Source organism: Artibeus jamaicensis, unplaced genomic scaffold (genome assembly GCF_021234435.1).
Source record: "Artibeus jamaicensis isolate MK-2021 breed Jamaican fruit bat unplaced genomic scaffold, CSHL_Jam_final contig_76, whole genome shotgun sequence".
Classification (NCBI taxonomy): domain Eukaryota; kingdom Metazoa; phylum Chordata; class Mammalia; order Chiroptera; family Phyllostomidae; genus Artibeus; species Artibeus jamaicensis.
In genome coordinates, this window is record NW_026521954.1 from 21,656,648 (window position 1) to 21,800,826 (window position 144,179).

Below are 144,179 nucleotides of genomic sequence, written 5' to 3' on the forward strand. Positions count from 1 at the left end.
GAAAAATCATGTGCATATGTGTGTGTGTATTAAAGTGCCATTGTTTATGTTATTTAAGATGTGATGTTCTAAGTTACCGTCTGCCACTCTTCTTAGTTTGAGATACTACTTTGTGTTTATAAATATTTCCCTTTAGGATGGTTTTATCTGCAAAATCTGAACCAGATATGGTGCCACTGACTGTCTAATGATTGTTTGGTAGGTTGGAAATTAAGTAAATTAGTTAAATAGAAAGTGACTTTCAAGATTTCTGGGATTAAATTGCCATTACTCTTTGGAAGCATGCATTCCCCCCCCCCGCCCCCGCCCCCCCAGCATCCAGGGAGTTACCAGTAAATAACCTTCACGTGTATCCCCATCAGGAAGCATATTTTCTCATCGACTAACAAGAAAATTGATATCGAGGGTGAGGGCTGTGGGGGGCAGAAGCAGGCATCTCTCAGGCGAGCATATCACACAGTGGAGCTCAGAGACAAGTATTGTCCCCTCCAGTACTTTAGCTGTGACCTGAACTCCTGGAGTTCAGCTTCAGCCTAATTGCAGCACAGCGAGGAGTCCCTTCTGGAAACCAGCTGCTTGATCTAGGATTCATTTATCAGGAGGATTACGACTACAAACATTTTCCTAGACTGTTGTGGCCGTTTCAAGGGGGAAAAAACAGAGAGGGGCCTGGGGAACTAATTAGGAAGGAGTGGCTCCCTCGGAGTCTTGACCTTAACCCCACTGAGAAAGTATGGGATTTACTTTACCTAAGTAAGGAGAGAACATAAATAGTTGGCAGAACACTTTGTGGTCTGAGTTCCAGCAAGTAATGAATTGGCCTGATACAGAGAGAGAGAAGGAGAGTGGGAGAAAAACAAAACACAAGAAAACTCCAGGTGCTTTAAAACTAACGATTAAATGTATCACGTCAGGTTATTGTTTCCACTTTCCTGATTACAAGAAAATACATTAATTTCAGTCTGTGATTAGCTTAGAATAGGTTTTATATGGTATAAAAACCCATTTTGGGTTTTTTGGGGGTCTTTGGCAGTTTACGAAGTGTTACCACACAGAGTCTAGGTGTCACTTTCTGTTAATTTACTTACAAAATTGTGTTTTCTCTGTTTGTTTTTCGATGCCATTCATTAGTTTTTAAAAATTCTTCAGCTTTACCATGCAGAATATTGCTTCTTATGCATCTTCTCTTGCCTCCCTTCCTCCAACTGTAGTTGTATGCTACACTTTCTCACCTTATTCTCCATCTTTATTAATTCCTCTGATTTAAAAAAGTCTCTGGATATATTTGTGGTCCATTCTGGGTAATTTCATTACACCTATCTTGCAATTACTGAGCTTCTTCAAAGGTACTATTTAACCCATTCACAGGGATTTTAACTTCAATGATTATAATTTCTATTTCCAAAAATTTCATTAAAAAAAACTCAGAGCATTACTTTTTGAAATTCTTTACTTTGTTTATTGTTGTTCAATTACAGTGGTCCTCATTTTCTGCCCATTACTCTCCCCTGCCTTACCTGCCCCCACCTTCCACTTTCAATTCTTCCCCCGCCCCGTGGTCTTTGTTCATGGGTCCTTTATACATGTTTCTTGACTTGACCCCTCCCCTATCTCTGCTATAGTAAGTATGGTGAGACAAAAGAAAATGTGATATCTAGGAAACTCAAATTAACAAAAAGAACAAGTACTTGCACATTCTTGTATACTTTACAGAATTCTTTAAAATAATGGTATTTAATTCGATCTTCAGAGTATACCTGTGAGGTGCTTACTCTTCTATTTTACAGGTAGCAAAACCAAGGCTAAGGTCTCCAAGTAATAATTGGAGCTGAAATTAAACCCATGTTTTATGAATCTTGATATATTCCATGCTTTTCTCAGTATACGTTCTTAAATAATTCTCATGTATATGGTGAAGGATAGTGGTGATTTGAGTAATGAGAAAAATGTGTGCTGTATTTTATTATACCAAAATTAAACTTTCTTTGGAAAAAGCTAATTAGGCTTAGCTCGAGATAACTCAAAAATATTTCCTGAGTAAATGACAACACATTTTCAGAGTAATTTCCTTTATTGTGCTTATTTTTTTATTTTCACATTTCCTTACTCCCTGTCTTGTTTCTTAAATATTTCTATCCCCCCTCCTTTTAGGGAGTTATGTTCTGTGAAGCAATTTATAAATTGTAATTTATACTAATTTAAGCTCTACTACTTTTTAATTTGTTGGATCATTTTGAGGCTGACATTAGACAATGTCTGTTCAAGTTCCTTGCAAAGTGTCTCCTTCATAATAGGCACTCAAACCCAAAAAAAAGGAATTACTAAATTATTTAAAAATATTTTATTTCATTATTTTTTTAACATTTTTTAAATTTATTTTTAGAGAGAGGGAAAGGGAAGGAGAAAGAGTGGGAGAGAAACATCAGTGTGTGGTTGCCTCTCATGTGCCCCCTGCTGGGGACCTGGCCTGCAACCCCAGCATGTGCCCTAGACTGGGAGTTGAATCGGTGACCCCTTGGTTCACAGTCCTGAGCTCAATCCACTGAGCTCTGCCAGCCAGAGCTTAAATTATTTTATTTGCAAAGGCAGCATATATATTGTCCAACAGAGTCATAATTCATCTTTTTATCAGGATTTTCCAGAGAAAGAGAGCCACTAGGTTGTGTGTGAGTGTGTGTGTAAAGAGAGAGTGAAAGAGACAGAGAGACAGAGATTGGGTTTGTTGAACTGGCTCCTGCGATTCTGAGAGTGCAGCGCCTCTGAAACTTGACGGTAGACCAGCAGGCTGGAAACTCAGGCAGGATTTCTACATTGCAGCCTCAAGGCAGAATTTCTTCTTTTCTAGTTTTTAAAAATTAACCATCACACAGCATATAGTATTAATCCATGCATTTGCATATGCAGGGCCTACATCAAATGTTTCATTGAATTCAGTTATTTTCCTAGGAAAATGTTTCTCACACATTACGCCAAACTTTAATTTATCCATGTTTAGTCAGAAGTTTACTCTCTCTTCCTTCAGTTACCTTCCAAAACAGGTATTTCAAAAATATTGGTACCACTGGCTTAACCGTATAGCTTGTTATGGTGACTGCTGTAGAGGTAAAATTCATTTGAACATTTATATTGTAATGTGCTTACTTGATATCCAAATGAGATACTTTAATAGGCTCTAACATAGATTTACGTTGTACTAAGCACTGCGTGTGTATTATTGGTAAGGTGCATAACAGCTTTAGGAAGGTTATATCACTACAGTCTATTTTGCAGATGAGGAAACCGAAATGCACCTACTACTTAGTGTCTAAGGTCATCAACACGACTACAAATGGGAGTCGCATTCACTTGCATCTAGCCCACTGCTGTGTGTAACGCTATGAGCAGCTCTTCCTGTTCTTATCATACTAATGCAGTTTCGTGATGATGACAAAGTGCGCTCTGAATCAAAGCACTTCTCACATTACAAGGCTGAACTCTCCATTAGGGAGGGAGAAATAGAGACATCTGCGAATGAACCTTTCTATAATTAGGAATTAAGTCTTGGGAATGAGCTCCTTACCTCTCACCCTTTGCCGGCGGAATGCTTTACTTTTGAATTAGGGTTTCTGAAATAATGTCTCATGCAACATTAGTTCGGTATGATATCAACACCTACCACTTTGGTCGAAGAACTTTGGGAAATGTGGGGTTAAAAAAGTCCAAAGAGATTGTCCACTGCCTCAGGGTGCCATATGCTCAGGTGCACGGTCACTTCCCCAAAGCAGAGGAGCTACAGCTGTTTCCAAGCTTCATTTTAACAGCAAATTCCTGAGACTAGTGTCCCAAAGAACTTGCTTCCGGGAAATGCTATCCCAAAGTGAAGGTGACACTTTATAATAATACTTCACGTGTGTGAGTGCCTTAGACCTGATTTTAACAACACAGATAAACTGGAAATCCTGGTGACACAGCCAAGGGCCATCTCGGGTAATGTGGTGATGCTGTAGAGGAGAACTGTGTGAAACAAGGTTTCAGAAGCACGCAAAGTAAAGGATGGCATGTCTTAAAGAACACTTGTGCCCCTGCCAGGCCACAGAGTCTGGAAATCCATAGTTTTCTTAAAATCACTGAGTTCTCCATGCTGGTTCTTAATGCTCAGGGAAATTCACATCCCCAAAGTGCCATAATCAAGTTTCAAGTAATATTTTGCATTTGTATTATAACTTCCATTTTTTAAAAAACATGCTGGATCACCTTACTTAAATCTGCCAGGCTCACTGGTAAGTTGTGATAGGCCTGGTTTTCACAGCTGTGGAGGTGATTTGAGAACTCTCCCGCTTTGTACGTTTTTGGTTTTGTCTGGAGCTATGCTTCAGAATTCAATGAAACACATCCCCAAGCAATGAGGCAGAACTGCAGGCAGCTGGAAAACTGCAGCTCACACACCAGCCTGAGGTTCTATTACAAGGAAGTTTTCTTTTCTTTTCAAACAAAAGCTCCTACACGGTGATAAAACTAACATGTTTTCTGTATTTGTGGAATCTACTCGTCACATGACAAAGTTCTCATCTTCCCAGTATAAAAAGGACTGTAGGTACTATAGAAAGGACTATAGTTCTTTCATTGTTACTGATTTATTTTTCCATGTTTTTTCCTGATTAAAATACACATTTATTCTCACTGTAAAAAGTGTACACAAAACAGAAATATATAACATGGAAAGTGATAATTCTCTGAACTCATTGCTATTAATGGCTCTTAATGACTTGGTTTATATTCTTCTAGGTTTAATATTACTATGCATTTACTATCAACCATATATGTATAAATATTTACCATTTTAATTTAAGAATAATATACTAACAGAAAATTGCACTAATCTCAAAACTATGCCTTAGTGAAAGTGGACATACCCATGTGGCCACCACTCAAGTTAAAAAAATAGCACAATACCAATATTATGAAAGTTTCTCTTGTGTCCTGCTCTTCACCACTACCCTCTTCCTCCTCCTCAAAGGCAACCATTATTTTGGGGAACTTTACATAAATGAAACCATGGAAGATACACTCATTTTCCATGTGTCTGGCTTCTTTCATTCCACATTATATTGATGAGATTCTTCTGTATTGTATGTAACATGTAGTAATTCATCCATTTTCATTGCTGCATAATACCCCTTTGTGTGACTATACCACAATTCTTGTTGGACATGTCCTGTTGATGGACATTTGGATTGATCTCAGTTTTGAAGAGTGATGTATAATGTTGTAAACATTCTTGTGCCTGTCTTTGGATGTATGTTGGTTGGACAGATACTAAGAAATGAAATTGTTGGACTATACAGCACATACCCAGCCCCAGCAGATGATGTCAAAAAGGTTGCTGAAGAGGTTGCAGAAATTTATACTTCTATCAGCAGCAGTGCATAGAAACTTTCATGGCTCCGCATTGCTGGCAACTGGCAATTTCAGTCCTTGTAATTTTAGCCATTCTGGTGGTGGGTAGTGGAAGCTCCTTGTGGTTTTCCTTTGCATTTACCCCATTACTAACGGAGTTAAGAACTTTTTAATGTTATTGCCTATTTTGTGGAAGTGGAGCTTGGTCCATTCAAGCCTCATGTCCAATATTCTATTGTGTTGTATTTGTTTTTATTTAAGTAAGTATATTTTCCAATTCTAAATACAAGACCCTGGTGTGTTATATGTATTGAAAATATCTTTTACTGTGGAGATTTTATTTTCTCAAAAATGTCTTTTGTTAAGTAGAATTTAAAAATTTTATTGTAACTTATTTAATCAACTTTAACCTTAAAGGTGGTTTTTTTGTGTGTGTCTTCTTTAAGAAATCTTCACTTACTCCACAATCAGGAAAATATCTTATATTTTAAAAAGCTTTCTTACCTTTTAAAAATGATCTTATTTATTTATTTTTAGGGAGAGGGGAAGAGAGGGAGAGAAACATCTGTGGGTTGCCTCTTGCAGCCCACAACCCAGGCATGTGCCCTGACTGGGAACTGAACCAGCCCTTTTGGTTCGCAGGCCAACACAGTCCACTGAGCCACACCAGCCAGGGCAAAGCTTTCTTACTTTTGACTTAGCTCTACAAAATGCTTGGAAATGACTTTTTCCAACCTGGTGTAAGGCAAAGTCAAGATTTATTTTGTTCTAAATGAATATCCCAGAGACTCAGGGCTATTAAAAAAAAGTGAGTCATTTTGTCACTGCTCCGGAGGGCCACCTTTGTGATGAATAAAGAAAAATAAAAGTGTATCTCCTGGAATTCCAATGATATATATTGACTATATACCATATGTTTCTCATAGTTTTTTCTGTTATTTTCTATCAAGCTGCCTTTGGGTTATTCAGTCTAGATATTTTCTTCTGACCTATCTTCTGCCTTATTATTTCTCTCTTTGATTGTGTCTAATCTGCTATTAAATGTACTCAATAATTTCAATTATTATATTTTTATTCATAATTTCCACGGATTCTTTTTATATCTTCAACTTCCCCAACAAAATTCTCAATCTTGTCATATAAACCCTTCCACACATCAGCTATTTAAAGCCCATGTTTTATACCCACATCTCTGTGGTGTACTTCTACTGGCCACAATTTCCCTTCATTTAAGTCACTCCAGTGACTAAAGTCTTATTCCTCACATACCAAGGTTTCACCGAGTGCCAGATACTGATTATGGAAAATGGTACCATGGTTAGATAAACTATTTCCACTCCAAGTTATAAATATTTACCCATTTTTTAGTTTGTTATGGCTTCCTCTAAAAATATATTTTTACTTTTATGTGAGTAAGGAATGAGATAGACATTCAGTTTGAAAAATTAACACCCAATGAGTAACATCACATTTTCCCATTGATTAGAAACACCACATTTACTATCCACTTAATTTTTTCATACATTGGGACCATTTTTCTTTTGAAGGAATTCATGTATCTGTTCCAGTGCCTGTTTACATAGTTTTAATTATAGTAGTTTAATAATACTTTAAGAAAACCTGGAAATTGTAGTCTCTTTTCAATGCTTAAAAAATTAGGCAGATACCACTTATTTTTCTTTTAGATATTGCTATGTACGGAATTGTGTTCCAAATCTGTTTTAGTTAGTGTGGGCTTCCATCACACAACACTGGGTGACTTAAATAACAGATGTTTTGGTGACTTCTAACCTTTTTTTTTCTGAATGATATCTTTTGATGGAGCAGTTTTTAATTTAAATGCATTTTTTATATTATCCTTTATGATTAATTCTTTGTGTTTTGCTCAAGAAATCCATGAGTATCCCAAGATAAGAAACATAGTCATTGCAAATTATTTAAATTTTGTTTTTCACATTTAGAATCTTAATTTCACTGAATTTTATTTTTTTCCATGTGGGTATGTGTATGATGAAATATAGGATTCTAATTTTATGTCTTTTCCTATATGGTTTCCAGCTATGATCCTTTCCCCCTTTTTATCTACTATCATATATACTTTGTTATATATCAGAGTTCCATGTATGTGGGAGCCCAATTTGTGGCTCTTTGTTTTGTTATAATGGTCCATTTGTCTATAAAGTGAAATAATATGCCCTGGCTGGTGTGGCTCAGTGGATTGAGCAGCAGTCCTTGAACCAAAGGGTCGCTGGTTTGATTCCCAGTCAGGGCACATGCCTGGTTTGCACGCCAGGTCCCCAGTAGGGGGTGTGCAAGAGGCAACAAGAGGCAACTGCACATTGATGTTTCTCTCCCTGTCTTTCTCCCTCCCTCCCCTTCTCTCTAAAAAATAAATAAATAAAATCTTTTAAAAAATGAAATAACATATAATAGTATAATAATAATCCTGAAGTAATAAATACACTATATTTTAATTATTTACTAAGTCTTGATATCTGGTAAAGGAAGTTATTTGTCTTTCTTTTCTTGTCATATCTCCATTATTCTTAGATCTTTGCCTCGTATATGCATTATTTCAAATTCTGTGAAAATTTTTATTAGAATTGCATTGACTTCATAGATCTTTTGGTAGAATTGCTATATTTTACAATATTGTGTTTCCATGCATGGACATGGGACATCTCTCCATCTATTTAGTGTTTGAACAAATATTCAGGTATTTTTAGTTTTTATCCCATCTACCATCTGTTTGCTAAAAAAATATCTGAATCTGAAATATTCAAGTGTGATTTATGAAATTTGTTTCTCCTTTTATTAGTAAAAAATTTCCAGAAACCTGGTAGATTAAAAGAACATACACATATTCTTTCACAGTTTCACTGAAGTTCAGATATTGACAAGGCTGTGCTCTCCTTGGAGGCTCCAGGGGGCAAATTAGTTCCTTGCCTCTTCCAGGTTCTAGTGGCTGTGAGAATTCCTTGGCTTGTCACATCACTCGGGGCTCTGCCTCTGTGGTCACTCTGGGTCAAATCCACCCCTCTCTCTCTAAGGATGCATCTGTTTGCATTTAGGGCCTACCCTGATAATCCAGGATAATCTCTTTATTTCATACTCTTGAATTTACTCAGATCTGAAGGATACTTTTCCCAAATAAGGTAGCATTTACAGATTCAAGGGATTAGGGCCTGTTATTGTTGGGGCAGTCATGATTTAATCTACTACATCTCTCCACCAAATTACAAGTTCCATACAAGCAGAGCCCTTGCAGATTTTGCTCACTTGTATGTGGGTCCTCATTGCTTAGAAGAGTTGTGACCAAGAATTCTTGGCACAGGGCAGGCATTTACTTAATGTTTGTCAAATCAATCATTAATTTAGTGGATCGATTTGAAGACCTCTATTATAATGGGGAAGTCTATTTTACTCCAGAAGACGTACACTCAATGTCATTAGTTGGAATTTATAAAGGTAGACTTCAGTTCATCTCAGAATATTCTAATAACTGGGCCATTGTCCAAGCTGCTTCATTGGGAATAAACTCCTTGAATATGCATGTATTCCAACAAAAATTTGGATTATCATATGTTACAGATTCCAGAAAAGATATTTTAAAATTAGGTGGGAAGTTGGTTTCATAGATAGCAGTCAAGGTTTTTCTTGTGGAATTACTTTTACTTCTTCATATCTAAAGAACTCTAATTTCTTGCTCCTAGAATTCTTCTTTAAGCATTTTGTTAACTTGCTAGTTTTAAGAACATGGAAAAAGATTCCCTGAGTTTAATGCCCTGCATGGGCATTTTACAGAGGATCCACAGAGACACCTTTGTTTATTGTGGATCAGCTTTATTTCTCTTTAGCATGGTAAAGCACCATACCGGAAGCTTTCAATGCTAGCCAGCAAGGTACTCCACAAGGTACTCCTCCACAGAGGAATATTTATTTCTTTTAAATTTACAAATATGGCTCCAAGTCTTCAAATCTAATTTTCAACCTGGAATCTTGCCATAGGTATGTAAAATATAGTCACTAACTTAATGCAATTGGCTCTGTATTTCATATAGCAACACTGTCACAGGGATGAAACTATATCCACACAAATGATGTCTCCATATCAAGGCAGTTGTTCAGGAAATTAATGATTGGAAAATGCAAAGTCTTCCTCTGCATCTTCCTTCATATGAAACTGTGCATGAAAATTAGCCCCATTACCATAACTAAATCTATTTTATGGCCAAAATAATTGTGACAATTGAGGGTTTTTTTTTTTTGTCTTCAAATAATGGACTACATCACTAAAGTGCCTTAGCATTATTCACCATAGCAAGAAGCCTGGAAGGTGATCTACTGAAGAGTGAGCAGTTAGTTCCAAACATATGTCCTCGTTCAAATAAAGATCCTCTTCTGTCTCATTGGTCAGAACTAAGTCACACTATCCTCTTCATTAAGGAAGAGTGGAAAAACAAGTTTCTGCACCTTAACTTCTCTCATGGACAAAAGTCTATCCTTATTAGATACAGATTCCTGAAACTAACAGTTACAAAGTATTTTGCAAAGCCCCTTCACATGCCTTTTTCTTCTAACTCTCATCAATACACCCAGTGACATAGAAAGTTGTTATTGCTGGTGGTGGTAACTGATACTAACTGGGTGGCTACTAGTGTGGACCAGTCCTGTCTACGGACAAAGAGACTGAGAGTCTCCCTAGGAAACCCTAAGGTTACAGGGCTGGAGATCTGCGGTGTTCTAGCATGCGGCAGATGGTTAGGGCGATCGACCTTTGGTTAATGCTGAGTGCTTACCCTGTGCCAAGCACTGTGCTGTGTTCCTTTACAAGGGTGTCCAGCCTTTTGGCGTCTCTGGGCCACAGTGGAAGAAGAAGAGTTGTCTTGGGCCACACATTAAATACACAAACACTAACGAAAACTGATGAGCAGAAAAGAAAGGTTTTTGAGTAAGTTTATGATTTTGTGTTGGGCTGCATTCATAGCCTTTCTGGGACACATGCCAGGGTGCAGGTTGGACACCTCTGCTGGGTGGGTGTTGAGGACATTTCATTCTCAACTCTGTGGGGGTAGTAGTACCATATGTCTATTTTCTAGGTAAGGAAACTGTGGCTCAGGGCACACGCTCAGTAAGCACAGGTGTGCAGTTAGGACTCCAGGGCTGTCCCCTGGCTGGCCATCTCTTACACCCTCCTGCTTTCCCATTCAAACTCATATTCCTCAAAGGACACTGCCTCTGAGTCTCCATTGATGAGGTGACCCTCCTCAACTGTAACATGGTATACTTCACCCTGTTTTTTTAGGGTTGCCATGGGGAGTGAAATGATCATTCATGTCAAGTAGTTAACAATGAGACAGACATGGTAGGTCAGAATTATTATTGTGGATTTTATCTCACCTTATTAAAATTTTTAGTTTTGTCTTTTACCTACCCTACTGGGTAGCAGTTCTCAAAATTTGGGGCTCAGGTCCCCTCTACACTCTTAAGAATTACTATAACCCCAAAGAGCTTTGTTTATTTACATTATAGCCGTCACTACTGCCTGGATAGTAATACGAAGAAATGTTTGAAACAGAGTAAGCACAGGCTCCCTTAGCTGCTGCCAGAGTGAGGTCATCTACCTCATGCATCCTCTGGAAAACTCTATACGTGTGAGAGAATGAAGATGAAAGAGGCAAAAGAGGTGTAATATTATGAAAACAGTTTTCACTTTATCAAGCCCCAGGGTTCCTTGGACCATGCTCTGCCAACTCCTGCTCAAGAGTACGTGCTTGATGAATGAAACATCAAATTCTGTCGTTCCAGCTCCAGGGCCCCGCCCCCGCGTGCTGCCCCAGGCCTGGCCCCGAGACAGGCCCCGCCCCGCCGCCTTCCAGAACGAGCCTGGCTTCTATGGCAACCAAAGCGCGCAGCCCTTCCCCGCTATCGCCACGCGGGCCACACCATTTGCAAAGGGATAGTTTTGGGGTATATGGACACAAGAGAATTTGATAGAATGCCTAAACACCCATTAGACGTCCATTTTTCTACTTAGTTTTAGGAATACACTTTTTTTGCACCCCTCCTACTGCTCTGGCGAGGGTAGCGACGTGTCTTGCCCGCTCTCCACGAACGTCTCCCCCACCTCCGGCCCGAGAATGGGGCGGCTCACCAGGGATGCTTGCGGGTCGGCTTGGGTTGGAGCAGACGTGGGCGTGCGCGTCCTACGTAGCGCGAAGGGGGCGGGCCGCGTGCAGAGTGGAGGGAGGGTGGGCAAGATGGCGCCCGGGGAGTGATCGGCCCGGATTTCTCCAGCGGTCGCTGAGGCACCAGGGCGAGGGGTTCTACCCACCGCTGCCGCCCTTCTTACTTTCCCCGCCCCCAGAGCTTCCTCCTTCCCTTCCTCCCTTTACCTTGGCGGGTGGGGGGGGAGGCAGACTTGGTTCCCGGGACACCATGTCGGACTCTGAGGAGGAGAGCCAGGACAGGCAACTGAAAATCGTCGTGCTGGGGGACGGCACCTCCGGGAAGGTCAGTCCTCGAGCAGGCTCGCCGTCCAAGCCTGCAGCAATCCCGGCGCGGCCCCGGCGCCGCCAGCCTCCTCCCCGAGTCCCGGGGCCTCTGGGCCCCAGCCCTCCTGGTCGTAGCCTGGGGCTGGACACGAAACAGGCACTTGGTAAAGGCCGGGGAGAGCTGTCCAGCCCCCACTTAAATTAAAAAGAAAAAAGAAAGAAAAAAGTCACTTCCCAACTCCCTGACTGCATCGCGAATTCCTGCTTGTCCTTCAAGCCCGGGGCCAGCATCGCCTCCCCGGGAAGCCTTCGTTTCACTCCTCTGATGACTGGCAAGGGTTCGCCAAGGCTCTTCCTCTCTTTTTACTGTAGGCTCCTGCCTCCCCCCGTCCCCCCCATTACCCCCCCATTACCGTTTCTAATGCCTCCACTTCTGTGGGAGCTCCCACGAGCTTGGCTGTAGAATCAGATCCCCTGGGTGAGAAGTGACTTGCCGGTCGGGTTACTGGAGGGCAAACTGCTAACCTGCTCCTACTCCCTCTGTAAGGGGGGTGTGGCTCGGGGTCGCCTCAAAGTGTGAAGTGTGCAAATACACAGTCAGTGTGAAAACCCACAAAAAGGACGTGGGTGCACTCAGAAACCGTAGCGGCTGTTTTATGGGCATCCATACCTGCGCATCTCTGTGCGCAGCACAGCACCTGTCAGCACATTCATTCAAAAAAATTCCTGCTGGGCGCCTCGCGCGGGCTGGGTGCTGCGGGTAGGGAGCTGTTAGCTGGACAAGAGTGGATCGTGGCCTGGAAGTCCAGCTTTCGGTGGGGGTCGGTGGAAGGAATGGGAGTGCGTGCGTGCGTGCGTGCGTGGGAATAGCAGGCAGCCAGTCCCCACTCGTCCTAGGCAGCGGTGTTTAACCCAGGGGTCGCGGAGCTCCTGAACTGGAATAAACATTGCTCGCTACTTGCTCTTCGGAGAGCTCGGTCCGTAGGATCTCAGAGGGGCCTGTGACCCATCCCCCCAATAAAGTGAAGGCCCTCTGCCTGGGTGCCTTCACACCTGTCGCTTCTGCCGACGTCGCCAACACTGTTTCTGGGATTACTGCTGAAGTCTGTCTCCTTTCTTCTCCCCCGCCTTTTCCTAGCCAAAGCCTTCAGGTTATTACCACCAGTTAGTTGCCCGGTTTCCGCCTCCCAGTTCCTTGTTACCGGCGTGGTTTGGACCCTGGTTTCCCTGGTGACGAATGCTCTTGGCCTCTTCCAAATCTCTGGGATTTGGCACAGTACCGCTGCCCCTTCTCTTTGGTTCTGAAATTTGAGTTTCGGGGGTCCTTGGGAAACTTGTCATTCATGTGCCATATTGGGGAATTCTGTTAATTTCTTTCTTGTTCTATGTTTTATTGATTTTTATTGCTGAGGAAAAACAATTTACTTAATGTGCTCTGATTACTTGTAAGCATTTTGGGGAAGAGAAGAACTTGGGATCACTTTTCTTGATAAAGTATTAATTGTACTAATTTTTGTGTACTTAAAACAACTTTTTTTTTGTTTTAAACCAGTCCGCATTGTTTCTTCCGCCCTTATTGAATAAAAATTTAAGTTACATTTTGTATTCTTTTTAAATTTAATTATTGTTCAAGTGCAGTTTTCTGTCTTTTACTCCCATCCCAGCCCACCCCGCAGTGCTCCCCACGTCCCTCCCATTTCCACACCCCTTAGTTGTCCTTTATACTAGTTCCTGTAAACCCTTCCCTTTTCCCCCTGAAACTCCCTCCCTCTCCCCTCTGGTCACATTTTGTATTCTTATCATATTTTCTTTTTTGAATGCCTAGTAATTTTTTCTTAATTTTTTACAGTCAAATCATAGCAATTTATTTCCTGTATAAAATTGTAATGACAATCTATAACCCTAATACACTTGTAAAAAGACAAAATTGCCCGTTATCCTACATTCTGTCATAATTCTTTAAACTTTTATTTTTTCCAGTATCTGTTATCATACATGTATTACTCAGTTGAAGTTGGTTCATAATTCTGTATCTAGATTTTTCTTTTAGCTTGTCATACCCATGTTTCTCTTGTTAATTTAGTGTGAATAATTATGATTTTTCACCTCTGTCTAAAATTCAGCATAGGGCAAACCGTATTTTTTTCCCCTTCTGTACTGATGAAGAATTGTCATTCTGCTTCAGAGGATAAGTGATATTCTTTATGGTGTTTTGACCTAGTTTTCATCATTTTGATTCATCTATTTTAAAACCGCAAAGACTTTTTCTTCCAGAAATTTTCAGATACAAGCATCAGAAACCTAAGCTTTTGTTTTTACACAGGAATCAAACTTCTGCCTCCACACCCCATTTAGCTTTCAAATTATTGGCAGCTGCCAACGTTGCCATTCTGATTCTTTACTGCCCTTAACTTTTACTGATTCAGCCTCTCTTTCATTCTCATTTGTATTTTGATGTAACTCCTGGCCAATTTTGGTTGTAATAGTTTGTCTTGCTTGCTCTAAAACTCAGAGCATTTTGATGCATACTGACAGAAGCAGTAAATTATTGAGATGATCACCAACAGTTTCCCCAAGAGAAATTCAGCTCCTCCCCTTAGTAACACATATTCCCACTTCTTTTCTGTTTTGATTCATACTTTTGATTTTATGACATATTTTAAAAGATTTTTTAAGGCAAAATGTTTTTTATGATGTCTTTTCAGTACTAGTAAGTATAGTATGGTTAGAAATTTTTAACCAAAAGTTTACCCTCTTCCCCAAATACACTGAATTGGATAAAATGTTTCAGATATGGTAGATGGTTGTTCACTTTATAATTGTTTAAGCAGGATATTTATACAATGATGTGTGACAAATCATTGCATATGAAAAATAGCGCAAATACTACATAATTGAAGAGGAAGTACCTCCTCCTGATTTGGTTGATACTGTTTTAATTTTTGTAGTAGTTATAGAAAGGTGTCCAGAGATGAACTAAGAATCCATTCTAATATTTTGTGTCCCCAATGATCTACACTTTTGACAGATGACACTTCATTTTATTTGAAACCCTAGCTTTATGTTTGCCTCAAAAGTATTAGGGTAGAAGTTTCCAAGAAAAGAACCATAGAATTTTTCTGAATATTCATTAATATAAAAATCCTGAACTTTGAGATCTTAGAAGTGACAAAACACCTTAAATGACATTATGCTGATGTTACATATGCCCTGAGTTTCTCTTTGACTTAAAATACTGTTTCAGTCGTCTGTACAGTAAACATTTGGAAATACCTAAAGTAGCGGTGATGATAGTTATTTCACCCTAGAACTCTGAGCCTCTTCACAGATGGTTTTGTGCTCTGAGTTAAACAAATTAAATGGCATAAATAAGGCTGAATGAAAACAATGGTTTAAAAAGGAGTACTATTTACCTTTTTTATTATGATTTCTCAGTTTTTATATTATAAGGAAGCCAAATAAATTTTCATTTTGGTGTAGTGGGTTTATTTCTCATTGTCTACCAGAACATCTTTCCTGTAATGCTGAATAAATATTTGACCAACTGTCTTAGAAATTTATTAAAATACTGAATATTTATTGTAAAAGAATTGAAATTGGGGCAAGTTGCCATTTGTGTGAAAAACAGGAATTTTAAGTCTTTTTTGTTTAAAAGAATTGAAATTTGGTCATTTTCTTTTGCATTGCTGAACTTATTTCAAAATTAATTATGATACACTGTGTAGGGAATTTTATCTTAATTTTAAGTATTTTAGAAGTTGACATCTAATTTTAACTTTTAAAATAAAAGTGCTATTTTTCCTTAAATTGGTAGTCTGTCTTGAGCATAAAAGCTTCATGGGGCTGCCTTTCTCTTCTATTTGGGAAAGTTTATGAGTAGTGAATTTAAAGTGTTTAAGAAGCTTGTAAGTTGACTTATTTCAGTTGTTCCAAGAATGATTAATTATTCTTTTGCTTTAATAAGAAATGGTACTCTAAAAAGAAAGCCTTTGAGTTTTGAATACAGTTTTGAGTTTTTAAAAAATTTTTAATTGTTGTTCAAGTAGTTTTCTGCCTTTTACCCCTGTCCCAGCCCCCCTAACCCTCCCTTCCTCCCTCCCATTTCCACCCCCCCTTGTTATTGTCCATGTGTCCTTTATACTTGTTCCTGCAAACCCTTCCCCTTTTCCCCTGAAATTCCCTCCCCTCTCCCCTCTGGTCACTGTCAGCCTGTTCTCAATTTCAGTGTCTTTGGTTATATTTTTCTTGTTTGTTTTGGTGATTAGGTTCCTGTTAAAGGTGAGATCATATGGTATTTATCTTGTTTTTTTAGTATTTGAGTTGTTTTTTTAATAAAAATGCAAATACTGTATCTATATGTTCTGGTTATAATATTTTTATGACTTTTAAGCTTTATAGTTCATGGGTGGAAAATAATTAATTTTTGCCTGCTTAATATTAATCTTAAAAATACCGACTTTTAAAAAAGCTGCATATTATCAGTCATTCTATAGAATTACTTTCATTTAACAGCTTTAATAAAGAGAAAAAACTGGGTATATAATGATACTTTTCTTGTGGTTTGCAGGGGAGAAAAGAAATGATATAAACAGGCTTTCCCCCTCCTTAATCATTTCTTATTATTGGCTGAGGGCACAAACTACTCAAAATATTTAATCTTAGAAATGAAAGTTAGAGTTCTCTGAAATTTGAACTAAACTGATATATATGGATATAAGATTCAGATCTTTTATCAGGATACTTTTGTGTTAAATGATAAGTTTCAAATTCTAATGTCCAGCAAGGTGAAGGAGCTTGACAGGGGATTTAAAGAGATCTAACTGATTAGTCTGTTGTCCTCCTGCTTGCCTTTGGCAAGTGATGTTTACCTGGTGGAGCATTAAGTCCCTCCTCCCCTGGTAACTGATTAGAGCTGCTTAAAGCTGTTGGATTAATGGGAGTGTGAACATTAAGATTACTTAATAAGATTTAGTAGTGATATTATATTTCTAAGACAAGTCATTAATTTTGATATTATGTGCATTAATTTTTTTAGACCTCCTTAGCTACCTATTTTGCTCAAGAAACTTTTGGGAAACAGTACAAACAAACTGTAGGACTGGATTTCTTTTTGAGAAGGATAACATTGCCAGGTAAGAGACTGAAAGTATAACGAAGAAAATTGTGCATGTTTTGCAATAAGAGACATAGGCAGACATGTGAAATAAATTTTGGGGTTGCTTCTACACAAAAATACATGTAATCAGTAAATTTATCTTAGGGAGGCTAACTTTCATCAGCATGAACCATGAAGACATTGTTCCTGTGTGGGAATGAAGTTTTTATGTGAATACTCTTCCACTCGACTGATTTTGACTACTACAGATTTTTTGAAGGATAAACAATAGTTGCTTGTAAAATTCTGTAACATTATAAAGAAATCAGATGGTATATACTTATCAACAGATACTGTATAAACTAAATGGAAAAGACTAGAAAGGATTATTTTTTAAAATACTATTTTGATTAAGCCTCTGCTTCAGGTTTTTTTGTTTGAAAGTTGGACCAGAAGTATAATGTAGCTATGGAACTTCTGTGCTCTAATATGTGAATGCTGTTTTATGCAAGGCAGCATGAAATTGCTGGCATTTAATAGACCACTAAAATTTAGGGTCCCTAGGCACTCATAAAAATACAGTTTGAGCATTCAAGATGTTTCAGTTCACCATGCAAAGAAACTATTTAGATGCCAGTTGCAGCACATTTTGTGGGAAATACAGGGAAATAATAACAAAAAAAGAGTGGTTTCTGTTTTAAGTTAGTTTCCGAACAATTGGGGCTTTAAAATGCTCTGTCCATTCACTGTGGTGGTTAAATTATATGTTTAAAGAATTTTATTAAAAACAGTTTATCCTTGTAAGGATAAGATTGACCTTGTAAACCAGTACATCCCTCTCCTCTCTGAGGAGATCCATTTGAATAAAAACAGTTGCAAGTGTAGTGTCAGAATCATATGCTGGAAAATGAGTGATAGTGTAAAGAGTTTAATAAAATCCAACACTATTAAAAGATTAGAATCTCTCAGATACCCCATCTCTCAGATAGCTCTACATGAAAATTGTAGAGCAGCTCAGGAAAACTCTTGGTAACTAAAGGTATTCTGCATAGCTTACTAGTAATATACTCTTATGTTTTGTGATGGTCTGTATTTATTTAGCTACCAATGGAAAATAAGGTAGAATATGAGAAAATAATTGTAATTTTCCTTTATGGATTATTTTAAGCAACAGGTTTAAATGAGAAACAAATGCATATTTAGTTTCATTTGTATTTTAATATATTCAAAACTGAAAATTTCATTTTTATTAATCTCACTCTTATGATAGGTTACTGGCAAATTCATATTTGCAGCAGTCACCAGAATACATGCACAAATCACATAATATACATGCTAAAACTTTTTTTACAGTGGTGTTTTCAGAAATGCCAGTAGTACACAGAAAACTTCATTAAGTATTTAGTTATTGACTTTTTGTTGATGCTAATTAACAAAAGTACCATCTTTCTATATTATTAATATTGTTTAATTTTTTGATTTTTTCATTCAAAGACTTAAATAAAGGAGCAAGCATCTACTCAAATAATAAACACATTCTAAGACTTGTTTTGAACATTTTATATATTTAATATATGTGATGACTTCTGATCTGTTGCACAATACTGCCAGTTTTTTTATTTTGATCACTTTGCAAAAATATTTGGTATTTTTGAAATCCAGACTTATAGTATAATTTTTAGAGTTATAAAGTAATTATGTAAAAACATTAGGAACTATGTATTCAATGAATGTATATTTTAATTTTCCTCATTAAGTTTTATTTTTATGGGCAGAGTTCCAGAAAAAAAGTATTTTTTTTTTGAAAAGGCAGTTGGTTTTATGTTACTTAATGGACTTAGAATTCTGATAGAAATTTCAGTAGGAAAAAGTTGTTTTAATGTATCTTGATTTTATGTAATTAATAGATACATTAAGAAATAAAAGTGAATAAATTACAAAGTACATAGTACATCCTTAATATACTTTAGTCTTAATTTTAATACATTGTAAATGTTAAATGTAAGATGATCAGTATTTGTATCATTTACTTAAATATTGCAGGTAGCACTATTGGAGTTACAGTAAAGCAGCACAGTAGTCAAATCTAATATTCGTTAGTGCTCTAGTAACGCTTATGTCCATTCAGTTGTTAGCAGTGTAATACCTCCTGTCTATCTAGTCACATTCTCTCCACACACATTTTCAAGGTCATTACTTTGCAAATACTCATCCATTTTAGTATATTTCATGATCTGGTATGCTGTATAGTCTGGATGCAACCACTGTGCAGATTTTACTGCTTAAAATAGTGTATCTGTTAGTCAGAGATTCTGCTGATAGAGCTTCTTAAGAGCCTTAGTCAAAATACTTTCAGGAAGCTTGTGGGTTCAGTCCAGTAAACAGCGTTCTGCTGTGAGAAGGATTTCTAAGTCTTCAGTACAAGAAGTGGGCAGACTTGTGTTTTTAGTTCCATCTTGACTATGCAGCACTTTAAGTAAGGTTAACCAAGGCACCAAGTGTACTTTTACAAGGTCACTGTTGAATCCTCTTTGTGGCTTTGATTCATACCAAAAGCAACTTACCTGTATTTTGCCACCTCATTTATTTTATTTGATATTTTTCTCTAGTTACGTGTCATTTCTCACAGAGAAGCAGGGATTTTGTAGCATTTTGCATTTGGGATTAGATTACTGAAAATTATAACTTTTTTTAGTTAGAAAATTAGATTCTTGATTTTGAAAAATTTTGCAATATTGGTTATTTAAATACTTTTATATAACTTTACAAGATATGCCATTTTAAAAATATGCTGGGAAACTTCATGTTTATGCCTGTGGAAACTAAAATGAATGTTGATTTGAATTCCATCTTTATGTAATTTTATTTATTTTCATTTTTATCTGTTAATAAGACTCAAATTCAAATATGGAAATTAAAAATATATTTCTTGATATATGAAATACCTATAAAGTTCATATTTGTTGGGGTTATAATGATATTAAAGTGTTTTTTTTGGCTAGCATTGTATATTAATAGGTTGTCAGTAATGCATAGCTGTTTTTATTTCTGAGGCACTAGAATATGTATATTAAGTAAACAAGCCAACCACAAGAAATCGTGTTTATTTGGAAAGGTATGGATTTAAAAATACCCTCAACACGTAAATACAAACCTCTTAGATGGAAACAATTGAATAAATGATTTAGAGTCTTCAGCTGATTGTTGTCAGAATTTGAAAATGTAGTGAAAATCATGTTCCTAACGTTGTGGTTGAAGTAGTCACAACACTTAATTCAGTTGGGATCTGAGTATCAGAACTTAAAGGAAAAAGTTTCACATTTCTTGACGGGAAGTTAAGTGATAGAGTTTATTGTCCTTGAAAAAAAATGGGAGTAGGTGCCTTTTATTAAGTTGCCTAAAATCTTACTCTAAAGAAGTTGATATTGTCGAACACTGTTTTTGAAGTAAACAAATGATTATAAAGAGTTTTGCAAATAAAATGAATAGAGTACGCCTGTTTATCTCAGGGCTTCTGAAAGTATTTTATGTAATTCTAGTGATGGCTAGCCCTATCTCACCTGCTTAATTTGAGAAGCGTTAGAGGGGGATAATTTCAGCTTTGAATATTGAAAAATGTAGATTTTTAGGGAATTAGGTTTATGCAAGTTGTTGGACAAGTCTTAGTCTGTGACATTTTGGTTTTCGTGTTCGTAGAGCTGTAAGAACATGTCCGTCATGCCTGTGTGAGTGTTGAAAGTACGTGTGTTGGGGTGAGGATGGGTGGTAAACTTCAGAGCCCTCGTTAATGCTGATGCAGCAGACCTCCATCCCTATCAGTGATGGGAAGGTTGTGATGCGGACCCATCAGCACTTAGAGTTAAGGGTGAAACTTGGCTGCTTATCCCAGTGTTAGTTGCAAAGTGGAGTGGTGTGACTAACAGTCTCTGATTTACGTTGGTATAAAAATTCATAACTGTATAGTCCTTTTTTTGGTTTTTGAAGTGAGATCATTTTTTAAGTTTCTAAGTTTTAATTTTGAATTTTCCTAATTTGCAAGTCATGCAGAAAGATACAGTTTTTGTTGGGGGAGCTCATTTTGAAGGTGCTGAGACTTTGACTCCCTGTGGAGAAAACTACATAATTTTATTAGGAGGAATAATTTGAAATGTTGAACTAAAAAGCTGAACTAGAAAAATCACACTATATTGAGTGTGATCTTTTTTTAGTCATTAATTGTTTTAAATAGAGTAGCTTATCTCATAAATTTTTTGTATCAATTAAATATTTTACAAAATGAACAAAACAGTTTTAAAGATTTCTTTGTACTTTAGAATGCTTTTATAATGCTTACATATGGAAAAGGATTTGACAATGCTTTTTTTGAAATCGTGGAAGCACATATTATAATTTGTTTCATTGGAAATGCTTTGAACAGGTATAAGTACGTCAGAATAGTTAGTGATACAGGGAGGATGTATCCTACCTCACTTCTGAAGAGGGGATTAAAAGTGTTTATATTTCATAAGTTAAATAAGAAAATATGTAGTTTTTTATTATGTATACTACTACATGTAATAGCTGATATTCAAATTTTAAAAATCCATTCATTTAAGTTGAAACTATAGGGCCATTTTTGTCGTCTATTATCATTCCGAGGATTTTAGAATCTTGAGAGTATTTAATTTAACGTCAAAATCCATTATGTGTAACAAGGTAGGTTAGTATATAAAGTTCAATTTTTATTTTTAAGGTATATTTCTTACTCTAGGTACAAGTACTTTATTGTTCTAGTTTCTGGTTAAGATTTTTTTAAGGTTTAAGGAATTTATGAATTAAAGCTTTATTTTCTTTTGTTTTGAAGGTGATTATAAATGTGGTTCTATGGAAATGGGATAAAAGTATAAACCTAAATTTCCGCTATGATTTCTTCTGATAACATTACTTCGTAGTTCCAGATATCTGACTATTTGAAACTGCAGACTAAACGGCAAATTACTGTCGGTTCAGAGGTTCTTGTCGTGATTTAGTGTTCTGTGAAACTGTATTTAGTTGTTATATTGTTACTTAACTTTTTTTGTAATCTTAATTTTACATATACTTTTTTATGTTCTAGGAAACTTGAATGTTACTCTTCAAGTTTGGGATATAGGAGGGCAGACAATAGGAGGCAAAATGTTGGATAACTATATCTATGGAGCACAGGTATGCCATTATTCTGAGATTATTCTGATACAGGAAATACTTCCATCACAAACACACGCAGCTGGGTCCACACACATGGTCTGACATGGTTTCTAATAAGTACAGAGACCATTTGTATTTGTGCTAATCCTTTGGTTTCATCTTCCCCAGATTATGTTTGGGATGAGTTGGGTCAAGGAACCCGTGTGACTAATGTTCATATACTACTTGTGGTACAAGGTGGTATTGTCAGCAGTTGAGAAAATGGAGTGATAGGCGATATTTTCATATTAGCTGACTTCGTCATAATGACTACTTTCAAAATATGTGAGCTGAACGAATGAACAATATAGAAAGGGAAAATTTAATTTCATTTTAAGTCGTGAGGACAAAAGGCATATTTATATGTTTATATTTTTTGCTAAGAACTAGTCTACTAAATATTTATAGTTATCAAGATTTAATAGAAATATCAGTATATCATATCAGAAAACTATTCCTAATTGTATGTGTGAAGCACATACAATATTTTAATATGATAATGATGTCTTTTCACAGGGAGATGGATATATTAAGGAGATGTATATATTATATAACAAAGTATTTGGCAAAATGAGCTTATATAGACATAACTTATGTTTTTAAATTATTTTACAGATAGGCAGTGAGTGTGGTAATAGTGTACTTTAAAACGTTAATTATGGACATGCTATTAGTTTATGCCTTTTATCTCATTTTTAATTAGTATGCCTTTTTCACATCAACATGAGGCATTGGGGGAGTTTGAGGTTTTCAGTGGGAGAATCATAATTTGGTTATGTGGAACTGTGTTGCTCATAAGAAGTGAATGTAGAAGACGAAGACAGATAATGTTAAGCACTTTTCTTTATGAAGTGTGATGATTGTTAAATACTATTGCTTTAATTTTTTTTAATTTTATTTAGTTATTTTTCAAGTACAGTTTTTTGTCTGTTTTTCCCATCCCAGCCTCCCCCGCCCCTGCTTTAATTTTTGATGGAAAGTAGAATCTGAATTATTTTATAACAGATATAAGGCTTCATATGCTGCAGAATCATCTATAATGGTCCAAGAGTTTTGTTTTTTATATTATTGATACATAGATTGGGCTCTTGGAACTCTTTCTTCTTTGCCTTTTCTACTACATTGTTCTTTGTCTCCTAAAAAGTCTGTCTGCTCATTTGACATTTCTACTTGTGACCATATGACTTGATATTTTATACGTGTTCATTTTTCTTTTAAAACGTACATCTTACATTTTAGTTTCTGGCTTTATTATTGTTGTTTAACTTTTTGTTTTAAACTGATTATGATTAAAGTGGATATTAAGGTAAAGAAAAATTGCCAGATAAAAACTGGGAATCAACAGTCCTTGTTTCACTCACATACTTGGTAAAATGGGATTTGAAAATAACAATCTGTCTCTTCTTTGCTCCATTAAAATATATTTTCAAGGATAAAAATTAGATTTTTAAAAAAATGAAAATTAGTCAACCTTCCTATGATATCTGATTCTGAGTGTCAAGTAGAATATTTTTTTATGGTTTATAGATGTAGCTAGAATTAGTGGAGAACAGGACGATGTTATACATCTTGGGGTAAATAATATAAAATTCATTTAATAAATCCCCTTAAAATTTAGGGAAATATAACATTCACACATTGGGTTCTTTCAATTTTACCATATGTCAAATCATTTAAAAAATTTATTATTTGATATATTGAGATTATTTAGTTTGTTAATATTGTAAAATTGTGGTGTCACAAAAAAATTAATATTGATATGAAATACACATAATACAAAATAAGCATTTAAAAGTACGTATAACCAGTGGTATTTAGTACACGCACAGTGTTGTATGACCGTTCCCTCAAATCATTTTGTACATGCATGTTTTATGCTACTACATATCTACTCGTAATCAGTAGGCATTAGTGGTCAAATTTGTAGAAATTTCAGAAATTTCCATCTTTTCTGAGAGTACTTGAGTATAGTAAAATTTCTCTGTTTACTTCTAATGTACCTCATATTTTGGGAGGAAGCGAATGTTATGTTCTGTTTTAGAACTTGTCAACATAAGATTTCTTTCTTAAAGGTACATGTCTCTTTTCTCTTTGTGGTGCCTTATGTTATTTATATTTTACAGTTGTGAATGTTATAAGCATATAACATGTTTTATTAAACAACAATATACTGAGAAGTTCATGAACATTTTCATGAAATTGTCTCTGGAAACTTTTAAATCTGATGTGATAAAATGACTTGTCAGAAATTAATGAAAATATAATAAATTTTCTCTGCTTTCCAGAGATACTAAATTAAATTCTATGTAAAATACATAAAGTACATTTACCAGTAGTTTCTTTTGTTAAAATATGTGTAAATTTTTTTAAGGCCAGAGAAGCTCTAACTGTAATTTACTACCATAAATTGGGGGAAATGTTACTTTTAAGAACAATGCTTTCACAAACATTCTAATACATTTTAATATATGTAATAACTTTATATCATCATATAATTATTCTTTAAGTGGGTAAATACTGTTTCTAGAGTTGTTGAAGGTGCTGTATGTAGCCTGTCTCACGCATTCCTTGGATTTTAGTGCATGTGCCGCAGAACAGCACTCTTAAATAAATAACATTTTGATAAGCTGTTTTCAGGGTATCAGTTTAATTATATTATTAGGATTTCTTTTAGTTTTTTTAGCTTATATGTTGGGTATAGCAAGAATAACCTTAAAGCCATCTGGGCTATTAAGCTAGTCAATCTTTTTTAAAAAAATCTTTTCTTAACATCCACGAAGAGGCTTATTTGCAGTCTGGGAATTAACTTAACTGATTATTTTACCCTTTTTACTGCCCCCCCCCAGTAGCATTAAGCTTTAGTAATAATCTGTTGATTAGTATGGGTTGAAACAAACTTGAATTGATACCTAAGAAAGAATTAATGAGATATTTTTGATAAGAACTAGTTCTAAGAATTGAACTATATCCCAGTTGAATTCCCAGATTTTGAGTTACCTTAAAATTTTGTAGGAGTCTTCAGAAAGATGTTATAGGCTATTTTTCATAGTGGTTATGAGCAAACACACAGTGTGTAGTGTTTAGTGCCCTGTAACCTGTGGCTAACAGAGGCTAATAACAAACCTCAGAGAAGGACTGCATGTTTCATTTTTGTAGCTCTTTCCATCCTGGAATCTAAGTGGTTTGCAAACACTGCCCTACTCAGCATAAACTCAATGAAGTATAGTCATTTGTGAGGTAGAACATAACTACTGTTGTGTGCCAGTGCCCCGCACACATGAGACAGCCTGTTAACCACCAACAAAAGGATTTGGTGTCCCTGTGACAACTGGGCTGAGATCACATTTGAAAGCTGGACTCTCTGAGACCCTCTGCTGTCTTTTCCTATGAATTTCTTAGTTGGATATTTGCCAACTTACAACTAATTACATTTACAGATCTCTCTTGCTTTACTATTTCTTATAGATTGTACTTAGCAAAGTATGTGATGTTATGACGATTGTATAATCTATATGATTTACTTCTTTTTTTTTTTAAATTTTATTTATTTATCTTTAGAGGGGAAGGGAAGGCGAGAGGGAGAGAAACATCAATGTATGGTTGCCTTTCATGCGTCCCCTGCTGGGAACTGGCCTGCAGGGAACCTGCCTGCAACCCTGGCATGTGCCCTGACTGGGAATCGAACCGCGATTGTCTGGTTTGCAGGCCCGCGCTCAATCCACTGAGCTACACCAGCCAGGGCTTGATTTACTTCTTTATATAATTAAAAACTAGATTACTTATCATACAAATTGGGAGAAAAATGACCTGCATTTTGAGAATAGAGAACTTTCATTTGGGGGAAGGTTAACTTGTGTGTGTACTTTGCCTTATTAAATTTTAGAGGTAAATCTGTGACATACCCTCCAAGACTGTTGTGTTGCAAACAGTATTTATTTCCTCAAGACTACCAGTTATTCCTTTGAAAACCTAACCCTAAACCTTCCCTGCTTCCCCCCATTACCCCCTCCCCCCACACCTCCCCTCAGGTTACTGTCAGATTGTTCTTAATTTCAATGTCTCTGGTTATATTTTGCTTGCTTGTTTGTTTTGTTGATTAGGTTCCACTTATAGGTGAGATCATATGGTATTTGTCCCTCACTGCCTGGCTTATTTCACTTAGCATAATGCTCTCCAGTTTCACCCCATGAAGGGTAGGAGCTCCTTCTTTGTTTCTGCTGCGTAGTATTCCATTGTAGAAATGTGTCACAGTTTTTTGATCCACTCATTTACTGGTGGGCACGTAGGTTGCTTCCAGCACTTGGCTATTGTAAATTGTGCTGTTATGAACATCGGGGTGCATAGGTTCATATGGATTAGTGTTTCAGGATTCTTATGCTATAACCCTGGAGGTAGAATTGCTGGGTCAAAAGGTAGTTCCATTTTTAGTTTTTTCAGGAAACTCCATACTGTTTTCAACAGTGGCTGCACCAGTCTGCATTCCTACCACCAGTGCACTGGGGTTCCCTTTTCTCCACATCCTCACCAACACTAGTTTGTTGCTTTGTTTATGATGGCTATTCTCACCAGTATGAAGTGGTATCTCATTGTGGTTTTTATTTACATCTCTCTGATAGCTAGCGATACTGAACATCTTTTCATATGTCTCTGGGCATCTTTTCATATGTCTCGTCTTTGGAAAAGTGTCTGTTCAAGTCCTTTGCCCATTTTTTAAGGATTTGTTGTCTTCCTGAAGTGGAGTTCAGGTGAGTTCTTTGTATATTTTGGAGATCAGACTGTTGTCTGAGTATCATTGGCAAATATGTTTTCCCATGTAGTTGGTTCTCTTTTCATTTTAATGCTTTTTTTTTAGCCATGCAGAAGCTTTTTAATTTGATGAGGTCCCGTTTATTTATTCTTCCCTTTATGTCCCTTGCTTTGGGGGACATATTGGTAAAAATTGGACCTATGGTATTTTAAACTATGTTGTTTTAATAGCCAAATATTTTGAGTTTTTTGCAACTATCTTTCTATTACTGATTTTTAGTTTAATTTCATTGTAGTATACTAACATGCTTTGTTTTATTTCTATTCTTATAAATTTGTTAAGGTATGTTTTATAACCCAGAATGTAGTCCACCTAGGTGAATATCTCATATGAACTTGAGAAGAGTATAAATTCTAATGCTGTTGGACAGACTGTTCTATAAATGTCAATTAAATGAAGCTGATTGTTACTATAATTTGGTTTAGCTTATTGATACTCTACTTGATGTATCGATTAATGAAATAGGAGTGTTAAAGTTTCCAATTATATTACTGGATCTGTCGACTTGGAATTCTTTATATTTCTGTCAGTTTGGGTGTCATGTATTTTGATACTCTGTTGTTAGTTGTATGTACATGAAGGATTGTTACGTCTTCTTGGAGAATTGACCCCTTTATCATTATGCTAATTTTTATGCTCTAAACAGTTTTCCTTATTCTGAAGTCTATTCTGTCTGGAATTAGTAGAGCGGCTCTAGCTTTCTTTTTACTAGTGTCTGTATCTCCTTAGTTTTAAATTGTGTCTTTATATTTAAAGTGAGTTTCTTGTGGGCAACATATAGCTGAGTCTTGGTTTTCATATACTCTGATAGTCTCTGTTTTTTAATTGGTATATTTAGATCATTCACATTTAAAGTTATTACTGATATAGTTAATTTAATATCTATCATGTTGGATTTGTACTACTTCTTGTTCTTTGTTGGTCTCTTTTGGGTTTACTTTTATCTTTTTACTTTTATTTCCTCTCTTAGCCCATCAATTACACTTAAAAATATTTTTCTTTTTCTTTTTTTAGCAGTTTGTCTAGAGTTTGCAATATGTAGTTTTGTAAAAGATTTTATTTATTTAATTTTAGAGATAGGGGACAGGAGGGAGAAAGAGAAGGAGAGAAACATTAGTTGGCTGCCTCTTACACATCTCATTGTCATGTCCAAGGGTCATTCATGTAAATTCTTTGGCTTTTCCATTTTCTATATTGTACTTCACATCCCCATGGCTATTCTGTAACTACCTGTTTGTACTTCTTAATCCCTTTACTTTTTTCACCCATTCCCCCACAGCCCCCTCCCATTTGGCAATCATCAAAATGCTCTCCGTATCCATGAGTCTGTCTCTGTTCTTGTTTGCTTAGCTTTGTTTTTAGATTCAATTGTTTTTTTTTTAGATTTTTATTTATTTATCTTTAGAGGGGAAGGAGGAGGGGAGAGAAACATCAATGTATGGTTGCCTTTAGTGCATCCCCTGCTGGGAATTTGCCTGCAGGGAACTGGCTTGCAACCCAGGCATGTGCCCTGACTGGGAATTGAACTGCGATCCTCTGGTTCGCAGGCCCGTGCTCAATCCACTGAGCTACACCAGCCAGGGCTTCAATTGTTGATAGATATATATTTATTGACATTTTATTGTTCATAGTTTTGATTTGTTTCTTCTTGAATAAGTCTCTTTAACATTTCATATAGTAATGGTTTGGTGATGGTGAACTCCTTCAGTTTTTTCTTATCCAGCAAACTCTTTATCTTCCCTTCAATTCTAAATGATAGCTTTGCTGGATAGATCAATCTTGGCTGTAGGTCCCTGCTTTTCATGACTTTGAATATTTTTTGCCAGTCCCTTCAAACCTGCAAAGTTTCTTTGAGAAATCCCTGACAGTCTTATGGGAACTCCCCTGTAGGTAACTAACTGCTTTTCTTTTGCTGCTTTTAAGATTCTCTCTTTGTCTTTAACCTTTGGCATTTTAATTATGATGTGTCTTAGAGGGCCTCTTTGCATCATTTGTTTGGGACTCTCTGTGCTTCCTCAACTTGCATGTCTCTCTATTTCCTTCACCAAATTAGGTAAATTTTCTGTCATTTTTTTTCCAAATAGATTTCCAATTTCTTGCTTTTTCTCTTCTCCTTTTGATACCCCTATGATGTGAATGTTGAAATCCATGAAGTTGTCCCAGAGGCTGCTTACATTGTCCTCTTTTTTGCATTCTTTTTTCTTAAATTGTTGTTCTGATTGGTTGAGTTTTGCTTCCTTATGTTCCAAGTCATTAATTTGAGTATTGGCTTCATCCACTCTACTGTTGTTTCTCTCTAAATTGTTCTTTATTTCAATTAGTGTATCCTTCATTTCTGACTGAATCTTTTTTATGCTGTCGAGATCCTCACTAAGTTACTTGAGCATCCTTATAACCAGTGCTGTGAACTCTGCATTTGATAGATTGCTCATGTTTATTCAGTTTAGTTCTTTTTCTAGAGTTTTGATCTGTTCTTTATTTTGGGCCATGTTTCTTTGTCTCCTCATTTGGCTGCCTCCCTGTGTATGCTTCTATGTATTAGGTAGAGCTGCTTTAACTCTGTGTCTTGGTAGTGTGGCCTGTAGGGTCCAGTGGCACAGCCTCTTCTATCAGTAAAGCTGGGTATTTGAGGTGTGTCCTTCGTGCAGGCTGAGTACACCCTCATCTTGTAGATGAACATTGATTGTTGTTGGCAGATCAGCAGGAGGGATTTTCCAGGCCGGTTAGCTGTAAAGACTGGCTATGACTACTGATCACCAACCTCCACCCTTCGTAGAGGATCAGCTTTGCAGGGCCAGGGTGGTGGTGCTCCATCTTGGTCTGTAGCTGTCTACTGGATGCACAGGCTCTTGGATTTTCCGGGTGGTGCAGGCCAAGGTCAGCCTCCACCTGCATTTTGCCTGGGGCCACCCTACCTGACCTATTAAGCAATTTGAGATGGCTACCACTTGTACTGGGCTTGGAGATTTTCAGGCTAAGCAGATCCGAATCTAAGTTGGCTGTTGCTAGTGCTGGGCCAGGGGCCACTTAGCAAGAAATACAGAGATTGGGGGCTCACCGAGGCCAGCTATTGCTTGTTTGAGAGGATTTAGGAAGTTGTGAAGCATGAGTCAAGACCAGGTATTCACATGGAAAAGCCACTGTTAACAGCTTGGGTGGGCCCATAATTTGGTGGGATGGAGCCTCAGGGGATCTCCAAGGTAGGACAAATAATGTGAGCCAGGTTGAAGGAGTCTCAGATGTGACACCCATCTGCTGGCTCTGTGGATCTGCAGGCGGAGGGTTCAGAAAAAGGACAATGACCTCTGCACGCCCTTCTGTCTGGGAGAAAGCTGCTCTTGCCTTGATGCTAGATACTCCAGTTTCTTCCTGTATGCCACCGGTGACCTTTAACCTTCAACCCCCCTGCTGGAGCCCAGAGGGAAAGTATCTGAGTAAGTCTGTGTATGGGTTCTTTAAGAGGAACTGCTTGGGACTCCAGAAGTTTCTTCCAGTGAGTCAATTCCTGCTGGTTTTTGCAGCTAGGAGTTATGGGGACTTCTCTTTCTGACACTGGAATCCTGGGCTGGGGGGCCTGGTGTGGTGTTGGGACTCCTGGGTCCTGAGATACTCTTCCCAAATTTTTATCCTCCATATACAGATGTGTGACCAGCATATTCCGTGTCTCCACCCCTTCTACCAGTCTGGATGGATGTGGTTTCTTTAATTTCATAGTTGTCAGACTTCTGTTCAACTTGATTTCTGATGGTTGAGTGATGGTTGTTCTGTTCTTTATTTGTAACTTAGATGTGATTGTGCATGGAGGTAAGCCATGTTTACCTATGCCACCATCTTGACTGGAAGTTCAAATAATTCTGTGTTGGGAATTGTTTCATTGCATTTGGGAAGATAGAAATAGATGTCTAAGAGGCATCAGTGTGTGGTTGCCTCTCACATGCCCCCAACTGGGGATCTAGCCCAGACCTAGGTGTGTGCCCTAACCGGGAACTGAACTGGAGACCCTTTGGGTCACAATCTGGAGGCCGGTGCTCAATCCACTGAGCCACACCAGCCAGGGCCAGTGATCTAATTTAGAGGCAAACAATCCAAGACTCAGAGAAACTAAGTGATTGGGGCTGGTGTAGTCAGTAAGAGAGCATGGGACAAAGGAAAAGGGAGACAAAGACACGCAAAGATTCTGGAGTCAGCTGCCTGGGTGTGAAGCCAGCTGTTCCATTTTGGGCAAGTTAGTTAACCTCTTTACTTCAGTTTCCTGTTCACAACGCTATGAGGATTGGATAGTTACATAAATGATGATATGCAGAGTAAACAGAGCATGGTATGGGAAGGTCACAACAGTGGTGGCCAGAGCCAGCTTGGGGGCTCTATTGTTAAGGGAAGGAGTTTTTGTGAGTCAGCTGTTGAATACATTTATGATTAAGAATTATATATAAACTCACAAATTATATTAAAATGTGCTCGGAATGCACCTTACTAATTACTTTGCTATGTATTTTTTGTTGTCTATGCTGTGGTGATTATTTTATTTTTTAATTTTTTTAGATTTATTTATTTATTTATTTATTTATTTATTTATTTTAGAGAAGGGGGAAGGGAAGGAGAAAGAGAGAGAAAGAAACATCAACCAACGTGTGGTTTGCCCCTTGCATGTCCCCAGTTGGGGACCTGGCCCACGACCCAGGCATGTACCCTGACTGGGAATCAAACCAGTGACCCCTTGGTTCGCAGTCCGGTGCTCAGTCTACTGAGCTACACCAGCCAGGGCTGATTATTTACTTTTAGTGTATCTGTGTGGTAGAGATGCTATATAATGGTGTCCTAACCAGATCTGTGTTAAATGAAGTGACTTTGATAGCTTGAAATGGCCACAAGGCAGTGTTAACACTACAGAAGTTGTCAAATGCTAAAAGTGTCACTCTTCCTACCCCTCTTGCTGCCATCCCCCGAACCAACTGATTAATATTTACCAGGATATCTCTGTCTATGACTTCTGTGTTGTATATTTGCCTGTTTATGTGTTTGGCTTTGCTTTGGGACTGTGAGTTCTTTGAAGTTTGGAATTTATATCCCTAGTACTCAGCACAGTCTTAAGCATATAGTTTGTGGAGTGAATGAGTGAACTTTATGTTCATTCAGTCTTTCATTAAACTCTGGTTCAATTACTTTAATAGCTGTGTGACCTTGGTTATTTTATCCTCTGTTTATTAGTAAAATAAGGATAATAACACCAGCTTTGCATGCTTGTGAGGATTAGTGAGAAGACCTGGATATCTGTCTGGTACATTATAGGTGCAAAAGCATAGTCAACATTTATGATTATAACCTTAGAGGATACATAAATGCTGTTAGGATCCAGACATATATTGTATGCAGTGCTTTGTATTAAGTGTTTGACCACAAACTGGATGAGAATCAAGAATGTGGCACTGTTATTTTTGTGTGTGTACTTACTTCTCCTTCCCACACAAAATAATGGGATATATTAAAAGCAATATGATATATAAGAGGCAGGAAGCAGTCCCTCTGTTATATTTGGCTTTGTTCATGCTCTTATTACAGTATCATGTCCAGTTTTACATTGCTCATTTTAAAGAGGATGTCAAAAAACTATATGGAGAGTGTCCTGGGAAGAACTAACAACTATGATTAAAGGGATAGAAAATAGGTCCTTTGAGGCAAGTTTAAGGAATAGAGTTTGTTTATTCTGGAAAGGAGACGATAGAGGAGTCTCTTAACTGTCTTCAAGTCCATGAAGGGTTATTGTAAGGAGGATACTCGCACGTTGTTCCCCAAATGCACAGAGGACCGAAAGAGGAAATGGGCTTATTTCATTGAAAGAAAATTGTGTTAAAACACTGAAATGGACTATCAAGGGATGTCATGGAATGTCCATTTTTGAAAATATTTAAAAAGAGCAGCAGCAGATGGTTATTTATTGAAAGGTTTAAATGTTTAACCTCTTGAAAGTAACAGACAGGATTGTAGACCTTACAACTTTTTCTTCCTCTGTGATGTGATTTTCTTAAATTTATTGTAATTTAACAAGCATGTTCCAGATATCTTACTTGGAAACCATTTATAATTTGATAAAGTTATTATTTAGCTTGCATTGCTGGATTTGAGTTTATCTTGAATGAAAACATTCAGTATTATCTGTTTGCTAGTAACTAAATTGAAGTTAGTTTGTATATAAAACAGTCTGCATTTGTGTTTTTATGCTATTCTAGGCATTTCTGAAGCATTACTTACGAGTGTTTAGTACTAATATTTTTTTCAAGTAGTGCATTACAAACCTGTAACTCCTTTATGACAGGGAATCCTCTTGGTCTATGATATTACGAATTATCAGAGCTTCGAGAATTTAGAAGACTGGTATACTGTGGTGAAGAAAGTGAGTGAGGAGTCAGAAACTCAGCCACTGATTGCTTTGGTGGGCAATAAAAGTAAGTTATTAATGCTTATTTATATTTAGTAAAGTTTATTTGCCTATTCTGTTGTTTTTATTTCAAAAAATTGATGTCTGGAAACAAAAATAGATACAGTTTTCGTGTAGTAATCTAATTGTCGGAGGAGAAAAGTCCTGAAGATATGTCTTCTCGTCACAGTTTGGGTGATTGCTCTGTCATAACTGCTCTGCTTCTTTGGCCAGTTCCTGTTCAGGTGAGTTCTGTTCTGACAGAGTCTTTCGGCTTCCTGTGGTTGAAGGAAGCCCTGTGGACTCCTAAGAACCGCAGCGCAGCTGCAGCTTTTATGATCCTGCACTGCAGCTTCAGCTCTGCCCCAGAGATTTTGGGAGACACATTTCATTGGTGACCCCCGTCCTAGGGAAGGACGCAGTGTCTGTGTCTCAGTCTGTGTGCACTGTTTCTTCCTCATAAAGTTCGTTTTCTGCATTTTTAAGGTTCTGAAATATAGAAATTTTTTCTTTTTTTAGAAAGTGTGTCATAATGGGGGAAGTGTAGTGCTTGGTAAAAACGATGGATAAGTAATTTTTGATATCTGTCTTTTGGGCAGCGATACACAGCATATAAAAATTATAAGACTGAATGCAGTATAAGACTGTTACTTGGTTTATCATCTTGCAGTGCAGTTACTTGGAAAAGAAGTACTTAATAAGGATTTTCAAATATAGAAAACATTGTGATATGACCTACTCTTTTACAACTATTTGAGGACAGAACAAGAGAAAATTAATTCAAATTTTACCATGGAGGACTTAGATCAGGAATTGTTTCCTGACTACAAACATTGTTAAATCAATACCCAAGTACGCCACAAAGAGAATCATCTTCTCCAAAGGCCTTTAAAAGTATAGTGCATTTTTTTTTGTCTGTAATTGTTTAGGAAATAGTTCTTCCTGAAGGACTAAACCAAGATTTCTTCTCGTGTGGTTTTGCACACTTAAATGTACATTTAATAAATCCAAGCCTTACTTTTAAACCATTACAAAACAGGTGTGAATATCATTTCTCTGAAGAGTTAAAAATATAAAACAATTAAATAAAAAGAATATGTTAAGAGAAAAAAGAAAATAAAAATAAAAAATAAATCTACTTATAAAGGAAAAATATATAAATTTTATATTGTTTTTAGAAAACAGTATTACATATCACAAGATGGATAACTTGAGTAAAAGATACAGGTTTTTTAAGCTTTAATTTAATTTTACTCATCTATTTTATAAATAATTCTAATTGAGTGAATCAGATACTTTTCAATTTATTGAAATCCTTCTTTATAAATCACAAATCTGATGAGCTTAGGTTCTATTTCTAAGTGGAACTTTTCATTTTAGGAGATCATTTCTTGGTCATTATGCCACCAAAGCATTAGGTTATTTTATGGTTAAATTTGTGCTTTATTTGAGGTTTCCCATCACCTTTTGGGAAATTATAGAGTAGGGAAGGAATGGAGGTTGGGATTTGTTTTCATTTCTCTCAGGATACAACCTAACTACCATCTGGAGCAATGGTGCATAATTACATATATTATGCGTTTATGCTGTCCTGTGAGGGATCCAGCATCGGTCACTGTCAAAGACAGGATATCAGAGTGGATGGGCTGTTAGATTGTGCTGGTTATGCCTTTTCTATGTAAAAGAAATTTACATAAGTTACATGAATTCATAAAAAATTATTGTAGTGTTATGTTTGAGATTTAATAGCATAAAATCAAGAGTTTTTTTTTCCCTGTTGGCTTGGCTCTAACCTCTATTTATAATACTCTCTTTCAGAATGTGATCATATAATAGAGTATGCAGTCACACAGAATGTTAAATACATAAAATGAAGAGATTATAGATGAACATTTCCCTGAATATTATTTACTGTATAATCTGTCGCTGGCTCAATTTCATCTGATCATATAATGAAAGAGGTTACAATTTTTGTTTCTAAGTTGATATATTAATATAGTAGTATGCATTCATTTTCCTTTTTGGGGATAAATTTATATTAAAAAGCAAAGACTTTACCTACTAGTTAAAGGCAAAGGAAAAAAGCATAATGAAAAGACATCTGAAACTGGATTATTACACTAATTATCTGTGCAATTCTTCTGCCTATTTGTGCATTTTAAAATTCATCATTGTGCCCAATTCTTTGCTTCTTTATGTGTAGCATGTGTGTAGGCCGTGAATATATTGGCAGCTGTAGCCAGCTTTTAGCCAGAATTTAGTAGAACAGGAAAGAAGATTTCCACACAAAGTGCGTATATGTGCGTATCTGTGAATTTGTTCCATAGGAAGAGCTTATAATTTGTTGTAAAATCATTTGCTTTTTTTCTGCTTTTTATTAAAATATAGTAAACTCAGAAATTTGGGCTGATGATTAGGCGATAGTCTTAGGTAAGGGTGAATCATGGGTTTATTTTTGTAAAAAATTTGGTTTCATTATGTTTAAGTATGAAGAGTAACTAGAACAGGTTAATGAGTAGTCAGCAGAGGAAGGGACTTGCTTTAATGACAAAGACAGAATTGGTAATCAGTAAATTATTTTAGTATATGATACTTAAAAGTATGTGATGCTTAAAGCACATTTATTGAATTCATTTTATTTGACACTCTGTTCTGAGAAGCTGTAAGACATTAGTTGGTGTTCTTTCTTTGTACTAATTAAGATTTCAAGTGAAATATTGAGTGTGACTTTGAATTTAGACAGGCTTTGTTCACAAGCCCAGTTTTCTCACTTTACAGCATTGCGACATCAGACAAGTTGCTTTACATCTCTAAGCCTCCCTTTCCTCATTTGGAAGTAAGGGTAATAGTTCCTGTTTGATAAAGTTGTTTCAAAAAAATTAAATGAGATATGACATGAAAAGCACAGCATGTGGTCTGATCCGATATAAGTGCTCAATAATAGTTATTATTATCTTAATCATAGTAGCCTTTTATTAAAAAAATCCTCACCTGAGGATGTTTATTGATTTTACATAGAGAGGGAGAGGGGAAGATCAGAGAGCAAGAGAGAGAGAGTGAGAAACATCCATCGGTTGCCTCCCATAAGTGCCCAACTGGGGATTGAACCTACAACCTTATGGTGTATGGGATGATGCGCCAACCAACTGAGCTACCTGGCCAGGGCAATCATAGTAGCCTTTTAAAAGCACTGACTGTAGCCTCAATTTGAATGATCACAAATTATTAGTCAGTAGAGCTGAAATAGAAGTTTTATCAAAGTGGCTTTGTTTTTGTTCCAGATTAATAATTCTCAGACCATGTGCTATAGGGCAGTTCATTCAGCAAAGATTCTTGTGTGCCAGTTATGTGTATTCACAGATGGCCAGTGTGGATTTGCACAAAGGTTGAACCAGAGTATTTAAGGAGTGATTGCACTTGCTAACCTGGGTCTTAATTTTGATCTTTTTCTCTACCATATTCAAGTTTTCTAAAACTTTGTCCTTTTTTGCTATTTGGTTATTGAGATTAATAAATATAGTATATCCAAATCTTCATAGAACACCTTACTTTTCCCTAGTGAGTAAAAATAAACTCCTGCTAGGTAAATTTCAAAATGAGGAAGGGGTAAGTCGTTTACTTATTCATGCATTTTATGGGAACTTCTGTTGAAGTTCGATGATGTCTATAGCCCCATGTAGAATAAGATATCTGACAGGCTACAGATCCAGCCAAATCAGCACCAAGAAACAATTACAGTATATTACCATCTAGGGTAACTTCTGCAGTTCAGGGGACCAGGGCCACCAGGCCTAATAATCAGTTTCCTGACCTTAAAGATCTTGTTCTTCCAGCATTGGGACACTCACTTGATCAGAGCCTACACTGAAGAGCCTAGGGATTTTCAACACATGTCCACTTTGGGGCTTAATACAGGTGGACCTTGGCTGTGGCCTAAAATAGCACCATCACCTCTCATTTGAACTACTGTAGTAGCCCCATTACTGTTCTTCCTGCTTCTAGCTTTGCTCTTATACTATCCAGTTCTCAAGCGGAAAATTAGTATATGAGTGTTCAGCTTAAGCCCTCTAATGCCTTCTCATCACACTTAGAGCGAAGTCCAACGCCTTATTCAAGTTTGTCAAGCACTAGGTCATCTCAAACCTCATCTTCTACTACATGCTCCCTTGTCCACTGTATGCATAAGGCACGTTTGTCTTGTTTCAATTCCTAAAACATTCCAAGTTAATTTGTACCTTAGGGTTTTCTCTGCTTCAAAGGCTTTTCCTCCTGGTCTTTGTTTGGCTGGCTCTGTTTGGTCATTTGGATCTCATCTTACATGTCCTCTCCTTGGAGTTGCCTTCCTCAGCCACTCAGTCTAAAGGAGCCATCTAGTCCCTTTCTGTCAGGACCTTCTGTTTCTGTTATCTGCATATTCTCTTTGCCACCTGATACTGTTTCCTGTTTGTTTCTTGTCTCTTTCCCCACTGAAATCTAAGCCCTGTGAAAGCTGAGGACCTCATCACTTAGAACAGCGCCTGAATGAATGAATACTGAATGAATGAATAAAAGCCTTTTCATGAAGGCTGTTGAAATTAGAAGTGTTTATGGCCCGGGATGTGTTATTCAGGGAAAATGGTTTTCTTAATGAGGAAAAATACATACGTAGATACAGGAAATCTGTCAGATGGCCTTCAGGGCCAAGTGGCCTATTGGATTTCATCATGGTGACCAACATCAGAGAGAGTTTCTTAGGAAATACATCAAAGTTGAACTGTACTGGATCATCTTTGAGATAAAATGTCATAGATTTTATGCCATGAATTTAGAGTAAGTGAATATAAGAGAATTAAGAATTTTGCTTCCCCCCCAACATGTGACTTTTAAATAATGGTAGAACCCTATACTTTTACTTTTGAAAATATTTTTTTGTGTTTAATTTAAAAAATCATAATCTGTACAATTTTAATTTTTTTCCCAGTGTTTCAGGAAAAGTTCAAATTGAAATGAAATGAATATTTAGGAGTATTAATTTTTTTAAAAAATAATTTTAAATTTAACCCATGTTTTATAATCACATGCCTTTTTAACTTGTCACTTTGTTATTTTCTATCTTTAAGCTGTTATGTTTTCTCACTATCCGATCCATCAGCTAGTTTCTTCCATGACTAGCTAACATTCTCAGTTGGATAGATTGTAAACAGAAATTAACAGGGGTTGCATAGGAGCTGCCCTCTTCCTGATTTATAGGTTCTTAGTTAGTGGAGGGGTGGTGGTTATCCGTAACTCATATTGGAGTTAGGAATTAACACACTCTGGGACAGAGTGGATGGATGAATGATTCCTACTCTTAAAGATATTAACCAGATCCTTTCCCAAATAAAGACTAATAACTCAGATTTTTAAACAGTCTTCATGACAGATGAGGGCATAGAGAAGAGTGCATCAACACTAATTAACAATGTTGAGTGTATATTCTTCTTAACAGTGATTGATTGTTCTTGGAGTACTGTTTCTGCCCAGGAAGTGATGTTTTACACTACCAGGTTCAAAGGTTACATTTTAATGTACCCTGTAAGTTGTATTCTCTGAACTCAGTGGGAATGTATTAGTAAAACAAGTAAATTTCAAGTTAGAAATTTTACTTATACTCTCAGTAAAATCACAAAGCTTTTAAAAGACTATTCTTTATTCTTTGTAATAGAGGAGTATAAGAGGTAGGTTATATGTCCATTTTCAAAAACTTCATGGGACTTCATATGAAAGAACTTGACTATATTGTGACTCTTTTGAGTCTTCAAAAATTCTTATTTTATGTAGAGAGTAGAAATGTGAAGCTATAAAGTAGGTAACATTTACTTGGATTTCTATTTTGAAGTATACATATGAACTTCTATCAAATTTATCATCTATAATATTATAACACTGAATAAGTGGGTCATTTGTCCATTTGCTTAAGAGAGTTTATAATTTATAAGGCATAAATAAAAACTTTTGAGGATTTGAAAGGTTAGTTTTGTTTATACATTCTAAATCACAGGTGGCAAACACAGGGCCTGCAGGCCGAATCCAGCCCTCCCCCTTGTTTTATCTGGCCTGGCACCTTAGGCAGCAGGTTCTTGCCCCTCATTAGGGAGTAGTGACATTTATACAGTCCTAAAATTACATTGGGCTCTTTGAAGGCAACCAACCACAAGGCTGACGTGGCCTCTGGTGAAAATGCATTTGATACCCCTGTTCTAAATTAAACCATTTTGCCCCCTTGTCTATTTGTTGTAATACTTTGGTTCTTTTTACCTGGGAATAGTATCCCAAAGTACCATTTTCACGTGTCTTTTTCAGGTGGACTAATATTTTGGTGTTTTGTTTTTTTTTATATTTTGGTTTTAATTGCTTCATTTTTTTCTTTTTTACTTTTTCCTGTCTTTACATGTAAATTTGGCAAGTAGAGCTATGATTATTTCTTACTGGAAGATGCTGATAGCATCTTATTCTTATAGTAATAGCATCAGTATTCTGTGTAGTGAGTGAGAATATTTTAATATACACTCAAAGCTTTTTGCATGATACTTCACATTCCTACTACACTGTCAGAACATTTTGATAGTATTCCAAGTTTAGTTGAGTCATTTTCTCAAGTTAAATGCATAAGCTTGCATTCAAACTGGTATTGTGACTGATAGTTATTGGGGAAGAAAATGTTAGATGATCCTTTTTCAAAATACTAATTAAACATGATTTTTCACCTGACTTGTTGCAGTGATGTTACTATGCAATTGCATGGTTACTTTTTGTAGAAAGTCTACTTCAGATCCTTTTGACAGTGTTACAGTTTACTTAGTGTGATAAATATTAAGGTTTTTGTTTTCTTTTGGGGATTTGAATATTTGGGTCATAATAATCTGTTTATATAATTTCTGTTCATCTTGTCATGTTAGAGAAAGTTTGTTAAATGTTAAAATGAGCATAATCCACCTTTTGTTTCTTTTATGATGAATCTCTGATTTTAAATTTTAGAAAAATTACTTTAAAAATGTTAAATTAATATTAAAATACTAAAAGAACAAAGCTATAAAAATATTTCTTTTTGAAAAGTTTTGAAAATTTTATTAATATAACCTAAGCCCTTTTAAAAATTATATTTGCAGTGACTGTGAAACAAATCTAATGTAGGTTAAAGGGATGCTAGAGTGGGAATCAGAAAATGTCAGCTTTTGTTCTGGCGCCATTATCTTATCTAATGGCGTGACCTCAGGCAACTTACTTAATAGGTTAGGGTAATGCTTAGGTATAAATTGAAGGTACTTATTAGGTATAAAAAGTACCTCCATTCCTGAAATATAATGACTCAAACTATGTTTAGTCAGTCTGCTTAATTGAACATACTTATTGCCACATAGTTTAAAGAGAATTTAATTTTAACTTTGTTAGTTTAAACCCCGTCTTTGCAGAGATGATTTCTAGGGCTCATTTTATTATTGAATTGTTAGATTATTTAAAGTCCCTTTTCATATACAGGGAAAGGTGCATATATGGAACAACAATAGCAATGATAGTAAATCTAGCTAAGATTTATTGAATTTTTACTGTTTGCCAGCCACAACCTAGAAATACGGCCAACTTTTGAATCTTTTGGGGGGCCTTTAAAATAGCATTTTAACTTAAAATTGTTCTTGTGCTTAGAGTTTAATTTTTATTTTTTGTGACATTATTTTTCTAAAATTTTATTTCATGTCTAGTTTTTGCAGTATAAATAAATGGATTCAATAGGTATTTTCTTTGTCTGCTATCTTATGTCTTTATCCATTCACTCATTTAACAAACAGCCCTTGAACACATACATGTCTAGGGTTAGCGATACAGAAATGGACAGACCGAAGTCCCTGGTCTCATCTTGCTATGTTCCCAGTAGAGGAAGATAAGTGATAAGTAAGTATGTAGACTATATACATGGTTAAATGGTGATAAGTGTTGTATAATAGATAAAGCAGGGAAGAGGAAAAAAGGAAGTCTTGGAGGAGAGTGTCAAGATTTTGAATGTGGTTGTCAGCAAAGATCTGAGGAGATGACATTTGAACAGAGACCTGAAGGAGGAGAGTGCCGCATTGTTATCTGTCAGAAGAGTTACCCAGTAGAGGGGAAGAGGCTGCAAAGGCCTTGACAAGGTAGTATTTTGGGTTTGTTCCCCCACCAGGACCTCTGAGGAGGTACATGTGTGTAGCTATGTGTAAGGAATAGTGAGTGAAAGAGCAGAGGTGAAACTAGGTACGGTGTTAGAGGGATGGCCCCAGGGAGATGATGGATGGATCAGAACAGCTCAGTAGGCCATTGTAAGGGCTTTGACTTCCACTCTGTGTGAGATGGAAAGCCACTGGGGACTTCGATCAGAGTGGTGTGGTTTAACTCGAACTGCAGTTCTTGTTTTGAGAATGTACTGTAGTAGGTGATCCAGGTGAGAAATAATGGTGGCACGGAGCAGGGTGACAGCAGTCTGAAGAGTGAGAAGTGTTTGGCTGATGGATATATTTTGACGGTAGGGGTGATTTTTAAAATTTATTTACTTTTAGAGAGGGAAGAGAAGAAGAAATGGAGCTAAACATCAGTATGTGAGAGATACATGATTGGTTGCTTCTTGCACACCCTCAACTAGGAACGTGGCCTACAACCCAGGCATGTGCCCTGACTGGGAATGGAATCATCAGCCTTTCTTTTAACAGTCGATCCACTGAGTCACTCTACCCAGGGCTGGAATTTCTTGTAGAATGGCTGTGGAGTAGAGGAGAGAAGATAAAGCCAAGATTCTTTGCTTAAGCATCTTGAATGTTGAAGTTCAATTTAGTGAGATGAGGAAGAATATGGGAGAACAACTTTTGGGTGAGGATTAAAAGTTTGATTTTGGAGATGTTAAGTTTGAAGTACTTAAGCATCTACGTGGAGATGTGTAGTAGGCAATCGGATGTTTGAGTCTGCAGTTCAGGGGTTAAAGTCTAGAGATAAAAGTCCAGGAGTCACCAGTCTATTGATATTTAAATCCTTGAGAGTGAGTGAACTTTAAAATGGGAGTGAATGTGAAAAGAGAAGAGGTCCAATGATTAATTCTTGGATTATAGCCATGCTTTACAGTTTGGGGAAGTGACAAGAGATCAATGATAGAATTGAGATGTGGTCAGTGGAGGTAGGAGGAAAATCATGAGAGTGATGTGTTCTGGAAGCTAAAGATGTTTTAAGGAAAAGGGAGTGGTCAACAGATGAGGGCCAAGAATGGCTAGGAAAGAATTGGTGGTGACCTTGTCAAGCAGGTTCTCCGAGTGGTGGGGTAAATGGTGATTAGAATGAGTTTAAAAGAGAGAGAAAGAAATGGATTGTAGACAGTGAATGGAAGCAACATGTACATGTAATGCCACTATACAAGGAGTCTACAGAGGGGGTAGCAGGTGGAGGGAATGTGGATCAGAACTCTGGAGTTTTTAAAGGCTGGGAAGTTTGACAGCATGTTTTATGTGCATGGAAGAAAGAGAGACTTGGGATGGGTGTGTGTGTGCAAGCACCTGATAATATAAAATATTCTGTTTTAGATATAGTTCTGAGTGAGCCACCTTGATTCCTTATTCTTCAGTTTATTGCATTGACTCTGATTGAGTAAAAAAGTAGAACATGAAGGGTCTGTGGGAATTTCTCAATTCCTTAAACTCTTTATAGAGGGTTGAGGGAAGTCAACAAGTAAATAAGGACTAGGACATAATATTGGATAGTTTCTCACTTGATTTTAAAAATTATTAGCTATTTTCTGTTTTTTGAACTGTGTGATTCTTCTGAAAAAGCCACCTTGTTAGCACAGCTTCTTTCCTTTGGAATTATATAGGTGTTCTGTAATTAAAGCACCAGGAAGGCGGAGACTGTTTTGGTCACAGCTGTCTCTACTGTCTAGCACAGAGAAATCACTCAATAAATACTACTTGTTATCTGTGATGACACAATTATGAATTAATTCTCTACCTCAGTAAAAGATGAAACCATAGATCTTTTCATATGGTAAAGTGAAAAGAAGAACAAGGCTTTTTTTTTCCCCTCTAGCTTTTGTAAAGTTCTGAGAATGGGTTTTTATCTGGAAGCCTATTTAATAATAGATTCATTTGGTGCTTATGAGTTAACTACCATGTAAAATCATGTATAAAACCTTTTACAATACACAGAGTTCTTTTGAAAACTTAAACCCATAGTCCTAATTGATCTCTCAATTTTCATCCAAAATTATAGTTTTAATGAGAAGTTGTATTTTTCCTTATGACTATTTTATGCCATGTTTTAGCACTTTAATATCTTCAATATAGAGAAATAGTGTGAGCACAGACTTCTAAGTAAGACCAGTTAGGTTCAGATATGGGCTCACTTATTGTGTGACCATGGTAAGGTACTTACCCTCTTTGTAACTCAGCTTTCTCATCTGCGAAGTGGAAGTAATAATAGCACCTACCTTATTAGAGAGGTTCCTTAATTAAATATAAAGAATTAAATACAGATAAACTTCCTAGAACCATGTCTGGTGTATATGATAGGTGCTATATGTGTTGGTTCTTGTTGTGTTTCTCACTCCCCATATCCTGTGTTCTAGTTTTAGGTAATCAGAGGAGGTACTGCTAAGCGGTCTATCTACTATCTATTTTAATTTAAGGATTTAAAAATCAAAAACATTAAAAAATTTAACAATGTCTTGGAAATACATTAATATTGATTAAAATTTTGGTTGTAGTTAATGTTTGAAAGCCACTCTTCACTTTACTTGTAGTTTAGAAGTATATTTTTCTGTAAAGTTATTTAAATTCAATTGATGGAGTTGATATAGTTTTGATACTCAATCTAAATGGTGAGAGCTGGTGTACAGTTGCCATGAAGTTTTATCTCAAGTTTATTTTCCTCTGTAGACATGTGTCTAATAAAAAAAAGATGCTGCATAAACCATCGTTTGAGTTTGAATGTGCTTCTGTTTTGGGTTGAGGTATAAATGTTATTTCTGGCTGTGTCCTTCCTACTTAGCTCTTCTTACAACAAATGGAAAGGCTTTAATTGTACCTAAGGGAATAGTTAATCCACAGTGGACATACATATGGTGGACAAAAGCTGAGTCTAGTAAATGAAATAAAATTATAAATGATAAACATGTGAATGCTTACAAGGTCTGGCAGCTATGAAAAATGGAGTGTTGTTTGAGATTAGCAAATTTTGCGTGTGGCATAATAATTCTTGTCATGTTTGTGTTGTGTATGTTATATAAATTTGATTAAAAGACGCACTTTCAGCTTATGCATTGTCTTTTTTTGTTGTTCACTAAGCTTCATGATGTGACTTTGTTGTCAGCGACAGAGGCTGATGATCTCACATTTTTGGAGAGTTAACTGCTCTTTTGATTGGGAGCAGTTAATTAGCATTAACCCAGAACAGCTCTTGGGCTTTATGGACATGTGGTTGCACTGCTCCAGCAAAAGGTTAAGTATTAATGGAAAATGGTCACAGCCCTTTTACTTAAAGAAAACATGTTACTTGTAAGTTTTCTTTTGATTTTACTTTTACAGTTACATTGAATGTCTTCATTCATTTAGCCATCCATAAAGCAAATATTGTTGCACATGCAGTGGATAATAAGTCTTTTTAGGACTACTTGTGTGGTATGTCACAGATCATTAACTGCAAGTAACCACCTGACTTGAGGGAAGCCTGGAAGCATCATTATAGTGAAGTAAGCTTTTATTTAGGTGTCACTGCAGCACATTGATTTATGGAAATGTCACCAGTTGCTACCATGAAAATTTATTCTCATTATCATTCAGGGAATAGCAGAGATTAACCGATACATACTGTAAAACAGATACATATATTGCTAACAATGGCAAAAAATAAGAATAAGTGTTATTACAGTCTGCATTTTATCTAACAATTACTTTTAAAGATTAATTAGGTGGTTAATTAGGCTAAATTAGGTGATTTTTTTACGATGCTTTCAGATCTATGTGTGATTCTATATATGTGTTAAAGGTGTGTTCTAAATTCTTCCTAATTTGAAATACCTTAAAATTAAGCAGCACAGAAAGGCAATAGCAAACAATATATTTAATTCTTAAAGTAATAAGTTCTTTCTCTTAACACATGGGTACTTCCTAGACAGACACATATATTATGAACCCAGCCTTGAGGAAACTTGTCTGTTTGTGGAAGTAAGAAGAACATAGTGGATGAAAAGTACAGAAGAAAGACAACATGTAATTTAGGTCTATTGTATCAATGGGAGGGAAGAAGTTGTCAGCTAAGCATTACAAAGAATGTGGAACTTAAACTTAGTCGTTGAAAGTTTGTGAGGTTTGGGTATATAAATGCAAAGACTGAATTACAGGCAAAATGCAACATTTTAAGATAAAGTGTATTTAGAGAGGTTGACAGAAATCTTGAATCCTTAAGTATTTGATTCATGGAATTGTGATTCTTCCTACCTTTTTCTTTTTTTCCCCCATACTGTTTTGAATTTTCTGTATTTCTTGCATTTCCACATGAATTTTAGGATTAGCATGTCATTTCTGAAAGCATGTCAGCTGGGAATTTGATAGGTATTGTGCTGAATCTGTAGATCAGTTTGGGGAGTATTGCCATCTTAACAATATTAAGTCTTTCAATCCATGAATATAGGGGGTCTTTCCATTTAATTAGTTTTACTTTAATTTGATTCAGCAAAGTTTTATAGCTTTTAGAGACTGAAATTTGTTAAAGTAGAATGAAATTTTGTTAATTTAACAAAAGTACTTCTTTTGTTAAATTTCATTGTAAGTATTTTATCTTTTTTGATGCTATTATACTATAGTAAATGGAAGTATTTTCTTAATTTCCTTCTTGGATTGTTTATTGCTAGTATAAAGAAATGCAAATGATTTTCATACGTTGATCCTACAACCTTGCTGAGCTAGTTTGTCAGCTTCAATAGGCTTATTTTTTGATAGATTTTTAAAGAATTTAGCATATAAGATTGCGACATCTTCAGGTAGATATAATTTTACTTCTTCCTTTCCATTATGAATTCATGTTCTTGCCAAATTGCCTCAACTAGCACTACCATTGAACGGAGGTGATGAGAGGATATATTTTTGTCATGTTTTTAACATGAAGAGTGTTGGGTTTTGTTAAATGCATTTTCTATATGTGACTCAGTGATTTGTGTTTTTCTTCCTTTATTCCAGTTTCATTATGACTATTGCCAGTCAACCTATCTTCACATCAACAGGCTGATTGTGCGCTCTTTGTATTCTTCCTGGAAGTACTTCCTGGTCTAGAAAGTACCTCCAGGTAGAACGTCAGAGTGGTAATAATACTCACTTTATGTGTTTCTCAACCCTCAGGGACTATCCTGCCTAATGTGCAGTGTCACTTTATATATTTTGTGCAGTTTTCTAGTTGTTTATTATAGAAGGAAAATCTTGTCCCAGTTTTTTTGTCATGATTTGAAGCAGTAATGTTTCAAGAAGCTTATGTCTTTAGATGTTTTTTGTTTTTACTAATGTTTTGGGTTAGCTATTTTTATGAAGAGAGGTTCAAAAATTAGAAATAGTTAGAAAAACTCACAGTGGATCAGTGTATTTCAGAATATCAGATCTACCAGGAATTCTGATCATTTGGATCATGAGACTGAGCCATTTTCTTATACCATACATGTCTTGATATCAGTGTGAAGCAAGGAGGAGAAGGACGATTTTATGATGATTTAAAACACACAAATTGAAATTTTTTTAGGGTGGTCTTGAAAATCTAAACCTCTGAAGTATGTGTTGTACCCCATAGGGTGAGCAATATTTTCATTAGTCATAACTTGAGAGTAAAGATTACCTGGACTAAAATTAATAATAAAATATTTTGAAAGTGAGCCATATATTTTGATTACTGTCATTGAATAACAGCAGTATAATCTCATCAGTGCAAACAAGGTAATATATTTATTTAGCAAACATCTGTTGAGGGCCTAATTTGTCTAAGAATCATGCTAAGTACTGGGAATACAAAAAGAGTAAGTCATGGTTCCCTGCTCTTAAAGACCTCATAGTTTTCAGGATACAGCAGTAAAATTACAGGGAAGGTTGGATTGCTAAGATTAAAAATGGACAGTGACCAGTTTATGAACAGGCAGGGGAAGATGGGATATTAAATAGGAACCAACATAAGGGATCAAATACCATGTGAAGATTATTGTGTAAATATCAAAGTCATAGATGTGGGTGAAGCTTTTTGGGGGGTCTAATGAAAGCATTTTATTTCTTCCTCCTGGTTCTCATTGTATCAAGGTCTTACTTCACATTCCCCTCCTCAGAGATTCATTTTTGAAGTTATCCTCGTTTGTGCATGAATTGTGTTAGATTGGATGAGACTAAGCAGTAACCTAAGGCTAAGAAGGTGATTTGGCTGGGCCTTCTCTTTCTCTAGGCTCTTTTCTCTAGGCTCATTAACTCTAAGAGTTAATGCCTTCTTTAGGCATTAACTCTTTTTTTTTTTTTATGGTTGCCTCTTTTTTTTATTTTTTATTGATTATGCCATTACATTTGCTCTATTCCCCCCCTCCATTCCCCTCCACCCTGCATACCCCTCCTCCACCATTTCCCCCTTTAGTTCATGAACACGTGTCTCAAATTCTTTAGATTCTGTATTTCCCCTACTATTCTTACCCTCCCCCCTATCTATTTTCTATCTACTGTCTGTGCTACTTATTTTCTGTACCTTCTCCCCCCTTCTCCTCCTCCCACTCCCCTGTTGCTAACCCTCCATGAGATCTTCATTTCTATGGTTCTGCTCCTGATCTAGCTGTCCTCTTAGTTTGCTTTTGTTTTAGGTGTGGTTGTTACTAACTGTGAGTTTGCTGTCCTTTCACTGTTCATCTTTTTTATCTTCTTTTTCTTAGGTAAGTCCCTTTAACATTTCATATCATAAGGGCTTGGTGATGATGAACTCCTTGAATTTGGTCTTATCTGAGAAGCACTTTATCTGTCCTTCCATTTTAAATGAAAACTTTGCTGGGTAGAGCAATCTTGGTTGTAGGTCTTTGGTTTTCATGACTTGGAATACCTCTTTCCAGCCCCTTCTTGCCTGTAAGGTCTCTTTTGAGAAATCAGCTGACAGTCTGATGGAAACTCCTTTGTAGGTGACTGTCCCCTTATCTCTTGCTGCTTCTAGGATTCTCTCCTTCATTTTAATCTTGGCTAATGTAATGATGATGTGCCTTGGTGTGTTCCTTCTTGGGTCCAACTTCTTTGGGACTCTCTGAGCTTCCTGGATTTCCTGGAAGTCTATTTCCTTTGCCAGATTGGGGAAATTTTCCTTTATTATTTGTTCAAATAAGTTTTCCACTGGTGGCTGTGCCTTTCCCCCTTCTGGTACCCCTATAATTCGGATGTTGGAACGTTTAAAGATGTCCTGGAGGTTCCTAAGCTTCTCCTCATTTTTCTGATTTCTTATTTCTTCATTCTTTTCTGTTTGGTCATTTTTTCCTCTTTCTGGTCCACTCCCTTGATTTGAGTCCCAATTTTCTTTCCATTACTATTGATTTCCTTTGTATTACCATTCATTTCAATTAGTTTAGCTTCCATATGTTTCTCTAATTTGTGACTAAAATCAACCAGTTCTGTAAGGATCCTGATAACCAGTGTTTTGAACTGTGCATCTGAAAGACTGGCTATTTCTTCATCGCTTAGATCTATCGGTTCTGGGGCTCTGAGTTGTCCTAGAGCCATTTTTGGTCTATTCGTGCTGTTAAGTAAGCGGAGCGAAGCCTTAGTTGTTTACCAGGATGGGGCGACCCAGGTCGCTGGTTTGTGACGCTGTGTGTGGGGGCGTGGTCAGAGAGGGAGCAATGGCTGTCCTCTCCGCTAGCCCAGCCCCTCCAGTCACACCACTCGCCAAGGGCTTGTTTATCTGATCGGAATTGTGTGAGCCTGCTGCCCCGCGCAGGCTTCCCTTTTCACTGGTTTATCCGCACGCAGATGCGCGACCGACCACCGCAGACAGCCCGCAGCGCCTCTTCCCTGTGCACTCCCGTAGCTAGCTCGCAGCGCCTTCGGCTGCTCTCGCACCGCGCACCACCCAGGGATTTTTTTTCTTGCTAACCTGCTCCGCTGCTGGTTTCGCTTCTCTTACCGGTTTAGCTGAGCATTTAGTTGTCCTCTGGACTCCGTATTGTCGATTTTCCGGTGGCTTGGTTGTGATTGTTGTTAAAAATAGTTGTTCTTAGATTTGGTTGTGCACAGAGGCAAGGTGGTTCCTCCACCTACGTCTCCATCTTGGCGGAAGTCCTTAGGCATTAACTCTTTATGTAAGTTTCATAGGAATTTTTTTCTAAAGATGGGAATGTCATAGTATTTTTTCTCATATAGCTCCTTGGGCAAGGAAATGAAAGAAAAAATAAATGGGACTATATCAAAGCTAAAGATTTTTTGCACAGCAAAGGAAACCATCAGCAAACTGGATGGAAGAAAATATTTGCCAGTGATGACATCCAATAAGGGATTAATATCCAAAATTTATAGGAAATTTAGACAACTCAACACCAAAAAAAGATCCAATTAAAAAAATGGGTAGAGGACCTGAATAGACACTTCTTCAAAGAGGATACACACATGACCAATAGACACAAGAAAAGGTGCTCAGCTTCACTAATCATCAGAGAAATGCACATCAAAACCACAATGAAAAATCACCTCACATTTGTCAAAATGGCTGTCATCCATAAGTCAACATAAAACAAGTTGTCACCCATAAGTCATCCATAAAACGTGTCGGTGAGGATGTAGTGGAAGGGGTCTGTCGTGCACTGTTGGTGGGAATGCAGATTGGTGCGACAACTGTGGAAAACAGTATGGAGGTTGCTCAAAAAATTAAAAATGGAACTGCCTTATGACCCAGCAATTTTACTTATGGGTATTTAACTGAATAACCTGAGATACTAATTTGAGAGAATATATGTACCCCTATGTTCACTGCATTATTTACAATAGCCAAGATTTGGAAGCAGCCCAAGTGTCCATTAATAGACAAATGAATAAAAAAGCAGTGTGCGTATATACAGTGGAATATTATTTGGCCACAAAAAATGAAATCTTACCATTTGAGACAGTATGGGTAGACTAGGCTATTATGCCAAGTGAAAAAAGTCAGACAAGAAAGACAAATACTGCATGATTTCACTTAAATGTGTGTGTGGAATCTGAAGAACAAAATAAAGGAATGAACAAAATGGAAACAGATTCATAGATACAGAGGACAGACTGGTGACTGCAGAGGGGAGCGGTGGGGGAGGGCTCGTGGAAAACATGGTGGGATGAAGAAGTAGTATTGGTACTTAAAAAGTAGTTACAGGGATGTAAAATGAGGCACAGGGGACACAGTCGATAACCCTGCAATAACTGTATGATGCCAGGTGGGTGCCTGAAATATTGGGAGGAGCACTCTGTAAAGTACATGATTGATTCCTATGCTGTACATCTGAACCAATCCATAATAGTATTGAACGTAAACTGCCATTGAAAAAAACAAACAGTGGAATGTCAGTGGGTCTCTTGGTTGAAACTAAACAATCAGGCAAATTTTTGCCCTCTTCAGTTTTAACATTACTTCCCACTTAAGTGTCTAGAGATAACAGATACGAAAGTAATGTCATAAACCTTGAGTTAAAGTTATCAGTGTGACATTTTGAATCATATTTTGCCTATAACCTAAGTTTTAATTTCTTTTTCTTTTGTAGTTCACTGTTTCGCTGCTATAATACAAGCAGATGTGGGAAGGGAATGGAAGAGGAGGGTAGTGCCTCCAGGTGATAATCCTGAGAGAATAATTGCTTGTTTGTTTGGAGTTAATGCAACTCCAGTGTATGACTATTATACCATAAGGATTTTCTTGTTACAGAATGCTGTACACATTTGTTAAAAAACAAACAAACAAACAAAAACCCAAAAACCTCAACAAAACTGTCAAGAGCTAAAAGTGAAAAATTTTGCCAGAGGTTAAGTTTCTATGCATCCTTCTGTAGTGCTGAATTCATCAGAATCTTGAAGAGAATACATATGGACCAAATTTGGCTTAACTGTGTAGATACACACACATCCTACTTTAATGTAGGACCTTGAGTGCTTTTCATGATACTGGAGATGAATAGCTAATGTTGGAGTTACTGAAATAGAAAGATCTAAATTAACATACTATGAAAGATTTTAGGAAAACAGCATTTGTTGATACAGTTTGATATAGCATTTGGCCCTTATTTTTAGTAATAGTCAAGGGAGCTTAATTTCAGAATCAACTGTCTGCTTGTTGATATTCTTTTTAAAAAATAATACAGATCTTTTTAGAGTAGTTTAAAGTTCTTAACAAAATTGAGGGGAAGGTACAGAGATTTCCCATATATAGCCCAATTTGCATATTTCCTCTTCTCCACCTTTATTAACACTCTGTCAGAGTAGTATATTTGTTACAGTTGATGAACCTACACTGATGTATCCTAATTACTCAGTTTACAGTATGATTTACTCTTGGTTTTATACATACTATAGGGTTGGGCAAATACATAAAGGCATGTGTCCATCAATCACTACAGTTTACAGAGCATTCTCGCTGGTCTAAAAATCCTCTGTGCTCCCACTAGTCACCCTCTTCTCTAACCCCTGGCAACCACTGATCTTTTTACATCTCCATCATTTGCCTTTTCCAGAATGTCATATATTTTGAATCATACAGTACGCAGTCTTCTTGGATTGTCTTCTTTGTCAGGCAAATTTTTGCATTTAAAGCTCCTCCAAGGTCTCTCATGGCTTGATAGCTCATTTCTTTCTAGTACACTTCATCCCTTCATCTACCGAAGGACATCTTGGTTGCTTTTAAGTTTCGGCAGTTATAAATAAAGCTACTATAAACATCGTTGTGTAGGTTTTTATGTGGACATAGTTTTTCAAATCAGGCAGTTACCAAGGAGTGCAGTTGCTGGATTGTATGGTAAGGGTATGTTTAGTTTTGTAAGAAACCATTAAACTGTCTTCCAAAATGGTTGCACCATTTTGCATTTCCACCAGCTGGGAGCTGGAGTTCCCATTGCTCACATCCCCGCCAGCAGTTGGTGTGGTCACTGTTTCAGGTTTTGACCATTCTGGTAGCTTATAGTGGTATGTTGTTTTAATTTCCCTTTCCCCGATGATACATGATGTGGAATATCTTGTCATGTGCTATTTGCCATTGCCATATGTATGTCTTCTTTGGTGAGGTGTTTGCTAAGGACTTTGGCACATTTTTTTCAGCTGGGTTGTTTGTTTTCTCATTGTTGAGTTTTAAGAGATTTTTTGTATATTTTGGATGACACTACTTTATCAGATGTGTCTTTTGCAAATATTTTCTGCCAGTTTGGGTCTTGTCTTCTCATTCTCTTGATGTTGTTTTTACCAGAGCAGAAGTTTTTTATTTTAATGATGTCTAGCTTGTCCATTTTTATATTTATAGATACATTTTTACATTATTAGATATAAAACACCAAAACCTAAACTATTGAGTAGCTCTTTTCAGAAAAGTTAAATGACCCCCAACCTAAAGTGAGTGTGTTTACTATAAAATTTATTCAGCTTAACTGTATGTTTGCAATTTTTAAAATAATAGAATGTTAAAAAAATCAGAGCAGTAATCATAAGCTGATTCTTCAGTTGACCACTGGATGCGGTGGGGAGAGTCCATCAGTTCTAAAGGCTGCAGCCAGCTTTTTAAAATCCTACCTGGACAAATCACATGCTTGGAGCTGCAAAAGGTGAGAAAACTAGAACTCAGACTCTGATATTAAAGAGATGTGCCCTCCATTAAAAATAAGCATTGAGACATTCTATGTACCAGCCAATGAAAGTGACAAGGAAGGCTGATCTCATATGAAGTCTTACATCAAAAAAGGAAAGTTTAAAAATATCCATGAGAAATCAAAACACCAAATCTTCCCCTATTCTCTCTCTTAGTTGAAGACCAGTGTTAGATTCCCAGGACGGTAACAAAGAACCATAAACTCATGGCTTAATACAACAGAATTTTATTCTTTCTCAGTTCTCGAGACTAGAAGTCAGGAAGCAAACACTGGCAAGGCCATGCTCTCACTGAGGGCCCTTGGGAGAATTCTTTCTTGCCTTTTCCTAGCTTCTGGTTACCAGAAAACTTAGCATTCTTTGGCTGGGTTGTAACTACATCACTTCAATCTCTGCGCCCATCTTCACATGGCTTTCTTCCATGTGTGTCTAGGTATCTGTCCAGTGATCAGATTACAGATAACCTTACTCTAGTATAACTCAACCTGAGCACATGTGCAAAGACTTTATTTTCAAATAAGGTCCCACTCAGAGGTGCTGGAAGTTAAAATTTCAAAATCTTTTAGGGAGAAACAATTTAACCCCCAACAAAGCCTGTGCTTCCTGTCTCTCTGAGGAACTGGAAACAGTCAAGAGAACTTGTGTCACCAGACCTACGCATCATGCATATCAGAGGCAGTTGTCTGGAGCTCCTGTTACTGTGAATCAATGAATCATCCTTCTATGTAGAGCCAAACTATTTATTTGTACACTGAATCCTATCTCCTCTTACAACCTAATTAACATCACTTAAGCAACTATAACATCTCCTATATCACATCAATTTTACTATTTAATTTCTATCAGGATACAAATTTCTCATCTTAAAAAACAAAAGAACAATTTTAGTATTCTCGACTGTGCTTCTTCCTACGATTTTGCTTTCCTTATAACAAACTCCTCAGAAGAATCGTCTATACTTATTAATCTAATCTTTTTTTTGTCCTTATCACTTCATCAAAATTGATCTTATAAACAATAAGTTCCTAAATTCATTAGTCAGTTACTGATCCTCTTCTCACCTCAGCAGTAGTTGACATAGGGAAGCCTCCTTAGAACACTCTCTTCAACCAGTTCCCAGAATATCATGTTCAACACTAAAACCAGGCAAGTAACATTCGATGAGATATTGTAGAGATACACTGAGATGTAGTACTTTTAAGTCATTCAAATTATTTTAGTTTTATCAATATCAGCAAGATTGATGGACAAAGGTTAATAGACAAAAGTCTATTGCTTTCCTGTATACCAACAATGAACAAGTAAAATTTGAAATTAAAAACAATACCACTTCCATTAGTACCCCCAAAATTAAATACTTAGGTATAAAACCAAAATATATACAATATCCATATCTTATACAGGAAATATACAAGTAGAGTAAAACTACAAAACTGTAACACAAAGAATTAAATAAATATCCAGAACTAAATAAATGGAGAGATACTCCATGTTCATGGATAGAAGACTCAATATCATCAAGATGTTAGTTCCATCTGAACTGATCTACAGAATCAATGCAACCCCAATCAGAATCACAACAAATTAGTTTTTGGATATTGACAAACTCAGTGTAAAGTTTATATGGAAAGGCAAAAGACCCAGAAGAGCCAAAAACAATGCAGAAAAGGAAGAACAAAGTTAAAGGACTGACACTGCCCAACTTCAGGATTCACTGGAAAGCTCTAACAATCAGACTGTGTAGTATTGCAAAAGAACAGACTAATGGGTCAATGAAACAGAATAGGGAGACAAGAAATAAACTGTATAGATATATAGTCAACTGGTTTTTGCTCAAAAGCAAAGACAGCACAATTGAGCAACAACAGTCTTTTTAACTGTTGGTGCTAGAACAACTGGACATCCTTACACTCTTCACAAAAATTAACTCAAATGGATCAAAGACCTAGATGTAAAGTGCAAAACTATAAAACTCCATAGAAGAGAACAAAGGAGAAATATAGATAACCTTGGGTATGGTCATGACTTTTTAGATATAACATCAAAGATAGAAATCCAGTAAAACTTTATTTGTAGACATTGAAATTTGAATGTCACATTTCATACATCATGAGTTACTCTTTTCATTTACTTTCAGTCTTTTCAAAATGAAAAACCATGTTTTGGTTTTGACAAATCAGATACTTTTGTTACCTAGAATCTTATCAAGATATGAACAGTACCATCACAGATGGTACCCAGCCTTCTGGACTGCTCTCCAAATCCTGCTGCGGCCATGACTGGAACCAAGATGCTGAAATGAAAGAGGCAGAATCAACAGCAGCTGCTGCCACCTCTGCAGTGCCCACTGCCAGAGTGGGAAGAGATTGGAGATGTGACAGTGGAGTGCTTGCATTTTTTCTTTGTCCTTCATTTTTTATTGAGGGTCAACAGGTCTGTGGCCTCACACTGATATTTTTGGTTCTTAAATGAAGATAGAATTGAATAGTATTAGTAGCTGATGTCAGTTTTTAAATTTAGGGTGAAGGTCATTATTGGAATTTTTTGGCAGTTCTTACCTTGAATATGTGGAAAAACTTCAGGGTTTGGCAGTATGTCTCACCCTGACCATAGAGTATTAATGGCATATTGACAGTCAGACTTCTAATATGGGTATATAGACAGGCAGTAACTGAGATCCTTTGTCCATTGTGGAAGTTAGGAAGGGTCACTTTGGATTGATACAGAGGACCTGACCACTCTGTTCCACTGTCCTCTTCCTTTATTTTTATCTTTGTAACAGTCTAAGGTTATGTGGAAGCACTGGCCTGTTTCAAGGGTGGCATTGTGCTAGGTCAACTTGGCTAAACTGGAAATAGTGTTTCTAAAATTTCCTTCCATATATTGCTCTGGTTAGCAGTGGTAACAGGAGACATTTTGATTCGATTTTAAGGAGGAAGTAAAGTGGCAGGCATGCCTTCCACTCTCTGGGGTCAGTGCTGGGAACATCAGGCACTTGTGACAGCTCTCACATCGCGCCAGCTTATCATTGATTTGCCAGCTCGCCTTGTACGTTTGGATAGCACACGGACCAGCAGTTCCTTGAGCTCCTGCCAGATTTCCCTTTTCACCTCTTCACGCACTTACAGCTCCCTAGTGAGGGGTGCAAGCTTCTCCAATAGGTCACCCTTTGCATTAGGGTTGGAGTTGGTGAGAGACAGATGTGAGTTCCAGTTTGTCACTGGCAGTTCTTGTTGTCCTGACAGATTAAAGTTTGTTCTTGTGTTTCCATTTTCTTTATCTGTTGCAGCTCGTGTTCACAGGTTCCACTTTGTCCTTGCTCTTCTCCTGTCCAGTTCCCTTTTTGACTGCTGGTCTGGCTGTCCTATAGTTACTGCAGGCTCAAAAGTAGGTGTAGAGGCAAGAGCCTACACCTGCCATTCCAACTGCTTTCACAATTATGTAAGGTCTAACCCTTATAATAAATCCTTCTGCCTTATCACTCACTCTGGTTGTTCTGCTTGATCAAACCATAACTGATCCACTCTATCTATTCCAGAGTTCATACTTGAAATCTTTAATATTAGATTTGTATTTAGACAATTGTTCCTATCAGCTCATTTTAAATTTGTTGTTTGTCTTCTACTCTTGGCACTTTTTCCTTATTTTTTTAGTGCTCCTATGTATTGTCATTTTTAATATTTCATCTGGCATGTCAGTGACATTTTGGGTCTTAAATAATGGTTTGTCTTTAAAATATTTATTGTGCTTAGCCCTGGCTGATGTGGCTCAGTGGATTGAGCACTGGCCTGCAAACCAAAGGGTTGCTGGTTCTATTCCCAGTCAGGGCACATGCCTAGGTTGTGGGCCAGGTCCCCAGTAGGGGGTGTATGAGAGGCAACCACACATTGATGTTTCTCTTCCTCTCTCTTCCCTTCCCTTCCCCTCTCTCTAAAAGTAAAATAAAATCTTTTAAAAAATAAAAATGTTTATTGTGCTTAGATGTTTGTTTTAAACATATTTAAATGGATATAACAATCTTTTAAAAGCAGTTGAAGTTGCCCTGGCTGGTGTAGCTCAGTGGATTGAGCGTGGGCCTGCGAACCAGAGTATTGCGGTTTGATTCCCAGTCAGGGCACATGCCTGGGTTGCAGGCCAGTTCCCAGCAGGGGACACAGGAGAGACAACTATACATTGATATTTCTCTCCCTATCTCCTTCCCCTCTAAAGATAAATAAATAAAACATTAAAAAAAAACACAGTTGAAATCTTTTTACCACAAGACCTGTGTAACAAAACAGCTGGAGAGTCTATAAAACACCCAAAAAAGCTTAATGTTCAGGTGGCCTAGAGTGAGACAGAAAGTGAAGGGATTAAACAAAGCAAAGCAAACAAACAAAAAATCTCATAGATACAGACAACAAACACTACTGTGGTTACCAGAGGGAAAGGCGGGTAGGAGGAGGAGGAAGACGTTAAAAGGGGAATAAATTGTGATAGAGGGAGACTTGACTTTGGATGGTGAACACCAATATAGTATATAGATGATGCACAAAAATTGTTCAAGAATTGTACACTTGAAACCTATATAATTTTATTAACCAAAATCACCCTAATAAATTCAGTAAAAATTAAAAATAATTCAACTGCAAAGTAATTGATGACAGCGAGGAGAAAAATATGCTTTGAAGGAATGTAAATAAACGGGCATCAGTGATTTTATATATACTTGACTTATAAAATATCTCTGAAGACTATTAAAAAACTCCAGAAGTATTATTTGAAGTCAGTACTGTGGCAAAGGCATAGTGTTTGACAACTAACAGGCAGACATATTTTCACGTTATGCTACAGGTGTATAATGTAATGGGGTGTGATCAGTTACAAAGTAAGGTGTAAAACTTTACATTTTGGTTAACTTAAAGTTTGTACACCTGTTTAGTGACATGTGATTATTGGTATTGGTTTGTGTATCTTTTGTTTCAGAACGAGTATATTTTGATTTTTGAGATTGATTTTTTTGTGGCAATAGGTCTGTAGTCATTCAAGTTAGTTGGCTCCAAATGAGATTTTATTTCATTTTATTTTGATTTTTAAAAATACTGATTCTGCTATTACAGTCGTCCCACTTACCTCCTTTCCCCCTCCACCTGGTACCCCCATTACCTCCAGCCATCCCCCCACTTAGTTCATATCCATGGGTTGTGCACATAAGTTCTTTGGCTTCACAATTGCTATACTATTCTTAACATGCCCCTGTCTATTTTGTACCTACCAATTTATGCTTATTAATCCCTGTACCTTTCCCTCCCATTGTCTCCCTTCCCCTTCCCAGCTTTTAAACCTTCAAGTGATCTGCATATATGTATGACTCTGTTCCTCTTCTGGTTGTTTGCTTGGTTTGTTTTTTTTTAATAGTTTTTTAAAAGATTTAAAAAATTATTATTTATTTATCTTTAGAGGGGAAGGGAAGGAGAGAGGGAGAGAAATATCAATGTATGGTTGCCTCTTGTGCAGCCCCTGTCAGGAACTGGCCTGCAACCCAGGCATGTGCCCTGACTGGGAATCGAACCTCAGTCCTTTGGTTTGCAGGCCTGTGCTCAATCCACTGAGCTACACTAGCCAGGGCGGTTTTTTTTTTTTTAATTCAGTTGTTGATAGTTGTGAATTAGTTGCCATTTTAATATTCATAGTTTTGATTTTCTTTTTCTTAAATAAGTCCCTTTAACATTTCATAAAATAATAGCTTGGTAATGATCAACTCCTTTAGCTTTATCTTGTCTGGGAAGCACCTTATCTGCCCTTCAATTCTAAATGATAGATAACTTTTCTGGACAGAGTAATCTAGGTTGTAGATCCTTGCTTTTCATCACTGAATACTTCTTGCCTTTCCCTTCAAGCCTATAAAGCCTCTTTTAAGAAATCAGCTGACAGGGAGCTCCTCTGTAGCTAACTCTTCTGCTTTTCTTTTGCTGCTTTTAAGAGTCTCTCTTTATTTTTAACCTTTGGCATTTTAATTGTGATATGACTTGGTGTGGTCTTCTTTGGGTCCAGTCGTTGGGGACTTTCTGTGCTTCCTGGACTTGTATGTCTATATCCTTCACCAAATTAGGAAGTTTTCTGTCATTATTTTTTTCAAAAAAGTTTTCAGTTTCTTGCTCTCCCTTTTCTCCTGGCATCCCCATGATTCTGATGTTGGTACGTTTGGAGATGTACCAACATTGAGCCTCCCAGAGGCTTCTTATTCTACCCTCATTTTTTTAAAATTCTTTTTTCTTCTTTTCTGAATGTTTTTTCTTCCTACATATTCAATTTAGAAAAATTGGAAAAATGCAGAAATCTATGAAGAAAAATAACCTCATAGTTCTACCTCAGAGAACCAACTATTTATTAATATGTATATGTATTTATTCTATCTTTTTCCACACATGATTTTTTAAAAGACTTTATTTATTTATTTTTAGACAGAGGGGAAGGGAGGGAGAAAGAGAGGTAGAGAAATATCAATGTATGGTTGCCTCTTGCATGCCTGCAACCCAGGCATGTGCCCTGACTGGGAATTGAGCTGGCAACCCTTTGGTTCACAGGCCAGTGCTCAATCCACTGAGACAAACCCATCAGGGCTGGTTTATTTCCTTAAGTTTTTTAGCCTACATATTTTTTCTTGTTATTCAGACTTTTTCTTTTGAAGCTTTGTTTTGGAGAGCTACTTAAAATTTCTGTTGATTGGATTCCCAATAGTCAACTCATTTTTTCATTTTTGATGATTACTTTGTGATTATTTCTGAATTTAAAAAATGACTTTTATAACATATAATAAAGAGGGAAATATGAACCAGGAGTAAAACTTTAATGCATAATAGATCCCAGTCAGTTGGGAAAGTGATAGATTTGCCTATTAAAAGAAAGAATAGAAAATTCTTGTTTAGTGCCCTAACCTGAAAAGCTATTATGCTCATTCATTCTACATATTCATAGTATAGTCTTCATCTGTTCTTCACATAGTGAGTATTCTAAAAGAAGGGGAATCTTCCTTACAGACATGGCTCAGTGGGTTGGGCATTGGTCCCACAAAGCTAAAGGTCTTGGGCTCGAGTCCTGGTCAGGGCACATGCCTAGGTTGCTGGTTCAGTCCCTGGTTGGCGCATGTACTAGTGGCATTAGATCAGTGTTTCTCTCTCACGTCCGTATTTCCTTCCCTGTCTTCCTCCCTCCCTCCCCGCTTTCTAAAATAAGTAAATAAAAGCAAAAGAAGTGGAATCCGTTTAGTAATTTCTGTTTCCATTACTCCCTCATAATTATAATACTCATTAAGAAATATCAGAATTTTATCTGTAAATTCTGATTGTATTTTGACATATAATGGGAAGGCAGGGTGTCAATTTTTCTGATTAAGAGTTTTTTTTCTTGGAGTAGTCAATAAAAGTCTAGTTTTTGACAGTCTCAGAATCAGGTGATTCATTAACATAAGAACAGTTTTCTATGGAAGAACTATAGTTTTTGAGTGGATTTTCTGTAGTCTCTTGAACTTGCAATATATTTCATATAGACCAATAGCTTTCTTTTGCCTCTTTTGGGTGTAAACTCGTGTTTATTGTTTTAGTTTTATAGAACATATTGCACCCATGACATTTATTCTGAGGTTTAATTTTGAATTAGGAGTAGTATTTGAATGCATTTTAAAGTTAATGTGTATCATTTAGTAACACACCCTAGTAAAAGAAAGACTACTTGTTTTAAGTCAGATATTCTTAGATTTGGGATTTTGGCTATGTGCATTTGTTTTCTTTTAAGCCAGAAAATTTTCAGTTAATCTTCCAACACAAGCTATTTACTTTTCAAGTACGGGTTTACATTTTCATTAGGAGACAGAGATTTTCTTATATAAGAAAAGTGGGTCTTTTGTAAATGAATACCTAAATGTGTATTCACATTTTTAGGAGTTTTAAAAATTTTGTCAGGAATGGTTATTAAATCTATTTTAGATTTTTCTGTAGTTTGGGATTATCAAAAAGTATAGAGTGGTCAGTTCACTTTAACAAAAACAAGACAGAATGACAAGTATTTGAAAACAAACAAAAAACTAGTTAGTGTTGTTAAAACTTATCAACCGAATTTTGTTTATTGTAGCTGCTGTAAAAAAGTATTTATGGTTTAAAACTGAGCACCGAAGATGGTTGTATAATTTTATTTCCTTCTTTATCCCAACTTTCCCCTCAACACTGCAATTTATATCCATAGAGTTATAATTTGATATGCTAATGTACTGGGACTGTGAACTAAATTCTTTGTAAGTGGAGATGAATGTTTTCTAGGTTTGCAAGTGAGTTCCCTTTTCAGGGTCTCTCTCTCTTTAAGCATTAGAGATTACTGGTCACTATTCTGTATTTTAATAAGCACTGGTAAAAATTGATTAAAATTTACATTTAAGTCTGAAGTTCAGTAATGAAGTTTTCTTCTCTCAAAGGTTTTCTGTTAGGAATTATATACTTGTGCCTGTTCTTTAAGTGGATCCATTATTATTCTAGGGGAAGCATTCTTTTGACAGTTGTCTTGCTATTTATTTCTTGGCTTCTTGACATATTGAGTAGGCACCATCTACTCAGTTTGTTATATTACAGTTTAATATTAAAGTCTAGAGGATATTTTATAATTATGAAAATGCTTTGTTTTATGAGATTTTAAAAAAATTTCAAAAATCAGTTTGGTAAAAATGCATTTAAAAAAAACCCTTTCACCCAAAGACATGCTTATTGATTTTAGAGAAGGGAAGAGAGGGAGAGAAACATGGATGTGAGAAATATTGATTGGTTGCCTCTTGCCCCGACCAGGGACTGAACCCATATAACCCAGAAATGTGCCATGAGCAGAATGGAACCTGTGACCTTTCAGTTTATGGGACTACGCTCTAACCAACTAAGCAGCTCCATCCAGGGCTTACATGTGTTTTGATGGCCATAAAAACAGAATTATGCGCTAGAATTTGATTTTGTTATTACTGTAAACATTGGCTGTACACATTCACGTTTCTCTTTGTATTAAAGTACGGTATTCATCCATTTGTTCATTCATGCCTTTGTCGTACCAAACACAATGGTAGGAGGGACATGATAGTGTTCTGGAGTGATGTAAAGGGGAACTGTATCGCAGAAGTAAATACTCAGAACAGAACCTAAAGGGGTACGTAGGAATTCGCATACAGAGAATGGCAAGAAAGAGCAGTCCAGGAAAAAGTAAAAGAATGAATAAATCCATGGAAGCTAGGAAATAGTCTGAAATGTGAGGGAAATTTATAAGGTTTTTCGCAGCTGAAGTATAGGGTACAAGGCAGGAAGTGTTGAGAATCAGGAACAATGCCTTAAGGAATCCGCATTTTCTACTGAGATCTATATAGAAAGCCACCACAGGTTTTTAAGCAGCAGAGTGATTTGAATGGTAGTGTAGAGCAGGGGTCAGCAAACTATTGGCTGTGGTTTCTTGTTGTGTGTCCTGCTATCTAAGAATGGGCGTTGCAGTTTTAAATTGTTTGGGGAGAATCAAAAGAAGGATAACTCATGATACCTGGAAATTATATGAAAATAAAATTTTAGTGTCTATAAAGTTTTATTGGAACCAAAGCCGTACTTATCTGTTTACATCTTGTCTGTTGCTACTTTTTCACTGCAGTGGTATAGTTGAGTGTTCAGTAGGCTAAAGAAGAGAAGTCATGTGATTTCAATAGACGCACAAAAAGCATTTGATGAAATTCAACATTCTTCATGGTAAAAAAAACCCAACCTCTTAGCAAATTACAAATGAGAACTCAACCAGATGAATGGCTTCTCTGAAATACCTATAAGTAATATCATATTTAGTAGTGAAAGAGTGAATGCTTCAGGTCCAAGGCAGGGATATTCACTCTCACCATACCTATCTTCAGCATCATTCTTGAGGTTCTAGCTATTGTAAAACAGTAAGAAAAAGATATATAAGACATACAGAATAAAAAGGAAGAAATAAAAGAACCAAGTTTCCAGAAGATATGATTAGCTACATTGAAAATACCTATATTGAGCCCTGGCTGGTGTAGCTCAGTGGATTGAGCACGAACCTGTGAACCAGAAGATCACGGTTCGATTCCCAATCAGGGCACATGCCTGGGTTGCAGGCAGGTTCCCTGCAGGCCAGTTCCCTGCAGGGGATGCACTAGAGGCAACCACACATTGATGTTTCTCTCCCTCTCTCCTTCCTCTCTAAAGATAAATAAATAAAAATAAAATCTTTAAAAAAAAAAAAAAGAAAATACCTATATTGAGAAAATGATACAATTTTAACATAAGGCATAAATACAAGACTGAATGCAATAACCAACTAAAACAAATACACCAGTATTCAAGAACACAAAGACTCAATCTTATAAAGATGTCACTTCTTCTCAAATTGATTGATCAATTCAGCATGTCAATCAAAACCTGGCAGTATTTATATGTATGGTGTTTAAACAAACTGAATCTAAAATGTATATGGAAAGGTAAAGGGCCAAGAATAGTCAATCTGATCATGAATTACAAGGTGAGAATCATTTGCCATTCCAGTGATCAAGACTTTTTATAAATAGCTTGTACTAAAGGCAATTGTGGAATTCACTGAAGAAAACAGAAGAGAAATTCTTGAAACAAATTCTGACATAAATGGAACTTTGATGTTATAATAGAAGTGGAATTGAAGAGCTTCAGAAAGAAGAAAATGTTAAGTAGTCATGGACAGTTGTTTATTTTTATGGAGAAAAAGACAGTGTATCCCTGTACTACCCCCATACACAAAAATCTCTTCCAAATGGAGTCAAGATTGAAACATTAAGGGCACACTGTTAAGGAAAAAAAAAAAATTCAAAGAACCTATTTTCTATCTTGTGTGTGTGAAAGGATTTCTTAAGCAGGATGCAGTTGTTACACTTAAGTGTTTGATATATTGACCATGTAAGATTAACATGTTTGTTTCCATCAAGAGGCAAATTAAAGAATTAAAAAAGTAAAGCCTTAAAATGGGAGAAGATACACTGACAAAATGCAAATCTATAAGAAAAAAACTCACTAGAAAAATGGATATAAAACATAAATAGGGATTTTAGAGAAGAAAATAAAAATGGCCCAAAGACTTTTGAAAATAAGTGCAGTCTCATCACTAATCAAGGAAATGCAAAGCAAGAGCACAAGTAAGTGATAAGGTACCAATCAAGAAGCATAAGAATTATAAGTGATAGAGACATAACGTGAATCTACAGCAATTCATATTCATTCTGGAATGGTTAATAAATTGCTACAACCACTTGGAAAATAATTTGTCCTCATTCTGAACATTTTGAACTGCTACATATCTTAGACTGCTAACATACCTCATATGTGTCAGGTGACATGAACTAAGAACGGTTGTGGTGCTTCATCGTTGGTGATAGTGAACAATTGGAATTAATTCCACTATTCATCAGTTGAAGAAAAGGTATAAATACAAAGGTATAGTATATGGTGCTGAAAGTTGGTGAACTGTTCTACTTAGGATTACATGGATGAAAAAGAGCTGTGTTAAGAAGACAATCTACATGTTTGGAAAGAAAGCTATGTGAGAATTAAGAATGCAGACTCTGGAGCAGGAGTGCCAGGTGCTGAGCTCTGCCTTCACTCCTTGCTAGATGTATGTTTTTATATAAGTTGTTTACCCTCTCTGTACCTCATTTGTTATGTTTACATGATGGTTGTGGTGGGGGTTAAATTATTTAATATATGTGAAGTGCTTATAAAACAGTATGGCACTGTATAAATGTTAGCTGTTCTTATTGCTGTTGAATTTTATTGCTATTTTATTTTATTGTTATTGAATAGTTTTCTTTTTTCTGTTCTGCTTGTTTATTTTCTTTTTTAGATTCAATTGTTAATAGATACGTATTTATTGCCACTTTATTGTTCATATTTTTTATCTTTTTTTTTCTTCTTGAAGAAGATCCTTTAACATTTCGTGTAATACTGATTTGATGGTAGTGAAACTCCTTTAGCTTTTTATGTCCTTCAATTCTAAATGATAGTTTTTCTAGGTAGAATAATCTTGATTGTAGGTCCTTGCTTTTCATCACTTTGAATATTTCTATCCACTCTCTTCTGGCCTGCAAAGTTTCTGTTGAGAAGTCAGCTGACCATCTTATGGGAGCTTCCTTTCAGGTAACTTAACTGCTTTTCACTTGCTGCTTTTAAGATTTTCTCTGCGTCTTGAACTTTTGCATTTTAATTATGAATGTCTTGATGTGGGCTTCTGTGGGTCATCTTGTTTGGGACCCTCTGTGCTTCCTGGATTTGTATGCCTACTTCCTTTACCAGGTTAGTGAAGTTTTCCATCATTATTTCTTTTTGAATAGGTTTTAAATTGCTCTCTCTTCTCCTTCTGGAACCCCTGTGATGTGAATGTTGGTAAGCTTGAAGTTTTCCAGAGGCTTCTTACACTGTTCTCAATTTTTTTAATTCTTTTTTCTTTTTGTTGTTCTGATTGGACATTTTTTGCTTCCTTATATTCCAAATTACTGTTTTGATTCTAGGTTTCATCTGCTCTACTGTTGATTACCTATGAATTATTCATTTCAGTTAGTCTATCCTTCATTTCTGACTGGTTCTTTTTTATGGTTTTCTTGTCCCTTTTTATGCCGCTGAAGTTCTAAGTTCATCTACTCTTACCCTAGGTTCATTGAGCATCTTTATAACCAGTGCTTTGAACTCTGCACCTAGTACATTGCTTGTCTTCATTTTGTTAAGTTCTTTTCATGGAGTTTTTTTCTCTTTTTTTTCATTTGAGCCATGTTGTTTTGTCTCCTCACTTTGGCGTCTGTGTATTAAGTAGAGGTGCTATATTTCCTGGGCTTGGTAGAGTGGCCTTATGTAGTAGGTGTCCCATGGTGTCCAGTGGCACAGCCTCCCCATTGACCCAAGCTGGATAGTCCAGGTGTGTCCCCCCTCCCATGTGGGTTGTATATACCTTCCTGTTGTAGTTCAGCATTGATTGCTTTTCGCATGTCAGTAAGGGATTTACTCCAAGCTGATGAGCTTCAGGGACTGGCTGAAACCACTATGGAGGGTCAGCTGTAAGTCCTGTGGACCAGTACTTATTTCATAGGGCTCTGGTGCCCTCTGAGTCTGCCCCTTGAGTGTGTCAGTATGAAGGTGGTTGAATGGTGCTTTGATGTGGTCTGAAGCTGTCCACTGGATGTGCTGGCTATGAGACTTCCTGGGAGGTGCAGACCAAGGTCAGCCATTGCCTGTGTTCTTCCCAGGGCCACCTGGCATGAGCTACAAAGCCGTCTGCAAATGGCTACTACCTGTGCTGGGCTTGGAGGTGCCCGTGCAAGGCCAAGCTATGAACCAGGCCCAGTTACTACTAGTGCTGTGCCTGGGGCCACTTAGTAAGAGGTATGGGGCACACTGAGGCCAGATGCTGCTTGTTTGAGAGATTTTAGGAAAGTTTGAAGCATAAGCTAAGAAAGGACGTTCATATGGAAAATGAAACAGCTTTGGTGGGCCTGAAATTTCGTGGGGCAGGGTCTCAGGGAATCATCAGGGTTGAGCAAACAGCAATAGCCAGGTTGATGGAGGAGCCGATATGGAGCCTGCATACCAGCTGTGTCAGGAGACAGCTCAGAAAAGGAACGACAGCCTCTGCCAGCACTTCTGTCTGGGAGAAAGCTGCTACTCTGTCACTCATCTTCATGCCAGGCACTTCATTGCTTCCCCATGTGTCACTGGTGCCTTTCGAGTCACTGGAACTCAGAGTGAGTCTGAGTAAGTCTGTACCCAAGCCCTTTAAGAGGAACTGCCTGGGACTCCCAACAGCTTTTTGTGTAATTTAACCCACAATTTCTGCTGGTTTTTTACAGCCAGAATTTATGGGAATATCTCTTTCCAGCACTGGAACCCTGTGCTGAGGGGCTTGGCATAGGGCTGGGACCCCTTGCTCCTCGAGGGGAGTGTGTACACCTGCATATATGCCCACGCATACAGCTGTGTGTCTCCTCCACAGTCGAGATGTCCCTACTGATTTTTAAAATTGTCATCTGAGGATTTGTGTTTTAATCTTAGAGAGGAGTTGAGAGAGAGAGTATTGATGTAAGGGAGTAACACTGATTGGTTGCCACCCATATGTGCCCCAACTGAGGATCGAAACCCACAACCTAAGTGAGTGCCCTGACTGAGAATTGAACCCACAACCCTTTGGTGTACTGGAAGATGCTCCAGCCAACTGAGCCATCTGACCAGGGCATCCCTCCTGATCGTCTGCTGTGTGTGGGTATGAGAACAGCCCAGTCAGCATCTCTGCCCCTCTTATCAGTCTTGAAGTGGCTTCTTGAATCCCTAGTTGTAGGACTTCCATTCAGCTAGATCCTAGGAGATTCTGAATGATTGTTATTCTGTTGTTTAGTTGTATTTTTGACATGATTGTGGGAAGATGTGAGTACCACATTTACCCACACTGCCATCTTGTCCTGAAGGCAGAACAGATATTTCTCCAGTTTTCTCTTTACTATTTACTTGTTGTTATTTTAAATCACGTTCTGTTTTTCCCTTCTTCATATATATATCATTGTGGGCAACTGGAAAGTAGATGAAACTATAAAGAAGAATTAAATAGCCAAAATATAATTGCCTTTTGAGGCAATTCTTACTATAGCTTCTGTTCTTTGTCAAATCCCAGGATATGCTGGTGTCTAAACAAGACAAATACATTTTTTTCCATGCAAGTTTAGGTATGAAAGGCATACATGTACTTGGATCTTGTTGTATCTGTCATGCAGAATATTGCAAATAAACCTATACAGTATTATGCCAATATGAAATTAATAAGAATTTCTATGACCTTGGCTGAGTAGCTCAGTTGGTTAGAGCATCATCTTGATACACCAAGCTTGAAGGTCTAATCCCTGGTTGGGGCTCATATAAGAATCAACCAGTTAGCCCTGGCTGGTGTAGCTCAGTTGATTGAGTGCCAGCCTGTGAACCAAAGGATGCTGGTTTGATTCCCAGTCAGCGCACGTGCCTGGGAGCTCCAGTAGGGGAGCGCTCTCAACACATTCACACACTGATGTTTCTCTCCCTCTCTTCCTCCCTCCCCCTCTCTGAAAATAAATAAAAAATGAAAAAAAAGGATCAACCAATTAATGTATAAATAAGCGGAACAACAAATCCATGTCTCTCCCTTCTTCTTCCTTCCCCCTTTCATCATTCTTTCTAAAGATAGAAAAGTATCTATCTTTAGAAATAGAATAATTAAAAAAAAGAATTTCTATGAACAAAACCCACCCCAAACATGATTTAAGATAAATAAAAGCAGTTTATTAGTTTTCCAGTCCTTTTATACTTTTGGCATGTGAGAAAATGCTAATCTTTAGGATTTAGACACAAATGTTATAGAAAGCATAGAAAGTTATAGTACTGCAAATGTAGAAAGATTTACTTACTCTATGGCCCTCATTTAAACCATTTATTTCATTTCAGCCTGAATTTAGAGGAGAAATAGTTATCTATTATACATGATCAGAGGGAATTTACATAATCTAATTAATGATAGCTAAATAAATTGAGGAAATGATATGATTCCTTACATACTCTCCTCCCTGTCCTCTTGTTACTTGCCTGTTTTGGTATTTTCTGGTAACTCTATAGAGTTAGCTATTTATCATGATTGCTTCAGAATCTTTATAGGTCAGTTTGTGGCTATATATGACTATTCAGTAGAAATACAATGCAAAATGATTAGGCAAATTTTGTAGAATTATGGAGAATCTATAAAATTGTTGGAAAATTACTAGAAGCAAAGTAATTAGCAAAGGAGGATCTGGCAGAGTCAGGTGATAAATAAATTGAAGAGAAAATCTACAAGGTTCAGGACATATATAAATAGTTCAAAAGAATATAATTTGATAATTAAATGATTAATAGAGATCCTTGGGGAAAATTATGAAAACCATGAATATTTTTGTAATGGTGACCCTTCTTTATGATGATATGAAAAAAGTAGATTGGAAGAGGGCTGCCAAATTATTATTATAATTTTAATAGGTATTTTTAAATATATTGGCATATAATACAGAAGAGTATGTAAAATATATGTGTGCTTTAAAGAATAGCTATTCCTTGAAATAGAACACTGTCAAGCACCCAAGAGGCCTGCCTACCAGGTACCTTTATTAATCCTTTCTCAACCTTTAGAGGTTAAATGTTACCTTTTGTCCTGATCTTTTCCTTGCTGTTTTTTTTTTAGTTTCATTATTTCTGTACACTTCACTAAGTAATATTTAATGTGTCATTTTAATTTTCATGTGAATGCTAGCATTTATGTAAATTTCTTGGTGTCTTGCTGCTTTTGCTCAATACATGTTTATGATATTCTTACCATCATGTGAGACTTTAGTTAATTAACTTTTAGTCCTGTATTATATGCCTATGAAGTGAAGGAATATATATTATTTTAGACACAGTTGATACTTTGTGCTTTGACTAAGGACCTAAGAATATTTTTTTAATTCAGCAAATACTTTGTAAATGGCTGTTGTACTATGCACATTTTTGTTTTTTGCTGCATGTGACAAAAGAACCAAATACAGAAAGCTAAACAATAATGAGCGTAGTATTTCAGTGTGTTTGATTTTATAAAATCTTAATTTCTGTGTCTCTAACATATCCTGAATATTTAAAGGAAAATTCTGACCTGAGGGGAAGGTTCAGGACAAATATGGCAAATGTCCTTACCCTGTATTTAATATAAACACTTAAAACAGTAGAAAGTGGGAAAAGGAAAGAAGAAACATTTCACAAAGATATAAAAACTGGTATGCAAGAAGTGTTAAACTGTGTAAAGGTTTTAACATATGTACTAGAATTCAAGTTGTTTGATGACACCCCTTTTTCCTTTTTCTCTTTGTGGAGCCCAGTGGTTTTCAGGCAGTTACATTTTTTAAAGAAGGCTGGTTCAAGAATGTACAAAGCTGAAGTCAGGTTCTTCAAGTTTTTTATTTTCTTGCATTACCAATTCTTGTAATACAGTATGATTTACTATGTCACGATAGAAGGACAGCATTACAGAGTGTACATGGCAGGGTAAAATTAAACACATGCTCACAATCAAATTAATGTATTTCATCTGTCTTCAACTAATAACAATCTGTCATGTTATCTATCTGAGTAGGAGCATAAACAGTTTATTTTGTGTTTGGAGTAACTTCCTGGAGGTAGTTAATGTGACAAGTAGTTTGTTTGAATTGAGTATAACCAGATCAACACTCTAGATGTTTCCTTGATAACCTAAAAATTACTGTGAAAAACCTGTGTGAGTGCTCTATTTGAATTTTGTTTCTACTTCTTTAAGTTAGATAGTGACATATTTTACAGTTGTTTCACTAAGAGTATTCTATTTCTGACATCATATGTGAACTGGGGAGCAAAAACAGTTTATACTTTTAATATGTCCTTCCACTGACAGGGAATAGACAACAGTAGAATGAATTAGCATCATATAATACTTTTTACTTTTTTTAAAAAACATGAAGTAATACATTCTGGTATGAATAAAAAATCATATTCATTATATAATATGTTCTTATAGCATGTTGAAAAACGAGTATTTAGGAAGATAGGAATATTACAAAGTCTCAGGCCATTATAAAAAGTAATATAGGTATTGTAATATTTTTAAGAACTTTAAAGTTTACTTAAAATTTTATATCACTCTGATCAGTAGCCCTGATTATTATTATTCATTTGATATATCTATTTTTCAAACTATCATTACAGTTGGTACTGTGTTTTTTAAAATGATTCTGTTCATTATATTAGAAATCCTATAGATAGATGCAATGAAGATCCTGAATAAGGGTGTCTGAATGCCAGTAAGCGAATAGGTCTTAAAAAGAGAAGTTGTCACAGGAAACCATCAAGAAAATGAAAAGACAACTAACTTACAACTAACTTACTGAATGGGAGAAGATATTCACCAATGACACATTGATATAAGGGTCAATATCCAAAATTTGTAAATAACTCAGACAACTCAACACCAAAAAACAATCCAATTAAAAAATGGGCATAGACACTTCTCCAGAGTGGACATACAGATGGCCAGTAGACACAGGAAAAGATGATCAACATCACTAATCACCAGAGAAATGCAAATTAAAACCACAGTGAGATATCATCTTACACCTGTCAGAATGGCTGTCATCAGTAAATCAACAAAAAAGTACTGGCAAGGATGTGGAGAAAAGGGAACCCTTACTCACCATTGGTGGGAATGCAGACTGGTGCAACCACTGTGGAAAACAGTGTGGAGGTTCCTCAAAAAATTAAAAATGGAACTGCCTTATGACCCAGCAATTCCACTTCAGGGTGAAGAAACCCAAAACACTAGTTTGAAAGGATATATGCATCCTTATATTCATTGCAGCATTATTAACAATAGCCAAGATATGGAAGCTGCTCAAGGGCATATCAGTAGGTGAGTGGGTAAGAAAATAGTGGTACATATTCGACATACTTGGCTATGGAAAGAATGAAATCTTAACCATTTGAGACAGCATGAATGGACCTGGAAGGTATTATGCGAAGTGAAATAAGCCAGAGAGAAAGACAAATACTGTGTGATTTCACTTATATGTGGAATCTAAAGAAGAGGATTAAACAAACAAAACAAACAAATTCATAGGTACAGAGAACAGACCAATGGTTGTCAGAAGGGAGAGGGGTTTGGGGGCCGGGTGAAAAAGGTGATGGGATTTAGAGGTACTAACTGGTAGTTACAAACTCATGACAGGGATGTGAAATAAAGCACAGCGAATAGAGTGGTGCCAGGTGGGCACCTGAAATATTGGGAGGAACACTTTGTAAGGTATGTGATTGTCTAATCACTGTGCTGTACACCTGAAACTGATACAAAATAATGTTAAATGCAAACTGTAATTGAAAGTAAAATTTAAGAAAGAAAAGTTGTCATAGACTTACCTAATTAGCATGAGTGTGTTTTAGAAGTCAAAATATAGACATAATTTTAAGCACATGTAAATCAAATTTAATAAATTATTAAAGGTATTTTACTTGCCATGTTTTGGCTAATCATGATGGATCATTTTTAAATATGTAATTTCACAATTTGTATATACAGCTGCAAGTACTTTGTGAAGGACTTTATAAAATCAGTGCTAAGACAAGGTATATCTTATTTCATAATCTTATGGGCTCAGTTTTATGGTTTATTGTTATTAATGAATATTTTAAAGTACTAATAAGTAATTACCGGGTATATAATTCCCCTTTTTATAATGAGCATTTAAAGTTTGTATATCTTTATTCTTTTCATTAAAATTTCAGAAAAAAATTAAATTCTTTAAGCGATCATCACCAAAGCTGATATTCTTTCTGCTTAGTTTATTTATTTTATTCTTTCTTCCTTGAAGAGACACCAACTAGACTTAGAATATCAATCTTGGTAGATAGGTGAAGCCTCATTCTGATTTCACATGCAAAAAAAGCAAGGCTCAGAGTGACTTAAACCAGGTCCTGTGGTTTAAGTGACTGACCAGTGGCCTTAAAAGCAAGGCCAGTGGTCAGTAGCACCAGCTTCTGTTCTTTCTTAACTTCTGAGGCACTTCTACTGGGTCTGCACTAGCTTACAAAAAGATACCAATAAAATTCCTGTATTCTTAACATCTTCCTCAAACAGAAGTTTTTAAAGTGCTTGTTCTGTCTCTTGGTCTCCCCCTAAGGACAGGGCTGCCTTCTCCTGAAGCCCTTTGAAGTGTTGTTTTTTTCCCCCCTATCTACACCTTATCAGGACTGAAGGTGGGAGAGGTGACCTTCTTGTTCCTTGGTGTTCTTCTCAGATCAGTCTTCATCTTCCTTAAGAGCCCTTAGATTTGATTATCAAGCCATATGGTCATACCTCCTGCCACTTACATTTGTTAGTCAACACTCACATCATTTCCTTGAATTCCTTGAAGATTTTGGCTCCTTGGTCACAGGCATTCTGATAATAGTCTGTCATAATTCTTAGTAATTTCAATATTAATACAGATTATTCTAATACCTTGGTCTCTCAGTTCACTGAATTCTGTACTTCCAGTCATGTTGCCCCCCCACACACATCTACACAGACATAATTATTCTGAAGATCGAGTTGGTATCAGTGTCTGTACCCTCTTTATAATACCAATTTCATGCACCCCAGTTTCTGTTATCTTTCCAGCTCACTTCCTTTAGTAACACAACTTCGATAATTTGAAAATCCATGTAAGACCTTAAAATCAATTGATTTACCAATTTTTCATTTTCCTCCACCCTCTTCTCAATCAACTTATACTCCCTGTTTCACAAATGTAATCATTACATTGCAGTTACTCCCTTCAACTTACCTGTTTTTCTTTTCACATATTGTACAAGGTTGGGAAAACCTTAGCTCTACTTAAATGCAAATCTCTATGCACTCATGAACCTAAGTAAAGTGAGTCTGGAGCAAACCCTTTGATTCTCAGTCTGGTGCTCAATCCACTGAGCCACACCTGCCAGGACACAAATCCTATTTACTTTTTATTCCAAAAGTATTTTAGAATCTGACCCACTTTTTACTATCTCAGTTGCTTACCACTCTTGTCCTAATTACCACCCTCTCTTTCTTAGATTATAGGTCCCTCAGTGTCTTCTCTGCTTTACATTTGTCCCTCTGTAGTTTATTCTCAATAAAGAGCTCAGAACCTTTTAAAATGTGAGTCAGATTATAACTTTTGTTTTTTTGTCACGACCCTCCAGTAACTTCCCATCTCTCTTAGAGTGGCCTGCACACTCCACATGATCTGGCCCTGGCTTTTCAGTCCCTTTCCCACTGTTTTCCTCTCTTTTGAACTCATTTCAGCACTGTGGCCTCCTGGCTTTTCCTTGAATCTGCTAAAAATAATCTTTCTTTAGGGCCTTTGCAGTTCCCTCTGCTTGGAGGGCTTTCCCCCAGGTCTTCTTGCTCCTTAGCCTTTCTAAGGTTTTTCACCTGCCTATTTAAAAGAGTACTGCCTCTCAGGTACCCTTTATTTTTCTTCATAAGATCTGTCAGCATTTGCCATACTATGTATTTTACTTGTTGGTCTTTTTTTCTTCATTATGACATAAGCTCATTGTTATGTATGCAGCATCCAGGTCAGTGCCTGATGCTCAAATATTTGTTGAATGAATGAATAGATGATCAGTAAAGTGGTTATCTGTTGACATTGTTAAGTGCATGGTTAAACAGGATGTATGGATTGGCCACAAAGTTTGTCTGTTTTTTTCCAGAAGATGTCTCTAGTAGCACGTAGTTGTCTTTAACTTGATTTGAAACAATGTTGTTAGAATGTGTTGTGACAGCTGTCCTATCAGCATACTTTTTTAAAAAAGTTAACAAAATTGATGAAGTTTTGTGCAGCCATTTTAATATTGAAGATGGAAGAAAATATGCCACATTTTCCGATATTATGCTTTATTATTTCAAAAAAGGCAAGAACACAAGTGAAATGCATATAAAGATTTGTGCAGTGTATGGAGACGGTGCTGTGGCTGATAAAATGTGTCAAAAGTGGTTTGTGAAATTCTGTGCTGGAGATTTCTCATTGGATGATGCTCAGATTACCCAAATCAATAAAGTGATTGAAAAATGTGTCATTTATTTTACAGAAAAAACCATATGTACTTTCCAGTCAACCCAATAGTATGGTTGAGGTAAATGAAATGGCAAATGTACAATATCAGTGTCTTTGTCCTTCAATTGCTTAGACATTGGAAGGATATACCCCACATGTTAACAATAGTTGTCTTTAGTTGATAGCATTTTAAATTTCATTTTCATGGCTGTTTGTCTGAATATTTGGAAAATGAGCAATTATTATTACTATTATTATTATTAGGAAATTATAATTCTACTTTGTAAAATAAAATATAACACCTAGGCCCTGGCTGGTATGGCTGAGTTGACCGGAGCGTAATCCTACAACTGAAAGGTCACGGGTTCCATTCCTGGTCCATACCTAAGGTGTGGGTTTGATCCCTGGTCAGGGTACGAACTATCTCCGGTCTGAGTGCTGTAGGAGGTGACCAGTCGATGCTTCTCTCTCACACCGATGCTTTTCTCTCTTCCTTCCTCTCTGTATAAGCCATGAGAAAATGTCCTTGGGCAAGGAATATAAAATTATATATGTGTGTGTGTATATATATATATATATATATATATAGATAGATAGATAGATAGATAGATATAGATATAGATATAGATATAGATATATATTTTTTCCCAGCGATGTCACATAGAAGAATGATGTGGTTCACTGAAGGATATCAAGGAAGTCCTAACAGTGAGAATGTTATCACATGTAAGATAGGTAGGTACCGGATGGCCATTTTAAGAATGCTCAAAAAAATAAAAATGGAAGAAAAGAAAGATTTTACTGGTGTCTCACTCTAACTATACTGTATCTTCAGAATTTATATTTCTGGATTATTTAGAATGAAATACTCTAGTAACTGAGCCCTCTTAAATGTTGCCCACTAAATTCTAACACAACAGGAAAAAACTTTGAAGTTCTGTGAGGACCTTTTCATTTCTGCTTTCATGTTTGTCAGAATCTCAGTTATTTAAAATAATTTTTGTATCTTTAATTGTCATTGATGTTTATATTCGTGATGATTTTTTGAGGACCTGGATTGTATCTTTTTCATCTTTGGGTTCTTTGTATCTAGCACAGTACTTGGTATGTAATAGGTACTCAATACGTGTTTGTCCAGTAAATGCTTTGACCCCCAAATTGATCAGTGACATACTAGTCTTTTATTACTAGTTTTATTAGGAAAAAACCTTTTGCTTGGACAGTAAATCCCCCAGTGTTATAGATAAACTTAGGTGGTAGTTCAGGAGTTGTGGGGTTGGCAGAGGGGGAGAAGAAAAAAAGAGAAAGAAAAAAATTGAACAATGATACACTGTTCCATTTGAAAAAGACAGATACACATACTAAATGACAGACTTCATTAAAAAAAATTGGACAGTGATTTCATTGGGGACTTTTCCTAGTGACAAGACTTGTTCTTATTCTTGTTAAATTAGGAAAGATTTTAGCTTTAATATTATGATAACCTAGATGTATGTATGTCAGTGCTAATAACTTAGTATGTTAGCCTTCTACTTATTGATGCCTATGGTATCTGGACGTTTTTTGGCCTGTTCTTGTAAATAAGGTGTCAGTGATGTTTAAGAAACGGCAACTTGTGGCCAGAAAAGAAAAAAAGCTCCATATTATTCAAGCTAAGCAATAAAAATGGGACTCTGAAATCCCTTCACTAAGTAAAAAATCTCCTAGAGAAAGATCTCTTGAGCTTACAAGCTAAAGACCTTCAATATAATTTTAAATAAAACCTTTTATGTAAAACGAGAGCACTTTTTAGTTGATAATCAATTGACACTATTATGTAGGCTTACTAGATTTGCAAATTTACAAGTTTTTACAAGTCAGTTGGGTCCCTTCCTCAGGAAATCAGTTGAACTTTTTTCCCCCTATATTGACTCAAAGAGCCTAGTTGTCCTTAAATCCTGTGAATATATTTGCCTTATAATTTGACGGCATTGAGTCAACACCCTTATAGGGTTTCTAGTGTTATAAAAAGAGAAACTGTTCAATAAAAGATCACATTTGAAAAAATAGACTGTGCTGGATAAAACCGGTATTGGATATGAATACTGTGCTTTACTTTAAAGCACCTACAGGTATTCAAGGAAGTAAATGCTTGCCCCTTACTTTCCACATGCATCCTTAGGTTTGGAAAGCAGCTGAGCTGTGTCTTTGTGAAATGAAACCATGCCTTTAAATAAATTAAATAAACTATGAAATGTGGATACATTTTAGCAGAAAATTACATATTTGTGTGAACATCATTTTTTATAAAAATGGCAGAACTAATCATTATTACAGTAATCAAACTGTTTCAATCAAATATGTTTGGGTAAGTGTATCTTTCTATTCATCACTATGTTTAAACTTATTATACTAAGTATATATATATTGTGAGTATCATCAGTGTGCCTGAGGCTACACAGATAAGAATGATAACTTTCATTTCTTGAGCACTTGTGCACTATACATAGATTAATTCTCTAACACTAGGTATATCTGTTAGTCTTGGTTTTTAAATTTAGGTACTGAGGCATAAAGAAATTAAGGAAATTGCCCACATTATGCAGCTGGTATCTAAGCTGGGATATAATATTAGAAAATAAATCAAATTTGAACATGTTAAAGTATATTGATCGACTCTAATATGAAATTTTTCTTCCTGTTTTTGTTCACCTTTCTAGTTGATTTGGAGCATATGCGAACAGTAAAACTTGAAAAACACTTACGGTTCTGCCAGGAAAATGGTTTTAGTAGCCACTTTGTCTCAGCAAAGACTGGAGACTCTGTAAGTAAGATAATGAATTTTGAATGTTGTAAGTGAGGTTTATTTACCTTAACTTACTAATATTCATGGGAAGGATACTTCCATTATTTAACTTTTGCAACAAGTGAATGCTTACTGAAGACATAAAATAGATTATATGAGATATGGTTATTCTCTTTATGTTTTATAATTCATTTAACATAGTTTTATGGTTCTCTTAGAGTATTTAAAAATATAAGAGTTTGAAAAGAATATATGTCACCCATGATCTTATTTAGCATTCAGAGATGGCCATTCTAACCTCTTGTGATTCCTTCTAGTCTTCTTTTTCTGATCCTCACCAATATCAGTACTGCTGCCAGCAGATTGCATTTACTGAGAGCTTACTTTGTGACAGGCACCATCCTACTCTGATCATCTTTGCTTTATAGATGAGTCTTAGTGAGATTATGTAATGAGGGTCTAGGTTACACAGCTAATGGATTCATAGGGCTCACTGTGTTAACCACACTAAATATTTATTCTAAAGAATTAAGGTCACAATATAGAAATAATTTTGTTTTACTTCCTTCTTTAATATACACATCTGAAGAAAATTTTGCTGTCATTTAATATTACTAAATGGATTTAATAATTCATTAAATAACTATTAAAAAATCTATTCAACCAAGTTCCTATTGTTAGACATATAGGTTGTTTTCAAGTTTTGACATAATAATTTATTGTAAAACTTTGTCTCTAAGCTTTGAAGTTTTGATTATTTCCTTTTTAAAAAAATTTAAAAATTAATTAAAGTGGACACTCAGTGTTCTATTAGACATTTGTATAATGTACAAAGTGATCCCCCTGATCATTTCCTTTAGGTGGATTCCTTGAAAAGGAATTGAAACATATTACAAATTACCACTCACATATTGTGTGAGTGCTATACCACTGCACTCTCAACATTCAGGATTTATTTATTTTTAAGTATTTCTCAATTTGGTAGGCAAAAGGGTATTTTGCTATTTAAATTTTAAATTAACTTTGATTGCTGTTGAGGTTGAATATTGAAATTTTTTATTACCTATTTTCTGCCTATTATCTGTTTGTAACCTGCTTTAAAAAAAAAAGATTTTACTTACTTTTAGAGGGAAGGGAAAGGAGAAAGGGAGGGAGAAAGAGAGGGAGAAAAACATCTATCAGTTGCTTCTCATATGCCCCCAGCTGGGGACCTGACCCACAACCCAGGCATGTACCCTGACTGGGAATCAGCTCAGCGACCTTTCTGTTTACAGGCCAGCGCTCAGTCCACTGAGCCACACCAGCCAGGGCTGTAATATGCCTTTAAAATTGTTGTGACCATTTTTATATCAGGAATAACAATCATTTGTCATAATTTGTGCAAATATTCTTCACTGTTCATTAATTTTCTTGACATAGTTCAACCAAAAGAAGTTTGAATTTTTCTGTGGTTTAATCCTGATATTTTTTCTTTATGATTTCCTTCATGGTTTTCATGCTCAAGATACGTATTAAATAAAATAAAGGGTGTTTAATCTTTTTTTGGATCTGACACTTAAAAAATTGACCTCTTAGAACCCTTTCCCCCAGGATTTTACAAACATTCACATATACGCACACATACCATTAGAAAAGTGTATAGTATTGGTACTCCTTGATAAGTCTATCCGTGTACCAGGCTTCTACACTCACGAACCTAGGGGTCTGTAGCCATTTTAGAATTATTTTAACTTCCAGTATTTTAGGTTGTGTTTAACCACTAAGTTTTTTGTGTACTTATATTGAACCACCATTAAAAATTCTCATTTTTTTAATGCAACTTTGAAATGGTTTGGTGGAATCACTTTAAGAATTATAAGTCATTTCCAACTCCAGGTTACTTCTCCTGGCTTATACTTTTCTCTAATATTACCTTAGTCATAATACTGAGTGATGTCAATTCTTTGCCCGTCACCCACCTCAGCCACTCAGTCCCATGCATTGTCATTGCAAATCACTGCAGTCCTGTCGTCGCGTATCTTCATATCGGGCATCCTAGTCACCGATTGCATCCTGTCTTTTCAGCTCACACCTTTGAGTTCCCTAACTCAATCAGTCTGCAACCTCAGCAGGACTTCCAAGACACTGATCCTAACACCCTTTCAGTGTCCCTGACCTCCGTTTATGTCTTAATTTTTCACTCTTTCTAATTTAAATATGACCAGTGAGAATTGTTGCCGTGCCTATACCCTCCGTTCCCATTCCCCTTTTGCACTTTATCAGACTCACTTGGCCTTAGCTCTGGTTTAAATCAACCCCCTACTTTTTTATGGCTACACTCATGTCTTTGAACATGGTCAGGGAGCAACACAGAGGCGTGCTGGCGTTTTTACTGAAAATTCACCATCACTTACTGGGCCTTTAATGCTGCTTAGTAATTATCCTCCATGATCATAGCCCACTATCTCTCCTTCAACTAATGACTGTCCATAGCTTCTCTCCTCTCTTCAATCTTCAAAACTTCAAAACTTCCTTGTCCTTCTCTCAGCTGATGACTGTGCTTCTTATTTATAATAAATTTGAAACAGAAGACAACTCTCATGTACTCTTGCCACCACCTTTACCTCACTCTCCCTCCTACCCTGTATCTGCTCCCAGGTATTTTCTTCTCTGCTGTTACTGCAGGATGAACTGCTCATGCTCCTAGCTAAGGCCAACTTTTTGCATAGTAATGAACATTGTTTTGCAATTTTCTCCCCATCCTGCTTTTTCTCTTTACTGGATTATTCTGTCAACATCAAATAGTATGACTTCTCTTGTCTTAAAAACAAGAAAACTCTTGATTCCACATCTTCTCTATCACCTTCTTTCCCCTACTTTCCAGTAGACTGTTTTGAAAGAGTTGTCTCTAGTTCTCTCCTCCAAGCTTCTCGAACAGTTCTAGTCAGTCTTTTGTCCCGAATATTTTACCCAAATTGCTGTTACCAAGGTCACCAATGACCACTTTTTTGCTAAATTCGCTGGCCAGTTCTTAGTTCTCATCTTACTTGACTTAGTTGCAGCGTGTAAAATAGTTGATTACTCTTCTGTTTAAAATAGTTTCTTCACTTAGCTTCCAGGATACTGTACCTCCTGCTTTTCTTCCTTGCTAAGTATTCTTTTTTAGTCCATTCTACTGATTTCTTATCTCTCCAGCTCCTAAATATTGGCGTGCCCTTGGGCCCAGTCTTTTCTTTTTCTAATTAATTTCCTTGGTGTCCTTGTCTAGTCTCGTTGCTTTGACCATACTCAGTATTCAACTGCCTGCCTGACACCTCCACCTACATGTCCAATAGGCCATCCCAGTTAATTGAGGTCCAGAATTGAGCTCTTGCTATTTCCTCCTCAGATCTTTCACAGACTTTCCACTTCAATAAATGGCAGTTCTTTTACCAATTGCTAAGGCCAGTGTTATACTGGAGTCATCCTTGACTCCTCTGTTTTTTGACACCCCACATCTGTGTCTGTCACCAAGTCTGTTGGCTCTGTTTTCAAAATATGTCTACAACATGGTGATTGCTTTTTACCATCTGCACTGCTATGACTTTGTTTTAAGCCTTCATCATCTCTTATTTTGTGTCTTTGCTGTGTCTTTTTTTCTTCTTTTTATCCTCACCTGAGGACATGCTTACTGATTTTAGAGAGAGGGGAGGAGAGGGAGAGCCAGGGAGAGAGAGACATCAGTGCTGGAGAAGAACATGGATGGCCCTTACCACAGGACCAAACCCTCACCCTAGCCATGTGCCCTGACCAGGGATAAACCCTGACCAGGTCATGAACCCATGACCCTCCAGTTTATGGGATGATGCTCCAATGAACCACAGTGGCCAGGGCTGGTTTCCTCTTTTGTACCCTGACCTTCTCTGGTGAATACACAGTCCAGCAGCCAGATCGAACCTGTTAAAATAGAAGTCACATCAAGCCACCCTCCATGGCTTCTATTTCACTCAGTAAAAACCGAAGTCCACCAGATCTTACATAATTTATACTCCCGTTATAAATCATTTTCTTAAATCATTGCTCATTTTCTTTTACAGTCCCCCTCTTTCTCTATTATACCACACTAACTTTCCTGGTTTTCCCTAAACATTGCTCAGCAGTGATCCATAATGTACAGGGCATTTTGAGGGGCAAATGCCATAAGCCTTTCAGAGTAAGTATCTCTTTTTGATTAGAAATCAAAATTAAATAAATAAAATTATGATAAATATTCAGTAAGTAATCTTGAGATAAGTAGGGATAAGAACATGATAGTGTACTTCTGAGGCAAAGACAAGTTACCCATTACAGGTGATCTCTGACTTGCAGCTCCAGGAATCAGAGTGGGCCCAGCATAAGCTAACATGTATGGAAAGGCTGTTTGTAGAAAAGTGTTTGGAAGAGTTTTGTTTACAAATAATGGAGTAAAATATGTCTTTATTCTGAACTGATAAAATACAGTAAGGATTTCTAAGTTGTTTTGCTCAAGAGATGTGGAGAACTAATTGACTTGGTGAGAGCCACAAAGATTGTTAAAGGGATAGTTAAGGGATAGGTTAAAGCCAGATCAAAAGACTAGTATAGAGTTGGCAGTGAGAAACCCAGGTAGTAAAGTACAGGCTAATGTATTCTCATTTTCTGCAGCACCTACAGCCGTTAGTTTTGCTAATTTTTTTAAAATGTGGGAGTTGTAATTAATTGTCTTATGTTAAATCCTTAAAAATGTAAGTGTTTAAAAATGTATATGTTTAAACCAGTTCACTGAATTTCATGAATTTTCAAATTACGGGTTTAATCATTTAAAAAATTATTACACTGAAAGTCTTGCTGTATTTGATACATAAAGCTATTTTTGGAATAACCTGGCATATCATATTTTTGCAATTCTTGCTGTTTATCATTGTTTGGAAACTTCAATTTATTTGAAGGTAACTTAAGCATGCCTGTTTTAAATCATTTAAACCTATTTTTGGTATGTAGGTCTTCCTGTGTTTTCAGAAAGTTGCTGCTGAAATCCTTGGAATCAAGTTAAACAAAGCAGAAATAGAACAGTCACAGGTGAGTATATTGAACTTTATATTTTAAAGAATAATTTATTTCTTAAAAGATACTAATTTTTACCCCTGAATTCTTGCACATTTATGTATTCTATGTACATATCCTTAAAAATCCTAGAAATAGATTGTGTGTATGAATGGTCAATGTTTGTTGCAGAAGACAGAGGATGCTAAGTTTTTGCCAAATTATGATGCCCTTGAAACTTCAGTTTGTCCTTTTTGTTGGAAAAATGAGATTACTATAATATAAATTTCATCAGTGGTTAAATAATGGCTTAAGGTGCTGACCATATTGTTGTTTTGTACTTAAGTTCTTCCAGGATTACTGTACAGTATTTTTAAAATATTTCATATAAAATTCCAACTATTTTTTAAAGTAAGTCTTAATTAAAATTTTCTCCACTTGGTATCTTCCATGTTTGCTTTGGTAAAACAATATTTTTTCAAGTTTTTAAAACTCTATATTCTTAAACATCCTTTAATGATATTAATTATTGATGTTATTTTATTGTTAGTTTAATAATATTGATTGAGGATTTCTGAATTCTTTTACTAGTCCTAGTTAATTTTCTAAGATTAAGAAATAAACATGAATACCAACAGTCAAGCATTTAAAAATACCATTATAATAGTACACCAATTTACATGTTGGTAGGATGAAAAATCAGCAAGCACCTGTAGTTTGAAGTTAAGCTTCAGAAATGGTTTGCTTAGAAGCAAAAATAAATTAAATTTTTCCAGAATCCCTTTCACTCCATTTCCACCCCATTTTCTGCTTCCTTAAATTTTTCTTTAATACTTTTTCACATAGTTCAGAGTTTTATTTTTATGGTCATTGTGTGTGTATATGTGTTTTAAAACAGAGCAATTATTTATTAAAATTGTTATGCTGGGGGGAAATAGAACAACTGTAATGGCATAATTAATAAAATATATTAAAAAATTGTTATGCTGATGTGGCTATTTTTAGGACTTGATTAAAATCCTTGGATCTCTGGAAATCTGCTACTTTCATTTTTCATTATTCAAAAGACATTTATTTTAGCACTTAACCAGGAACAGTGTGAAGATATATTGTGCCATGTAAATTGCTCGCAGACACATAAAAACACTTTCTTGCTTTTGGCCCAGGAGGTGGGATACGAGAAAGAGAAACCACGTGGTTTGCTTGATTACATTGAACTTGGTGGACCAAGTGCATCCTTAGCTTTCTAGTTTTATTTCTAAATGGTGTTTGAAAAAGGATGTCTGGTTAATTAGAGAGTCTATGAATGATGATGAAATCATTGTAAATGATGTATTGATCATACATCATGTTAAGTGGTAGAGTGGTGGATCTGACAGTGATCAGAGGAGTTGAAGACGTAGTCCTTGCCTTCAGTGAAGAGAATTAGTATGTCACTGTTATGTGCCAGGCCCCCATAAGCACTCTGCAGAGCAGGTGGCATTTCATTTTACTTTATGGGCAGGTTAAGTTGCTTTGGACCCACTCACCTGTGACGAGGCAGTGGTGGCCCAGGGCCTGACAGCAGTGTCCCAGACTTCTCCACTCCACCATATGGAGGGGGGGGGGCTTACTGGGCAGTTTGTGGGGCAGGGGTTATGAACATGACTGGGTGAGAAGCTGGCATGAACAAGTTGAAAACCTCACATTGTAGTTTGGAAAAAAGAGCAGTTTGCTGAAAATAAATGACTGTTTGTGTTGGAGTGTAAAAGGAATTTGAGAAAAGATTATGGAGATTTATGAATGCCAAAGTGATAAATTTTGTCTAACATATTGACAGTGGGAAATAATTTTTGAAGCAGAGGAATGAATGAAAGCAGTTTTTTGGTAGGATTAATCTAATGGGATATTTTCTTGTGGTTGAGTGGAAAGAGATTGAAGCGAGGAAAGTAGGTTACTGCCCTCAATGTGATAAGCAGCAGAATCAGTGGAAGGGAAGGAATGCATATGAGAGACATTTCTACGAAGAATCAGTAGGTCCCGTGGAAAGACTGGATGAAAGAGAGGAGAAGTCGAGACACTGGCGTTTCTCCCCTACAGGAGTGGAGAAAGGGGAGACCCAGTGTTGGGCGGGCCTGCAAGAGAGAGTGCTGCGCCTGGGCTCCGTGGCAGGGCCCAGCTGCGGTGAAAACTCCAGAGAGATGAAATACATTGGGTACTTTTGACAGGCCAAACTTTATGGACACCAGAAGCTTTATCAATATTCACAGTTCACTGGTAGTCAGACTTAACATCTAGGCATACTTCAACCAAAGAGGCGTCTGCGGTCTGACCTCCCTGTACCTCTGCCTTGCTTGTTAGAGCACCTCATCTTGTTTCTTATGCAGTGAGGTTTCAGTCAGTCTTCAGTTTGTTGATGGCATTTACTGGGTTGGCCAAAAAGTATATTACACTTTTTCTGTAAAATAAATACTTTTTTTTTCAATTTCACCAATAACTTTATTGATTTGGATATTTTGGTTTTCTCCTGCTATTGATTGCTAGTGGACAGAGGCCAGGGGTGCTGCTAAACATCTTCCAATGTATAAGAGAGCCCCACAACAAAGAATTATTTGGCCAAAATGTCAATAAACTGCTTCAGAAACCACTTTTGACACATTCTACCAGCCACAGGATCTTCTCCACATACTGCACAAATCTGTCTTTGCATTTCAGTTACATTTTTACCTTTCTTGAAGTAATAAAGCATAATACTCTGAAAAATGTTACATACATATCTTTTTCCACCTTCAATATTAAAATGGCTGCACATGCACCAAGTTTAATAAGTTCTTTTTAATGCATGCTTATATGACAGCTGTCACCATACAGTCTGACAAAATTGTTTGGAATAAAGTCGAAGACAACTAAGAACCACTAGAGCCATTGTATGGAAAAAAGTGTAACAGATTTTTTGGCCAACCCAGTACTTTGAGTCCATTTATTTGAAGATGAACTCAAGATACTAGAACCTTTCTCAATTTGTCAGAATCCTTTATGTGGAGAAGCCTCAATTTCCTTTACTGAACCTGATGGATTTGCTACCTTTACCAATTAAATTATTGATTTCACAATTAACATTTCCCAGTGGAATCATTTTCGAAAGTTCATTTCTTAAAAAGATGTTTCTAAAATACACTTGGCAAATCACATTAAACACAGTGTTGTTCTTTAAAAATTGAAATGTATTTGACGTATAATGTGTAAATTTAAGATGTATAGCATGTTAATTTGATTCATTTATGTATTGTAATGTAAATTCTGTTGTAGTGATAATAAGTACCTCTGTAACATTACATAATGAATTTTTTTAGTAGTTGTAATAATTAAATTTTAGGTTCTTAGCAGGTTTGATTATTCACTGTACTGTACATTATATCCCTGGGACTTATTTACTACTGATTGTAAGTTTTCATGCTTAAATGATATTTAAGGGTGAAATATCCCTCACCTATCATCTTCTGGTAAACACCATTTTATTCTCTGATTTTTAAAAGTTTGGCTTTTCAAAATTCTACCTATAAGTGATATTATACAGCACTTGTCTTTCTCTGTGTGACTTAACGTCACTTAAAGTAATGTGCTCCAGGTCCATCCATGTTGTAGCAAATGGCAGAATGTCCTCCTTTCTCATGGCCAAATAATAATTCCGTTGTATGTACGTCTGCATCTTTGTAGACCACATTTTATTTGTCCATTCTTCTATTGTTGGACACTTGGGTTGTTTCCATATCTTGGCTGTTGTAAATAACACTGTTATAAATACAATGGTGCATATATCCTTTTGAATTAGTATTTTCATTTTCTTTGGATACCCAGAATTAGAACTGTTGGATCATGTGGTAGTTCTATATTTAATTTTTAGAGGAATCTCCACAGTGTTTTTTATAGTGGCTGTACCATTTTACATTCCCACCAACAGTGCAAAAGGGTTTCCTTTTCTTAACATCTTCACCAGGATATCTCTTTTGTTCTTGATGGTAGACATTCTAACAAGTATGAGGTGGTAGCTCATTTTGGTGTTAATTTGTATTTCCCTGTCGATTAGCGATGTTGAGCATCATTTTCATGTACTTCTTGGCCATTTGGATGTCAAGGACTAGGGGAAAAAAAATAAGTTCAGATTTTATGTTTTTTTGTTTACATATGCAATGTACGTATAAAATATAAACTACAGAGAGAGACAGAGAGAGAGGAAGGGAGGGGAGGAATTAAAAAGGAAGGGAGGGAGAGAGGGAGGCAGAGTGGAAGGGGAGAAAGAGAGCAAGCTTGTGCCCAGTTTTTGTGGGTTTTATGCCTTTTAAAATGTTCCTGAGGGAATGTGGTGTAATGTTTAAAAGTGTTTTTATTTATTTTATAGAAAAGGAGGAAAATGTAGACACTCACCAGTCATTTGGAAATGGATGCTACAGTAATTTTGTTGATGACAAATAGTTGTAATAAGGCCTTTTAGTCTTAGTTCCATCCATTGATTATTTAAAGAGGTTACTTTAGTTCTAACCTAGATCATTCCTGTGTAGGGGTCATATAAAGTGAGCTGTCAGCCTATCCTGTAAGGAAGAGGAAGGGGAAGAGGGAGAAATAAAAGGGAATGAAGTTTATGAATACAGCAAATGTTTTGTTGAGGGTCTACTTTGTGCCAAGGACCACACTAGAATCTGAGGATACGGAGAAGAGTAAGTTGAAGTCCTTGTCCTCAAGGAACTTCCAGCATAAGTGGGGCCAGACAGATATTTAAACAATAAGTGTATCCTCATTTCATGTCTTACAATTCCCAATTTAGTTAATAGTTTTATTTTCATTGTTTATCTGTGCTTTCTTTTCTCTGTCCCAACCATTTTTCTCTGAGACAGTGTAAAAGTTAGGAATAGGTAATAAATGCTTAGTTTCCAAGATTGTTCAGATTTTTCTGTTTATGAAGTAGTTCAATCTTGAGGGCAGCAGTAAATTAATAAATTTACTACTGCTGTTGTCTTGGAGGTTCAGCATTCAGCTCTTTAACAGTGCATTAGGTGGTGTAAAAAGAAAGTGCGTAGTCTTGTTGTCTGATCTTGTTCTCGCTTCTCCGTCCAGGTAGGGTGGAAGTGGTGTCCTGCATGAAGCCACTTTCCTCTCAGGGACCCTGCATGGTATCACTCCAGGGACTCATAGCAGAGGGTCACGGAGTGTACTTCATGGCTGCAGAAATAAAAGCTGGTATTTTATAGGTAACATTTTCTGTGAAAACATCAGTGAGTGACTTTTAAACAGGCCGTCTGCTATGAAATCACCTGTCATGAAGTTTATGGCATGGAAATTCCGCTTCGTTCCTCACGGCAAAGCCTTGCTTCTGGCTTCCAGTCCAGAAACTTTGTACAAAGCTTTATGTCAAACAACCAGTGCCCGCAAGAAAGATGTTGCCTTTTTAGTTCTTTGTGAATTGATGAAAATTAATGGTGAATACCCAAGCCATTTGTGTTAGTCAGTACTTTGACCAAGTGTCTTGATCAGAGAGTGGTCAGTAAGTTGGTTGTGTTTACAGCATGGGGTTTAAACCGACATTCTGGAGGGTTAATGCATTGCTTACTGATTATGAAAACCCCTTTTCTTTATGGTGACCCACAGTCTGTCATGCAGCAGTTAGGTTCGGGCAGGGCAGATAGTGGTGTTCAACTTTTCACTGGCATGCCCGTCCCCCAGTACCTTATGTTGCAGTCGGTAATGCTTCTCTTGATGGCATCAGGCTGAGTGCCTAGGAAGTCACGAGTCTTGTCCGAAAGTCAGTGCCGCTGGCTGGAGAACCGCAGCAGAGCCCACTCAGAGCTGATACACTGTAGCGGCCTGCTCGCTCACTCTGCGGTCTTCATAGATGTTCTCATGACCAACAGCCTTCTTAATGTGTTTTTCTACGTGTGTTGATTAGTAGGTGCTGTTCTGAAGCAAGAGTTTTCTGAAGATTTGAAATTGAAAAAAAGGAGGGATAGTTTCAAGTTGAAATCTTTGGAGAGTGTGTTATCTCTGTCATGCTTACTTGTCATGTGCAGTCTTTCTGCTCTGAGGATTATAGCAAATAAAAGCCTAACAAAGCATTGATTCTTTATTTAGCAAAACTCTTAGGTATTTGAAAAAAACAGCTGTTGTGCTTAAATACTGTACTGTATGTCAGAATTTTTTTTAATGATAGAAAAAGACATTTTGAACTTGTTTATTTTTATGTGGAATTTGGAACGTGGCTGCTAGGGTTGTGAGGAAGGGGGCAGTGGGCAGCATCAGGAGATCGTTGACAAGTAATAAGTATTATTAAATATGCGACAGTTGTAAATGCCACGTGGTTTCCTCCGATACATGTGTCCTCTCCCCTCCACAGAAAATTAGTCACTTCATCCTCTGCGTTACCAAACATACCGTAAGTCCGTTAGTAAAGCACTTAGCTGCGCACCAACTCCTCTTCCCATCAGGGCCACGGCAGCTCGTGAGCTGATCCCGTGTGACCTACCTGATCCCGAGTGACCTACCTGCACGGCCCTGGGGTAGAGGGACTGGCACGTGGTAGATTCTCAGTGATGTTTATTGAGGGAAATGGAGTTAATACTTTTGCTGCACTTTAGCATAGAAAAGCAGCATAATTCTTGGTTTTTCTCTGAAATACTGTGAATTGTATATATTATTTGTAATTGTGATATCAAAACTAGAACTTACAACTTGTAGGAAATTCCGTAAACATGTCTATTTTTAACAATTAAATAGAATTATAAAGAATGATGTTTCTTGGATCTTTATTTTCTTTCTTTTTATATGTCTACATCTGCTGTTTTCTTTTGTGACAAGGTTAAATTTATGTGTATATTTCTTTTTCTACATTGGTGTTCTCTTCTGTTTTCAATCATTGAACCTACTTTCTGTTTTTCTTCTTCATTTCATTTACGTTGTATGGAATTGACAGCGTATTGTCAGGGCAGAAATAGTGAAGTACCGGGAAGAAGACCATCAGCATACCAACTCTGCTCAGAGTAGACTCTGTTCAGTACAGTAGTACAGGTATTAACGGATACATTGTTGCAATTGTGGGGCGGGGGAGGGTGGTGAGAACTAGTGAATGCTATCTTGTTCTTTTTCCCTTATGAATAGAGTTCAAATGATTATTGTACATTATTGGAATTAATATTGCATAGGTCCTGTTTTAGAACTTTGAAAAATTGATCCTTTGCCAGGAGACTTACGAATTAAACAAGAAATTGGGAACAAATTAAAATAACATTTCAGTTACTTTCACACGTATTTGTCTTTATGGTTGTGTTTATTACATGTGCAGTGAAGTGGAGAAGTGAGGCAGTTATTTCATTATTCATTCCATACCATTTTTCCTGAAATAGCCTGGTAATTGAAAGAGTATTTTTAAAATTTGCCTTGAATTACCCTTCTTTGTATGCTTGTCTGTGCAGACTAAGTAAAAGCATTGAAAACAGTAAAGTATTTGTTTTAATTTAAATTATTAGAGAGGAATATTAGGTCATATTGCTAAATTTATCATTTAAGATAATACTTGAGTGTGGGCTAGGGGGAAGGAAGGGTTAAAAGTATCTTTTGGTTTAAATTATTTTAAAAATGAGTATGCAGTAATTTTCTGAATTTCTCATTCTATATTTTGTTAGTCATTATTCATAACCCATTAGTGAGCTGTTTGAAAGTAAGTTGAGGATTTGGGAGGAAAGTTTAAAAATTGGCAAAGTTTTAAATATTGGGTTGCTAAAACATTTCTCCTTTGTATGTGATTCCCCTTTAACATTTACACCTCTTCTCACTAACTCACTAATTGCTGTAAACATTGTAAAAATGTTGTGGCTAGGGATAGTGGCTTATGGAAATATTAATAAATAATGAGGTTTTTTACTTTTAAATAACAAAGTCTTGTCTATCAGTTAAAATATATGAATGATTAATTTTAATTCCTTCACTTTAAGTTATAACCAGGGTTTAATGTTTCACATTAATTTGTCAGGTTTTTTATCAGACTTGTGATAACCTCAGACTTACATCACAAAGTCAGGGAAGACTCAGTGAAGAAGTTGTTATTAGATACTTAAAACCCCGCCCCTTCCCTCCCAACCCTGGCTCGGCATGTTTGTCTGGTTGGTTCTGTTGATAACCAGCCCCTACTGCATTTGTGATGTCTGTCATCAGGAGTTCACCTAAGTTCAGAAAATAAAAATATACTTTAAGGAGCTCTTTCTAAATGTTCTGATGTCCTGATAATAACTCTGTTTTCTTTTACGACAGAGGGTGGTGAAGGCAGATATTGTAAACTACAACCAGGAACCTATGTCGAGAACTGTTAACCCTCCCAGGAGCTCCATGTGTGCGGTTCAGTGAGCGCGCCGTTCTCTGGGATCGGTCCCTCCGCCTGCCCCTCGCCTGTGTGGCCAGAGGCCGCTCGGAGCCGTTTTCTCAGTGACCATCTCTGTAGCTCAGTTAGCACTTTCCTCCCGGCTCGCTTCATCATTAGGTGTTGCCTCTCGGCTGCTGGCAGCAGCTCCTTGGACTGGAAAGAACTCAGCTTCGGGACCACACACTTTGGTTCCAAAATGGAAGGCCCATTCTCTGGAATTAGGCTGCTTCATTGGAAAAGAATAATGTTGGTTCTCTTCCATGTCCTCACTTCTTTTTTACCCAGATGTCAGTTTTTTAAAACATGGAAACTATCCAAGTGTTGATCATCAGGCAGGATTTTACCAGAGCATATTTTCATTTTCTTATCGGAACTTACACATGGCAAAGTACGCTTCAGAGTACAAGCATTTAAACAAGTAATATATTTTTATCTACAAATACTAAAAAAGGCAAACCTTTTGCTATCGATAGTGAGTGAAAACATATAAAGCTGTATCTAACTGGAAGTGCTTGAAATAAAGCTGTAATAGAAATATATTTTTTTCATTTTTTTACAAAGGACCTAAATTGTTTATATTGTGTTGATAGCTCACCAAGTGGTGAGTATTTGATACTGTATTTTTATCACTTATCACGATCATTGTGTGTTGTGGATGCTCGGGTGAGAGGGCCTCACCGGGTCTGTTAGTGTCCAGCTGGCGCTCCACAGGACTCGCTCCTGCGCCCCGTGCCACCCAGCGCCCTCGGGAGGGGGTGTGACTGTTGTTGGATCATTGTGGGTCGGACTTGTACCTGATGTTCAGACGTTTTTCTTTTGCAAATAAAATTATTTAATCTACTTTTTGTGGGGAGTTTTCTTTCAGCCATCTTCCTTCTGGTGACAGAACACAAAGTGTATTTATCTGTAACACTAGGGATTGTGTGAAGTCACTTGGAGTCGCGAGGTCATTGTGTTGTATGGACTCAAGTGCAGACTCGGTGGCCTGGCATCTCAGGGGCTGCAGGGCAGCGCGCGCTCCCTCGCTCCGCTCCTGCGGCCGTCAGTGGGCGCGCTGCCCTGCGCACGGAGACTCCGCCCTGTGTGCCTCACGCTGCCCTGCCTCCCTGCCCACCTGCGCAGGTCCCTCTGCTCGGAGCTCCTCCCTCCTCTCCAAACGTTTGCCCTCCTCCAGCCAGCCTTCGGCCATCGCGAGGACTGGGCTTTGTCTTGGTCACCGTTGTGTCGTGTTTTTGTGCCAAGACACGATGCCTGGCGTGGCGGTTGCTTTGTATTTGCTGCACGGGAACAGGAAACAGCGCTGCCCTTCCAGAAAGCACCTCATCTGCGCAGCCCAGGGCTCCACACGGGCGCCTCTCGGGTGGCCGTCGCCCTTCCTGCCTGGAATCACAGTCATTTGGTCCCTGTGTTTTACAGTTTAATAGGTCACGTGCTTAAGGAAGGGCCGCTCTGGGCCTGTTCCGGTCCGTGCGTCTCGGGTTGGCCCAGGCCGGGTGCCTTTCGCAGTTGCTGCTACACGGATGTGCAGGAGTTTTGGACACCTGATTTTACAGCTGTGAGAAATTTTAGAAAACTTGTTATTTCACATCCTGTGTGAGTAGGGAAACCAAAGTTGGGAGAGAAGAAAGAACTTGCCAGAGGTCACAGAACCATACAGTCAGGCCCCATAGGAAATCTCCCATCTCCAGGGCAGGGGGACCCTGGTCAAGAGTGATTTGAAATCTAAGGAAGTTTAAAAACTGTGATTGCTGTGTTAATTAGGTGGTGAGTCCAGTCTTACTCTACTTTGATTTTTATTTGTTTCATTATATAGCAATTAAGAATCCGCTTTTTAAAAAAATCTTCGTTTGAGGATATGTTTATGGACTTTGGAGAGAGAGGAAGGGGGAGAGGTGGAGGGAAACACTGATGTCAGAAGCATCTGTTGGTCTCCCCGGCACACGCCCTGCCCAGGGATCAGATCCCACAGCCTTTGGCTCTGGGATGACACTCTAGTCCGCTGAGTTACCTGGCCAGGGCTGAACATTGTTTTTCCAAGGTTGTAAGCCCTTCAAGGCAATTTAGTTTATCCTCCTTGTCAGCATCTTCCTCACATATGCTGATGTTTTCTAGCGAAAACATACTTTCTCTGTATTCCTTAGGAGAATATAAAGTGGAATAAAAGAGATCTCCACCCTCCAGCACCTTACAGTCTAGGAGAGGTTTCTGTTTTGGCTGCTGTTGCTGCAAAGGCTGTGATTGGTTGAAGTCTGCTCAACTAAACTGCCCGACTGGACTTCACTCTCACATTCAGTAAGAAGCGAGGCCATGCTCTTCTGCTCACTTTGGGGTGTTTTTACATCTGTGTGAAAACTTGAGGATTTTCGTTTTGTTCAGTTACTGCAGTATTCAAAGGTATGACTTCATACACGTGCATGACTGTACAAGCCAAGTGCTACAGGCGTTTCACAGGAGTCACACTTCGGGTGTGTGTTGAACGTTAGAGCACTCTGTGGAGCTGATCAGGGGCAAGGCAGGAATGGCCTTCCTAGTGTTGCTCTGGCCGGGACATTTCCAGGCACTGGTCACATGGGGTCCTTTTTTCCTCATTCCAGTGTGTGACAGGGCTATTGCTGTCCTCCCTTTACACATGAGGACACTGCCAGTGAGAGTCGTTGGTAACACCAAGGCCTCCTGCAGTCTTTCTTTCGAGGGTAGGATGGGTGAGGGTGCCACCTGAGTCTGCTGCCTGCCTTTTGTGAAGATCACTCCGCTGACCTCCTTCCTGAGAACGGACTGGGCCTGGGTGTTAAGTCGTTCTTTCGGGAAGTGGTCCTGGCAAGTGCTGACCCACCCACCTTCTCTCACTACGCACCAACTAGGCCAGCCTCTAAAGAGACTGATGGTGGTAAGTTTGCCCTCTGCTCCCGAGGTGAGGGCAGAAAATTGCCTCTCCCTGACCGCCTTCGGCCTCATTGGTTTTCTATCTCTCCCAGCTAAGCTTGACCAGTCACCAGGAGCCTTTTGGCTTGAGGTCAGCAGGCACGGTGAACGCTCGATACAGCGTATGGCCAGAGCAGATTTCTGAATTCCATATTACAAGTTTCCCCATACCTTGGGTTTTATTTTTGAAACAAAAACGTAGGATTCATGCTTATTTTACTTTGTTACCTCTCCTGTCTACAGTTTTTAATTTAAAAAATTACAAGTCTCTCCATCTAGTTTTAGGCACTTTGTCTCCTGAAGACGCATGCTATAAAGTTTCAGACTCATTGTGGTCACTTCTGCTGCTTATTGAACTTTTGAAACACACAAAAGTCTTCAGCCAGAACTGGTTGTTGGATGTCGCCTTTCAAGTGCACCCTCTATTATGTGTGGCCAACCGCTGTGGAGTGGTTTCTGGAGTGGCCCAAGGAGCTCCTGTGACGGCTTTGTTATTCCAGGAGGAGGTAAGCCAGGGCCCTTTAAAGTCGATCACTGCAACAATGTGACGGAGCATAATCATTTGTGTGTCATTTAAAAATAGAAAGGTTTTCTGGCCATGACCCACGTGAGTGATGGCTGTAACGTTGGGCATCCTGAAAAACAGTTGCAAGATTCAAAGGCAAGGGAAATGCAGACCCGCTGGGCACTGTGGTTGACATCTGTCCAGCTGCCGCCCCCGCATCCAGGTCACTGCTCCCAACGCCAGCTTTCTGACTTCCCGTTGCAGTCCGCCTCTGTTTCCAGCCACTCACAGCTCTAGAAGTGGATCCTCATTGGCTTACACACATTAGGATATTTCTTCTTGGCCTCAGTGATGGCCTCAGAAATGAGTGAATAACTCCATTAAGGCTAATGAAACTGGAGGAGGGGTTTGTTGAGGGTTTGGGAAAAGAGAAGAGTTAAAAAAAAAAGCTGCTATCCCCCGAAGTCCAGAGGACTCCGACTGCTGCACTTTAATGAAAGATGAGTCCCGGGAGATGCTGGCAGCCTTCTTGAGGACACAAGGGGGTGCCTGCCCAGGCCCACAGTTGCTGCCCAGGGGGCAGAGGGAGAATCTGGTCCCTGACACGGAGCCCAGACCAGCCAGCCCACTGGAATTGCTTCATAGCATGAGTCAGGTGTTAATGGTTTCGGCTGACATTGGTCGGTTTTTTTTCTTTCTTACATAAGACCATTATGTACTAGGGCTTTGCTCAGCACCGAAGACAGAGGTGAACATGATTGGAGTTTTGTCCTCAAGATCTTAGTCTGGGCACTTGCATAACTCAGCAGAGTGTAATTAGACTGTTCATTGCTTCAGTAGAACTAATATAGGAAGATGTGACTTCACAGTGAGTGTGGGAAAAAATGGATTTCCCATGACTGGAATCAGGGTCAAGAGTTAACCCAGTTGGCTTCGAAAGCTAATGTAATCTTATGCTATGTTATTGCAAAAAGAGTCTGTCCTCTGAGTTGGTTTGTGCATGGAAACCACCTGGAGAATCTTGATTCATTGGATGCAGGGTAGGGTTTGAGGTTCTGCATTTATAACAAGTTCCCAGGGGATACTAACACTGCTGGCTTTTCGTGAAATTGGGAGAGAAGATTATTTGTCAAACGTTTTCAGAGAGCAAAACCATAGCATTCAACCTAGGCCCTAGGGACTTGCAGTCCTTAGGGACACAGTGTCTGCTCTCAGGTAGTAGAGTATCATGGCACCCTGGCTGTCATGTCAGGAGGGACTCCATCCAGGTAGGTAGTGTGCGGGGTGCTGAGAGCAGGTGGGTTCTGGCCGGACAGGGCTGAGGGAGTGGTCAGAACAGATGTGATGGGGAAGTGAGGCTCGGACTGACAGCACTGAGGGAGACAACCCTCCCTCCCAGCACCCAGCCTGGGGAGGGCGCCTTTCGGTAGAACATGGCCTTGGGGCTGAGCTCAGAACCGCCTGCATTCCATTCCGTCTGGCCCTTCACGGCATCAGTTTTCCACGCTGGAGAGCTGGGAACAAGGAAGGACAGACTATTTGTTTTAAAGTTCTGTGTCCAAGTCGTGCTGAACGTTCTCAGGCCTCCCCCACTATAGGCTGAAGTAGATGCAAGGCTGGAGGTCAGGCTGAGGGAGGCAGGCCCTGGCACTGCACAGATAGCAGCTCAGCTGGCCCCTCGTGTCCCGTGTCCGAGCCTGGTGGCTGGGCCTCCTTAATCCTTCATTCACCTGCCTCCGCAGGCTGCTCGTGGAAGGGATTCCCAGCCACAGGTCTCAGGCCCCTTCTCCTTTCCCACACTGCTGCTCAGATCGCCCCGACAGCCTGCTTCCTTCAGACCTCCACTGTCTGCTGCCCACACAGCTCTGAGAATGAACTTGACCCACGGGTTTGGACTAAGTCACTCTTGTTCCAGACTTTTCAGTGGCTCCTCATGTTCTTTCCCAGCAGAGGAAAGTGACTTCCTCCGCCTGACATTTAGAGTCCTCTCCCTGCTTTTGTGTCTTTGCTCCTGAGATACCTGTTCACTTCAAGTCCGGGGACTGCTTTGTTGCAGCCAGTGGTCCCTCACCTCTGTCTCTACTGGGATTTCCTCTAGGGAAGGAGGGGCGTCAGGAGGCAAACTGGAAAACCTGCTTCTTCTGGCTCAGACACCCACACCAGTTCATGTCCCTGGGCTGTTTCCGAGGCCTGGCTGTGGAGAGCCGTGGTGGGTGCTCCTTGTCCTCACCACGCTTACTCTGGTTGCAGTGTGAGGATACTGAGCTCTCCGTAAACATCTTCACTTTTTTGTTGTTGTTCTGTTACAGTTGTCCCAATTTTCCTTTGTTGATCTCCCCTGCCGCGCCCACCCCCTGCTCCTGCAGTTAGTCCCCACCCTGTTGTCAGTGTCCACGGGTCATTTATAGATATTCCTTGATTAGATTCTTCCCCTTCTTTACCCCCTGAGTCCCCTCCCCTCTGGGTGCTGTCAGTCTGTTTTTTGTTTCTATGCCTCTGGTTCTGTTTTGCTTGTTTGTTTGGTTCATTAGGTTCCTCTTAGAGGTGAGATCATATGGTATTTGTCTTTCACTGCCTGGCTTATTTCACTTAGCTTAATGCTCTCCAGTTCTATCCATGCTATTGCGAAAGGTAGGAGTTCTTTCTTTCTTTCTGCTGTGTAGTATTCCACGTATAAATATACTACAGGTTTTTAAAAAATATTTTATTTTTTTATTTTTAGAGAGAGGGGGAGGGTGAAAGGGGGAGAAACATCAATGTGTGGATTACCTTTCATGTGTCCCCCACTGGAAACCTGGCCTGCAACCCAGGCCTGTGCCCTGACTGGGAATCGAACCAGTGACCCTTTGATTCGGCACTCAGTCCACTGAGCCACACCAGCCAGGGCTACCACAGTTTTTTGATCCAGTCATTTACTGATGGGCACTTAGGCTGTTTCCAGCACTTGGCTATACAGTAGTCAGCCTGCGTCCCTCTTCTCCTGGGCTAACCCCTGCGACCCTTAGAGTACTGCAGATAGGATGGTGTGTAATTTCTGCAGTGAGGTCCTAGGAGGCACTGCAGCTTCTACCTTCGTCCTGCAGATTCCTTTCTGAGAGAGGCCAGACACCACGCCATGCGAGGACCCTCAGGCAGCAATGTGGCAAGGGCCAAGGAAAGAACCTCCCCCAGCAGTCAGCGTCAGCTCGGAAGTGAATCCCCTGGCTGTTCATTTGATGGCAACCTTACCAGAGACCCAGAGCTAGAAGCACCCAGCTGAAATGCCCCCAAAGTCCTGAGCCACAGGAACTAGGGGAGATAAGCCATTGTTGTTGAAGCCACTACATCTCAGGGAAATTTGCTTCCTGGCAACGGATGACTAATACAAAGGGCATTTGCGTTGCATCATCTCTGATGGGGAAACTGAGGCTGAGGCCAGTTTAATAATCTGTCCACGGTCTTACAGTCAGGGAGGGATGGAATGGGGATCCAAACCCGGGTGTCTGGCTCAGAGGCAGGGTCACCGACCTGGCCAGTCCCTCCTCAGCACAGATGCAGGCTGACCTTTACCGCCCACGGTGAGCAAAGGCAGGCTTGGTCTCTGCACCGCACTGAGGACTTCCGCCTTTTCCTCTGCTGCCTCTGTTTTGGTCTCCACATACTGTAGTAACGTCAGATTGTTTCTGTACACCCAGTAGATAGCCTTGGAAACCTTTCATTCAAACTCGTTTATTCTGACTTGAGTTGTGTAAAGTCACAGCACACAAGTGGCTTATTAAAACAAAAGTAACCAACCTTCCTTATAAGGAGATTTGTTTTCCTTATTTTTCTCTCCCTCTGAAGCCTGGGTCCTCCCCTCCAGCACCCCTCCTCCCTTTTGGATAGAACTTTTAAGCCCTCGTGTGCCCTTTGCTTGTCCAGGGAAGTGAACCCTCCAGCCTTTTGTCTGACCACAGCTTCGTTGGAGAGCCCGGGCTAGAAGGACGGGGCCGATCTCGGAGCCCCACCGCACCGCCCCGCCGGGGTGAAGCCACTGGTCTCCCTCCCCTCACACCACACACTCTGTTAAGCCCAAGCACCCTGTTGTTTTTATCTGTCTCCCTGGCGCCTGGCACCAAAGAGGCACCCAATAAAGGTTTATTGAATGAATGAAGCCTATCTATATTGTGGGTTGTCGTGACTAACTATAAACAGTCCCTGGGTGAGCTGGCAAGCATTCTGTCCTGGAGTCTGTCAGCTGAAGCACTGACCTTGTCTTAGCCACTAACCAGCTCTGTGACCTTGGGCACGTTCCTCCACCTCTGCCAAGGCTCTGTCTCCTTACCTGCAGTGTGTTTGTTAGGTGCCGTACCAGTGGTTCCCAGACCTGGGTGATGATCAGAATCACCTGCAGAGCTTAAAAAACCCACTGGTGCTGGGGCTCCACCCCAGACTGCAGAGTCCTGGGTTCCATTTGGAAACCACTGGACGAACTCATCTCTCTGTGTAGCTACCTCTCCCTTAAGTGACCAAAACATAGGCCAGCTTTGAAGCCTCAGTTTGCACATCTGCAAAGTGTGGCTCCCCTGAAAACTTAACAAGGCTAAGGGGAGTCTCTCTAGTTGTGGGAAGAAGGGCCTCAAAAATTTCCAATGATTCCAGAGAGGTTCATGGACTATGGGTCATTTTACTTGCTCTTCTGAGTGTGACTCAGAGTCCCACCAGGACCACCCCACGCTGATAGAGCCCTAACAGTGCCCACCCGCCCTGCGGAGGCCTGTCTTGTGCTTCTCCCACTAGCGGCCCAGAGTTCCATGAAGTCCCCTCACTTGTTTCTAACGTGGGGGTGGGGTGCTGTCTCTTTCCAGCTTCCCTGACAATCTCGGTTCTTGAGCCAACTTGACCATTTCTTCTCACCCTCCTCCACCCCCTGTTCTGTCCCTTCTCCCAGTCCTCTGACACTTTCTCAAATTTGTCTTCTCAATTGGCAGGTGGCCCACCAATGGATTGGCCAGGTGCCCTGTGTTTGGGTCTGGGCGTAGGGATGATGCTGTAAAAGCTGACAGCTGAGTGAACCAAGATGCGGGCGTGCCGTCTCATTGCTTCTACAACCAAGGACAGAGAGGACCTAGAATGGTTTGTTTCTGGTGCTCTCTTTGGAGGCTAACCGCTGAAGATGGTTGGTGGCAAGGAGCCGGAGAGGGAAGACAGAGAAAGGTGTCAAGGATTTATTGAGTAGCTACTTTGTTCCAGGTACTGCACCAGGTACTGTGTACATATTTTTCATGACAACCAAGCTTTATAGCATATCTACTTTGCCGTGCAGTTTTCTTCGACCATCAGTTTCATTCTCATCCTGGGCCCCAGTGGGAGTTGGGGTTTTCAGCTTCCACACTGGGCAGCTGAGCCTTTGGGGAAATAAAATGTCCAATGTCCCAGTCAGCCAGATGCAGAACTGGGATTTGAACCCGACTCTTAGTGACTCCAGAGTTTGTCCTTCCTGATGGAAATGGTGTATATTCATGCCCCATATTTAGCATTTAAATTGTCAGGGAAATGCTTGAACCTAGAATAGGATTTCTTTTAAGTTTTTGGAGCCAAAAATTACTGAAATTTTATGGCTAGGAAGAATGTAAACTTCCATGTTCAGCAGACCAGAGATGATAAAGTATGCACTTGTCAAATAAAATTCTTTGCTGTGATAAAGTAAATCATTCCTTGGCCTTGTAAGTAATTAGGCCTCACTGGAACTGTTTTCACTTCGGCCTTTGCTAATATTTCTGTTATCTCCATTAGGGATTACAATGATGAATGCCTTTTGTTCGCATCGTTAAGCACTTCAGCGAATGTGTGAACACACAGAGCATCATAAGTCACAGGGAAATGAAACAATGTGGTCTCCTGGGAAGAAGAAAAGTCTTGAGAGCATCTGACAGATTGGGGTTAGCATCCCATCTCTGCCACTGGCTCACTGTGCAAACTTGGTCAAATTCCTTAGCCTCTCTGCATCTCAGTTCACTAATGTGTAAAACATAGACGATAATACTTACTTCACTGTGGTAATGGTAAGGATGGTATGAGATGGCATACTTGTAGCACTTTGCAGGGATCCTAGCGTGAAGTAAGTGCATAATGAACGTCATGGTTGTTATTGGAAGGTGGTCACGGTAACTAGTTTATGTAATGACATGCCCAGGGCTCGCTTTAGTTACTAGTCCTCCGGGGAGCAAGACTGAGTGTAGGCCTTACTGTCTGCTGGGCCCCGCCTGCTGATGTACTTCTGCTCCTCTTAGAAATAGGTCTGGCAGTAGGCAGTTGAAGCTCCTTAGCAGGTATATCTGTTGGCTGCAAGTAACAGAATGTCTGACTTAAAGTGTCTTAAACAATGACAAATAGTGATCATCTCTTACAGGTATTCTTATGGTAATGGATTCCAGATTAGTTTAAGTTGTAAAGATACCATCAAGTTTCTAGATTCTTCCTTTTGCCATTTTCAGCCTGTTGGCTATTAGACTATTTTCCTCGTAGTCCCAAGGTAGTTGCAATAACACCAGGCATCACATCTTTATACCATAGAATTCAAGGTCAGAAAGAGGAAAGGGCCTATTTCATCCCCATGTCTCCTTAAAGAAAGAAGTGAAATTTCCCCACAACTCCAATTTCAAGACTTTTCAGGCCTTTTTTGACTAGAATTTTGGGAAACGCTCAGCCCAGTCCAGTGGTAAGGGAAGTGATTAGGGCCAGCGATCCTCAGCTCTGGCTGAGAAGGAGTTAGGGAGCCTTTAAATTACAGATGTCTAGGTTCTACCCTTGGAGACCGATTTCTTTGGGCTCAGTCGGGACCGTGTGCACGTGTGTGTGTGCATGCGTGTGTGTGTACTCTCCAAGAAGCTCTGAAGAGCATCTAGGGCTGAGGATATTTGGTTTAGACTCTCCAGGCTTTACCCCCAGAATGGGGAACATCTTTAGTGTTCACGGACGCACACAACCAACACAGGATATCTGAATTCTGGAGCACAAGTGTGGCTATTGGGTAGACATCCAAGAGGGACAAATCTTACACTTTGGCAGATCTGAGTGAGAACCCCTGGTCTACCACCTGTGAATTGTATAAGGTTGATTAAGCCAATCGCTCTGAGCCTCAGTTTCTTCATGCAAACAATGAAGAAAGTACTACCTACCTCTTGGAGTAGTTTGCAGGTTAAATGAGACCAAGGAAGTGAGAACAGCTGACACATATTAGGGCTCAGTACATGTTAGTTCGTGTCCCCGGAGGCTGGATTTTCCTGTCCAGATCAGAAAACACACTTGGACCTGCCCTGGGGTCCTGGTAGCCTTTGCGATGCGGTGGTGACCTGAATACTTGACCAGAGCCACAGCAGCAGAGCTCCTCTGTGTTGTTTGGACAGGAGCCTTGGCACGGTCAGAAAGAAGCCCTGGGCAGGGCAGGGTGGAAGGTTTTGATGACCACGTAGGAAAGAGTGAGGCGTGGGTTCTGGCTGGATGTTAGCGTGTCTCAGAGCCTGCACAGTCCATGCTTAACTGCTTAATGGAAGCTCTGGGCATGGCCAGCCTCCTCCCTGTCAGCCTGGTGGCCTCTTTATCTGCCTACTGTCCAGGAAAAGAGTTAAGTGTAAACTAACAGTTCCTGGAAATGGGTTGTCAGGTCACCGAGCCAATATGTTACAGATAATCTGTTAAAAACAGCAAGGCTCCCATTTGTAAACATCTCCTTGATAAGCTCCTTATAGCATATACAACCTGGGAAAATGAATGGCATTCTACTAGTGGCCCTGGAACTGCTGTCCCCTGTGCTTGTCCACATGACCTCCCCATTCAGCTCAGTCCAGCCCAACTCAGCCCAACTCAACTGGACCCACCTGAGCAGAGCCCTGAGCTGCTCCTGGGCTGGGACCCAGGATTCCCAAGGGGGAGCAGGTGGGGCCTCTGTCTTCAAAAGACTCAGGGAGTGGGGGATAAGCAACTCAGGGAGACTGCCTGGTATTGGGGCGTGACCTTAAACTGAAAGGTCAGGCAACCCAGGGCTCAGATCCTGGTTCTCAAACTCAGCGCTGTGTGGAAATGCTTTGCAAAGTGAATGAGTCGTGTCCTACCTGTGTCTAACTTCTGTAGATCTAACCTACAACCTTGGTAAAAGTACATGAGAAGAACAGACTGCTACCAATAGCCCGGGGATTTTGCCTGCCAGGCTGTGAGTGCGCACCTACCCTGGAGTGAGAGGGGCTGCAGGACTCGGTGCTGGGTTTGCGGCGCGGGCTCTGCCTGTGTCTGTGCCCTGGCATCCCGCTGTGTTGGGAGGGAGTCAAGCATGTAGGGCAGTTACGTTTGACTAGAGACCTTTTTTACCCGGCTTGCTGACTTTGGAGCCCGAGTCCAGTGTGAGGTGTGAGTCCAGTCCATCTCCCCAACATGGTGGCCCCGCTTAGGCCGTATTGTGTCACTTTCTCTCCCAGAGCGGGGGGTGGGGAGGGATTTGGTTCTTCTCCAACTGCCCTTTTCTCCTAGAACCTAATGCAGAGCCCTACACCTAATGAATTAACACCACGATGAACACTGGGTGCCTATCTGCTTCCACCTCCCCCATATGTGGGAGCGGAGGCAGGAACATTCCACTGTGACTCACCCCTCTAACCTCAGTGCCGAGTCTCTGACCCACAGAGACCAGGCAGTTCCTTCTCTAGGAGAACTGGGTTTAGAAATGGAACAGTGGCTTAGGAATAAAATACAGAGGCACAGTTTTTGATGGCATTCAAACCCCTCGTTCCAGTTTATCCCGGAGTCCAAATACCCATCTGTCCTTGAGTGAGACCCAGCATCCTTGTAAGAAACTACATGGTTATCTAAGGGAATTCAACGTAGTTTTCAGTCACTTGCAAACTAAGTAGGTCTAAGCAACACAATGATTTAGATCAGACAATGCCCCATGTCACTTGGATCAAAAGTTCAAGATAGGCTCATGAGCGGAGATTCTCATGGGCAGTCCTGCCATGAGCCATGTTGAAAGGTGCTGGAGCAGTGAGGGGCAGTCTCGGGCCTGGGCCTTCACAGCTGAGTCACGCGTGATGGAAGCGAGCTCCACGGGAAAACCTCTCCGACGCACCGGTGCGGAGGCAACTCCTTTGTGCCCTGCAGCCGCGGTACCTGGGGAAACGGTCCAGCTTCGATGCTCTGGTTCATTCTGACCCAGGGCATAGTGTTCCCATTCTACTGCCTTTGGTAAAACCAGAACACACTGTTTTTGAGAGGCAGTGTGGACCCGAGAGTTGCAAGACCCGAATTCCAGTTTTCTCTGTGATTGGGGGCCATTCATTCCATCTCTCTGGGGCCTTGCTGGCTGGGCTGTCGGAAGTGGGGCAGAAAAGGGGCTACCGGATGGAGCTGGTCCTGCCAGCCCCTTCTGTTTCCACGCTCCCCCCACATTACAATGTTATGTTCAGTGCATAGACGCAGGACTGCAAGAGACATACCTTTATTTTTCCACAAGGAGTTTAATATTTGTCCCAAGCCCCATTTAAACCTGGGTGGTCTGTCCCATCTTTTCCCACAGTCATGCACAAGTTCTGGAAGCTTTCAGGGGCCAGTCCATTTGGCCTTCACAACCATCTGTCCTCAGCAGCATCCACAGAGATATGTCCCTTGTTATTCTGTCATGTCCTCAATCATTGGTGGTTAAGTAACTCGCTCAGGGTCTTGCATAGTTTGTGAAAAATGCAAACCCACCCTGGCTGGTGTGGCTCAGTGGATTGAGTGCCAGCCTGTGAACCAAAAGGTCACTGATTCAGTTCTGTCAGGGCACCTGCCTGGTTTGTGGGCCAGGTCCCCAGATGGGGGCTGTGTGAGAGGCAGCCAACCTATGTTTCTCTCACACATTGATGTTTCTCTTCTTTCTCCCTCCCTTCCCCTCTCTTTGAAAATAAAAAAATAAAATGGTTGAAACAATGCAAAGCCGAGCTGCAAAATTCTAAAGTCAATATAGATGTAAGTATAGATATATAAACGTTATCATATGTAGATTTAAGGTATATACATATACATACACATGTGGTGCCTTTCAAAAACATTCTCAAAAGTTGGTAAAGTAAGTTTCATCACCCCCGTCTCTCAAATGTGGAGACCGAAGCTCTGTTTCCATAACCGTCATGCCCTCATAGGAAGACTTGACGATTCTGACTCAGTTCTGTCTCATCCGAATAATCCCTGGGCTCTCCCCCTAAAATTCCTGTCTCAATTACATTTTAAAAATTAGGCGAGACCTTCGGCAGAGTGTCGAATGGAACACACGCTAACTTCAGGGCTGGCCGGCACCTCGGCCACCTGCCCTGTGGTGAGGACAGAAGCTGTCCTGTGGGTTGGAAGCAGTTCTTCGGACATTCCAACTGAAAGCCTGTATTCATGCCAGTGGCGGCCTGCGGGTTCTTCAGGGAAAGGGCTGTGAAGGAAAAGGTGAGGAGTAAATTATGAGGCAGGAGAGGGTTCCATCACGGTGACTTGAAGGGTGGGAGGAAGCTTTCTAACAGAGCGAAATGCTGTCTCAAATTCTTGGACACGTTAACGTAGAAGAACGAGAATCATTGTCCTTGGAAAAACTTGGCAGTCATCAAAGAAGTCCTACTTCAACAGTTTTTTTTCAGAACAAATTTAGTAAACCTTTGAAAATCAAAGACAAAGTACTAAGAAGCATCCCTGAATCTTCATACCTTAACATAAGCATAGTTGGCATTAACATCCTGGAAATTTTTTCGAAGTTCCCCTTAACAAGAATTGTAACTCTTGAATTGCTAATCACCCATCTTTGCCATTTAGCATTATTTTATAACTCATTTTTTCACATGGCTACATATTTTTACAACATTATCTTTTATGAGTGTAAAATATTTCATGTGGCAGGATGTCACATCATGATACAATCACTTACTTATTTTTGGATGGTGAGGGTTTCCCCGGCCTTTGATCTTTGGTAAATGATGCGCTATCCAGCCTCTGCACTGACAAAGAATCTCCGGGCTGGTATCTGGGTCTCCGAGTGGAGCCTCATCCCCCACTCTCTCCACTTTTGTTGCCGGTCTCCCCGCTGGCACCTCCTGTGGGGCCTGGTAGAGTAGATGTTCCCGTCTCTCTCCTGTATTTTGACCCTTTCACAGCCATTTAGGACAAGGTTCTCCTGTCCTAAAGCATCAGCCCCTTTGCCTTGAATCCCTCAATTACCCTGTCCAGGGTCTCTCTCCTCACCCCACCTGTATCTTAGGGTATTGTGGCTTCTGCCTTTTCCATTCCACTAGACGGGCCCTTGCAAAGACCCCCAAGTGGTTCCAGGGGACTTTTTTCAGGGGACGTCTTTAGGACCTCGTTTCTCCACCCGACTCCCTCGGCCTTTGTGACGTCGCTGTCTGCATCTCTGAATCGCCCTCTGGTCTCTCTGTGCCCGCGGCGCCCATCTCCTCGCACTGGCCTGTCTCACCCAGTTCGTTCACATCCTTGCTCCCCAGTGTCTCATTCTTGGTCCTCTCCTCTTCTCACTGGAGACTCTCTTTCTCTGGAGTTTTATTTGTCCTCAATTTTACCAACTTTCAGGAAGTTGCTATCTTCACCCCATCAGACCTCTGTTCCTACTGCGAATGCTTCTCTCAAGCTTTACTCTGGCTTCCAATGCACAAATACTTATCAAGACAAGTATGCCAGCATCTGCGCTCGAGTAGAGTGAAAGGCGGCTAAAGCGTGGTCTTCGACAAAGTCATGTCATTCTCTGTGGGGCATCTCTCTCAGACGACACATGTACAGCCTCCTCGGAACTCATCTGAAGCTCCCCGCCCCCCTCCCCACCGGCTCCCGGGCCTGGGCCCCCTCCTCACCCTCCAGCTAGCTGCCCGAGCCAGAAACTCGGTCCTCCCAGACTAGCTCCAACCTCGTCTCCACGCCCTGCGACTCTCTTTAACGAGCCTTTTTGAAACCGCCTGCTGACCCTCTGCCTTCCCACCACAGCTCCATCCTTGGCACCTCTCTCTTACCTCTTCTTCGGCAATAACTTTTCCACGGGTCCCAGGGCTTTCAGGATGGCTCCTAAACAGAAACATGGGGGTGCCACCCTGTAGCTAAAACTTCTGGGGGCCTCCCATCACCTGTGGGAGAAGCTCCAGGTACTGGGCTCCCTCTGTGGCCTGGCCCTTGCTTCCTCCTCTGGCTGTTTTTCTGCCATTCTGTGACTCACACTCTATGCTCGTGGCACTGATCTGCTTGTTGTTCAACCTTCTCAGTTGCTTAGTAGGTGCACTGTTCCTCTTGCCTGTGATCCTGTGCCCTCATTTCTCACTTTTCCATTTAAACCTAAGCGTCATCATCTCAGAGAAGATCTCCCCCTCCCCACCTCCCTGGGCTTAGTCCTCCCAGGTGCTGTGTGGTCCTAGCAAGGAGCCTGCACTTACCTTTCTCAAGATACACAGAATCTAAGTGTATGTTAGTTACTGATTGCTCTGGTTCAGAATAATTTGTGCGGTTTCTTGTCATGAAACCTGGAGAGATACATGTCCGCAGGATTGTCTAAAGTTCCCCAACCAGGCCAAGAATTAGGATTTCACCTTCGACCTCCTAACTTCCCATCCCAGGCACGGACTTGGAGACCTCAGCAAAACTCCCAGCATTTCAAGGCGCTGGACCAACCTTCTGCCCCGCAGATTAATTTTAGAGTCATTGAAATTCCGCCAGCTCTGGGGGAAGTGATTGGGAGCCAGGCTGACAACCGGCAAAGGAGGAAATTACTCTGTGTCTATTTCAAGATGAGAGAATTGTAACCACGGGCCCTCCCCCAGTGATGCTGTTCGAAAAAACATAAATTTAATACTTTCATGAAACTCAATCTCTTAACCATAAGTGTTTCAGGGCTCTCTTTGATGTTCAGGAAAAACAGCCTGGTGCCAACGTCTCCTGCACATGTGGTGTGAAAGCCACCCTGCCCAGAGCCAGTGTCCTGGCTCCCTGGCCCCCTGACTCTTCTGGAAGGGAGAGTTAACGTTTGTTGCAATAACTGAACAAATATTTATTTAGTGCCCACTATGTGCAAAGCCCATTGTGTTGCTGGAGAAGAAGCACAGGTTTCAGGGTCAGACAAAGGGTGTTCAGATCCTCTCTTGGACCCGAACTGGTCTCCAATCATTGCCAAACCATTCATTCTTCCCTGGGGTTTATCATACTTACCTTTCAGGGAGGCAAGGGGGGTTAGGTAAGAGATAGAACAAGAAAGACACCGCCTAGCACAATGCCCGGTACCTAAATCTATATTAAGAAAAAACAAACAAAACAAAACAACAAACAACTAGGAGAATTCAGTTCCTGACAAATAGAATTTGAGTTCACAATTGTGGCTCTTAACACAAAGCAGCATTAGAAACCATTGGGGATGCATTAATTAGAAACGCATTTGGCTGCAGAAACACAACCAGTGGCAGGTCAGTAAATGATTAACAGTTGACTCCTTGGGGGAAATAAAACTCTGACTTGTAGTGTTTGCTGATTTCCATGCTGGAAATACTCGCACCACGGCTGACCTCAGGCGCCCCGTGTGATGGGACCGCGGGCGGAGTCGGGAAGACCTGCCTCGCCCCACCCAGTGTGGGCTGCGCCCTGCGCGGTAGACCTGGGGGATGCGTGGTGTCCCCCACGCAGATGCAGCTGACGTGTACTGCCCAACAGCAGAGTAACGTTTGCAAAATATTTAGGAATGGGTGAGTTCTGTGCATTTCTCACCTTTATTTTTAACATAACTTAGTTGATTGTGAGATTACATAACTTAATTTTTAATAATGCGTGTGTTTGACAGCTGGCCCACAAAGTTCCTCCAAGTTTCAGCGTTCCCTCTCAGAGGCTGGGTGGGTCAGCTCCAGCACACCACTGCACACAGAGCCGCTGCAGGGATCTAAACGTGTTGTGCTTCGTTTGTGTCAAGTGACGAAAAGTTAGGGACGGGTGGCCAGGGCTGGCGACTCTGGAAAGCCATCAAACACCGAGCGCCGTTTGAGTGTGAGTCCTTCATCCTCAGGGATCTTGTTGCATGATTGCAACATGGCTGCTGTCCCTCCAGACTCCATATCCACATCCCATGCAGCAAGGAGGAAGGAGAGAAAGGACATGGATGTGTGTGGGGGGAGATGCTGCATTAGTTTCTAGTTGCTGCTGTAACAAGTGACTACAAATTTAACACAGAAACAACAGTGGCTAAAAGCAACACAGGTTTATTCTCTTATGCTTTTGGAGATCGGACATCGTAAATGACTCTCACTGGGCTGAAGTTGGGTGTCAGCAAGGCTGTGTCTCTCTGTGCAGGCTCTGGGGTGGGGACCCACTTGCTCGCCTTCTCCGGCTTCTAGAGGCCGCCCAGACCCCCCAGCTCTTGAAGCCCTTCCACCTGCCAAGCCAGCAGCAGCTGCTCTGGTCGCCCCTCACATTGCTCTGGCACCACCTTCTCCAACTCATTCACTTGGAGGGACCCCTGTGGTGATTTCTAGCCTCTCTGGATAATCCAGGATAAGCTTCCCATTTTAGGATCCTTACCTTAATCCCCTCTGCAGAGTCCCTTTTGCTGGGAAAGGGAACAGCTTCACAGATTCCACTCATGAGGACATGAACAACTTTGGGGGCCATTATTCTGCCCACCACGGACACCTTCACCAGGGGCCACTTCCTACTTTCCATGGACCACAGCTGGACTGTCTCAAGGCCATCTCTAGTCTCAGGCAGGTCAGGAGAGCACGTTTGGGCCGTTAGAGCAATCTAGAAAGTGTGGCTAAGGCAGCAGGGGCTGGAAAGGGCAGTTCCCTAGTCGGCGAGTAGTGCCTGCCGCATGGCATATAACTAAGTAATCGCCGAGCAGGTCTATCCAGAGGGTTACACAGCTCCCAGGCTGCTAGTTGTTTCGAAAAATTGACTACTACGCTAAATTAGTAACTGGTGGGTCTCCTGTATTGTAGGTCATTGTTCAAGCATGCTTCCTCGCCTGACTTCCCCCTCCCCTCTCCTTTCTCTCTCTCTTTTTAAAAGATTTTATTTGTTTATTTTTAGAGAGAGGGGAAAGGAAGAAGAAAGAGAGGGAAAGAAACATCAGTGTGTGGTTGCCTCTCACACGCCCCGTACTGGGGACCTGGCCTGCAACCCAGGCATGTGCCCTGACTGGCAATAGAACCAGTGATCCTTTGGTTTGCAGGCCAGTGCTCAATACAATGAGCCACACCAGCCAGGTTTTCTCTTTTTATCTGTGGGCTCATCTCAGGCTTCTCAGCCCATCTCTGGCTCACAGTTGACAGAGGAGGTGAGTTTCTGTGCCCCCTTTCATGTCTTTCACAAGGTGAATGGGAGGGGAACCCCTCTTCCCTCCAAATCACGGGGGAGGGAATAGGATGTAGCACTGTGGCCAGCCGTCCTCACCCGTCCACCATCAGTCACGCTGGAAGATTTATGCCCCTTGGCTCTTCTGTCCATTTCTAAGTTGTTTAGAAATTGGGAGGGAGGTGGAGGGTAGGGAAGGGGCTGAGTAGCCACAGACATCTGGAGGCCGGGTCTCTGGCTTCGGGAGTAGAGTTACCTGGAGCGGGGAGGACTTCGTGGTGTCCATACAGTAGCCACTCCTGGCTTTGCCCTGTGCCTCTGTTTTTCCACATGACAGCATGTGTGACACAGAAAAACTGAGTTTTAGGAGAGGCTTTGATCCCCACCATGGCCACTGCGGAGAGAATGGAGCGCAGGAGAAAATGGTCCTGTTGTGTCGAGTAGGCACACCTGCAGCAGGTAAGTTGTGGACGTTGGGACACGAGGCCACGTGGCATTGTTCATGTTCCATAACAGCACCGAGAGTACCCCCTATGTCTCTCGGTGTCCCTCCATCAGGTGAGACATTTCAGAGTTTACTGCCCAGAGGATTTGTGGCCCTCAGAAGCTGCCAGACTCCTTCCTCGTGACAAGGACACTGTGAGCCAGGCTGCTGCGTCCCTGATTTGGAAGCTCAGCTGCAGCAGCCCGGTTGACTGGCACCGTGTCAGTACTTTCTCCCAGCTTCCTCAGTGCTGATTATTTCCGTTTTGCTTCCCTTTCTGTAGATACTTGCTCACCAATCTCTGGGGCAAATGAGGTAAAATAGAAGTGATGAGGAAACTGGAAGAAAGAGCAAGCAAGAGGACAGCCAGACACTGAGCTCTGGGGGCCCCAGGGCATCCAGGGCAGTCCGAAGGCCAGGGGGCTGAGAAGCCACATGCAGAAAGGGGCCGAGCCGCAGAGCGTGGGCGGCCGTTTGGATAAACACTTGACGTCTCTATATAGTGCTGAGGTCGGCGGGGCCCGGAAGGAATTTTCAGGGAAGAGCTATTACAGACTAAGGACTTCCCTTTTCAGCCTCTCTAAACAAAGGCTTCATACGCAGATGGGGTGCTGTGGTTTCTGCTGCTGCTTCTCCCTCTTGTGACCGCATTGCTGCATAATGAGGCCAGCGTCTCAGAGGGAGCTGGGAAGTCGGCTACAGAGCAGGGGTCCGTGGAGTGGGTCCGGCTCCTTCAGCCCTTGGGACTGCGGGGGCTTCACATTTTCACAGGGGCTCGGTTTTTCTTTGTCTCTCCCTGTTCTCTGCCACGTGGCGGTAGCCCGGGTCGCACAGAGTCCTGTGAACCTGCCTAGTCGTGACAGCAAATATGAGACCCCCAGGGTGTCAGCTTCAGTCACTGGGGTGATTTCAGCTCCGTAGTGGTGATGGAGCATCATCTTAACAAATGGTTGGGCCGGAAGAGCCGGAGGCTCTCAACCTGGGTGTGTGATCATTGTTCTAAGACGTGCAAAACTAGGAAAGTACAGATTCTTTTTTAAAGAAATCATGGCAAGCCCTGGCCAGGCATTTGGTTGGAGCGTCCTGTACATCAGAAGGTTGTGGGTTTGATCCCCGGTCAGGACACATACCTCCATTGTAGGTTTGATCTCTGGTCCGGGTGTGTGTGGGAGGTAACTGATCGATATTTCCCTCTCTCATCAATGTTTCTCTCTGTCTTTCTCTCTCTCTCTCTCTCTCTTCCTCTCTGTCCCCCCTTCCCTCCCACCTTCCTCTCTCTCTAAAATCAATAAACATATCCTTGGGTAGGGATTAAAAAATTGCAGTAAATATATGTCGTGTAACACTTACATTCTAATCATTTTCTGGGGTCCAGTTCGGTGGCACTGAGCATGCTCATGCTGTTGTGTGGCCATGGCCACCATCTGTCTCTGGGACCGCGCCAGCTTCCCCAAAGGAAACCGTTTCCATTCAGCAGTAGCCGTCCACCTCCCTCCCCAGCCTCTGACAGCCACCGTTCTCCACCACCCGACTTTCTGTCTCTAGGCCCCTCATATAAGTGGCATCACGTAGCATTTGTCCTTCGTGTCTGGTTTATTTCACGTAGCGTAATGTCTTTCAGCTTCGTCCACGTTGTAATATGTGTCACAGTCTCATTCCCTGTTACGGCCTGGTGACGTTCCGTGGCATGTAGGCACCCTCCTGTGTCGGTCCCGTCATCTGTCGTGAAGTTGCATCTTCTTGTGGTTTGTGCAGTTGAGCACCTTTCACGTGCTCTTTGGCCACTTGCCTAGCTTCTGTGGAGAACAGCGATGCGAGCCCTTTGCCTCCCTTTGAACCAGGTTGTTTATTTTTTGTTGTTGCTCTGTGTGTGGGAAAGACTCTTGGATAACAGAGCAGGTAACAGTGGTAACTGTGACTTTTGTAGTATTTAATCACCAGCAAATAGAGCTTCCCACTCTTTCCTCTTTTCAGGCCCAGAACTTTAAGTATCATTTACATCGATCTGTGTCTGGAATATTCCAATCTCATCTCGGTACCTTTCAGTTAAAAGGGTTTCATGTAAACAGTGTCCCGTGTTATAGAAACAGTTCCCTGGGCTCTGGATTCCTCCCGAGAGAGAAGGGTTGGGGGTCTGGCGGCTGGTCTCAGGTGGGGCCGCAGCGGTGGACCAAGGCCTAATTATCTGCCTTGGACACGGGTGGACCCGTGTCTTAATTATCTGCCGGCCACGGTCGGGCAGAGCTGCATTTGTGTTACCCACTGGCACGTCTGTGGCCCAGGCTGTGCCATCGTGAGGGACAAGGGGGTGGCTCTCTGCATGTGATGCTGTGGAATATGAAAAATAAAGCAGCTCTGCCTTACAGCAGCAGGGCGGAGGGGGAAATCCCGGCTCCCAGCTACTCCTCAAAGTCCTGCAAATGGAAGTGAGCCTGCGTAACACTGGACTCCAGGTGGTGGGAGGCAAGGCGCTGTGCTCCCCGAAGACGTGTTTCCTTTTCCACGTGGCTTTCAACGGCATTGCAACCGAAAGTAGAAGAGGCACCTGTGGTTCATTTAACAGACCCGTCTGTGAAGGGGCCTGTGGAAACATGGTCACCCTTTTCTTTACGTCAGTCAGGAAACTGCTCACGTGGGGACAATGACCTGCTTGAACTCACCTCGTAACAGTCAAATGTCCCTTGTTCATCACCTGTGCCCAACTAATCTTGTGCAGGTAGTTCTGAATCATAGTTTCGATCCTCAGACTGGTCACTAATGGCTGTTCCTGCCGAGTCCTGACTCATGTGTTTAGCTTCCCAGGGTCTCACATGTTCACATGGGTAAGCTTTTTGAACTTGAGGCATGGGAAGAAGAAGGCTCTGATGGTAAAATCAGCTCCACTCTGAAACCACCTGGAACACTGCGTGGGCGCGCACTTAGGGTCTCTGGAAGGACTCCCACCTCTAACCTCGCATGCAGCAAACTCTTGCCCTTGTGTGAATTGTTTTATGCACAGGGAGGTCTGTGTATTTTCTTTGGGGAGTGGATCTGTTTATACTGGACTCTCTTGGTTGGATAAGAGAAGACACCTTGATCGTAAAGGTAATTTATTGGCTTGTTTTTCATGGACTCCTACTCAGGGCACTAATAGCTTCCAGGATATCTGAATACGGTCACTTCTTCTCTTTTCTCCATCTCTCAGGCCAGCTGGGCTCTCCTTTCATTCTGATTTGGGATTCTTTGTTCGCGGTGGACAGACAGGCCACCAGGGACTCCACCCTCACCTTTCCCAGCTTAGTACTACCGAGCGAGTGGCAAGAGAGCGAGTCTCAGCCACCTGCATGGGTCACACAGACGTGCTTTCACCAGTCACCGGCACTAGCGCACTGGGCTCTGGCAATCAGCCTGGGTCGCGTCTGCACTCTGTTCCCTCACTGATATGACAGTCGCACAGAGCCCCCCCCCCCGGGGGGGGCAGGGGGAGGACTCCACACAGGCACCAGAGGGACGGAGACCGGGAGGCACGGGCAGCAGGCGCACCTGTTGCAGGCCCAGGCCGCCATCGCCCAGATTCTCAAAGGGTCTGTGATAAAAGAGGTTGAGAACCGAAGGTTTCCCGAGGGGCAAGGGCCGTAGCATTAAGGACTCTCCGCCCTAACGTAGGAAGCTAGAACATGTGGTTTTTATGCAGGAACACATTTTTTGCTTCGGCCACACAAGTGTGCTTCGAGTACTCACTCTGTACTGTAAATGTGTTTGTGGTTTCATTTTTTCTACTAGGAGACATACTGTGTTTTTGGTTCACTTCATCTGCACAGTCTACCAATAGGGTCACAGTCAATTTCCCTGGAGCAAATGAAAACACTGCTGTTCTCTCTAAAACGTAGTTTGCACACCACACGGTTTCCGTTCCGTGTGGCCTGCGCATCTGTGACTGCGCCCCCGAAGGGCCACCGCAGGCTCCATCCGTGAGAACTCGGGGGAGAGTCCGCATCGGGGAGATCGCACATGCGCAGTCGCCGCCTCCCCAGGCTCGCCTAGGGCCGCAGTGCGCATGCAGCAGGGGCTCAGACCTTTACCAAATCACCTGAACACTCAATGGGCTCTGTCTTCCTTTTTGAAATTTTAAGAAGTGATATTTTATGTCATTTTAAAGGGAAGAGGAACCTTTTCAGGGGTTGGTAGAAAACATCTCCTCAGGAAAAGGGAGATTAGACAGTCTGCTGTAGACGGGGACCCGGAGAAGGGGTGAGCCCGCACTGCTGCTCACATGGAGTGGGTTGGAACGATGGCTCCAGGCCCTTTCTGGTGGCATCCCGATGGCGTATTGGGAGGGACAGTGAAGTCTGGGACTGTCTGTGTGGGAGGTTACGCGGGGTGGGCTGGGCTGATGGAGCTGCGGGGAGGAGGGTGGGGAGCAGGTGAGCACCCACGTCCCGTGCCGGGCCCACTGTCCTAGACGTGGGGGAACAGCGCCTCGTCAAGAGCCCCCCAGACCTCCTTTCACAGTGCGGGGCGCCGCTCCGGCGACTGAGCCACACTGGCCAAGGCTAGATTTCTTCTGTCACTTCTTTCTAAGTTAGTTCCAGTCTAGTCAGAGTATGTTCTCTGATTCCATTATCTTCTTTTGAATTTGGGGGGCTTGCCTTGTGGTCCAGCATATGACTTATTTAGTTCAAGTTCTCTCTGTACTTAAAAAGGAAGTATATGCTCAAGTTCCTGGATGTTGAAAATGTCAATCCAGTCAAGTCAGTTAACATCATTCATTGTTCAACTCATCGAACATTTATATTGAAATGCAAACATTAAGGATGATGAGATGTTGGCTTGTACCCAGGAGAACTGGGCCGCATGGACCTGAAGCACTTTGCTCAGGGCACAGGGGTTCCACTTCCCTGTGACACGTTGGCTCCCTGTCATGCAGGTGCCGGGAAGCTCTCTCCCAGAGGGCCCCCCTGCTTCCCACCCTTCCTTACATGCTGCAAGGCAGCCTCAGTCTGTTCCGCTCACCTGCATGCCTCCCACATGGCCAACTGGCTGTGCATCTTCGGGCCTCATCAGCCCCACTGCCCTGCCCCTTTAAATGACTCTCAAGACTGTACGCCTCTCCTGCATCTCCTTCCTCCAGGTCTTTGCCTAGGCTGTTCTGTCTGCCTGGAGGGACTCTTCACTAGAGAACACCTCATCTTTCCAGAGACCTCTGTGATGCCCCTGTGCAGGATGACCTCCGTCTCTTTGACACCCTGTGCTTTGTAAATGTCCTCGTGCTAGAACATCAACGGATAAGCCAAAAGTCTCCAGTGTGGGGGGCAGTGTGCCCAGTGGTAAGATCACAGGGGAATAATATTCAGGCTTCTCCCTCAAGACGTTCGCAGTCTGTGCTGGCACTTCCATTGTGCATGCTGTCGCCTGCTGGTCTCTCCAAGGCCTGATGGGGACAGCTCTGCGTCTTCTACTCCTTTGGTTCCACAAGTACCTGGCATCCGATGGGACACATAGGGGAGGCTTAAGTACTTGCAAAATCAATCCATGCTAAGAATAGGCCCTTCCCTCTCGGGGCTTGTTGCTGTCAGCAGTGCACGGATGCCATGAATACCAAAGAGTGGATTCATCACCATGGATGTGACGAAGTCCCGGCCGCAAGGCTTGTGCCCTCAGGAATTAGAAGTAGTTCCTCTATGTTCCGAAGTTATACTTAGAAGCACACACTGTAGAAACTTATCTCGGAGATCAGCTAATTAATCCAGTACTTCCCAAAGTGGGCATATGATTGACTGATGGAATACAAGATGTCTTTCAGTGGTGGAAGGATGAATTTTTAAATGGCTTATATATTTTGAATGTACATTGGAAAAATATACATAGCAAACCATGATGTTATTGTTTAACCAGAAAGTAAGTATAAAGGCAAACACTAGATACTCGTGTTTTAAATGACAGAAGAGGTAACATGTCGAAGTGGTAAAAATCATGAAGGTGGGGTGTGAATGAAAACAGTTGGCTTATTTTGCAGTTGACTAAACCAAGGCAAGGAAGGGTTTTACCGGAGGTCCCACAGCTCGCGCGTGGCCAGGCAGGAATGAAGCCCCTGACCACCTTGGCGTCCAGTTGGGGAAGTTTCTAGGCCGCATTCCTAGCTCCAGGTGTCTGCAGAGAAGCACGGACTGGAGAGCAGGAATTCGGGCATGGGCGCCAGGTGGCCCCTTTGGAGCCGCGGAAGAGTGTGGGAGAGAAGGAGGAAACCAAAGGAACAGGGAGAACTGGGAGATGACAATAAGCCTTCAGTTCGGTCTGGCTGCCGGCGGCGGTGGGTGGCCTCGCCCTGGTTGCTGCTCCTCTTTGCGGGGGGCAGGAGGGAGGCTTCACTTCAAGAGCGGCTGCTGCCCTTAGCGGTGTATGAATGCCAGCGGACCCTGGTACGAGAAGAGGGCCAAGTGAGGGAATTTTTCAAATTCATCTGCAGACAGTGTCTCTTTTTTACTTTATTATGCCATGGAGCTCTCTGGGTGCTTTTGGATCACAGGTATGTTTTCATCCCAGCGGGGGAATGCCCCCCCGGGAACTGGATTGGAAGGGGTGGGAGGCGAGAATCCACTTGCCTTGTATGTGCTCCTGCCTGCCCACCCCTGCCAAACACTGTGGCAAAGAACAGACTGGACTTTTCCCAGAACTGGAGAGACCTATGAGCGCTCTGGGCACTGCAGTCGGCTGCATTCTCTCTCCTGGGAGTGAATGGAGTTTGGGTGCCCCAGTTTCCTCGGAAGGGTATCTTCCTGAATGAAGGATCCTCCGAGACCCTGCAGGTTCTTATGAGGGAGCCTTCGTTTTTTCCACTCGTTCAGCAGATGTGTACCGGGCACCTACTGTGTGTCAGATGCTATCTTGGGCCCTAGGGGTCCAATGGAGGAAAACCAGGCAAGATCCCTGCCTCTTACACTCTAGTTGGAGACACCAGTTCATGAGTAAGAGGGGAGTGAAAGCAGTATAGGGCGCAATGAGCAGCTTGGAGGAGAGATGTTGGGAGTGTTTGAGAGAATGACAGGAGAGGCCGCGTTTAGAGGGGCGGGCAGGGCAGACCCAGGGGAGGAAATGACTGTAAGTCAAGACCCAAAGAGCAAGGAGGCAACCACCGGTGTGAAAAGCTGGGGGTGGGGCCCCTGGGCAGAGTGAGCAAGCAAGTGAGTGAGTGGAAGGGGTTGGAGGTGGAAGACAACCCAGCCCCTTTCCCGAAGGCCAGTGTGGCGGTGTGTGGTGGTGCCGAGTGGGTGGGAAGGAGAAGCCTGGGGAGCAGGCAGGAGCCCGACCCCACTGGTCTCTGTGGGCCTCGGTAAGGAGGCCAGACTTTCTTGGAAGAGCAGTGGGAAGCCACTGAGGGCTCAGCAGGGGAGGTCCGTGTCCGGATGAGGAGGCGGCCCAGCAGCCCCACACCCGCGGACCCCGGCCCAAGCCTCGGAAAGTGCGCCGAGGCCGCGTCACGCTTCGTCCTGCCAGGTCCAACTGCCATCACGTGTGGAGGAACTCTGAGTAAGGACCTGCAGACCTCATCATAGATCATGAACCTCGTTCAAGAGATAAAGCTTCATTTGAAATAATGCCAATGAGAGATTTCCTTTATAGGCCAATACTAGGGAGAAAAGACTATCTTCTGAAGAACAACATATGTTTTGGGGATTAAAGAACCACCCTGGAGTTCCTTTCTCTTCCGGTTGCCCCGACACCTAGCTTAGTCTGTGGGTGGGCCTCAGGTAGATGGGTGTCCTGTCACGGGCCGCATATTCTGATTTTATTTCCCACTCTTGGTCTTGACTTCCACTGGAAAACACATTGCCTTCCAGGTCCTGACTTTTTCAAACCTTTTCTGTATTGAATCAGATGTAAGTTAAAGAATACTCCCTTCCCCCACCCACCCTCTCAATCCACTGGCCTGCTGCAGCCCAGGCGGGTGCCCCTTTTATTCTCCGGCCCTCCACACTCTGCTCCTTGGAGGCCCAGGGCGGTGCCTCCCCAGACGGTGACTCCCCTCCAAGTGCATGTTTGGTCTCAGGCTCTGACTCACAATCCCTTTGTGCGTTCATCTCCTTTCTCTACTTAGGTTATACTTTTCAACCTTCTCTTAAAACCAGAATTTAATAGAACTGCCAGTCAGCAGCTAGGTCTTTACGAAAACTGGCCTCCTAAAGCTCACAACGAACCTACGGGGGAGGATTGTTTCCATGTTACAGACAAGCAAACTGAGGCTTAGAAGTTGACTGTAAACACGACCGGTGGGTATGTGAGTAGAGCCGGCGCTCACACCCTGTCTGGCTCGAAAGCCTGTTTCCTGGGGCCATACTACGCCTTACATTTCTGATCTCCCTGAGGGCTCCCAGCAAGAGCTGCTTCTCAAGTAGCCATGGTACCACGGTCCTGCTTTGCAGCTCAGAAATCTTCCAACAAGTGGAGGATTCCATTTAGGGTAAGAAACCAGGCTTCAGTGCCAATGACTTTCCCCAGAGCACAGGCACCCCTTCTATGCAGACTTGTCAGGCACATCCTGGGTCCCCTCTCAGATGCCAGCGAGGACACAGAGGGGTCTGACCCACAGCCTCTGTCGTCAGAGCACCCACTGTCAAGATCCTTTGTGGTGCCTCTGCTCTGCTGCAGGGGGCAGTGCTTGTTAAAGTGGCAGAGAGACAGGGAGCAAGACAAGATGCTATTCAAGGACTGGGCTGCCCTTTAACTTACCCATTCAGGAGAGGTGTTGCTGAGTGCCCGCTGTGTGCCAGGCACTGCTACTGGCACTAGGGATCGGAGGAGGGGCTCAGGCTGGAGGCAGGAATCTGCATTAGGACCTGAGCACTAGCATGTGGGAGATTCCCATCGCCAGTCTGAGTCTTACTCCCCTCTCCTGTAAGATGGACGTGATAGTGTCCCTAACAGTGGAGGGAACCAGAGGTGAGACGGAGGAATGGGGGTGAAAGTGCTTGAAAGGGTGTGGCCATTGTACAGGTGCAAAAGGTGGTTGTGTTTCCTCAGCTGGTCCCTTACCAGTGAGGGGATACGGGGCACAATTTAGGGCTGTGCTGTTCAGTGTGTCCCAGGGTCTTCCTCTACTCGAATCCTTTACTGCAAGAATCACAGATTCTTGGCCCATTGTAGACCTGCGGAATTAGTCTCCAGTGCTAGGACACAGGAGTTCATTTCTTACCTTTCTCCAGCCAATTTGCATGCCCCTCTATTTGCACAATACTTCTTCTGAACAGGAAAATTAAAGGGCAGAGAATCACAGGTACAGGGGAAAACATCTCCACCAAGATGGGCACAGCTTCGCTTATCTCAGAATCTGAGTGGACAATAGTCAGGCTGGGGTCGACCTGAGCCTACCAGGAGTGGGTGGAAATAGGTGGAACGTACCATGACCATGGCCAAGTCAAGAAATCTAAATAGAATTTAATAGTGAGTGTGACACTGGAAACAGCAGGGGACGGGGACGGGGACGGGGACGGGGACGGGGACGGGGACGGGGACGGGGACGGGGACGGGGACGGGGACGGGGACAGGGACGGGGAGCAAAGTGGGTTGGTCTAGATGAGCTCCAGTGAGTGGGCCTGCAGGGAGGGTAGTGGGCAGGTCAATGGCTGGGGCAGAGACCCTGTGGGCCAGGTTCTGCCTGCAGGGGACAATCCCACAGTGGTGGTGCTCAAGGTGCCAGTTTGATCCACATCACCCCTGTCCAGCCCCGGCCCTGAAGGACATGCGGTGGCTAGGGCCTCCAGCAGCAACATCAGCCTCTCTTTGTTCTTACCAGCCTCTGCCCTCTTGCTCGTGAGTCCTCCTCACCGCCACGTAGGTGGCAATGGATCCACAATGGACATGTTTTCATAAGAGTAATGGTACCACTTTCTGCAGAAAAGAGCATGCAGTTTTGTTAATGAAAGTCATGTGTCGAGACAGGGGTAGATGGGAACTTCTGGGTCTGGTTTGGCCCCAGCTCAAAACCTTCCGGGAAAACACAAACTTCCAGGGCCACACCCAGAAAGTCCCGTTCACCTCTGTCAGGCCCATCTGCTTTGCATTAGAGAAATAATAACAGTCCTCTCCCAGCGCCCTTTCATAAATATAAAATGTGTAATAAAATGGTTATTAGAAGGTAATCAATGGTGCTTATGTTTTCTTTTGTGAGGACGTTGATGGTGAATTCTCACATAAGCCCATGACCAAACTGCAAGGGATCCTTGCGGTGTGACCAGCTAAAGCCGGTTTTGCACCTTGGCCCTCGGTAGGTTGGAGGGCGGGACCCCCGAGAGTTCTCTCTTCTTCCAGGGAGGCACCTCTGTGAGTTCTCACACTGGAGCGGAGGGAGAGGACTGACTCCGGGACTCGCCCAGGGCCAAACCACACCTGCTTCACAGCTTTATGGCCACGCTCACCCGAACTAACACTGATAAAGGGTGTAAATCCAATGGGCTTCACGTGGCATGGGTTTACGTCCCCTCCCCTCCCCTCCCCTCCCCTCCCCTCCCCTCCCCTCCCCTCCCCTCCCCTCCCCTCCCCTCCCCTCCCCTCCCCTCCCCTCCCCTCCCTCCCCTCCCCTCCCCTCCCCTCCCCTCCCCTCCCCTCCCCTCCCCTCCCCTCCCCTCCCCTCCCCTCCCCATATTGCTGAGTTTGAATATTTCTGGGCACCTTATAAAATATTAAGAAAATTAAGAGCATTACACACGAAAGTCAAAACCTTTCTCTCCAAGGAAGCCCACATGGTTTTCCCTTTCCTAAAGCGTTCATCGGTGGTCCCCCCCCCCAACCTAGAACTCAGTCAGGTAAGATCACCTATGAAAGCTAGGAGAGCCCAACCTGGTAATTACTTATATAAACCTGTGTTAGATTTTGGTTTAAATTTATTACCTTAAAACATAATGATATTGGTCTTTATCAGCAGATTGCAAAATCCTCAGAAATAAGAACCGTGTATGTTTTTTCCTTTGTCTTTTTCAGTATCCAGCCAAGTATTGGGTGCTCATTAGAGATGAATAAGTGTTTGTTGATTAGGCAGTAATTGCAACATCAGTATTTAGTAGTTAATTTATTCTTTTGTTTTCACATTCAGCAAGCCTTTATTGGCAGGTCTGTGTTGGGTACAGGAGTACAGGACGACCTAACATGGTACAAGTAGCTCCCTTCTTTTAAGACCTGCTCTTTGCTAGAACCATTCTAAGCACTTGGTGCATATTAACCCTTCAATCCTCACAACAGTTCTTTCTATGAGCAGATACAGGCTGGGGGAGGCAGGTGGCCTGGCAATGGCACCTGTGCTCTTACTCACTGCCACACAGCTGCCTAATGAGGCCTGGTCCCTACTCTCAAAGGGCTTCCCATTAAAGGGAGGTCAGGGCTGGGAGTGGACCAGGTGAGCAGTAGATATGTGTCTCTAGAAAGAGGTTTCATGAGAGAGAAGGCTGCGGAAACAGGCCAGGGCCCGATGCTGAGGGCCCATAATGCCCAGGGAAAGGTCGGGTCAGCTGGCCTTCTAGAATTTCCATCCAATGAGGCCTACACCTACAGAGATCTCATTTTCATTTGCTCAGGATGGGCTCCATCCCTCCCTTCTGCAGGCAGGCATCGGGCAGGGAGGTGCGTGGGCGCCATGTTGGAATCAGACTCACAGAGCTGCATGCCTTCAAGGTCGTGGTTAGACTTCCCCCCTCTAAAGCCCTCATCCTGGGAGAATGTCGTCCATCTCTGCTTACATTCTCCTCGTGCTGGAAACCTCACTACTTCACCAGACTGCCCGTTCCATCACTGGGCAGCCCCAGTGTTGCACTGAAATAAGTGCTCTCCCACAATTGACACAAGGGTGTTCTGTGGTTTTCCACAGGTCAGTCCTTTTGGGGTTCCCTTGGTCAAGTCTTCTTTGAGGCAGCATTGATAGATTCTTCTATTGATTCTCAAAAGACACGGTTTCTAGACTTCACTTGTTCATTTATTCGTTCGGCAGACACTGGGCTGGCTCTGGGAGATGCAAAGGTGATCTAAACCTCAGCCTTGCCCTCAAAGAGTTCACAGTACTTGGGAAAGTCACGGATTGTCCAGAAAGTTTGATGGGAGCCACAGTGGCTGCCTGACAAGGACCCAAGGATCACAGAGGAGGAAACCCATTTCTCAGAGTGTCAGCCTCTGGGCTGCTCTCATGAGAGCGTTCCCTGTGGTTTATTCCTCACCTTCTGCCTGCCTCTTCCCCCTGAGTGTTATCATGTACACCAGGGGCTTCAGACACACACACATGTGACCTAACTCCAAAACCCCTCTTTTGAGCTCAGACCCCTCCCCAGAATTCCACACTTGGTTGTCCATGTGTCTCCTGAACCCCACCACTGGGAATCCCAAAGTCACTTGCAACTCAACATATTGCCAATCAAGTCCATGGTCTTCCTTTTCAGATATTCTGGGAAAGGTGAAGACAACTTACCTATAATCACATGGTGGACAGTGTGACAGGGAACAGTGGCCAGATTCAAACCCAGTGTGGTCACAGTCCCTCCCCCTCCTGCCACAGGCCGCAGTCTTCGGGACAGGACACTCGGGGAGAACCAGTCTTCCCTCTTGTTGAGGTCTTTCCTCTGTGGCACCCTCTTCTCCTGTGTTCCACTTGGTGGGTCGGTGCTTCTTTCCAGAAGGTTCTCCTTCACTGAAAAACCTGTGCTGATCACTTCTTTTTCTTTCTTGAGGACTTCGTGTGTTTAGCTCCAGCTTTCACCTGTGACTCATGATGGGAGAGCAGAGCTGGGCCCGACCCTCACAATAGGGCCAGTGTGTCACGTGATTCCAGTACTTTACACCAGAGGTGGGAGCTGTTTTATTTTCCAGTGCATCTCTAGGCCCTTGAGCAGCGCTTGGCTTATCGCAGATGCTCAACATCTGCTTACCAATTGAATGGATACTGTCTCTATCCTAGGCCAGAATATAGTTCTTGAAACTGCATACATTTAAAAGTTAGCTGAGCTTGACAGGAAGTCCAATTGTTCACAATGCAATTCAATTCGGCATCTATTTATCGAGCATCTATAATATACCAGGGCTTGTGTTTGGTACTAGGATTTCAGTGAGGAATAGGACACAGCCCCAGGCTTCAGGCAGCTGAGAGGGGATGGGTGGAAGGTTGGAGGCAGTGGCGGTGGGAGTGCTAGGAAGCGATGCAGTAACTGTGTGGCCTTGTGATTGGTACAAGGCAGGGTGCTGGCCTGGGACAGAGGAGGGAGCCCCTGACCACATGGGTATGAGAGATAACGGGAGCGGGGTGATGAGGTTCCGCGATCCAGACCCCGAGATCCTCAGCTAACTTTCCATAGACTGAGCATGCCTTTCTTTGATCTGTTTTGGGTGGAAGTGAAACTTTTTCCAGCACCTTAAAGAGAAGTAAAATCTGGAATTGCAATATCTCAGAGCTGAAAGAGGTATTAGCAGCAGCTAACCCACTGGATTTCCAACTTCCTTTTAGTAGCAGAAACGTCAACCTAAAGTCTCACCAGGACACCCACTTTGTGAAACCATCCCAGTAGAGTCTTTTTGACAGTTCAAAAACCACGATCCAGGCCAAGCCTCATTTTCAGGCAAGGAAACCTAGGATCGAAGTCCCAGAGCACACCCGTGGCACAGCTGGCCACCGTTCCCAGGTGCCTTCCCTGTGCAGCGGGGTGGGCGGTTTGGTGGCGAACTGCCGGACAGCACAGCCAGCCTGAGATTAACCATCAGGCGCGAGAAGCAATTACACTCTGCACAGGCGAGATCCGCTCGTCCCATTCTCCCTCCCCGCAGGCTATGTCAAAACATGCGGCAGGATCCTGCTTCTTCTCACAGTTTAAAAACATACAGTGGACTTGTGTTTACAGTACTGCAAAGGGATGTGTCGCGGAGCAGGGGAGCGCACCACCCCCTGGAAGAGCCACCCCGTCTTCTCCACGGCTCCGTCCATCTCAGACCACAAGCTCTTGAAACGCTCTCCTCTGGGCTCTGATTCAGAGAGTCTCGCCAGGGGATGCCTCCGAGCTTTAGGTCTTAAACAATGTTCTGCATTGTGCAAACAAACAGCACCAACAATGATCTGACCCTTGGACCTGAGCCACGTCTGTCTGGGCCATGCCGCCTGGGATGCTGGCAGTGGGTGTGGAGGGAAAAGAGTTCCGTTACATTTCCAGACCCGGACCCCCCTTTTCTGCCTCTGTGGGACTATTGGTGGGGCTTTTGAGCTCTCGTGGCCTCAGCTGTCCCATCTGAGAAATGGCAGAAGCTAGGTAGCTCTGAACTCTTTCCCTGGTTTCATACTTGTGTGTGTGTGTGTGCGTTGTAGTGAAATTTCTTTTTAAAATAGAATCATAAAGGCAGATTGAAAATATGAAATGGATGAAAGCTAAGCCCTTCTGGTTCACGCAGGAAGAAAGGTCTCAGTCAGCACCATCTCCTCTACCCGAGGGCCCTTAGATATCTCCGCGGATGCTTCGGACCTCAGAATGTGGTCAGATACCAGTGGCTATGTAATTTCTCATGTCCATTCATGCTCAAACATTCTAAGATCCCACAAGTACAATGCTAAATGCTAAGCTGCAGTTGTGACTGCAAAAATGTGTGTGTCTGAGAGAGAGAGTGTATGTATTGTCATTTTGTTTTGTCAAGCCACTGCATTTTTCTAAAAATAAGAATTTTTCTAGGAGCAGTTTAAGGTCCACAGAACAATCAAAGGGAAAGGAGTGAGATTTCCTAGAATTCCCCCCATCATCAACCTTTCCCACCGAGTGTTACATTTGTTAAAAATGAGGCAGCCTCACTGGCAAATTATCTTTGCCCCAAATCTAGAGACCACGGCCCAGTCTGCTGATTGTGTGGTGCTTGCTCTGGGCCCGGGCAGCTGCGCGGCGGCATGGACCCACCGCTATGGGGTCAAACAGAATATTTCACGGTCCTTGAAACTCCACTCTGTTTGAAGACATTAAGTTTTTTAACGTATCTTTTCTTGATTACAAGAGTAAAATATACTCTTTTTAGAAGTAAAATTGATATATGGTAAAGGGTCACATGAAACCCTGCTCCTCTGAACTGAAATCAGGCTGAATTGAAATTATACTTAAATGACCGCATTATTCCCAGGAAGAACGAGCGCAGTGCAGAAAGTGAATGAGTGAAGTTATTAGGTTTCACATTTGAGAGAGGATGGCAATGCTCCAGGGTATGAGTCCCTTAACAGGGTTTCACACCCACATTTTGTGACCCACTGGATCCGCACACGGCTGGGAAAAGAAAGCGAAGAGGTCTTTCTCAGAGAAGGAGAGAAGGTGCCTAGGGAGGAGAGGTGTGGATGGGAGGGACCAGGGGTAGAGTCCCTCAAGGTGGCTTTAATCTGGGAGAAGGAACCCTTCCCTCAATGCCACTTTTGATTTTTTTCTTTTTCTTTAGCTCTCTTTTGCTTTTGGTGCAACAGTGGGCAGGAGCTTTGTGTCCGTATCCTCACCTCTGAATGCCATTCTCCGTCTCAAATCCATCTCTGTGCCAGTTCCTTCTCCCCTTTCCAATTACTCAGCTGACATCTCAAACCTGCAGAGTCCAGGAGGAGTGTTACTCTGGTAACCTAATTCACCATAGGGTGAATGACGAATAAGGTCATTGGCACTCAGCATCAATACCACCCTCCTTCTGGTGTGATATCTCGTACTGCAGAGGATATAAAGCTAAGGGGATATAAAGCCAGACTCTCTTGCAGCTAGAGTTCTAGGTCCAGTTTAGGCTCAACTGGTAGATATATTTTTTGAGATAGGAAAGGTGAAAAGTGAAGCCATAGCTCCCTGTGGTTGACGGTTAATCAAATAAATAAAAACGAAGCTTTCTACAGACCTTTAAGGTTTATGAACGCATTCCTTGATGTCATTTTCTTGAGCAGTCATCCTCTGCCATATGTGGAATCTAAGTTTCCTCAGTTCCATTTAGTTTCCAAGCTGTAAGTGGAAGTAAGAAGAATACCTACTCCCAGGGTTTTGAAGATGCGAGGAGGCATGGGAAGTACTCAGCACATGCCTGGCACAGCGCAGGCGCTGATGGATTTCATTCTTCGTCTCTTACACTGCATGAGGCTGTGACACGTTTTACCTGCACTGGGTTACAGTATCTGCCTTGAAAGCCAACACAGGACCGTGTTCCCCAAACGGTTCTGCGGGATACCTATGACAACCATCTCCTCAGCTCCTGGGGTTCCAAACGCACAGTTTGAGAAACCCTACCCTCGAATATTATTCCTAGAAAGGAACTTAGAGATCTTTGAGTTGACAGTGTCCCCATGATAGGAAGATGGAGGCCCCAAAGGAGAAAAATGATTTTCCCAGGGTTATACTTGCAGGGCATCCTGGTTTCCTAAATTCAAGGCCAGGGAGGAAAGTCACTAATCCTTCTGAGCCTGTATGTCCATACCTTTAAAATGGTTATAATAAAGCCTACTCTTCCTCCCTCAAATGGGACAAGTGCCAGGACTCACACTGGCTCCAGGGGACCAGAAGGAAGCCAGCCAGTGGGGGACCTGGGAGTAGAGCTGAGGGCTGGAACAGGCACCTGGGCTGAGGCCGGGTCGGAGGTCCTGTGGGGCCAGCTCACTCACTGGAGTGCCTGCGGCTCCTCCGTATGAGCAGAGTGGAGGAAGGGTGGGGGATGGGACCTTGGGGACCTGACCTCTAATCCTGGCTCTGCCACAGAGTAGCTGGGTCACCTTGGACATACCATAGTGCAGGCCCGGCTTCAGTTTCTTTATCCGTGGAATGGGAGCACAAATCCTTCTCTTCCCCAGAGGTGAGCTGTGATGGGGTGTGGTTTAGGGTGTGAGCTGCCCTAAGATGTCCTCGTTTCAAGGTGCAGTGACAAACCCCAACTGTCCCAGGCCCTTCCTGGACTCGGGGCTGCAGGGATGAGGGGCCCACGGACCTTCCACTTGCACTGCAATGCAAGCCCCTCACTGGCCCCACAGACAACAAGCGCAGGAGAGAGGGTCTGCTTTTTCTTCCCGAGGACTCCAGCCTTCAAGCCTTTGGACTGAGTGCCAACAATAATTCATCAGGAACGCTTTACAACTCAGCGTTACAAAACCTGTTAGGAGACAGATCGCCCACAGGACGGGCTGGAGAAGGAAGCGTGTTCAGGGCTGGTGACCTCAAGATGATTAATGATTTTTCGCAGAGTGAACTCTGTCCTCCGCCTCCCACGTGCTGTGGGCTCCCTCCCTCCCTCGCCAGCTTGTTTGCAGGGGCAGGAGGACGGTGGAAGGAGGGGGCAGGGTGGGGGCACTTCCAATGGAAGCCGACACACAGATCATAAAGGAAATGCAGGGACAAGAGCCCTGTGTTGGAAATACAGAATGTGTTATTGTTGGGATTTTATTTTAGGGTTTTTTTTTTTTTTTTGCAAAAACAGCAATACATGTTTTATATCTTGAAATAGGTATAGTCTGTCTCAGCTCTAAGTGAGCTCATCCTGTCACACGTTTTGCACGGCACCCTGTGCCTTCGTCCTTCCTGCTCCTGATGGTCACCTGTCCCTTCTCTGAGGACCCCAAGCCCCGACTTTATTGAAGATGGGATGTAGCGGGACAGGAAATTGTGATTTAAATTTTCAATTTTCGAAGTCACAGTAACTTGATTTTTAATTTGTCAGACTGAAAAAAAAAACCCAACCATACAACTGCAATACATACTACAGACCAAACTACAGTCTTACTCAGAGAAAAATTCCTGACCCTGTCTTGCACCCTCCGTAGTCCCGCACCCCTGGGACCCGCAGAGGTGAGTTAGTGCGGTCCTTGGAAGGAGCTGCTTCTCGTGACAGCCCAGGATTGTTCGCAAACGCACTCCCGTGGAGGAATACAGCCGCTCAGACGCAAACCGAGGGTAGGGGCCGGCCTTTCCAATTTTGTGGGAAAGGCAAATTTATAATGATGAGGCTGATAGTATTTACGGATCGTTGTGGTGTTTTGCATGTGTTATTTAATCCTTGCAATAGCCAAAGGAGGTTCTTACTAACTTACACCCCTTTTCTAGAAGGGAAAACTGCGCCATCAGGTAAGGTTGGAAGTAGCGGAACCAGTAGCGGTCAAGTTGGAGTCCGTGAGGTCTCACCACAGCCGCTGAGCTCCGCTGCATGAACTCTCCTCCATGCCGGGTCTTTGTGCTGCAGTAGCTCCTAATTCCTAAAGCCCCAGTGGCTTCCCTGAATGTCTGCATGCAAGTCCCTCCCGGCAACAAAATCAATGAGAGGGGGTCAGTGGCTCAGGCAGGAGGAGGGTTCAGTCCCCAGGGCTCTGGTCGGCCGCTCCCTCTGTGGGCCCTGGTGACTCTAAACATCATGAACACACAGCGCTTTCTGCTCCTGAAAGTGCTCCTATTCCAGAAATCCCATCGACTGTGTAACCACTTCCAGGTATCTTGCCTGAATTTTAGGTGCTCCAGCAGCATCGGAACAAATCTGAGAGGCACTGAACTTGACCCTGAGGTCTCAATGGCAAGCTACTTGTCAACAGGTATTATAAAAGCAGTCAAAGTCAATAATAGCAACATATTCAAGAGCTCAGGCTTGTGATTGCTACAATTATGCTTCTTCCTTACAGCAATTGTGTAACCTGGGGCCTCAGTTTCCTCACCTGTAAATTGGGGAGGATGGTGCCACTTACTCCATTGAATTAGAAGCAGGAGTATTTAAAATAACGCTCAAGCCCTGGCTGGTGTAGCTCAGTGGATTGAGCACGGGCCTGCGAACCAGACAATCGCGGTTCGATTCCCAGTCAGGGCACATGCCAGGGTTGCAGGCAGGTTCCCTGCAGGCCAGTTCCCAGCAGGGGACGCACGAAAGGCAAACATACATTGATGTTTCTCTCCCTCTCTCCTTCCCTTCCCCTCTAAAGATAAATAAATAAAATCTAAAAAATAAAAAAAAATAAAATAACGCTCAGTAAAACTTCGCACAGTGCCTGGCAGAGAGTAAGGACTTCATGCATAGTAGCCGATGTAATGAAAACAATAATTTATTATAGCTACTCACATCTTTCCCTTCATTGCCACTAATTCATTTGGAAGAATAATTACCTGAAATGTATGGATCCTTTCGCAGTAGATGATTAGATATTACATGGCCCTGGAGAAGTTTTATGGGCCCCAGTGAGTCACACACTCCAGAGGAAGAAATGGGCCACAGAAAACTGGACAACCTGTGAAACATGTCACCTGTACGGTCTCACGGTGGGCAGCCAGCTGGCTCGTGGTGGTGGGAACCAGTTCAAGTGTTGGGTGACTTGGGCTCATTACCGCAAAACACAGCCAGGCTGGGTCACCCTCTGCAGGCAGCAGGCGGCCTGCCGAAGGCCCAGACCTGCCGCCACGTCTCTCTGGGATGCAGGGCCTGGGATGGATGGGAATGGCAAGCCGAGGAGGGTGACGGCCAACCTGACCCCTGAGGAAGAGCTGGTGCTGTCTGTGCTCTGGACAGAGCAGAGTGGGGACGGGCCTGTGGCTGAGGGAGCTGGCGCCTCACGGGAGAGCCCCGATCGGCTGCAGTTCGGTGGGTGGAGTTCTGGAGCTGGTAGACTGAGGTCCGCGATGAGAAGCCATTGACAGTGTTGAGTTTCTCCTGTGAGAACTGGGAGCCAGGGAAGATTTCCTTTTTGCTCCCAGGAAGAGAGAAAACCAAGCTTGCTAAAAGCTTTCTAGGACAAAGGAGAATGAAAAATGATAGAATATTTAAAAAACAAAAAAGAGGTGGCGCGATTCTGTATCAAGGGTGATCCGATCTATGCAAAGACCAAAAAAAAAAGCATGGGAAAAAGCCTGGAAAAATGTGGCAAAATGATGGCAGCGGCTGCTTCTGGGTGACAGGACAATGAGTAACTTTTCTTTCTGCATCTACACTGTTTCTCATACTGTCCACATTTCTACCAGGAGACTGATGATTGGGAATAGCAGGAAAAAAATCACAAAATCCTTCAGGCTGATGAAAGATAAATGTGGTCCACACGTTCTGTGGGGGTTCGAGTGGCCTTGTTTTGGACCTGTTGTGAACTGATTTCCCCATCGGGAAGGGGATCGGGACTCTTGCCCCAGAGCAGATCAAGGCCAGGCGTGCGCCCCCCGAGCCCAGACACCCAGACACCCAGACACCCTCCCCTCCCCGAGTAGTGGGCCAGGGGTGGCAGGAGGTGCCAGCAGGGCTTGCACTTCTCCGTCCAGGAAGTCTAGGTCCTCTCTCCAAGGTTCACTTTGTTAGAAGACAGAATTTGCTCTAGTTCCACCTGGAGACTAAGACGGAGGAGGGGCAAAGGTGTTTGCCTTGTATCTGCTTCCAGCTGCCTTTTCGCAGAGCTCGTTCTCATACATGGCTGATAGTTTAATGTTTATCAAATGCAACAATGCATGCAGCGCTGAATGGAAACCACGCCAGCGTGATTCCCCGTCTCCTGGGCCTCCTTCCTGGGAGGGCATGACCTCGCCCCGGGACCCTGCAGTCCTTGGGCGTGTCTGTCTGGTGTGTGCAGCCCGAGGGAGTTTTTCACTGACGTGTGTGAAAAATGTTCCAAAACTCCGACCAGAGGTTTTCCACAGACTTCTGCTAACACAGGTGTTAAGTCTTCTGGCCTGGGCAAAATTCACTCGTTTACATTCTTATTTTCCAGGCATTCACTTTGATATATGTCTAAATGTTCACCTGTCACAAATGAGTTTTTAAAAATAAAGGCCCAGAATCGGGGGGGGGGGGCATGTGGGCAAGAGCCCTGTGCTGGAGTCTCAGGGCCCGGGCCCCAGGCCTTTTTTGGGTCTCACCCCACGTAACAACTCGGGCAGGTCGAAGTAGGAGAACCTCCATTGCCACATCTGTGAAATATGGGTAATAATTATCCCCCTCCTGGACCTTGCAGGCTGGACTTGAAAGTGCTTTGAAAGCTGTTTATGGGAGGCAAACAATGGCTGTTCACTGGGCCATGGACTCCGCGCCAGCCCTGGGGGAGACACTTCACACAGGTGACCTAACCAGTCTCCACGCCCACTGCGCGGGGCGGGTACTTTGAGTCCTATTTTACCGGTGAGGAAACTAAGACTTTATGAGATTAAGTAAATTACCCAGACCACACATCTGAAGAAAATTTAAGCCTTCTAATCCTGTAGTGCATGGAGTTTTTAATCTTTCTTCCTCCTTGTTTTTCTTCTTTTCTGCCCCTACCTCCACCTCGTCCTCCTTTTCTGGTTGCAGACTGTGCGGGAAGGGTGGCCGTTATTCGGCTTGTTCACCACATCCTTCCTCTCATGGTAAATTGGCACTTCCCTGGCCTTTTCTGAAATCAGCAGCAGCCATGAAACTGGCTTTGACCAATGAAATTGGAACAGAAATGACATATATCTCTTCAGGGCAGAAAGTTACAAAAAATGCATGCATGGTTTTCCACATTCCCTTCCCACCCTTGGAAACATGTATCTAACTGAAGCCTTCATCCACCTGGGCTGCTGAATGATTAGGGTGCACAGAGCTCCCCACCAAGGCCCAAGTCCCCCCACTGCCCCACCACATCTAACTGAACTAGGAATGCGCATATACATAAACATTTTTGTGTGTGTCCATGTTTAAAGGGATTTGGGTGTTGTTCGTTACAACAGCATAACTGAGTCCTTCCTGACTGGCATGGGAAGCAGACCTGTTGGCAAAGAGTTACAGGGGAAAGGAGCCGATGGAAGCAGGAACAGCCCTGCTGAGTGGGAGTCCGGGATTTGGGCACTGCTGCCAACTCGTGTGGGGCACTGGGGCCTCAGTTCACTGTACTGGGAACCAGGGAAGGTCCAGTCATGTTTCCAGTCAGGTGTAGGGGAGAGAGCTGGTGAAAGTCACAGTATTCCTAGCAGGATCCAGGAAATTCGGATTTATTGTGACTAACCATTTATTGTGCTCTGCCAAGTCTCCTACCATCTGAAATGAGATAAAAGACAAGAGGCAGGTATACTAAATATTTGAGAAGAATGGTTTTTAGAAAAACTTAAGTGATTTTCAATATATTTATTCAACTTCCCTTGATCAAACCACACTAGCTACAAAACAGGAAGATTTTATGACTTTTTGGATTTTTTCACTGGAACACTCTGTCCAGTCCAAGACAGCAGCATTCTGAGCGTGTGTGGGTCAAGAATCCTTAGTAAATAAATGTCTTTCTGCTTCTCATCTGCTAGAGAACCCTCGACTTTTGAGTCTGTGATCCTCAAACTTTTCCTAATGTCCTTTTCACCAAAAATGCCACTTGCAGCTAATGAGGTGACAGGTGGCTAAGGTAATGAACCCCGAAGGCTTGAAAAGAGTGAGGAATGAGCAGGTTACAAAGCGTGAAGGAAAGGCTGTGTGTGTTGCGGCAGACGGAACGAGGCGCCCTGGCCAATGTGAGTGGGAAGTGGCCCGCTGGTCCTTGGTCTCCTCTGTGTCTCTGGTCCACTGCTGCTCTTTACTATGGCCACCAGCCACTGCCAGCTCTTGCTGAACTGTTTCAATTCTCTTCCGAAAAGTGTCCCTGCCAGGGTCACGGTGAGGCCCGTGTGCAGGGCACCTAGGACGTGGCATTTAAGAAGGCACTCACTCTTGGAAGCTGACCCCACACTTGTAGCACCGTGAGAATGAGTGCCTCCTTAACTGTGTTGCACCAGGTGCCTCCCGCCCCTTACCCTCTCCTGGCCACCCCTGTTGGGACGAGCGCTGTGTAAGTTTGAGGTAATGGGTAGACATCTGAATGAAGATGTCAGGTAGGCCACTGGAGCGAGCGTGAGCAGCAGGGGTGGGAGGTGGGAGTTTGGGAACCAATGGCTTGTAGACAGATGAGGGCACTTACAGCTGTAGAAACAGTTTCTGTTTCCGGCCAAGACGGAGTAACAGGAACCAGATTCACGCTCACCTCTGAGTGAATAGGACACTGGATAGGACACTGGATAGGACATAGAGGAGCAGGCCTGTACATCACGCACCCGGCGGTGCAGGCCAGTGCTCCCCGAGAGTGTCGGGAGATTTGCAAGGTGAGCTGTGGTTGTGCCAGCTCCCCACCTGGCGACTTCCCAGGATGCAGTGCAGGAAAAGGGAAGCCAGTGTGGTGGTGTCTATGAGCTGGGAGCCCTGGGAGGCACAGAGGACAGAGTTTGTGCTGGAGAGAGCTGCACAGGATGTGCCTGTGATCTGCATGGGCGGGGGGGGGGCAGGGGGGCCCTGCCCTCATGGTGCCTCAGCTCCCAGCTGATGCAGGCAGCAGTCTGGTATCTGCCACAGCCCTGCCCGCGGCAGCCGCCACAGTTACTTCGGCCTCTGCTTGTGGGGGCGAGGTTCCTGCTCAGCTCCGGGTTGCAGCCACCGAGCCTGCTGCTGCCCCATTGCACGAGGGGCCTCTCTTCCCTCAACTGAGAGCTTCTGGCCGCCTGGCTGACTTTTGGCCCGGAGCCGGCAGGCCTCGCTTCCCCTCCCACTCACTGCCGAGTGTGTCTCTGCCACGTGTGGCCTGTAGGGGCACAGCCTTGTTTTGAAATATGGCTATTTTTCTTTTAAGTCTTTCATCTACCTCTTATTGCTATTTTTATGTTTTAGGGCAGGGTGAGTGTTTGAGACAATCCCAGTCTCTTTCTCCCCGGATCTCCCAGCAGCGTTTGATCGCCTTTCTTGACCCGCGATCTTGCGATCTTTCTTTGGCTTTCGTGACCCCACATTACCCAGTTTTCTCCGGCTGGCCTGGCCCTGCTCCGGGGACCCACCCATGGCGACAGCCTCTCGTCCACCTCCAGTGCCGCAGGTCTCTGTCACTGCCCCCGATGTCAGGCCACGCCACCTGCATGTCGTTAGGCACTCCCAACTCTCCACGTTCAGGATCAAACCTGGGAACTTCCCTCTAAACCTGCTCCACCACCCGTATTATGTGGCGTGGTGAATGGCACCCCATAAAACAAGGTATTTAAGCCGGTAGCCTGGGTGCTGTCACAGATCCCTTCCCCCCTAAATCCGGCACAGCTAACAAATGGCCTTCTCAGAAGTCCTGCACCTGTAACCCCCATATGTCTGGCCCCGTTGGTTTTTGCCTTGAAGTTAGCCTTGGCTTAGATTCACATGAAAAAACAACAACAACAAAAAACCCTCTTATTTCCCTTTCTCTCTGTTGCTTCCTGATCCACTTCAGATTCTTTCTGATACAAATCAATCCCATAATTGTCTGTACCTCTCAGGCTTTTCTTTCATTCATACCACGAAAGAGTAAGAATTGAGTCCATTCACAGACATGTCTTTGGAAAGGAGGGAGGGTACCGAAGAGGGAAAGTGCATTTGTTTCAGAGTTAACATTTTCTCTTCCCTCACTGCCAGAATAAAATTCTTTCACATGGATGCCTTTCTCGCCATTCCTGCTGTGCAAGTTATATCCCTGTGTCAAGAACTGTGAAGAGCCTGGCACTGTTCCCTAATTATAAGTGACACCCCAGCCTGCTACAGTTTCATGGATGCTGGTAGGAGACACAAGTCTCAGAGGTCAGAGACAAAGGACCATTTATTGCCCGTGGCAATGACAGTGGCTGGAGTGTCAGCAAGACAACTCGAAGAGAACCAGGAGACGCCTGCACACACAGCGAGTTGCATTAGAGAAGAGGAGCCCTGAGGTGAGGGACCCGGGCAGTATGCATGCCTGCGCTTTGCTCTGGGAGGATCCGGGGAGGCACCACATCTATCTTCTGGCCGTGAGCCGACTTTCTCTTGGTTCTGCAGGGAGACTCTATCTCTTCCAAGACTTGGATATACGAGGGTCCTTGAAGAGGTGGTCTGGAGTAGAAGGAAGTGCCACACTCACAGCAAGGTATGCAGACAGGAAGCCCACGGAGGGTGGTCTCCTCTCACCTTCTCTGGACAGTAATCATTTATCTTTGGAGTATTATCATATCAGCCCAACTGGCCAAGCTTCACCCAGACTGGAAGGGTAGGCTGGAAGGGTAGGCTGTCTTCCAGTTGCAAGGGCAGCCTTTGGTGATGCAAGTGGGGCCGTGCAGCTGACCTTGGCCGTGCCGCTGACCTTGCTGCTAGTGCTTCCATGGCTGCTCCCTTCCCGCGGGGTAGCTTCCTTACCATGACACAGAACATGGGTTTTTTTTTTGGCTTTTGCTGTCTTTTCAGCCTTCTCTCCCGTTCTATGCTGAATATCTTTGGCATTTACAAAATCACCTTGCATTGACTATTTTAATAATAATGTTTGAAGCTTCCTCTATATGCAAAGCAACCAACAGATAAATGGGCTGGAGAAAGCCTTACAAACCACTTTATGAACTTTTAACCTATCCCCGATGAAGTGTATCTCAGATTCTATTTGTTCTGTGTGTGTGTGTGTGTGTGTGTGTGTGTGTGCTTGTGGGTCCATGTTCACGACAAAGGAAATTTAAAAGGGGAATTCTTCGGTAGGCCTAACATACTGAAGCGTTATGTTCTATTTATTTACATTTTTTTCTGCAAGCACCTAGGCCTTGTGTGGATCAACTGCAGTTGAACTCTCTCCTGTCTGGTTCTCGCAATGACCTCCTGCTCTGATTTGCAACTGGGGTTTCAACCCCCCTCTCTCCAATCCACGCAACTGTCCCTTCAGGGGCTTTGCATTTTCTCCCCTTCAGAGCTCTTTTAGACAAATGTCAGTTTTTTTTGTCGTTAGCCTTGTGAGAATTTCTGGAAATAAATAAACAGTTTGGAGAAGGAAACCCACTCTGGGAGTGGAGAACATGAGTCAGTGCCTCATGGGGAGGAGGGGTGTGCAGACAGTGGGCTTTTGGCTTGTATCTCGGGGCTCTCGCGTCGAGCCCTGGGTCTGGGAGTGGCCTGGGAATGCTGCTCTCTGGCTCTACCCCTGGAGTAGAAGTGTGTGCCAGGAAATGGTGATAAAGGGGAGTTTACGAGGACAGTTTATGACACAGAGAAAAGTAGAGATGATTTTGACAAAGACTTGACATTTTCAAGTTTTAAGGGATTGTAGCATTTCGTAACTATTGTCTCTAGAGAAATCCAGGCCTCCTCTACCCCAGCCCGGCCTGTGCTGCCCCTTATTTCTCATTGTGACCCAAAGATTTATGGTCCCTCCTGCTTGCAGACTGAGTGATCGTGGGCGAGTCTCCACCTGTCTGTGCCTCAGCTTTCTACCTTTGAACTGGGAGCAACGGCACCACGGGAATATTGAGAAGACTGAAATAAAATACACAGTGTTATGTAGAAGAGCTTTTTAAGTGATAAAACTTTATTAAAAATCTAGGAATTTGCAATCTTTGCCCCTTTAAGGCCGAGCCTTCCCTCTTGGGCTGGTTCGTTTCATTCTCAGGCCTTAGATGATGATGTACACAGCAGAAATGATGAACCCTTATAAGAAGTTGAATTTTCATCAATTGTCAATGGAAATATTTTTTAAAAATTTAAAATTTTGCTATTTTCATAACTATAGGCAATGAAATTTGAAAAAATGCACAGTGCGAATTCGAGTCCTTTCCCTGGAATGGTGTGAGTTTGGCCAGTCATTGTCCAGACTTGCTTCTTCATACCCTTCCGCTGGCCCAGGAAGCCCTCGGGGTACCAGGAACTTGTCCTTCCCCAAGTTCGCTGCATTGTGTGGGTGGGTGGACTGGCAGTAAATGTTTGTTTAAAAACATGAACGGGGCTTGGTTTTTTCTTCTTTAGACAATGAGAACGGGACAATATCAGGGTTCTTCTGGTGACTCACTGGTGGGTTTTGGAAGGAATTTCATGGCCACAACTTGCATTTGAAAATGCGCAGCAGGGAAGAAAGCGAAGAATTAGAGTAGACCACGCTGAGTAAGGTAGACACTGCTTTGTGAAGCTTTGTTTCAGTTGAGTGTGTGTGTGTGTTTCCATCTAGACTTCAGACACATTGCTTACTGTTCATTGTAGCTGCAAATGTGTGGGAAACATTGAGCTGCTTCTCTTATCTCTAGTGTCACGTTTCTGCTATCCCCACCATCATGATCCCTTACACTTGATGAATACTTTACATTCTACAAAGGATGTCTACCCACTCCCTCGTATGGTTGTTATCAAAACCCGGGGTAGGGAGGGACCCATTATTACCCTTCCCGTTCTCCTTGTAGAGGAGAGTTGTAACCTCAACTCTCTCTTCCAGAAGGGACTGCCTTAGATTGGAGAAACATTCGAATGAGGTCTGGGGAGGATGAGGAAAGGAGCAGGTCCCAGTCTCTTATGGGTACGAGAGGCCTGTGAGGGTGCATGGGGGAAGGGAGATGAACCTTGATGGAACCTCCCTAGGAAGGGAGAGAGAGAACCTTGATGGAACCTTTGGAGAACGCGGGCTCTTTCGTGGAAGGCTGTCTTGCATGGCGTGGTCTGACCCTCTTCCTAGGGCTCCACCGATCGTCAGCTACGATCACTAAAAAGTCACGAACTTGTGGTGACTGGATTTCTTATGGAATCTGGCACAGAAGCCTATTTCTACGTGGCATTGTAGCCAAAGTCAAAGCAGAAACAGCAAAGCCTGGATGAAGAGACGGCAAACATCTGGGTTACACAGAGAAGAGACTGAGGGTCACTGAGGCTTCGTCATGAAGAGACTAAGTGATTGACTGGAGGTTCCCTGTAATCCTGGAACTACAAGAGCTTGAGGGATGAGCCCCAATTCTGTTCCTCTTATTTATTTATTTAAAAGAATTTATTTATTTTTAAAGAGAGGGGAAGTGGGGGAGAAAAGGGGAAACATCAAAGAGGGAGAGTTGCCTCTCCTGCGCCCCCTCCTGGAGACCTGGCCCACAACACAGGCATGCACCCTGACTGGGAAATGAACCTGCTGCCTTTTGGTTTGCAGGCCGACACTCAATCCACTGAGCCACACCAGTCAGGACGACCTGTTCCTTAAAAAAAAATTGATCTGACCACTACACAGTATTATCTTGAGGATCAAATACAGTATTTGCTGTGGAGTGGTGGTCTGCACAAGAGTGAACTGGAAATGATCAACAAGAAAGAAAGCCAAAGGCCGCCTCGGTCGTAATCTCAATCTCTCCATCTGTCTCTCTGTCTGTCTGTCTGTCTCTCTCTAGTGCAGGAAATAGCACCAAGTTGTTGACGTCTGCACTGGGAGAATTTTCTGTCTCAAGCTTTGGCATTACAAAGAGCAGTGCTATAGCTATGAGGGAAGTAACAGTGAGAGCCATAAAAACACAGCCAAAACACAAAACTCAACCATGGAAGGAGAAACAGAGAATTCTTATCAACTAGATATTGCCATCCCCGAATAACTGTGCAGGTTGGGTTGAACTCAGATTGTTGGGGATGACGAGAGGGGCAGAGACGGAGCGTCAACAGTGGCAACACTGGTCCAGGCACCGAACAGGATCTGATCCGAGAGAAGGAGCTCATAGGATTCTCCACTTGGGAGGATAAGTGTCCAGAGACTTTATCAAATGCCTTCATCCCACAGCCCCCTCCCAGACATAGTTTAATGAACTTTTCCCTTGTGACATCGTCTCCCCTCCCCGCTTCCCCATATTTTAACCAGTGACCAGTTAATCTTTACTTCATGCAAAAGAGACAGCAGCCCCCCCCTCATCTGTGGGCTATGTGTTTCAAGACCCCCAGTGGGTTCCCACACCCTGTATGTGCTATGACATTTCCTGTGCCTACGCACACTGTGGCCTGTCTTTGGCATGCTAAGCATCACCACTCTTGTGTCATGGGGCCATTATTATGGAGAATAAGGGTGGCTTGAACTCAAGCACTTGGACACAGGGACAGTCGGTCTGGTGACTGAGATGGCCGCTAAGTGGCTAATGGGCAGAGAGAGTACATAGTGTGGGGAAGCTGAGCTGAGGGATGATTCACGTCCTGGGCAGGATGGAGCTGGATGTCATGTGGTTTCATCATGCTACTCAGAAAGGTGTGCAGTTTTAATCTTAACAAGTTGTTTCTGGAATTGCCCGGTTGATATTTTCAGACTGCAGTTGATCACACTTACGTGAACCTGTGGAAAGTGAAACCACAGACAAGGGGGCATTCCTGTTTGTCCGAGAAAGTCTGAGGAGGACTCAGGGTCTGCAGTGGTGTATCAGTTTATACCCCATGCGTAGAGATGGGCGTTTTGCTCTTTCCCCCCTTGTCTGGATTCGGTTATTCTCAGTGTGTGCTCGAGTGCCATGAGCAATGAAGACCCCGACTATTCAGTTAGGTGTCTCAGCTCCAGGGTGGGCTGACCGGCAAGCAGCTTCCGCCCATTGACATCGCACCTGAGCAAGGCTAACTCTGGGGGAGGTGCTCTGTGCGTTACAGAAACGCCTTTGTAAACTACGCTCTTCAAGTGTGAGTGGGAATGATTTCTGCCCTGCCCTAACAGTCTTCCGCACTCAATAAGTCACTGCACTCACAGTGGTCTCTTTATGAAATTCCCCGTTGCCCCGTTTATGAGTGAGGAACTCGATCCAGCCTTTGGTGCCTTCTTTGTCTGCAGATAAACAGCTCTGGGAAAAGTGAAGAATCCCCCATCCTCCCCAGGAATACTCACCAACCCCTGAGCACTGGAGTAGAGCTTTTATGCCTTTTACTTTGGAGCCTCTCAGCAATCCTGTGGGGAGGTAGGATAGTGCCCATTTTACAGGTGAAGAAAGTGAGGCTTGGAAAGGCCAAGCTGCCTGTCTGAGGGATTCAGCCCCCGGTCATCTGCCCCCGAGAAGCCCTCAAACCAGGTCAGGGAGGAGGTCTGCCTTGCTCCCAGCTGCAGCTCCAGGACTTAGTGTTCAGAGCTGTTTGGTCAAGTCTCCAAATGAATGAAGAGTGAATGAACTCGTGAATGTGTGGGGATCAGCTGCCAGGTTTGAGTCCCTCATGGGTGTTCGTGGTGAGTACGAGTGAATGAGTGGGTGCCTCTGTGAGAGTCAGACTTCAGGGTGGGGGTTATGTGTCCCATACATCACGAGTGGGACTTCTTCAAACACCAGGGGGCTGAAGGAACATACACCTGTCAGAAGCTCCCTTCCTCCACAGACAGGAGACCTGGAGTGTGAATCAGGTGTCCCTGGAGGACATCATTTCCACCCACACTGTCCTCGGGGCCATATTTGGGCATCTACCACTCTGCAGATGGCAATAACACATTCACCCTGCTAACCCTAACCCTAACCCTAACCCTAACCCTAACCCTAACCCTAACCCTAACCCAGCTGGCCCTCTGAAAAGCAGCATCCCGGCGAGCCAGCCCCCTCGTCCTGGGCACTGTTTCAGTGCATTCATTCTTGGCCTGTTTCAGCGCATTCTCAAATCCCAGGGAGGCCTCGCCACGCTGCTCCAGGCTTTCAGAAGACTGTTGATATCTGATCTCCTGTTCCAATTAATCAGCTGCCCTGCGCACTTGAAACCCTGCTCTCGTCCACGCCACAGGAATGCTCTCTTCGCCAGGCTGCAGAATAAAAGGCAGGCGTATTCTTCCTTTGTCCTGTCTGTCCTTCCTGTCTCTGGGACAAGCACCTCTTGTTCAGATACCAGTGGCCTCAGCATTGAAGCCACGCCCTCTACCTGGTGCTTGGCCCGGTCCCTTCCCAGTTTGTTCAGTTGATGACTCAGTTTCCTTGACTAAAACGAGCACCCTAAGACCTGTCCTGGACGACAAGCTTGCTGTTGGTTTTGGCTAAAATAGTCCTGCTTCCAGAACACCTTCTAAAAGTGGCTTGTTTGTAGAAATAAGCTTCTCTTGCCATTTCCCATTTTCTCCTTAAAACATAATCCATGCCAGTTAAAAGAAAACCAATAAGAAAAAAACCCAGAAAGCAAAATAATTGATGCTAACCAGTGACTAATGTGTACAATCGTCCTCCAGCCTAAATCTAGACTCTTTAATAAGCCAACCCAAAGGGCACTTGGCTCATTCTCCAGGTCTCCTTGGGGTGGGGGTGAGGGGAGGCAGTTAGCCTCACTCTCACCTACTGTGTGCACATGAGCTCTTCGCTCTCAGAGCAGCACCATCCGTGGCACAGCGATCCCATCCTGTGGCTGAGATATTTGAGGCTTCACCATCAATCAAGTTTATGCTTTGGCTAGGAACAGGGGTGAGGGTGCACCACTTCTCTCTAGCTTCAAAGCTATGGCTCTGATCTCAGCCTCACCCCTCCTTCCAGAAAGAAATGGTCAACAGAAAACACTTGGGTGGCTAGTCATTGGGAACATCATGGTCTTTGTGCCCAAGAGGTCTTGGGTACAAAACTGCCGTAGAAAGTTTTTAAACTGCATGAAATTGTATGATTTATTATGATGCCTGAAAGTAAGAGTTTCTGAGTGTTTTCCATGGAGAAGGTGCTAAGAAAAATGTCTATATGTGAGCTCATGGGTTAGTGGAATTAATTGTCAATGAGTACCTACTCTATATCTGTGATAAGTATCTCACTTAATGCTCTTAAATAATCTTCCCAGACAGATACTCCTTTTTAATGATATTTTGACTTATTTCTACTTTTATCATGAAAAAATTTCAAATATATGGAACCCTACAAATAATACTCTTCCATATTCTGCTCGCCTAGATCAGCAGTAATCACTAATTTTGTACTATTGCTTTTGCCCCTGCTTACTTATTTTAAAGTGTGGACATGACCTTTCACCACAAAATAGACCAGTGTACATCTCCAAGATGTAAGGATTTTTTCAATACAGTTATAATACTGTTATGACATTTGAGAAAACATTCTCCATGCACAGATGTAAGAGCACGTTCAGGGATGCATCCAGCTCCAGACAAGGAGGTGACATGTGGGGCCCTTGAGAATGACCCCTTGTGTTCTCTCATCATGTCCGTGCTGAGTTCAAGGGCTCACCGTGGAGGGTGGATTCCCTGAATGCCCAGTTAGGAGGGGCTGGAGGTGGTGTTTGGGGGGAACGTGAGCTCACTGCGGCCTGCAGGCCACACCGGTGTTTGGAGTGCTCCATTTCCCATTCCTGTTCATACTTGTCCACCATGCAGAGTGTGCAGGGAGTGTCTCAGGCCTCGTACCTGGGGGAACCTAGGGCTAGGCATGGCCTAGTTCAAACTTCAAATTCTTCTTAAGAGCCCTTATCTTTTAAAAATATAAATTCTGCTTTATAACCTTTCCAAGAGTAGTATTATATGTGTTCATGAGTTTATTTGTTCGTTTATGGAACAGAGCTCTTCTGAGAAAGATACTGTGCCCAAGCCAGGCCTGAGACATGGGCTATTTTTCCCATGTCTACTTCCCCATTCCCCGTTTCTCTGTGAGGCTCCATGTTGAGCCCATGGCTTCCTGTGTTCCCTTCTCTCCGTGGCACACTTGTCTGCATGAGCACCCAGCTTCGGAGGGGGAAACCGTAGGTTGCGGGCCCCCAAAAGCAGGAGATGTCCCGGGCATTGACGGATGAGGCATCTGGCGAGGCCCAGTGCATGTGAGTTTGCCCCTGGTGTTTCACATTCTGGTTGGCGGAGAGTTTACTTCAATGTGCACCTACTGTGTGCTGGACTTCAGATGAATACGATGTTCTTGAGCTGTGGAGTAGGCAGATGTGTAGCAAACTGATCACATCATAATGTTATGGGGACCCTTAGTGTTTAGGACATTTAGTCTTTCATTCTATAAGAATCTATCATTATTCATTCATTTATTTAAAGTATTTTTTATTAAGAACCTCTGCTTCAGGTGCTGAAGATGATAAACAAGGCAGAATGAGTTCCTTTGAACATGGGACCATAATCCCTTCCACAGAATTTATGTTTGCCCTGTGGCTTATGTTTCAGTTGACTTTTACATACACACCTAACTTTGAGGCAACATTCCAAAAAATGGACACACAGTCAGTCCTTTTCTCCTGGTGTTACAGGACCAGATTGAAGTGTGGAGACATGAAGAGGCTTGTGGGTAAAGCACTGGACCCGGGATTTCCAGGTTGTGCTTCTTCTCCCCATCACACTGATACAAGTTACTGAGGTACCTCAGCTATGGATACACTGTGCTCAGCCCTGCAGACAGAGAGGTTAAGGCTCCTGCCCTGAGACCCAGTCTTTGAACGAAGGTAACAGAGGACATTTGATTTCTCCCTCCCGTCTTCCCTCCATCCATACCCCCAGCGTCTTCTTCCCTGTGAACAGCCCCACAGTTCTCCCACTTGACCAGACGGACATTCCAGGGTCAGTCTTGGTTTCTCTCTTTACCACTCCTGCCTCCCATCTGGTCAGTTTAATGTCCAAAATATGTTTTGAATGTGTCTAGTTCTGTCCATCTGCACCATGAACTGCAGACTTCGATGACCTTGTTCTCCTCCTTGGACCTCTGCGATACCTTCCAAGGAAAGTCCTCTTCCTGTCTTGCCCTCTGAGGAGCAGACTGAGGGAGCAGTGACAGAACCTAAGTCGGGAGACTCTTCCGTTGAGCGCCCTCTAATAATAGGCTCAATTCCTCTTATAACAAAACCCTGCTTTTCCCCCTACCTACAAGGACCTGCATAATCTGATTTTTTTCTCCACACTCCCCTTCATCTAGCCCTTCCTAACTCTAACACGCCAGCCACGCTCTCCTGCATGCTAGCCACACTGGCGTTCTTTCTGTTCCGTGAGAACCCCAGGCTGATTCCTGTTTTAAGGTCTCTGCTCTTTATCTGGATTTTCCCGTGGGCAGGCCCCCCTCATCAGTTCGTCCTCAGATTAACTGTCCCTTGCTCTGGAAGACTTGCTTTGATTGGCCTGTCCAATGCAGCTCCCAATCGTCTGCCATACTGCCCTATTTTCTGTTATACCAAGATCTACTTCCTCATTGCTTCTTATTTGCTTCTTTACCCTCCTGGTAGAGGTAAGCCCAGTTGCATAAACATCTTGCCCATCATCTTTATTTCTGATTCCTCAATACCCGGAATGATAGCTGGCACATGGTAAATGATGAATAAATACCTTTTTGAGTGAAGAAATTGAAGAGGTCAGGCTGTTGCTCTCC

General features: G+C 41.5%; 1 protein-coding gene across 2 annotated transcripts; it reads left to right on the forward strand.

Annotated features, from left to right (window-relative positions):
• Positions 1-11,622: 11,622 nt before the first annotated feature.
• RAB28 (RAB28, member RAS oncogene family) lies at positions 11,623-91,876 on the forward strand. Of its 2 annotated transcripts, XM_053672427.1 has the most exons (8): positions 11,623-11,889; positions 16,906-17,002; positions 22,061-22,149; positions 33,291-33,420; positions 77,555-77,658; positions 82,618-82,695; positions 89,600-89,694; positions 90,934-91,019. In XM_053672427.1, the coding sequence occupies exons 1-7, from the start codon at positions 11,815-11,817 to the stop codon at positions 89,687-89,689; spliced, it is 663 nt and encodes a 220-aa protein (XP_053528402.1). In that variant the 5' UTR covers positions 11,623-11,814; the 3' UTR covers positions 89,690-89,694; positions 90,934-91,019. The 2 variants fall into 2 exon arrangements, with proteins under 2 accessions (XP_053528402.1, XP_053528401.1); XM_053672426.1 differs by lacking the exon at positions 89,600-89,694 and having other exon boundaries at positions 90,934-91,876.
• The last annotated feature ends 52,303 nt before the right edge of the window (positions 91,877-144,179 follow it).

Bases quoted from the DNA above. Each gene is read 5' to 3' on its own strand.
- RAB28 (XM_053672426.1), top strand. From the start codon at position 11,815: ATGTCGGACTCTGAGGAGGAGAGCCAGGACAGGCAACTGAAAATCGTC. The intron at 11,890-16,905 runs GTCAGTCCTCGA...TAATTTTTTTAG, and splicing joins GGGACGGCACCTCCGGGAAG to ACCTCCTTAGCTACCTATTT. The intron at 33,421-77,554 runs GTAAGTTATTAA...TCACCTTTCTAG, and splicing joins TGCTTTGGTGGGCAATAAAA to TTGATTTGGAGCATATGCGA.